Source organism: Scyliorhinus canicula, chromosome 1, assembly GCF_902713615.1.
Source record: "Scyliorhinus canicula chromosome 1, sScyCan1.1, whole genome shotgun sequence".
NCBI classification, from domain to species: domain Eukaryota; kingdom Metazoa; phylum Chordata; class Chondrichthyes; order Carcharhiniformes; family Scyliorhinidae; genus Scyliorhinus; species Scyliorhinus canicula.
Window position 1 is genome coordinate 34,982,027 of NC_052146.1, and position 121,896 is coordinate 35,103,922.

The window sequence follows — 121,896 nt, forward strand, 5'->3', positions numbered from 1 at the left end:
TAATTGAGAACATTAAGGCAGCCCAACTTGCAGCAGCTGTGAGACTTGGGACACGGAGGAAACAAAGCAAGGCTTGTTTCGACAAGACAGTACACGCCACTGAGTTTGCAGTAAGGCAGCAAGTGATGCTTTCCCTATCCAACCCCAGTTCATTCCTTTCCCCTAAATTTTCCAGACCGTACTCTTTTTCAGACAAAGTCAGCCCCTCGGTATACAAGATTACATATCCCAATAGCAAGTCTGCGTGGTTTCACATAAACCAGCTCAAGGCTTATGGCTCGCAGAATAACCATACACACCACATCTTGCTCGCAGCAGCAGACGAGTACGCCCCTCCCACGGATGACGCAATCCGACCCTCCCCCAGCCAGTCCAGCCCGTCCTCAGACATGACTTCAACCCCACCCTCAGAGGCACAACTCCGCCTCTCCCTTCAACCAGCAGCGACAGCGACAGTGATCACGATAACAATGACGACAGCCACAGCACACCACGTTATGATTATCCCCCTGTACCAGGCCACACTCCCAGCGAATCCAAGCATGAATCCAGTGACCCCTTCAAAATTATGTACATCAAAGCCCCTGACTCAGACCCACCGCCTGACGATTACTGATTAAACCCTAGTAGTTCCAACCTCAACACACGATTCTGGCCCCGAGACAATTCGTTCAGGCTCATCCGGAATGATGAGATGGACCCCAATTTGCCCCACGCAGCTTTAGCAAAATTACTCCAGTCAAGAGTATGGCAGCCGGGAGAAGATGATGACATTGAGTCTGACTCCCACCAAACGAATCCCTTTGCGACTCTGTTCGCTGTTGAGCAATGAGGTGTCCAGATGATGGTAAAAAGGAACCGATGGAGAGATACGGTGTCCTTTCTGATGGAGCCTGCACCATGTTTGGTGTATATTTGTTCGTTAGTGTTAGTGTTAAGTATTGGTTGTAAATTTGCACGTTTCTCACGGCCCCATGCCACCACTCCTTTAACGCTCACTGGCAATTAATGGAACAAGTTTGTCCACAGGCAACCGTTCAGAGGAACTAGTTTGTCAACAGAAACCCGTTTAGAGGTTCAAGTTTGTCAGCAGACGCCAAGACAACCCCCACGATGACCACATTCTTACCCGGTCTTGCTGGTTGTTCAGGCAGTGGAGAAACAGCACTGGTCCTCGCCCTGCCTGAGGAACCCCCCCTCTGGTTAGCTACACTCGGGTAGAGCACAAACGGCACTGATCACCGTCCTACCCGGGGATTCCACCCATTTCTTACCTGCTGCGGCCCATTTTGGCACTTTTAGTTTGAAATTTGTTTTTGTTTGTTTATGGCAACCCTTAAGTTGCTTCCGTATGCTATTTACATCTTCAAACACTGGGGTGGTCAATCCCACAGGCTGAGAGACGGCTCGCACTGTGTCAGTATTTTTCTCGGATGTCTTGTCCAGATATTCGGTTTTTTTTTTAAGTGAGGGAGGCACAGATGGTAACCAATTATAACGGGTAATTGTCAATAAAGGACAGATAGACAGACATATGAGATCTTAAGCAAGATAATAACAGATATTATGCTTGTGTTCACAGAACTCCGGAAACTCAGGTACCCTAGAGGAAGAGAAAGAAGAAGACCGACAACAGGAAAGATGAAGACGACCTCCATTTTCTTCACCTGGATCTTAACGGGATCTTTTCAATTGCGCACGGATGCTACCCCCCTGACCCTTACCACACAAGCTGTGAATGATTCCCACCCTTGCAATACACAGAACCCCGAGATAGTTAGCCCCGCGACAGTTAACAATACCCCGACCTGGTGTGATACGTTTATCACCTGGTATTCACTATCGTATGTAGTAGAAACCCTCTTAGTACTGGCAATACTTTGCAGTGTCGTGCAGACACTTAGAATCCGGAAATGGAGAAGGAGAGCCTACCGCTCTCGCACCCCGGTATACACGTTTAGGTCCCCTATTTTCGGACTTCACCAAACCCCCGAACCCCTTGACATGAATTAAAGTGCATCCGTTTTTCTTTGTGTGTTTTGTTCAATAAAGAAATGTAAACCTCTGTGCTTGACTGCCAAGCCAGATGAATTTGTGTGCTGCTATTTGTACAGTTTAAGATGTTATAGATTATTTTTGGATTGTTTGAGTGAGGAAAGTTTCTTGAGGATAGTTAGAGGTTCCAGTTTTTTTTTTTTGTAATGCATGCCTGAATATCATAGCGCCCCATAGAGTTTTATAATAATGTATGTATTTAAAATGATTTTAGGTAAAATTATGTTTCATAGGATAGGGCAGTGTAGTGCCTGCTTATGGGTGCCCCGCTTGGTCCGAGAACAAAGACGACATGGTAATGTGATCCTTCACACTTCGCGTTGAGGATCAAAAGGAGGGAGTGTAGCCATCTGGGATGGCCAGGTCCCGATTACAAAATGGACACTTTGCAAAGAATGCAGGGAAAATGGACAATACTGAGAAAGCAAGCAGGTACAAGGTTTGTCTGATGATTGAAGCTGTAGCTCCCAGACAAGACCGATACTGCAAAGCCATTACCATACTAATGAGCCATCTCGGGGACAAAAGGGTAACATTTAAGTAAACGATACCAAGGCAGACACCCCGGCGCCAGAGTAGACTAGAACAAAGCAGACAAACGGCCACCTAGGGCCCGCCCAGCAATGAGGGCACCCACCCCTTTATTGGAGGAAATCGATAGGAACGATCGAGAAACGGCCCAATTAATTGGAGCCAAGTTCAAGACTCGCCCCTTTTGGGTATAAGAAGGATCCCCAAGAGAGACTCACTCTCTTGGCCTTGGCTCTTAGCGAGGAGAGACCTCCCTAGCAGCTGCACCAGAACAAGTAAGTCCAAAGTCAACGCACGCTACGAGACAGACGATCTTAGCTGCTATTCCGTACCAGCTCAACCCCAGCAGCCTCAGAACCGGACAACAGCCATTGTTCCACTGACTGAGTGGGCGCCCGAAGTTAAGTATAGGCTTTAGTAGTAGTGATAGTTTAGTTGATAGAGTTTTGTGCATGAGTATATTTGACTGTGTGTGTAAATAAATGAGCATTGATTTTGAACTTACTAACTGGTGTATGGAGTCTTTGATCAGTATTCGGTTTTGAACCTTGTGGCGGTATCAAAAGATACCTGCCAACTCTTGAGCAAACGTAATTAAAATTAAGGAAGGTGACCATATTAACCACCATAAACAGAGTCAATTAAAGAGAGAACACAATTAGCAACAAGTGGGAGCTTACAGACTATAAAAGATTAGATTGTTTAAGAAGGATAGCAAGGATAATCCAGGAAACTACAGGCCGGTGAGCCTTACGTCAATGGTAGGGAAATTACTGGAGAGAATTCTTCGATATAGGATCTACTCCCATTTGGAAGCAAGTGGATGTATTAGCGAGAGGCAGCACGGTTTTGGGAAGACACAGTTCGTGTCTCACTAACTTGATAGAGTTTTTCAAGGAAGTCACAAAGATGATTGATGCAGGTAGGGCAGTGGATGTTGTCTATATGGACTTCAGTAAGGTCTTTGACAAGGTCCCTCATGGCAGACTGGTACAAAACGTGAAGTCACATGGGATCAAAGGTGAGCTGGCAAGATGGATACAGAACTGGCTAGGTCATAGAAGGCAGAGAGTATCAATGGAAGGGTGCTTTGCTGATTGGAGGGCTGTGACTAGTGGTGTTCTGCAGAGATCAGTGCTGGGACCTTTGCTGTTCATAGTATATATAAATGATTTGGAGGAAAGTGTAACTCATCTTCTTTACTGGCTATAGATGTGCAAACAAAAAATGGTTTTATCATCTGAACCCAGTTCATTTTGAATGCGTTTTCATGGTGTTCTCAGACTGAGTCTTTAAGAAAATGAGATTTGGGAAAATTAGTTATCTATTATTTTCTGATGTGGAGATGCCGGCGTTGGACTGGGGTGAGCACAGTAAGAAGTCTTACAACACCAGGTTAAAGTCCAACAGGTTTGTTTCAAACACGAGCTTTCGGAGCACGGCTCCTTCTTCAGGTGAATGGAAAGGCTTGTTCCAGAAATGTTTATATAGACACAGTCAGAGATGCCCCGGAATGCGAGCACCTGCAGGCAATCAAATCATCAAAGATGCAGAGAGAGAGGTAACTCCAGGTTAAAGAGGTGTGAATGTCCCAAGCCAGTTCAGTCGGTAGGCCTCTGCAAGTCCAGGCTTGTTGGTGGGGGCCGAATGTAATGCGACATGAATCCCAGATCCCGGTTGAGTCCGCATTCATGCGTGCGGAACTTAGCTATAAGTTTTTGCTCAGCAATTTTGCGTTGTCGCGTCTCCTGAAGGCCTCCTTGTAGAATGCTGACCCGGAGATCAGAGGCTAAATGTCCTTGACTGCTGAAGTGTTCCCCAACTGGAAGGGAACAGTCCTGCCTGTTGATAGTCGCACGATGCCCGTTTATTCGTTGTCGCAGTGTCTGCATGGTCTCGCTATTATTTTCTGAACACTTCGATACGGTCAGCATGTAAAGAACTGTATCATCCCTGAAATAAATATAGGTTAATACTGTTAAATATTCTATTCTTGTCCTATTTGAGTATGAATTGCTGGTAAAGGGTATTTTATATTGTCATCTGATTGTCACTTTGAGAAATGTTTGTCTTCTCAAGGGGCTGAGTTGATGTCATTCTGTGGGTGGAGCTGAGCTCTGTCTCTGCTTTTGTTTTGAGCTGGAAGCTCTTTTTGGCTCTATGTCTTAGTTTTGCTTTCTGTTGGAGAGCTGCATTCAAACCAAGCAGATGTATGTTTGGCCTCTCTCTCTCTGCATGATAAAGAATGTCTCCAGATCGCTTGATGATTTACAAGTAATACCTGTTTCGGTAAGGAATGCAAACCATCTGTCTTTGTTAAAAAGTGTTTTGGCTTATGGATGTTGTTAGGGAAGTTACTAAGGGTTACCTATAGAGTACTGTATCTTTTTGGGGGGTTATCAGGGTTGGTAGTTGATAAAATCTTTACTGTGTGTTTATAAAATGTTAACTGGATTCATAGAATAAACATTGTTTTTGTTTTAAAATACTTTTAGATCTCTGTTGCATCACACCTGTAGAGTGCGCCCTTGTGCTCCCCATAACCAAAATCTATTAAAAGTTGTGGGTCAGGTGAACTCCATGATATACTTTAGTGTTCTCTAAACCCTGGCCCATCATAATATACTTAATCATTGCTTTATTTTGTTTCTACTTATATCCTAAGTAAAGGGAAACAATCTGAAAATCTGACATTATATGGAAAAGCAATAACTACTGTGTTGTCAACAGTATTGGAGCTAACTGCATTCTTGTGGATTTTTCAATCAACATACAAGTCTTGCTATTATCATTAAGCAATTTGAGTCAGATATTGAGTTTGCAATGCTGACAAGATATTTTTTTTTTTAGTTAGTCCAATTTCTGAACGTGGAATCATAGAATCGAGACAGTACAGGAGGCCATTTGGTCCATCGAGTCTGCACCAGCGCTTTGAAAGAGCACCCTACTCAAGCCGACACCTTCACCCTAACCCCGCAACCCTAGCTAATCTTTTGAACACTAAGGGGCAGTTTTGCATTGCCTATCCACCTAACCTTAACCTGCACATCTTTGGACTGTGGGAGGAAACCAGAGCATCCGGAGGAAACCCACACAGACACGGGAAGAAGTGCAAACTCCACAGTCACCCGAAGTCGGAATTGAACCCGGATCCCTGAAGCTGTGAAGCATCAGTGCTAACCACCTATCTGGACTGTTAGGGGCTGTGTGTTTTCTACAGGTCTCTAGGTCCTTTGAGTAGGAAGAAGGACAGACAAATAACATCAGAAGGTTGGGTACAAGTTAAGACACCTCTCAGAAAAGCAAACACATTATGGGTATGAGAAAATGCTCTGATAGAAGGCAGTCCTTTATGTTTGAAATCATGATGGAACAGACTGAATACAGTATTTCCCTGTGCTAATGTTGACCTGGAAAGATTTTGTTGTCTGAAATGGAGCAGTAGTCTATACATTGATACTAGTTATCACTCACTCATTTCAATTCAATCTCATTGAAATACATTTCAATGTATTTATATGTTGAAAGAGCCATACAGACAAATTTCAAATCTGATATTTGCTGAGTTTTAGAATCTCATCCAAGGCTGCGGTGTAGTGGATTGTGTAGGCTATGGTATTCACTATCAAGGTCCATGCATGAATAATGGCCCCTTGGTTCAGTTGTCAACAGTGTGCTAATGCCTGTAGACCAATATCCCAGCAAGGAATTAACCCCTTCACAAAAATAGAGGGGGAAAATTGGCAAGGTAAGGGATTATTCAAAACACCATGCTCATTGATTTAATTTTCAAATGTATATATGAATCACAATACATCGACACTGTCCCCCAATTTAGATCAGTATTTCAGTAATCTGTTGAAGTCTGAAGCTATATTTCTTGATATTAATCAGTCTTTTTAGTTCATCTCTGTGCTTCATCCTACTATTCTTGCATTGTAATGATGTTTGATGTATATTTTTGTCAATTATATCTATTTTAAATCCTACTTATCTTTAAAATATTAGTTTTTTCATCAGTTTCGCAGTTCGAAGAACAGCACGTCTTTCCGTAATATAGTCCAGTAAGTACCAAAAGCATTTGGGATTTTGCCTATGATGCTATTTCCCAAATATGAGCCTGAATAGTGACCATTGGCAGATATTCAGCAGTGATCCATCACAACTCAATCCAGTCCTGGCCTCAGCCATCATCATTCACTCACATTAGGGGTATCTGAATAGCAATTGGGAGGATGGAACTGTAACCTGTTATTTTCCTTATCCAAGGGCCACTGGGACTAATTATAACACTCCAAGACAAACTTAATATGGAATAGGCTTCAAACCTGGAATCTTTGTTTGTATACATGCCACGTCACAATGTACTTATCCACTGATCCTCTTGGAACACATTTTATTTCACTCATATCTGTGGCTGAGATAGTGTTACTTAATAGATTCCCCATTGTCCAAACATATCCTGATCTCCATTACATTTATTTGATTCAGACAGTTGCGACAATCAAACTTCACATATTGATTGACATATTCAAAATGTCAGTTCAATTTACTTCATCATTGCTCTTTCGCTGGACAATTAACCTGGAAAGAGTTGCTGCTTTTAAATCTGTGAAACTGACAAGAAAACTAATATTTTGCTTCATTATTTAATAAACCAGTAACTCTCCTATTAATCTTACTCCTGGTTAATCAGAGTAAATGCTATGTCTATCAACTGGGTTTGTTCTACAGGTTACACTGCTGCTGCTGGACTATATTAAAATTACAGGCCTTCTCATCATACGATTCTTGTTTAGAGTCTGCAGTACTAGAGGTATGAGTGAAGCAGTGATCATAATATGGTAGAATTCAGTCTGCAATTTGAAATAAGGAAGGTAGAATCAGATGTAAAGGTTTTACAGTTAAATAAAGGTAATTACAGGCGCATGAGGGAGGAACTGACGAAAATCGACTGGAAGCAGAGCCTAGTGGGAAAGACAGTAGAATAGCAATGGCAGGAGTTTCTGGGAGTAATTGAGGACACAGTGCAGAGGTTCATCCCAAAGAAAAGAAAGGTTATCAGAGGGAGGATTAGGCAGCCATGGCTGACAAAGGAAGTCAGGGAATGCATCAAGGCAAAAGAGAGAGCCTATAATGTGGCAAAGAGTAGTGGGAAGTCAGAAGATTGGGAAGGCTACAAAAACAAACAGAGGATAACAAAGAGAGAAATAAGGAAGGAGAGGATCAAATATGAAGGTAGGCTAGCCAATAACATTAGGAATGATAGTAAAAGTTTCTTTAAATACATTAAAAACAAACGGGAGGCAAAAGTAGACATTGGGCCGCTCCAAAATGACGCTGGTAATCTAGTGATGGGAGACAAGGAAATAGCTGAGGAACTTAATAAGTACTTTGCGTCAATCTTCACAGTAGAAGACATGAGTAATATCCCAACAATTCAGGAAAGTCAGGGGGCAGAGTTGAAGATGGTTGCCATCACAAAGGAGAAAGTGCTAGAGAAACTAAAAGGTCTGAAAATTGATAAATCTCCGGGCCCAGATGGGCTACATCCTAGAGTTCTAAAGGAGATAGCTGAAGAAATAGTGGAGACGTTAGTTATGATCTTTCAAAAGTCACTGGAATCAGGGAAAGTCCCAGAGGATTGGAAAATCGCTGTTGTAACCCCCCTGTTCAAGAAGGGAACAAGAAAAAAGATGGAAAATTATAGGCCAATTAGCCTAACCTCGGTTGTTGGCAAAATTCTAGAATCCATCGTTAAGGATGAGATTTCTAAATTCTTGGAAGTGCAGGGTCGGATTAGGACAAGTCAGCATGGATTTAGTAAGGGGAGGTCGTGCCTGACAAACCTGTTAGAGTTCTTTGAAAAGATAACAAATAGGTTAGACCAAGGAGAGCCAATGGATGTTATCTATCTTGACTTCCAAAAGGCCTTTGACAAGGTGCCTCACGGGAGACTGCTGAGTAAAATAAGGGCCCATGGTATTCGAGGCAAGGTACTAACATGGATTGACGATTGGCTGTCAAAAAGAAGGCAGAGAGTTGGGATAAAAGGTTCTTTTTCGGAATGGCAACCGGTGACAAGTGGTGTCCCGCAGGGTTCAGTGTTGGGGCCACAGCTGTTCTCTTTATATATTAACGATCTAGATGACGGGACTGGGGGCATTCTGGCCAAGTTTGCCGATGATACAAAGATAGGTGGAGGGGCAGGTAGTATTGAGGAGGTGGGGAGGCTGCAGAAAGATTTAGACAGTTTAGGAGAATGGTCCAAGAAGTGGCTGATGAAATTCAACGTGGGCAAGTGCGAGGTCTTGCACTTTGGAAAAAGAATAGAGGCATGGACTATTTCTAAACGGTGACAAAATTCATAATGCTAAAGTGCAAAGGGACTTGGGAGTCCTAGTCCAGGATTCTCTAAAGGTAAACTTGCAGGTTGAGTCCGTAATTAAGAAAGCAAATGTAATGTTGTCATTTATCTCAAGAGGCTTGGAATATAAAAGCAGGGATGTACTTCTGAGGCTTTATAAAGCACTAGTTAGGCCCCATTTAGAATACTGTGAGCAATTTTGGGCCCCACGCCTCAGGAAGGACATACTGGCACTGGAGCGGGTCCAGCGGAGATTCACACGGATGATCCCAGGAATGGTAGGCCTAACATACGATGAACGTCTGAGGATCGTGGGATTATATTCATTGGAGTTCAGGAGGTTGAGGGGAGATCTAATAGAAACTTACAAGATAATGAATGACTTGGATAGGATGGACGTAGGGAAATTGTTTCCATTAGCAGGGGAGACTAGGACGCGGGTGCACAGCCTTAGAATAAAAGAGAGTCACTTTAGAACAGAGATGAGGAGAAATTTCTTCAGCCAGAGCGTGGTAGGTCTGTGGAATTCATTGCCACAGAGGGTGGTGGAGGCCGGGACGTTGAGTGTCTTTAAGACAGAAATTGATAAATTCTTGATTTCTCGAGGAATTAAGGGCTACGGGGAGAGAGCGGGTAAATGGAGTTGAAATCAACCATGATTGAATGGTGGAGTGGACTCGATGGGCCGAATGGCCTTACTTCCGCTCCTATGTCTTATGGTCTTATGACCTATTTCTATTGGGATTACCCATTAACTTAAAGGAACTGGGGGCGGCACGGTGGCGCAGTAATTAGCACTGCTGCCTCACGACACCAAGGACACAGGTTCGATCCCGGTCCTGGGTCACTGTCCGTGTGGAGTTTGCACATTCTCCCTGTGTCTGTGTGGGTCTCACTCCGAGCCGGTGTGTCCCGAGGGTCTTGGTAGCTTGACCACCACGATCGTGTAGATGTGCAAGGTAGGTGTACTGGCCATGCCAAATTGCCTCTTAATTGGAAAAATTTGAAAAAAATATTCAAAATAACTTAAATGAACTGGAGTGCGAAAACATACCAACTCAAGATTATAATATATTGTATATTCACCCCAACAAAGGTGATTATTTACTCATAAATTCTGAGTTTCTCATTTTTAAAGATTTTAAAAAATAAATTTAGAGTACCCAATTAATTTTTTCCAATTAAGGGCAATTTAGCATGACCAATCCACCTAGCCTGCACATCTTTGGGTTGTGAGTGCGAAATCCAGGCAAACACGGGATTGTGGGGGCGAAACCCAAAACCCAGGCAAACACGGGGAGAATGTGCAAACTCCACATGGACAGTGACCCAGGTCCGGGATCGAGCCTGGGACCTCGGAGCCGTGAGATAGCAGTGCTACCCACTGCGCCACCGTGCTGCCCTTACACTTTTTAATATATTACTGTATTTTATATGTACTGCCCGTCGCGGTCTCTTCTCTCCTCCCACCTCTATAGCAGGCACCAATTTGTTCTATGATGAATCTGATCCCCAAGTGATACTTGCCTAATATTGTTGCAGAAAAGAATTGTTCCTGACAAAAGCATGAACAACTGTGCACAAGCATTGAAACAAATGACAGATTTTAAGAAAATATGATGTTCCTATAACAAAGTTGCCATTTTATTCAAAGAAAGTGCAATCATTATACATATATTCTAAGCATTATTATTGATACATACTTCAGAGGCACATTGTATCTGTTAAGCACTTTATTTATATATTGCACATTGTGATAATAACAGTATGTGTTTGGGTGCAGATTTTAAATTGAGGATGTGGCTTTTTACCTTCATTTCATGACTGATGTGTTATTTGATTAATATAAGTCAGCAAATACTCTTTATCTTTAGGTGATATACCTCATATTATCAGTCATTTTAAATGCACTTATTAAGGAGGCAGGTTAATGATTCACACTCAAGTGTAAGCATTCTGCATACATCACATTCTGCTACATAAGTTACCATAATGCTTTTGTCTTCCTCTTTTGTGAACACCTATTGCTTACCAAACCCTTGTCTCATAACAAGGTACAGTATTATCGTGGGAGTTTTTTTCCACATTAATCACTTTGTTCCTTGAGCCAGTATTTCTTTGGTGATTTTTTTTTTCTTTCCACAAAATCATTCGTTCTGCCTTTTATTCATCTGCTTTTTTAGTTTTGTCTGTTGTCTTTGCCTCTTCTTTAGTACTGGAAGACTTCTCTGATTTCCCCTCTTTATCATCCTTAGCTTGCGTTTCATCTTTAACTTCAGCCGCTTTTGCCTTTATGGGCTCCTTGCTAATTTGTCCTTTTTCTGCTTCCTTTTCCTGATCTTTCGTCGATTCTGGGGCAGGTTTAATTATTTCTGATTTTTTCACTGTCTCGGTTACTTCATCCTTTGTTTCCTTTTTACTTTCTTTATCTGTTACTTTGTCTTTAACATCTGGTTTTTCAGATTCCTTCACTTTTGTTGTGGGATCTGGTGTAGTTGGTTCTATCTTTGTACTTTTTGATTCTTCTTTTGATGGCTCAGCTTTTTCGATCTTCACTTGAGGCGTAGGCTCGGGTATAGAAGAGCCTTTCTTTTCTTTAGGTTCCTCTTTGGGCTCTGGTTTGGCATCTTTCTTTTCTTCAGTTTTAGGTGCTGATTTGGCATCTTCCTTTTCTTCAGTTTTAGGTGCTGATTTGGCATCTTCCTTTTCTTCAGTTTTAGGTGCTGATTTGGCATCTTCCTTTTCTTCAGTTTTAGGTGCTGGTTTGGCATCTTCCTTTTCTTCAGTTTTAGGCGCTGATTTGGCATCTTTCTTTTCTTCAGTTTTAGGCGCTAATTTGGCATCTTCCTTTTCTTCAGTTTTAGGCGCTAATTTGGCATCTTCCTTTTCTTCAGTTTTAGGCGCTGATTTGGCATCTTCCTTTTCTTCAGTTTTAGGCGCTGATTTGGCATCTTCCTTTTCTTCAGTTTTAGGCGCTAATTTGGCATCTTCCTTTTCTTCAGTTTTAGGTGCTGATTTGGCATCTTCCTTTTCTTCAGTTTTAGGTGCTGATTTGGCATCTTCCTTTTCTTCAGTTTTAGGCGCTGATTTGGTATCTTCCTTTTCTTCAGTTTTAGGCGCCGATTTGGCATCTTCCTTTTCTTCAGTTTTAGGCGCAGATTTGGCATCTTTCTTTTCTTCAGCTTTGGGCTCAGGTTTTGTGTCTTTCTTTTCTTCAGGTTTAGCTGGTGTTTTTGATTCGTTTTCATCTTCATCTGGTTTAGAGGGTTTCTCTGGCTCCTTTTTCTTTTCTACTTTTGCTGTTTCTTTACTTTCAGGCTCCTTTTCTGCTTCTCCTTTCTCCTCTGTTGCCTTACCTTTGGTTTTCGGTTCAGCCGGTTTTACTTCATCCACTGTGCTGATTGGTTCATTTTGGTCTTTGGTGGATTCTTTTTCTGGCTTTTCTTTTGGTTGCTCCTTTTTCACCTTCTCTTCCTCTACTTCTACTTTTTCTTCAGCTTTCTCATCTATAGCTGACTTTGCTTTATCTTCTTCCTCGGCTGTTTCAGTCTTTGTGTCTTCCTCTTTTGCAGCTTCTTCATCGGACTTAGTCTCTTGGTCACCTTTCTCTGCTTCTTCAATCTCTTCCTCTGCTGCTTCTTCAGCTTCTGCCTTTTCATCTTCCTTTTCAGCCTTCTCCTCCTCTTTGTTTTCTTCTTCTGTCTCTTTGGTTTCTTCTATGGCAATGGTCTCTTCTGTACTCTCTTTCTCCTTGTCAGCTGGTTTGGCTTTTTCTTCAGTCTTAGTTTTAATATGGTTTGGTAGAGTGGGGACTTTCGGATAGCCTTCTATGTAAGCATAGGGAGATGCCCCAATAAACCTTGACTCTTCACCCTCCAGTAGTTTCCTTTCCAAATGAAAGTAACAATAATAATGATTATTATTAATAACAATAATAACAGTTGTCATAAAGTCTGTTATGTCCTTTTAACAAAATCACCATTTACTCATTAGAATTAAATGAAAGACAAGGAGTACTGCACAGCTGGCAACTGGAAAATGCTAGAAACATAGAGTAGATGGTCAGCATCTGAACCAGAAATGGAGCTGAAATTAAGAAGTTTGCCCCATCTTCCTTATAATATTAATCTTTTTAGTGTCACAAGTAGGCTGACTGTGAAAATCCCCTAGTCGCCACACTCCGACGCCTTTTCGGGTACACTGAGGGAGAATTCAGAATGTCCAATTCACTTAACAAGCATGTCTTTCGAGACTTGTGGGAGGAAACCAGAGCACCCGGAGGAAACACACGTAGGCATGGAGAGGACATGCAGACTTGGCACAGACAGTGATCCAAGCGGGAATCAAACCCAGGACCCTTGCGCTGTGAAGTAACTGTGCTACCGTGCCATCCCAACTGACAGAATGATAATAGGTCAGATTAGCTTTGTCCTTTTTTTTGTGGACAGGACATACCTGGACAATTTCTCTTTTTGGCAGTGTTATATCTGTACAAGTAAAGCTTGCCCGGAGGGCTAGTTATGAGCCCAATTCATCAGCACTACAGCTGGGCAGTACCCTGGCGCTGTGAAGCAACAGTGCTAACCAGTGTGCTACCGTACCGCCCACTTACACGCCTCATTCTCATTTCTAGCTTTTCTGTTTAATTCAGTGCCATCAATTGTCTAAATTCCAATTCGGTGACTTTCTTCCCTTTACGATGGTTATGTTTCCCAAAACTCAAAACTACCAACCATTCTGCAACATCTGTTCTTCATGTCTGTCTTTGTATGACAACACCATTCTAACCATTACATATGAGCTATTGCCTTGTGCACTCTTTCCTCTAACATTTTGACGCCCGCAAGCTTGCTCACGCAACACAACGCGCTTTGCACCATTACCTGTAAGCCGCAATTTCAATATCCAAAGCCATTTTAACATTGAGCAAATCTTGGTATTCCCTGATTTGCGAAGCCATTTCCCATTTGATGTTTCTCAAATCGTTTTCTAGCTGCTGAGCCGCTTCCTATAATATGAAACATGTTCCAGAAATAAGTGGGTATGTATGCATATCAAAACTTTTCAATTACGACAAATTCAGGATCAGACGTTGTTAGTATATTAACATGTGCAATTGGAAATATCACCCCAAAAACGCTCAGATCCCTCTCTAAGGTATTGAACTTAATCAGACTAACTTGTAACCTTGAGGTTAAACAGTATAAATCCAATGAATTACATTCTAAGAGTCAGTTTTAGAAGTTAAACGATTTTTTAAAACAAAAATGTAAAAATGCTTATTTTCCCTAAACTTCTTATTTTACCGATTGTTTTAAAATAGTTGAGTCACTAAGATAAATATATCAAAATGACCTGGTAGCTGGAAAGGTCTGCATTGTGCCTGTCGTCCATCTCAAACATTTGCCTCTCCAGTGAGTCCTTGGTCCCAGTCAGCGTCTCCAGCTCCGTGTTCTTGCACTGTAGATGCCTGCGATACTCCAGGATTTCATCCTGAGCTGCGTGGATGGCGTCCGTGTTGACCTTGGCGGCCTGGTTCAGCTTTTCGAACTTGACTTTGAACACCTCCTCGGTCTGGCTGCTGGTCTTGATGGCGTGGCCTTCCATCTGGGCTCGGATGTCTCGGAGCGCGGCCGTAATGTCGGACTTGAGGGAGTCCCTCACCTCCAGGGTGATCTGGGAGCCCTGGATTTGGTCCAGCAGGTCGCGCACTTCGTCGTCGTGGTTGGCCTTCATGGCGGACGCCTCGTCCGTGAGGAACTGCAGCTTCTTCTCCAGCTCCAGCTTGGACAGGCTGGCGTCCTCCGCGTACTTGCTGAGGGCTCGCACGCTGGCCTCGATCTCCTCCCGCAGCCGGTTCTCGTCGTCGTGCCTCTGCCGGAGGTGCTGGATGTCCTCCTCCAGGTGCTCCTGCTCCAGCTGCAGCTGCGCCTTGTCGCTGCCCAGCTGCACCGCCACGCTGCGGAGGTCCCTGATCTCCCGCTCGTACAGCTCGCCAATGGCCGACCTGCCCGCCTGCTGCTGCCGCAGTGACGCAGCCTCCGCCTCCAGGTTGCCATTCTGCAGCTCCAGGCTCCGCACCTTGTCGATGTAGGTGGCGAAGCGGTCGTTCAGCGTCTGCAGCAGCTCCTTCTCGTTGCGGGAGGAGGAGGAGCGCGGGTCGCCGTTCAGCAGCCCCGAGTCCAGGCTCTCGGTCGACGAGGCGGTGAGCTGGGAGCCGTAGCTGGCCGCCAGCCGCTTGTACGAGGCCACCGCCGTGCCGGGACCGCGGGACCACGTCTGAGAGTGGAAGCCGCTGCTGGCCATGGAGCCGGCAGAGCGGGACGCGGCCCGGGGCGACTCCCCAAAAACCCTGCGGTAAGAGCTGCCGCCCAGCATTGTATCCAGACTGTAGCTCATCGTGCTGAGAGGGAAGGGGCAGAGAGCGCCACTGCAGTGGCGAAGGGAGGAGGCGCCTCCTTTTATACACCGCAGAATGTGCGAACTTGGCAGGAACCTTAGTCAAGCGACGTCTCACTCACCAATCTGCTGAAGATGTCTCTTTCCACCCCTCCCACTCCCCCCCCCCCCCCCCCCACACCTCTTGTATGTGGAAAAAGAAACTATTTTAACCAGATCAGGTTACAGATAAATGCAGATGACGGTCCTTAAAACAAGCGATCGCATTTTGAGTTAAATTCTCTTTGCACACAATTCCTTTTTTTTTTGCATACAATTAAGCAATTGCTCTGGCAACGTTGTGTTCGTTTTCTATTCTAAATAAATGTGCTATTATGAAAAACGTGGTAAGTCAAACTGGGGCAGATTTCGCGGCATTTTGCTGGTGAGATGATTCCTGATGTCTTGCGTTTTGTCCAGATGTTTAATTACGATCCGCATCGTCATTAATTATTCAGGTTGTAAAAACGAATTCTTGCACGGAGTCTAATAAATTTAAGCCGTTGTAAGATAGCTTGCATGTTGTCTCTAAATGTACGTGAGTTCTTTAGTGCGTGTAAAAAGTTTACGTTACTTAGCTAGAAGATCTCAAGTTTCTTCCTCATGTTATGCCAACTGCGATGGTGGGGGGGGGGGGGGGGGGGGATATTGTGTTTTGGTTATTTTCCTGCTAACCATAAACATGTAAAAAAGTAAGGCCCCCGGACATGCACACACACACACGTGAAAGGTTTGGATTTATATGCTTGCAAACGGAACATGTTTTCAGCACTATACTTCCCAGACAGCGCCTTCCGCAGTGTCGTATTTTACAAAGGTGTGGCCTTTATTGCAAAATGAGAGCTATTGTTGGGCGGTCTAACGCGCGTTCCCGTTGAATATAGCAAGCACTTTTAAAACAAAAAAAATGAATGTACATTGCAGTTTTATTTTTTAAATTGCAAATGGATCAGAAACGGTCAGGATCCGCAGGATCCCGTAACGCAACAGACACCGTAATTCTGCAGTAAGTCATGTCAGTGGACTGGGAAGTAAGTCCTGCCAACCCTTAAAAAAGCTAATGCAATTTTAGAAACGGGCAACGTCACGTTAAACCTTCATGTTTGATATAAATCTAGTTTAGGAGTGCAATTAATTTTCAGGCAGTGTGAAGCTACCAGTAAACGTTATTAAATGAGCTGGTAGATTAATTTAAAAGGATGAAAATCGTTCACTTCACTGCAGAATCAGAAGTCAATTCTCCAATCCACTGAGAGCAAAATAAGCTTTAACTATCATTTGCTGGTGAGGCGTTTTCCTTTAGTTTTATATAAGAGCACACATATTATTCGTTCTGCATGTCGACAATCTGCATTGGTAGCAAGTATTTGAGGGAGAAAGCATCTCAAGACGCTTCCAGTAGAGACCAGGAAAAGATGGACGCTGGACCAAAAAAGCAGAGAATAGGGACAAAAATCTTAATATTTCATGTGTGAGTTTTAAAATGGTTACTGACAGGTTATTCATTCTGGGTGGTAGCATCATGTCTGACCACACCCGTGCAGTATAATAATAATAATCTTTACTGTCACAAGTAGGCTTAATTAACACTGCAATGAATTTATTGTGAAAAGCTCAACAGAACAGGCCACTGAGTAAGCTGAATAGTGAGCCCCCCCCCTCCCCCCCCCCCCATTCACTCCATACAAGGATGATATGCCTAATAGTAATAAACTTACTGCTACTTTACAATAAACGTATTTACATTGTATTTCTAAAATAAACTTACAGAAAAAAGACACTGTCCTCCAATTGACCTCAGAAAAAGCTCCATCTTGGCAATGGGTATATTATGTTTTATATCACATTGAACCGCAGGACATTACCGAGAAGAATATTTCCGTTTGGCTCATTGTAAATGTGTTAGTCCTTTGCTAGAACACTCTAGTAATAAAGTAATAAAGACAGAAAACACTATATAACTCATCATGTCTGGCAGCATCTGTGGAGAGTGGAAAAGAGTTAACGTTCTGAGTCCGCATGACTTTTCTTCAAGGCTCTGAAGACGAATCACGTGGACTTGAAACATTAACTGTGTTTCTCTCTCCACGGATACTGCCAGGCCTGCTGAGTTTATGCAGCGTTTTCTGTTTTTATTTCAGATTTCCAGCATCCACAGTATTTTGCTTTTATTTTAATCCAGAAAATACTCCCACTGCCTGCTATCTCACTATAGCCCCAAATGTTCTTCAACTTCAAATTATTATCTACTTTCACCATGGTTTCTACCTCAATAATTTATTATGGCAAAGTCATGTTGTAACAATTTGTTGTGTCAAGAAGTTTCTCCTAACCTCTTTCCCTATTCTTTTAGTGATAATTTTAAATTGATGACTCCTCATCGCCAGCTCCTGAACTAAAGAAAAGTCTTTCACTACCACCCTATGAAAAATGTTCAGAATTTTCAAAACCCCAATTAAATTGTAGTTTCATCTGCTCCAATGAAAATAGCTCCAGTATCTTGACTTAAATCATAATTTTAGTTTTCCAATCCTGTTAAGATTCTGGTGAAATGGTGCTGATGATGGTTTGATGTCCTTTCTGTGATAGAGCACATAAAACTACGTACAATACTCTAAATGTGTACAGATTTACCTTTGCCTCTTTACTTTGTACTCTCTGCCCCATTTCCAAAATCCTCGATGCTACTTCAGTGTTGTGTTTTTTTGATATTTTGTTCCAAATCGTTGATGTATATTTTTCTCCCAGGCAAGTACACTCATTAACTTGAAACCTTATTTTCATGTCTGTGCGAAACTGGTTTGGGGACAACCAGTGAGAGATACGGTTCTCAATTCTTATCCATACCACTCTTAAGATTGCTAAATCGTTCTCCAATTGGTATCCGTAATTCATGTTACACTAATTGTCCTTAATTTGTTTTATCTCTCCTTGGACCTACTTTGTGATGTGCTGTATTTACACCATTTGTTCCTTCACATTTTCTGCTAACTATCTCATCATGGTTTATGCCTCCAACTGCACAGTTAGTTGGAATATAGGAGGTTCTAAATCTTGAAGAGACAAAACCGAGTCACAATTGCATCATCACTGACATCAGGGCGTGTGAGAAGAGTACATAAGCCTTTTTTTTGTTACAATTCTGAGTTTCTTTTAGGATTATTGTGTTTTATAAAATTTCTATATTTTGGGATGGTAGCTTTAAATGTAGGAAAGTTGAAAGGAAGTTGGGATCAAATATAATGGATTAACATTTCTGCTGGGATACAAAGCTAATATGTTTCCTGTTGCTATGGAGAAGAGGGCAAATTAAGCTATTTTGAGATCATTACAGGTTTCCCTATAAACTCATGCATTTCACAGACAAGCAGAAGTTGCAGGTTGGCCTTGTAGACCACGATCTGAGTCCAGTAGAGAAAGCAACAACAAAAAAAGCTGCCAGGTCTGCACCGTAAGCAAAGAAAATGATGATAACACATTCACCATGCGAACATGGGTGGGAACTCATGCTCAGATTGAAGACCAAGTTCATGAGGAATTAAGACTTGCCTACATTGGAACTGCAAGAAAACATTACAGTGTAACCCTCATAATGAAAGATAGTTCTGGGATTAGAGAAACTGGCTGGAAAAGTAAAAAGGAAGCAACCTGAAAACTGGGCGCACCTGTGAACTGTCTCCGATAAGAACTGTAATTCTGTGGAAAGTGAAATGTGTGATAAGTAAAAATGAATCATTTATTTCTATAGTTCAAAGTATAAGTTTCCAAAAAAGTAAATAGTGTTTAATCAATTATGCTTATAGTCATTTGCCCAAATGTCATTTTTCATCTGTCAATTGGAATTTAACTTTAAATGTTACCAGTATTTAAGTGGATCATAACAATTCATAGGAAATCGTAATGGAAAAATTGATGACACAATATGTGAAATAGGATGGCTAGCACAAGCATTTATAAACAGTAAACTAAAGACAATGGCTGTCCAAAGAGTCTTAAATTGCATATGAATTGATCAGTAAAATGTCATAGACAAGGACCAAAAATAATCAAAAAGGTTAATAGAGTGCTAGGTTTACAATCTAGAGGACGAGAACACGAGAGGACTAAAGTCAAGCTGCAGATGTGCAAAGCCCTGGTTGCACCGCACCTGGAGTGCTGTTAGCGGTCCAGGGCTTCATATCTTCGAAATAATATGTTGACCTTGTAGGGAACACGGCACAGATTTACCAGAATGATACGTAAACCCAAAAACGTTAACTGAGTAGAAACCACACAAACTAGGGCTTGATTGCCTGGAATTCAGAAGATGAGGGGTGGTTTGATTGAAGTTTACGAAATAATAATGGGAACTGATAGGCTAGACATAAACTATTTCCACCGGTTTCGGTTGTCTAGGCCGAGGGGCATAGCCTAATATGTAGAACTGAGCCTTTCAGGAATGCAATTAGGAAACACTTCAAAGCGAAAAGGGGCGTAGAAAACAACACTGTTCTGCAAACGGCAGTTGGTTTTAGATTTGAGATTGACTAATTTTTGTTACAGGAAGTTTTGTTATCCAAAGTTTTAGAACGGGGGAAAGGTTGGTGTATGGATTTAGGTAAGAAACCAGCCATAGTCTTATGAATGATGGCCCAGGCTCCAGGGTAGTTTCTGTGTTATGAGGAAGTGCGTGCAAAACGCTTTTAGTATACTCCAGTTAATTTTATTATATTATATTCCAGTTATTCCATATATTATATATATATATTCCAGTTAATTTTACTTTAATATGCTGGAGACGGTCTGTCTGCATGAGTTCACAAAACAATAATAAAAGTGTACAGCCCAGAAAGCGTCGATATCTTGAAGACGTCCAATAAATGTTTTGCCCCCAGTGTCTTTTGGTGAACCTGCTGTCGATTGAAAACAGTCAGGATTTAGTTAAAAATTTACGAATCAATCAATGAGTTCCACGAGTAGTGTTAACTCTTCCATTTTTCTATACTTCTTTAATGATAGTTCTGTGTGTTTTAATTCACCTGGAAATAAAAGGGCTCTTTTACCAAACCATTTCCGGTCAATAAAATCCGTCCAGACTGATGGAACAAAAACGGAAAGTGTTGGGTGGTGGTGGTGTGTGTGTGTTGAGGGGAGAGGGGAACTCAGCAGGTCTAGCATTGTCTGTTTTTGTTTCAGATTTCCAGCATCCACAGTATTTTGCTTTCATTTTAGTTGATTGATTAAATATATGAATTCGTTGATGCCCGAGAAAATATTCGATATAAAAGGGAATTGCACTGAACAACCCGATCTTCATTGATTGTCGACTTGGTACCCCTTAGGTTCCAGATTTGAGCCCCCCCCCCCCCCCTCCCCCTCCCTCAGAATTTTTATTTTATTTTATTTTTTGTTCTTCTATAGAATCATTAGGGACATTTAAGCGACTCTTAGACAGGCTCATGGGCTGCATTAAATTGAAGGGGTGTAGGTTAGGTTCTTAGATTGGGATAAATGGTCCGCACAACATCGTGGGCTGAATGGCCTGTACTGTGCTGTACTATGTTCTTTAATAGCTCAAAGAAACCAATGATTTCATTTTAACGCAAATCAGGTCGCTGGTTGCAGACTCCCCATCAATATCCAATTCATTTCAGCAGAGCCTGTAGCTCCGAATATATCATTGTAAACGTTAATAAATGTAGGAATATAGCGACAAAAACGAAAGGCCTTCCTCTAACTTACTTCTATCGTCCCATTTCGTTAGATGTCATGCTCAAAACTTAAGTACCGACATGTAATTTAGCTCTTTAAAATAATTTTAATAAATTATCCTGTTTTAAAGACCGACATTGTTTAACCGAACGGAAAACTGGTTGTTTAATCCTGTCTGAACAGTCAGATAGAATATTGTGATTTTAGAAATCTCATAAAAAAATACAAACCCCTTTGAATGTAACATTCTTACCTATTTAAATTTACAACCCTTCAAACACAAGAATCTTCAGACTGAAGTATCAGGTTCTCTTTTATTCATTTCAAGGTTAATGGAATTTTAAATTAAGTTAAGCATGGACGATGACAAATGCTAGAAGAGACATTATTTGTGATCCCCATATTTCATTAAAAAATAGCAAAATCCAGTCTTGTGGCAGCTACACATTAAGGAACTTGTTGTGAAAGTTGATATTTTTTATTCATTAGATATCAACCTAATGAAACTATTAAAATTGTACATAGTAAAGTGGTTTAATTTCTCCTCTCTTCCACCTCAGAAACTGGTCACTTCATCTTTAATGTGGCAGTATTTCAGTACAACCCCTGATGGGTTTGTAACCCTTACAGTCATTTAGCAATATCTATATGGGTGTGTTAGTGCCTTCAAAGTATAAACTGTGGCCGGTGAACAAAAATGGATTCTGCCCTGAAGTTGCAGCCTCTCTCTGTCCTCGGACGTGGAAGTGCAGCCGGCGCTTTGCACCCATCGGGGCGACAGACAGAGCGCACCTTTTGTGGTGTTTTCCGAGAGAGCCGAACGCGGCATTCGGTAATTTCCGCCGCCGCCCGAAGCCGAGTCTCTTCGTGTGCCGAAGGTAACGTGCTCAGCCTTCGCCATCCGGTTGAAATTGATGACGAGCAACACACAAAACAACAACGTCCTCCAAGCCGGTGGTTGTGATGCTGTCATTTTAACCAATAAACCGCCAAATGGTTGAGGGGCGGGGGCGGCTGGAATTTGAAGAGCGATATGACAGCCTTCATTGTGAGTACCGTGTGGCCGCCCGCCTGCTTGCCGCAGGCTGACAGGGCCGGCGCTCTCAGCGGGCCTCTCCTAAAATGGCGGTGGCCCCCTTCCACTCCCAGTGCGTTTGTTATATTCACAGCAATACACACGTAAAATATATTTTACAATGTAAAGCGGTTCACTCTCAGCCGTCCTGTCAATGACGATGCTGCAAAGAGAGACCGTGTTTTCTGACCGCGGTGTAGTCACCTGTGTCAGCCGGTGCCTGCCTTCCCTGGGGTTGGTTAAAAGATTGAAAGCGCAGCGTTGTGCTTCACATCAGGCTCGTTTCGTGCTGAGCCTGACGGATAAGAGAAATCGCGCGTTTGATCAACCGTTTCTGGCCGACCTCAACAGACAGGACAGTTTTTTTTTTGCTTTGTTTAAAATATTGCATTTAATACAAGGGGGGGGGGGGGGGGCAATAGAAGACCTCTGCAATCTTGTCAAATCCAAAGGGAAATGACGAGTTCGATTCTTGCGCATTACCATCATCACAAGAGGGAAACTTTTTCTCTATTGTGCCTGCATCATATTTTACCTTTTGTAAAACAATAAATGAAAAAAGTACACGCTTGTGGAAGGAGATATTACTAGTTGTGCATAATGGCAAACCGTTTTCTACAGTTTTTGACGTATGTTTTGAGACATCGGTCTGACTATTTAGGCTCCAAGTGCAAATTCCCCAAGCACGTCTGTGTTTTACCGGTGGCTTTTACTTTTAACCACACACTGTTTTTTGTGCCAGTTAAGACGCTTATTAGTCATACATAAAACTGTTAGATATCAACATAACCTTCAAACTGTATAGTACCCTGTGGCTATTTTAGATTAATTTGAGAACTATTTCCAATCATAACTTTATGAAAAGTTTAAAAAAAAAAGTTGGATTCATAGGTTTCGTTTAAGTGTCCACTAAGCTGAACATTTTTGAATTTGTAGCAAATAAATTAAAATGAATCTAAAATTAAGCTGTTTAAATGTAGAAATCTTGTAACAGTAGAGTGTAAAACCAATTTACCCTGTATTGCTGAATGAATGCAATGGCCTTCAAGGAGTGTGTAGAATACATTTTGCGATGAATACTTCAGGGTTCCAAATTTGTAGTTTAATATCCTGCATGTTGATTAAAGTAAGAAGAGATTTGATTTGTAATTATTTAAAAAGTTTCTCAGTTACAGTTAATGACTGTTCTGTCATAATGACTTTCTTCATCCACAGTAACAAATATAACTTCCAAGAGTTCTGGAATCCAATGTGTGCAGTAATCCAAATGCATAAAATACAAGTTGGGGAGCATTAGCTCAACACCTTCACCTCATCTGGTTTTGAAATGTGTGGAGAGTCAATTGAAATGGATAATTTTTTGGTTTAGGTTTAGTGTTAGTGGTTTAGGATTAGTGGGTTTAGGGTTAGTGGTTGTTAGGACTTGTGGTTGGTGCTAAAAGTTAGTGATGAGGGCTAAGGTTGGAAATCGCTGTTGACATGACAATTGTTGGTGGACATGCCCATAAATATTTTCAACATCTCTTCCATTTAGGTATGTGAAATGTGAAGGCTCTTTTCTGGTTACATGTTTTCTGTGCGACAGAATAAGGATTTTGTGTTTTTAGTGATTCCATCAATGTCAAGTGCAGCAGAATCACTGAGTCATGCCGCTCTAATCAGGAAAGGATAAACACTTTATAAATAGTTAAGTATTTGCACCATGAAATGAAATTAAAATCGCTTATTGTCACGAGTAGGCTTCAATGAAGTTACTGTGAAAAGCCCCTAGTCGCCACATTCCAGCTCCTGTCCGGGGAGGCTGGTACGGGAATTGAACCGTGCTGCTGGCCTGCTTGGTCTGCTTTAAAAGACAGCAATTTAGCTGAGTGAGCTAAACCAGCCCCTAAACCAGATCATACTCTGGTCTTGGATTCTGGAGCTGGGCAGTTAGTTCTGAAATGGTTCTGGGGGTGGGCAGCTTTAATTTGTAATTTAATACTCTGCACATAAATATAAATTGTCTACTTTAAGACGTGACTATCTTTACTTATGATTTCAATACCCATATTTTCTCCATATGCCCTCTCCCTTTCCTTCCCCAGTCTTTCCAAACTTTTGCATCTTGATTGTTGTCCACAGCCTGTTCTGTTGCAAACCTGTTGTAGTTGGATGTGTTTTTTCAACAAAACACTGGGAAACCCACTTGAATGCTGACCAGGCATTCTCCACATTGTGACTGGCAGATTTTATCTGAAGCACTGGGCAGTTCAGATTTCTGGACTGTGGCTTAGGATTTTGTATCTGTTGTTAAGTGAGAATGTTAAAAAGAAAAGAAAGTTAGAAGAAACTTATGATAGATGAAAAATTAGATGAGACAAACTTTACTTTTATAAAGAATTAAGAATCAAGAAAAGGGTGAGAAAACTACAAATGATGCTTGGATAATTGGTTCTCCATAGCTGTATTTGAATAAACCAAATTGTAACATTCATGTTTTGGCATCTGACATCCACTGATATTTTCAGTTTTACATTTCTCTTGTCGCCATATTTTCCAAAATACAATGCAAGAGTTCTATATTAAGAGAATAGCTTGGACAAACTTAGTTCCTAAATTAATAAACTGTAACCACCTAACAGATTCCACATGTAGCTTGACAGCGCCCAGCTCAACCTCCCTACCACCTCCTCCTCTCTGGACCCCTTTACAACCTCTGATAACAAGAGCGTGTCAGAGGCTGGGTATTCTGTATGATGTAACTCACTTCCTGACTCCCCAAAGCCTGTCCACAAGGCACAAGCTAGGTGAGTGATGGAATGCTCTCACTTGCTTGGATGAATGCAGCTCCATCAACATTCAAGACGCTTGACACTGTCCAGGACAAAGCATCTTCTTGAGGTCCATTAGGGATGAACATCAAATGTTGGCCTTGACAACGACTCTCACATCGTAAAAACAAACAAGAATTGAGGACCCAGGTTCGATCCTGGCCCTGGGTTACAGTCCGTGTAGAGTTTGCACATTCTCCTCATGTCTGTGTGGGTCTCACCCCCACAACCCAAAGATGTGCAGGATAGGTGAATTGGCCATGCTAAATTGCCCCTTAATTTGGAAAAAAAGAATTGGATACTCTAAAAATTTTTAACATAAAACAAAGAAGAAAAAGTGATCTGTTGCTACCTCAAGACTTGACTGTCCAATGTTCACTTGTCTGGCATTCCACCTTGCACCCTTTGTAACTTCATCTAATACCCCACTGTCCATATTTTAATTTGCACCAAGTCTGATTCACCTATTACCCCGTGCTGTCTGACCCAAATTTGTCCTCGGTCTGGCAATGCCTTGATCTTAAACTTCTTATCCTTGTTTTCTACCCTTTCCACCCCTATTTCTGTAACCTCTATTGCACCAAAATGTCTGTGTTCCTCCAATTCTAGGCCTTTTGCATATTTCATTACTCGATCATTGGCAACCAGAACTGCAGCTGCTTTAGCAATAAGTTCTGGAATTGCCTTCCTTAACCTGTCTGTCTCGCTCCGGTTTTAAGGTGCTCCCTAAAACCCCTCTTTGACCAAGGCTTAGATCGCTGGTCATAATATTTCCTTTTGTGCTTTGGTGTCAAATTGTCATTGGAAACACGATGTTAAAGACACTATTTAAATGCAAATTGTCAAATTTAGCTGCTTAGATTTAATTGTCTTACATAATGTACGCAGTAGGAAAGTAACAAATTATGTTTAGCTATCAAGGTCAAAGCGAGCAACATAGAAAACCTCGTTGGATGATAATTTTGTTCAGTGTGCTTAGATGACCGAAGGAAATATCAAATCTCACTTGATTATTGCATTTTGTGCATTGCCTGCATCTTTTCTAGTTCCGACAGCACACTGTAAGTATCATGGGAATATGCTATCGATCATTTGCACCCTTGCTGATGCAGTAAATGTTTGCTGCAGTAGTGAATTTTGCAACATTAATCACAGTGCAGTGTTCTCAGTACAAGCTCCTGAAGGGTGTGCCAGACACAGATTTTCACAGTGCATGCTATGGATTTGTAGTAGTTTTATTTGCTTTATTTGACTATTTAACCAACAGTGTGAGGACTATGATAGATGAATTGTGTATTGATTTTTTTTCTAGCAGAGATTGAAATAAAGGGCTGACTAGAAACAGTACCCTATTGATCTCCTGAAAGTATTGTTTTCAATTTTTAAGTTATGGGGATATTAGTTCTCAAAACAAGTATTTCCAGATAATTATCAGGGTTTAACTTTAAATGATCTAACAAAATATAATTGATTTTTATCCTATTATTTTAAAAAGCATTGAAAAACTAGGAACTTCAACATGTGAGATATCAAGGTACCATAATAACAACAAGCGTATAAAGCATTAAAAGTAAATACGTAAATGGAAAATTTTGCAGTATGTACTAAAATTTAATTGAGCCTTCGTTCAGTGGTAGGTAGTACCTTTGTGCCTGAGGTTCCCGGATTAGTAAATGATCCCATGATGCTATTTGAAGAAGAGCAGAAGAGTTTCCCCCCAATGTCCTGCTCAATGTTTATCCTTCAACCAATATCACCTCAGACAGATTATCTAATCATTCATTTGTTTGAAGGTTGTGGGACCCTGCTGTATGCTAATTTGGCTGTGGCATTTGCCTACAAGGTAACAGTTGTTAGATTACGCTTTGGCTGTAAAATACTGTACGACATCATATAAGTGCCATTAAATTAAAATTCTTCCTTTCTCGGTTTACACGCACAAAGGTCATCCTTTCCCTAAGCAAAATTGAGATGTGAAAACATGCAGCCTCATTAATAACTAAACTGACTGTCCTTAGTTGAACCTTGATGCAGCCAGTGTAGTGCTCTGATTCAGTTACCTGTGGTTTTTTCAGCTGTCGTGGAGAGTAGAGATAAATCGATGGTAGATAATCGATGAAGGTAAGCTTTTCTGACAACTTTTTAATTCCAAAAACAACATAAGTTTGCAGAGTTAGAAGGGACACCTCAAATACACACACTTTTTTAATGAAACGTTCTTAACAAAACTACACCCCACTTTGTTTCAGCTCTCAAAATTCTACCGTAATATTTTCAAGCTATTACTAAGGAATATTGAAATTGACAGTGGATCCAAAAGTGAACAGTTTCTCAGTAGAGTGACAAAGAGAAATCTTTAGAATTGATAGCCACATGGCGTTTAGGTTTTCTGTTTGTCCATGTATTACCATGTTTTGAAAACTAGGGCAGAACATAATGAAGAGGAACACCCAAGGATCAGCAGCACGAATTAGAAATACAAATTGAATTTGTCCTTTTAAATTCATAAATACATCTGTTGGAAAACTTGCTTATTCGATCATATGCTCTCCAGGTTATGAAATTCGGTTATTTGACCATATGCTCTCTAGGCATTAAATTCAGTCGCCAAAAACCTTTAAAGCTAGTTAATTATGTAATTTATCAAGCAAAATATAGCTTTGTGGATTGCATTCCATAGCTTACTTTTCCAATTTAGGGTGCAGTCTTCTTTTCATTTTCTCTCAGTTTCGCCCCTTCTCTAGGTATTCTTCTCTTGAGGAAATTCAGTTTAGGACGTGTGGGCAGAATAGACATTCGATGGCTGGTATCAAGAACTCACTGTCTGAAATATAACAATGTTGAACTGCAGCATTTTGCTTTGTGACACTCCAGGCTGAAGACATTTCTTAATTCTGTATCAAGCTAGATTTACTAATACTTGTTCCTCAATTTCTTGTTCATAGAGTGCTGGCACTGTGTCAGCTGGTAGGAAATTCCTAATTCAGCAGTATAACTATCCTTCTGAGTCATTAGCAAGCCTCACAAATGATGGCCAACCTGCTCCACATCCAGTTAATTGCTGCCCTTGCAGCCACTGCAGTGACACAGTTGAGAGAAGTTACAAGTGCTTCCACCATGGTATTCCTTTTCTTTTTGGACTCTTATCTGTCTCCTATAATTTCTTGTACACCTGTTAATCTGTGCTTTTTTTGGGCCCATAATATTGCACCAGAGGTATAAAATAGGAGTCCAGATCACTGATATTGCCATGTCATTGAGACCAAAGACATGTTAACTGAGAAGAACAAAAGATCGAGTGTTGAACTTTATAGTTACATGAGTAGAGCAGAATTGGAAAGTTTCATGCTACAACTGGACATTATTCTGGTACTTTTACATTCTTGAAAAATTAAATTTGAAGCAATATTTCAAGCAAGACAGAGCCAATTGCTGAAAATCAAATTTAGGGCTCCCATTCTTTTCCACAGTTTTCGGTTACGATGATGAAGACAAAAATCTTTTAAGAAGCAGTTAGATGGTGCAGGTTTTCTCTGGATAGATCAGTGAAGATGGATCAAATTATTTCCTATTAATCCATTCAAAAGATTAATATGACTGAAGAATGTACTGTAGCAGGTTAGTTTGCTACATCATGTGTCAAACTGTTTAATTTTATTTAATACCTATGGTATGCAGACTAATGCTTTTGTCTTCTTGAAAACAATTTATTGTTTTCTTAATTTATTTTGCTTGAAGGTTATTTTTGATTGGGGAAGAAACTTTTTCTGTGATCATTGTGAAAAAAATTCCTGACAGAAACCTTGGAAGGAGGTGATTAACATGAACTGTTAGAGTATTAAATAGAGTAATAAAATATTGGGAACATTATAGAAAAGCTAAATTTAAAGCAATGCTTTGAAAGAGATGGGTTTAAGTTGCAATCTCTATGAATGGTACTGAGCATAAGACCGTAAGAAATAGGAACAGGAGCAGGCAGTTCGGCCCCTCACCCCTGCTCTGCCATTCAACAAGATCATAGTTGATCCGACCGACATTCTTCACGTCCGCTTTCCTGCCATTTTCCCATAACCCTTGATACCTTACTGATCGAGAATCTATCTATCGCAGTCTTAAATATACACAAGGACACTGCCTCCACAGCTGTCTGTGGCAACGAGTTCCAAAGACTCAACCCTCTGAGAGAAGAAATTCCTCCTCATCTCAGTCAGAATTGAAGCTCCTTTATTCTGAGACAATGTCCTCTGGTCCAAGCTTCTTCCTTGAGGGGAAATATCCCCTCAGCATTTACCCTGTCACGCCACTTAAGAATCCTATGTTTCAATGAGTTCACCTCTCGTTCAGCTAAATTCCAATGAGTAGAGTCCCAACCTGTTTAATCCCTTCATACCGCTGAACATTCTCTGAACCGTCTCCAATGAGATATCTTTCCTTAAATAAGGCGACCAAAACTGCTCAGAATATTCCAGATGCAATCTCACCAGTACCTTGTACAGTTGCAGCAAGACTTCCGGACTCTCATACTCCAACCCCCTTGAAATAAGGACCAGCATTCCATTATCCTTCCTGATTACTTGCTGCACCTGTGTGCTAGCTTTCTGTTTCATGCACAAGAACCCCCAAATCCCTTTGTGTTGTAGCTTTCTACAGTGTTTCTCCATTTGAATAATATTCTGTTTTGTTCTCCCTACCAAAATGAATAACTTCCCATTATTATCCATTTGCCACATTTTTGCCCACTTACTTAACCTATCAATATCTCTCTGCAAACTGTTTGTATCCCTCTCCAAACTTGTCTTTCCACCTATTTTAGTGTCATCTGCAAATTTGGCTACAGTACATTTGTTTCCTTCCTCAAAATAATGAATATATATTTTAAACATTTGCGTTACCAGCATTGATCCTTGTGGAAACTCATTGGTTACAGGTCACAAACTTGAAAAATACCCCCTCTGTCCACTTACTGTTTCCTGCCCATTAGCCAATTCTCTATCCATGGCAATATACTAACTCCAACACCATAAGAACTAGGAGTAGGAAATTCAGTCCCTCAAGCCCGCTCAGCTATTTAATACGATCATGGCTGATCTGTCGGCCTCGGCTTCACTTTCCTGCCTGTTCTCCATAACCCTTCAACCTATTAATGTCTATCTCCTCAAAGTTACTCAAAGTCATATGTAAAAAGCAAGAGGGTGGCCAGGGAAAGGATTGGACCACTTGAGGACAGTGCGGAGAATCCGTGTGTTGAGCCAGAGGAAATGGGTGAGGTATTAAAGAGTACTTTGCATCAGTGTTTACCAAAGAAAGGGACTTTGTGGAAAATTAATCTTGGGTAGGGTATGTGGACAGTCCGGATCATGTTAACATCGAAAAGGAGGAGGTAATGGGTCTTTTAAAAGATATTACGGTAGATAAGGCTCCTGGGCTGGATGGGATTTACCCCAGAATACTAAGGGAAGCAAGGGAGGAAATAGCTGGGGCCTTGACTGACATCTTTGTATCCTCATTGGCTACAGGTGAGATCCCAGAGGACTGGAGAATAGCTAATGTGGTATTGCTGTTTAAGAAAGGTAGCAGGGATAATCCTGGAAACTAGGCCGGTGAGCCTCACGTCGGTAATAGGTAAATGATTGGAGAGAATTTTCAGGAACAGCGTTCATACCCATTTGGAAACAAATGGACTCATCAGCGATAGCATGTTTTTGTGAAGGGCAGGTCGTGCCTCACTAACTTGATCGGATTTTTTGAGGATGTGACAAAGATGATTGATGAGGAGAGGGCAATGGATGTTGTTTACATGTTTACAGTAAAGCCTTTGACAAGGCGCCTCATGGCAGACTTGTACCAAAGGTGAAGTCACACGGGATCAGAGGTGCTAAGATGTTACAGAAGACAAAGGGTAGTAGTAGAAGGGTGTTTTTCTGAATGGAAGGTTGTGACTAGTGGTGTTCCACAGGGATCTGTGCTTGGGCCACTGTTGTTTGTAGTGCATATACACTATTTGGAGGAAAATGTAGCTAGTCTGATTAGTAAGTTCGTGGATGCCAATAAGGTTGGTGGAGTGGCAGATAGTGTTGAGGATTGTCAGAAGATACAGCAGGACATAGATAGGTTGGAGACTTGGGCAGAGAAATGGCAAATGGAGTTTAATCCAGGCAAATGCGAGGTAATGCGTTTTGGTAGATCTAACATGGAGGGGAAATATACCAAAAATGGCAAAACTCTTAGGGATATAGAAAGTCAGAAAGATCTGACTCTTAGGTATATAGAAAGTCAGAGAGATCTGGGCGTACATGCCCACAGATCTTTGAAGGTGGCAACAGAAGTGGACAAGGTAGCCAAGAAAGCATCTGGAATGCTTGCCTTCACTGGGTGGGGCATCGAGTATAAAAACTGGTAAGTCCTGCTACAGTTGTATAGAACCTTGGTAAGGCTGCAATTGGAATATTGCGCACAATTCGTCGCCACACTACATTGCTACAGGAGACGCACCTGAGGGTGGTGGATGAGACTAGGCTGAGGAAGGGGTCGGTGGGGTAAGTTTATCATTCGGTGGTTGTGATTCTGATTAATAAGTGGGAGCATAGTGGCAGACTCGGAGGGGGGGGGGGTGTGGGGGAACGAGGTACGTTCTGGTGAGTGGGAAGCTGGAGGGGATGCTGGTGGTATTAGTGAACATCTATGCACCAAACTGGGACGATGCGGAGTTTATGAGGCGGGCGTTGGGGAAGATTCCAGACCTGGACTCGCATAGACTGATCATGAGGGGCGGGGGACTTTAATACGGTTATAGATCTGAGGTTGGATCGGTCGAGTTCGAGGACCGGGAGGGTGCCAGGAGCTAAAGGGGTTTATGGAACAGGTGGGAGAGGTAGATCCATTGTGGTTTGGAGACCGAGATCGAAGGATTTTCATTTTTCTCCCAGGTGCATGAAGTGTTCTTCCGGATCGACTTTTTCGTTCTGGATAGGCCTTTCTTTTTTTTTCTTTAAATTTTCGAGTACCCAATTCATTTTTTCCAATTAAGGGGCAATTTAGCGTGGCCAGTCCACCTACTCTGCACATCTTTGGGTTGTGGGGGCGAAACCCATGCAAACACGGGGAGAATGTGCAAACTCCACACGGACAGTAACCCAGAGCCGGGATCGAACCTGGGACCTCGGTGCCGTGAGGCTGCAGGGCTAACCCACTGTGCCTCCATGCTGCCCGGATAGGTCTTACCTGGCGGGGGTGGTAGACACCAAGTAGTCACCGATTGTTGTGTCGCACCATGCCCCACACTGGGTGGATTTACGGGTGTGCAAGGAGGGGGAGGGGGGGGGCAGTACCCGCACTGGAGATTGGATGGAGGACTGTTAGCAGATGAGGAGGTGTGTGTGCAGGTGAGGGGGGCCATTCAGAACTAGGTGGAGATAAATGACACGGGATATTTCGGCAGCAAGGGTATGAGAGGCACTGAAGGCAGTAGTTACGTGTGAGTTGATTTCTGTACATAGGGCGAAGGTGGAGCGGGCAGAGATGGACAAGCTGGTGAGGGAGATTCTCCAAGTGGACAGGAGGTACTTGGAGGCCCCGGAGGCGGGGTTGTTTAAAGACAAGCAGAAGTTGCAGATGGAGTTTGGTCTGCTATCCACAGGGAAGGTGGTGGGGCAGTTGAGAAAGGTGAGAGGGGCGGTGTATGAATATGGAGAGAAGGCCAGTAGGATGTTAGCACACCAGCTCGGGAAACGGGAGGCTGCCATGGAGATAGAAAGAGTAAAGGATAGAGGGGGGAACACAATCTTGGACCCGGCAGGGGTGAACAGGGTGTTCAAGGAATTTTATAGTCGGCTGTGCGTGTCGGAGCCCCCAGCTGGGGTGGAGGGGATGAGGCGATTCTTGGGAGGGTTTGGAGTTTCTGAAGGTGGAGGAAGGGTTGGTGGATGCTTTGGGAGCCCTGATCAGGCTTGTTGAAGTAGTGGGGAGATTGGAGGCCATGCAGTTGGGCAAGGCCCGGGGCCGGACAGATACCCAATGGAATTTTAAGAGAAGTTTTCTGGGGTGCCGGGTCCGTTGCTGGTTAGGGCATTTAACAAGGCTAGGGAGCGCGGTGTTCTTCCCCCAACAATGTCACAGGCTTCGATCTCATTGATCCTGAAGTGGGAGAAGGACCCAGAACAATGCGGGTCGTACAGGCCAATCTCCTTACTGAATGTAGATGTCAAATTGTTGGCCAAGATTTTGGCCTCGAAAATAGAGGATTGTGTTCCGGGGCTAATAGGGGAGGGACCAGACAGGATTTGTCAAAGGAAGGCAGTTAACAGCCAAAGTTAGAACGCTATTTAATGTCCTCCGAAGCTAGGAAAGTGGAGGTAGTGGTCACTGTGGACGCGGAGAAGGCCTTTGATCGGGTGGAGTGGAAGTATTTGTGGGAGGTCCTAAGGCGGTTTGGATTTGGGCAGGACTTTGTAAACTGGATCCAGTTGCTGTACCAGGCACTCGTGGCGAGTGTGCAGTTGAACTGAGTGAGTTCGGACTATTTTAGCCTGAGCCGGGGGATAAGGCAGGGCTTTACCGAACTTTAGGAATTATTACTGGCTGGCAAATATAGCCATGATTAGGTAGTGGGGGAGGGGTCGGTGTGGGAGAAGGTGGAGGTGGCGTCATATGGGGGCACAAGCTTAGAAGCACTGGTAACGGCACCTCTGCTGTTCTCGCCGGCTCGGTATTCCACAAGTGGTGGCGGCTCTGAGGGTATGGGGGCAGTGACGGAAGCATATGGGAGTGGAGGGAGCATCGGTGTGGACTCCAAACCGGTGTGGGAACCACCGGTTTGTACCAGGGAATTTGGATGGGGGGTTCTGGATGTGGCAGAGAGCAGGGATTAAGAGGTTGGGGAATCTGTTTATCGATGGGAGGTTTCCTTGTTTGGAGGAGGAGTTTGAACTGCCGGGTGGAAATGGGTTTGCTATCTGCAGGTGAGAGATTTTGTACAAAGGCAGGTTTCGACCTTTCTGCTTCTGCCGCCACAGGGGATACAGGACAAGGTAGTTTCAAAAACGGCAGTGGGGGAAGAGAAGTTCTCGGAAATTTATAAAGAGCTCATGGAGTGGGAGGGAACTCAGGTGGGGGGGTGGGGGGGGGGGGGGGTAAAGCGTAAGTGAGAAGATGAGTTAGGTAAAGAGCTGGAAGCAAGTCTGTGGGAGGATCTTCGAGTAGAGTCAACACGTGCTCATCATGTGCCAGGCTCAACCTGATACAATTTAGGTTGTATTAGATTTTAGATTTTTTGAAGGAGTATTGGACAGGTGTGGGAGATATGCGGGAGGGCCCGCGAATCATATGTACATGTTTTGAGCATGACCAAAGCTTCGGGGATTTTGGCAGGGATTTGCCAATCTCCCGTCCACTGTGCTAAAAACGAGGGTGGCGCTGAGTCTAGCGGTGACGATTTTTTGAGTGTCGGAAGACCCGAGAGTCCAAGGGGCGAGAGAGGCTGACGTTTTGGCCTTTGCCTCCTTGGTAGCCTGGAGACGTATCCTGTTAGCATCCTCCACGCTTGGAGCCCCCAAAATCGGAGGTATGGGTTAGTGACATGGCTGGGTTTCTCAGGCTTGAGAAAATTAAGTTCGCTCGAAGAGGATCAATGGTGGGGTTCTTCCGGAGGTGGCAGCCATTTATCAACTTCTTCGGGAAAGCTAAACTGTTAGCTGATGCAATAGGAGGAGGGGTTAGGGAACAGGGAGGGGTGGTGGTGGTTAGGGGGACTTAGTGTAGTTTAGATGGGATCAGCGAGAGAAGGGACCGGGAAACTGTGTGTATAAACCATATTGGCTGGGTATAGTTGTTGGTTGGGAAGGGTGTTATTTATTGAGTTATGTTTACATTTGTATTTGTTGTTGTAAAATCATAATTGCCTTAAAATGTTTTCAAAAAAATTATATTTTTCACGGCGAGCATCCATTTGAATTCACAAGCTGTGAGAGCATCATTGATTTACTTTATTTACTCTGAAATTATCAGCCCTTGATAAGTGACTGTTTGAATCACAACAGCAATATTACCTGAATCAGAACAGCAATATTACCTGAAAGGTTATTGTGATTCAAACAATCACCTAAATTTATGCCCTTTTTCTTTTCCTCCCCTTCACATTCCCAGCAATTGATTTCTTTGTTTTAATTATGCACAAAATACAAGGAGGTTTTATTTTTATCTCTGTATGAGTGACTGAAAAATTCATTGTGAAGAGTGCCTATCCATATATGGCTAGGATGTCATTTTAATTTTAATATGGTCTGACAGCAGCAAGCCTGAGACAGTTTCACGTTTTAAAACTGACAAATTTGCAAAGCCGTAATAAAAGTTAAAATAGATGTTGACAACTTATATGTTGTCTTCATTGGATATGAATTTATCTGATGCAGTCTATAAAATTTAACGTGAATGAAGTTTTTTTTAAATTTAGAGTACCCAATTTATTTTTTCCAATTAGAGGCAATTTAGCGTGGCCAATACACCTAACCTGCACATCTTTGGGTTGTGGGGGCGAAACCCACGGAGATACGGGGAAAATGTGCAAACTCCACACGGGCAGGGATTCGAACCTGGGTCCCCAGCGCCGCAGTCCCAGTGCTAACCACTGGACCACCATGTCGCCCTGTGAATGAAGTTTTTGAAAGTCAGTTCCATGTACTGGCTTTCAGTACATGGATATGGCACACAATTTGTAATGTGTGGCAATGATGGTCAAAGCATATAGTTCCCATTTAATTTAATGATTAAAAAATAAATTAAGTTTTGTTCCCATTCATTAGAGTTTTCAAAAATAAACTTATTACACAAGGAGAATGTGAACAGGCAAGATGATGCCAGTATCGCAAATTTGGTACTCCGCTTTGCTTTACAGGATCTGTTAGAAATAGCAGATTTGTACATTTTTAAAAATTTTATATGCGAGAAATCTGTATGATTTTGTATCAGTTCATGGAATATTTGAAAGAATAGCAAGCCATAATTCACATTTGTTCAACAATATCATCTTACTGTAGTTTTTAGCCTGGGCGACTTGACCAGGCAAGCTTAAAAATAGCAACAGCTGTTACGAGAAATGGGAGTTTCGTATCAGAAAGGGAAAAATGGTGCACTTGCATTGCTTTACATTCTGTCCCCAGGACTTCTACGGTACTTCACAACCAATGAATTACTTCTGAAGGAATGGAAGAAAATATTAGTTGCTGCAGAATCTCTTAAAACAGAAAATGAGGCCAATGACCAGTTAATCTGTGAATAGTTTTGAGTGAACGAGGAATGTTGGCTTCAACGAATAAACTTCTCACTCGGCAGTGAAAGTGCTATTGATTAAGTTGAGCTGGAACATAGCCAGGCAATAGTTACACCTCCAGTACATTGCATGAATTTATTTTTATAGCTTTTGATTTGTTGTCCAAGTGACTGTTTTCAAAATAAGCAGTGTTTCCTGATTTTGTTTTTATATTTTAAGCTACCACAATTAAATTAGATTTCTTTTAGAATGACCTTAATAGAACATGATATTTATTTACATTTACAATCTTTATTTTCTGATTTATTTTTCCGAGTGAAAGTATCTTTCGGGGGAAACTTTTGCCCTTTAGTTAATCATTAACACTTTTTCCTTGATTTTAGAACTGCCAATCAGAAAGATGCGATCATGCAATTTTCTGCATACGTTTTTAGAAACTTCATTATATTCATAGCATTTATAGAATTTACAGTGCAGTTACCCCACCCAACCCCACACCTCCACCCTAACCCCATAACTCAGTAACCCCACCCAACACTAAGGGCAATTTTGGACACTAAGGGCAATTTAGCATGGCCAATCCACCTAACCCGCACATTTTAGGACTGTGGGAGGAAACCGGAGCACCCGGAGGAAACACACGGGGAGAACGTGCAGACTCCGCACAGACAGTGACCCAAGCTGGGAATCGAACCTGGGACCCTGGAGCTGTGAAACAATTGTGCTAACCACCGTCCTGCCCTGCTAAGAATTATGTTAAGAATGGCTGAGAAATGGATAGTCACAGTATCACAATGTTGTTATGGTACTTCTCAGTTTGCTAATGAAACATAATTATTTCATCAGTTAGCCCATTTAGTTAATCCAGCAGTGGAGGGTCAAAATGCAGCATTTAAAATGGATGACTTATTTGGAAAGACCAGCTTAACAATTAGACATGCACTTACCTTGAGAAATGAATTTCCATGACTGACTACGGTTAGTTACTCTCTTATAATAAAAAAGCTATATATGTGAATGTATTTCGATGTTTGTTTAAAAATTGCAGTTTTATGCAGTGAATATACATAAAACATTTTGGTCCTGAATTACATGGAATTTTTAATATGTACAATGGAAGCATTTAATGGATCAGAAATGAACCTGATATTTTAGCAACTTAGCTATTCATTAATGTCCAAGTAGACTAGATCATATTTTCCTTTTGAAAAAATTAACAAACATCCAGAAGTCAAATGAAGTTCAAATATCATCTTCATCTTCTTCTTCATCTTCTTCTTCATCTTCATCTTCATGTTGGTTTGCACTCGAGCATCAAAAATCATATCATCAAGATAAAGATGAAGATGTTTTGCCAGAAATAATATCTTAAGCAAGTTGGTCAACTCTGAATGGGAAGCTCTTCTGAAAACATTGCAAATAAATGCCCTTGCCCTGTGCTATTCCGCAGCTGAATGTATTTACCTGGTCTGGGAATGTTGCCCCATGTCAAGAAAATGAAAACCATCCTTGTTACGGCTCACAAAGCTATTGCAGGCTGCCTGAAACCTATTAAGCTGAACAATCTGTACCTGCTTGCTGCTGTTGCTCACCCGGCACAAGGAGGCAAGTTATATCAGGAATAGAATGGACAGTGCTCTGTTCCAGAAAGAGCCAACAACAAATAAGCTCAAGTCAGGGTCAGCTTCTTACATTCTCCAGCCTTTCGACTGTAAACCCTCCAGCTGATTGGTCAATACATCTAGAGACAAAGGCACATGCATTGTCTAATAATTCAGAAGGAATCCCACCCATCAGGAACTAGTGAAACATGGTCTACCTGGCTATAGGACAAAGAACAATACAGCACAGGATCAGGCCCTTCGGCCATCCAATCCTGTGCCGATCACGTGTCCTATCTAGACCAACCGCCTGTATCCTTCTATACCTCAACTGTCCATGTGCTTATCCAGATAAGTCTTAAAGGTCGCTAACATATCTGCCTCAACCACCTCCCTTGGCTGTGCATTCCAAGCCACCACTGTTGCTATATTTATTTGGTTATAAATATGGCGGTCAGTATGGTCGCCTTCCTTAATCCTAATTATATTTGCTTTAGAGTCGCCAGGTATCTCTCAATACCGCCACAAGGTTCAAACCCGAATACTGATCAAAGAGCCAATACAACAGTTACTTAGTCCAAAGTCAATACTATTTATTTACATACACAGTAAGATCTACTCATGCACAAAGTACTACAAACTAAACTATCTCTAACACTAATACCTATACTTAACTTTGGGTGCCCACTTAGTCAGAGAACAATGGCCGTTGTTCGGATCTGAGGTTGTTGGGTTCGAAGAGGTACAGGAGAACAGCTAAGGTCGTCTGTCTGGTAGCGAGCATTGACCTTGAACTTACTTGCATCTGGTGCAGCACAGTGAAGGAAGGGTCTCTTCGCTTTGAGAGCCAATTCCAAGAGAGCGATTCTCTCGTGGGGGTTCCTTCTTATACCTGGAAGGGCTTTGCGCGCTTTTAGGCGGGCCTTAAACTTGGCCCCAATTAATTGGGCCGCTTCTTGATCACTGGTATTGATCTTGACCAATAAAGGGGTGGGTGCCCTGATGGCTGGGCATGTCTTAGGTGGCCGTTGGCTTAGCTTTGTTTGTGCTTTCGGTTTGGGGAGCTGGCGCAGGATGTCTGAAACCGCATCGGTTGCTTGAGTGTCTTTCCTTTGTTCCCGGAGATGGGCCATTAATGTGCTAATCGACCTATAGTTTCAATTCAGTCTGGAGCTGTCTCTCCGATATGCATGCAGGCTCTGTGCCTGATTGTTTTCCTGACATTGTCCACAGTTCCCTACATACTTTGCGATCATCCATTTTGTATTCTGGAAGTGGCCATCCCAGATGGCTACATTCCCTCCTTGTGATCCTCAACGCGAAGCGTGAAGGATCAAATTACTGCATCTGCTTTGTTCTCCTCCTAGGTCGGGCACCCATAAGTAAGGACAGGCTCTACACTACTCTGTCCTATGAATTGGAACTTTTACCTAAATCGTTTATATACACACATCATTATAAAATTCTACGGGGCGCTATGACATTCAGGCATGCATCACAAAATAAAAACACTGGAACCTCTAACTATTCTTGTCTAAACTATCCTTAATCAATGAAAAGCATGTACAACATTCTAAACTATACAGTAGCAGCAACACGGGTTTCTGTGGCTTGGCAGTCAAGAGTTTTACATCTTTTTATTCGAACAAACAATCACAAAAAAAACTGATGCTCTTTAATTCACTTGAAGAGAGTGGGGGGGGGGGGGGTTTGTTGAAGTCCGAAAATAGGGGGCCTGAATATATATACCGGAGTGCGGGAGGCTTCCTCCGCCATTTCCTAAGTCTCAGTGTCTGAATGACACTGCAGAGTATCACAAGTACTAATAGTGCTTCTACAACGTAGGACAGGGAATACCAAGTAATGAACTTGTCACACCAGGGTGGTGTATCGGTTGCTATCTCTGGGTACAGTGTATGGCAGGGATGGGAAACATTCACGGCCTGTGGGGTAGGGGGTCAGGTGGGTCGCGTCCGCGCGCATCTGTAGGGATCCCGTGAAGATCCAAATGTAGACCATGATGTCTGTCTTCATGTTCTCTTCCGTAGTTTTCCTGAGGCCTCTGTGGTTCTGGATTTCTGTGGACACAAGCATAATATCTGTTATTATCTTGCTTAAGATCTCGTATGTCTGTCTGTCCTTTTATTGCCAATTACCCATTATAATTGGTCACCATCTGTGACTCCCTCATTTTTTAAAAACCAAATATTTTTGGTCGAAACATCCAAGAAGAAAATACTGTCACAGCACGAGCAGTCTCGCAGCCTGTGCGATTGATGCGGTGAGTGTACCATCCCAGTGTTCGAGGATGTAAATAGCATATGGAGAGCAACCTAAGGGTCGCCGTCAAACAAACAAAAGAGTTTTGAACCAAAAGTTCCGAATGGGGTGCGTGGAATCCCCGGGTAGGACGGTGACCAGTGCCGTATGTGCATTACCCAAGCGTAGGTGAGCAGGGGGTCCTCAGGCAGGGCGGGGACCAGTGCCGTTACTCCACTTCCTGAGTGACCGGACAAGAACGGTAAGAATTTGTGATCGTCGTGGGTGTTGCTTTTTGTGGCTACCTGCAAATCAGGAGAGTAGCTGTGATCGGTTGTCTGTGGACAAACTAATTCCATTAACTGCCAGTGGGTGTTAAAAGAGTGGTGGCATGGGGCCATGAAAAAAACTTTTAACTGCACAAATAACATTTAACATTCATAATAACAAACATTTAATGTAACAAACTAACATAACAAAATTTGTGCAGGTTCCATCAGAAAGGGCGCCGTAAATCTCCATCGGTTCCTTTTTACCATCATCTGGACACTGATGTGTTGGGCAGGCTGGGTCAATGTGGGCTGCACTTGATGCAGCGTAGCGAGAGACAGACCTCCAACATTTGATAAGGTGCAACACGATTTTATTTAACGTATTAACTATTAAACATGTTCAACCGTGGGTTGAAACTATGCTGACTTGACTGGAGACCTAGTGCTAGCCTGACCAGATGTTCTAGCTACCGCATGGTGTTTGCACTGACTAGCTCACAAACTCTGACTGTCTCAGAGGCTGGGTCCCGAGAGAGCGGGAAACCTGGTGCCCTCTGGCTGTATAGTGGTAGTGTCCTGTCTGGTGATTGGCTGTTCTGTTCTGTGTGCTTACTGGTCATCCTGTGTGTCAATCACTGCCTGTCTGCACGCCATTATATACATAGATGTGTATTATGACAGACACCTCATTGCTCTATAGCGAAAAAAGTCACAAAGGGATTTGTTTGGTGGGAGTCAGAGTTTAAGTCATTATCTTCTCCCGGTTGTCATACACGTGACTGGAGTAGTTGTGCCAAAGCTGCTTGGGGCGAATTGGGGTCCATCTCATCATTCTGGATGAGCCTGTACGAATTGTCTCGGTGCCAATGTTTCGTATCGAGGTTGGAGGTGCTAGAGGGCAATCCATAATCGTCGGGCGGTGGGTCTGGATCAGGGGCTTTAATGTCGAAGGGGTCACTGGAATCTTGCTCGGAGTCGCTGGTAGTGGGGCCTGGTGCAGGGGTGTAATCGTGGCGTGGTGTGCTGGTGCTGTCGCTATCGCTGTCGCTGCTGGTTGGAGGAAGGGAGAGGCGGAGTCGTGCCTCTGGGGGAGGAGTCGAAGTAGTGAGGATGGGCTGGGCTGGTTGGGGAGGGTAGGAATAGGTTGTTTGTGGGCGTGGCGTGTTCATCTGCTGATGCAAGTGAGAGGTGGTGTGAATGGTTGTTCTGCGTGCCATAAGCCTTCAGCTGGTTTATGTGGAACCACGCAGACTTGCCATTGGGATAAGTGATTTTATATACGGAGGGGCTGACTTTATCAGTAATAGAGTATGGTCCTGCAAATTTTGGGAAAAGGAATGAACTGGGGTTGTATGAGGCTAGCATAACCTGCTGCCCTACTACAAATTCTGTGGCGTGTACTGTCTTGTCGAAGCAAACTTTACTTTGCTTCTTGCGTGTCCCAAGCCGAACAGCTGCGGCGAGCTGAGCTGCTTTTACATTCTCTATAATCTGCTGAACTGCTTTCTCATGCATGAGTGCGGGGCTGGCCAAATCGAGTCCTAACAAATATTCTGTCCCTTTCATGGGTTATCCGGTCATGAGGGTGTGGGGGGTGTATCCTGTTGACGTGGATACCATGTTTCTTATGAACATCAGTGCAAAGGGGAGAACACTGTCCCAGGTGCTACTGCGTGGAAGTCCTCATCTTGTAAAGTTGTGCTGAGTAAGGATTTTGGCCGTCATTTTAGCTGTGTTTGTTCTGGATGGATAGGCTTCCACCCATTTTGTGAAGGTGTCGATGACCACCAACACATACTTAAAACCATTCCTGCAGGGGGGTAATCAATCTGCAAATTCGTCCAGGGGCCATTAACAGGGTGGGTGTGACTAAGCTGACCTTTACTTGCGTATCTGTCCGGATTGTTCTGGGCGCAGATTAAACAGTTTTCAATGTAGTGCATTACATTGGTTTTTAAATCGGGCCACCAGCAGAGAGGTCTGAAGTGGGCGAGGGTTGCTTCTATGCCTTCATGTCCATGGTTGCCATGGAATTCACAAATAATTTGGTTTCTGTCCTGACTGGGGACTACATAATACCTTCTTTTAAAATCACACCATCATGTGTTGTCCACGTGTTCTTGTATTTATCGTAGGGGGCTGGGAAGTTGCCATTTAAAACTTCCTGAGCTGTGCGTCTTCTTTTTGGGCCTGTGCTAAATCTTGAATGTTGGTCTGTGAGACCTGAACCGCGTCTGCTAGGGCGTCTGCCTTAACGTTACCAGGGGAGGAAGAACAATGGTGGCTACGAACTTTAATAATCCCATATTTCCGGTCTTTTGCTGTCTTTAGGATATGCTGGAGTAATGGGGCTGAGGGTAGGGGTTTTCCGTCTGCGGAAACAAATCCTCTAGATTCCCACAGGGGCAGGAATTCTGTCAAACTTACAGACTATAAACTGTTGGAATATATGTCGGCTGGGGTCGGAAACAAGTTGGGGTGTTCCACAATATATGCTACGGCTGCCAGTTCTGCTGCCTGTGAGCCTAAATGTCCTGGCAATTTCAAGGATATCTCCTCTAATGCGCGTCCTCTACATATATACCACTACCGGTAATCCTTTTTCCGTTTAAAACTGTGGAGGAGCCATCCACATAAATCCTTAGGGGTGTGGCTGTGGTCTCTGGGGTGTAGTACCTGGTTTTGGGTGATCTGACTTTGGTACGAAGGGTCCTGTATTGTGTTTTGTGGTTATTATTTCACACGTGGGGTACCTGCATAGTGTAAATTATCAGCGAGGAAAGTGTGGGTTATTGTCCTCTTTACTGTGATGTTCCGTCCCTGTAAGAGAAGGGTCCAACGGGCCGCGCGAATTTGGCTGACTGTGCCGTCCTGAAGTCTATCATCAAGTAGGAGTTGAGTTGGGGTGTGCTCAGTAAAAATGGTGATGGGGTTGAGTCCTGTAATGTAGCCGAAGTATTAAACTGGGAGCAGGTGCCTTTCGCAGGCAGAAAATCCTTGCTCGACTGGATCAAGTACTCGTGAGGCGTATGCAACGGGGCCTAAACGATCGTGTCTTTCTTGGAGGAGCACGGCCGAAAGGGTTCGGTCGGTGCTTGCAATTTCAATTGCGTACGGGGAGAGTGGATCTGGGATCTGTAACGCGAGGGCTGTGCTGAGGGCTCTTTTTAATGCACCCACGGCATCCGTGTGCTGTGGAAGCCATTCCCATTGTGCTTGCTTTTTGAGAAGTTCGGAGAGGGCAAAACCGTCGATGTGATTCCTACAGTAGCCAACCAGTCCTAGAAATGACCTGAGGCCTGTGACATTATGGGGCTGGGGTAATTTGATGATTGAGTCGATTCGTTTCTGCTCGATCTCGCGTTTGCCATGTGTGATCACTGTTCCTTAGTAAATCACTTTTTCCTGAAGAATCTGGGCCTTCTTGGGGTTCACTTTACAGCCAATGTGTTGAAGGAGTCCTAATAATTCGTTGAGAAGCAAAATGTGCTCTTTCTTAGTGTCTGTCTGTAGAAGCAAGTCATCTACATATTGGACCAGACAATCGGGTCGGGAAAATTTGGCTAAACCATTCGCCAGCTGTCGGTGGAAAATGGAGGGGGAGTTGTGGAAGGCACGTCCACGTGTATTGCTCTCCCTGGAAGGTGAAAGCAAATTTATATTGGCATGCTTTATCCAATGGAATGGACCAAAAGCTGATGCTAATGTCCAAAACCGAAAATAATTTTGACTGTAGTCCCTGTTTGAGCATTGTCTCGGGACTCGTGGCTATGGTAGGGGCTGCTACTGGGGTTACTTTGTTTAGTGCCCGAGAATCGATGGCCAGTCGCCATGATCCATCGGGTTTCCTGACAGGCCAAATTGGTGCATTATTTGTTGAGGTTACTGATCGAAGTACGCCTTGGTCAAGCAGACTCTGTATCATCTTTGAGATTTCTTCCTCTGCTTCTTGGGGAAAACCGTACTGCTTTTGCGGTCTGGGGTCGGGACCTGTAATGTTCACTAAGCCAACGATCTTGCCATGGTCATGTTTGTGCTGTGAAAATGCTGCTTTGTGTTGCTGCAGGACTTCCCTAACTTCTTTATTCTGACTGATGGCTCGAGGGTCGAACCAGAAGTCTCCTACTGCGCTAATTCTATTTTCATAGTCTCCAACTGTGAGCGTGGCGTGGGCTCATGTGGCCTTTGCCATTCTCCACACACATTTGTTTACGGGGGTGAATGATAGATCGTGGGAGCTCATAAAATCATTACCTAAAATGTGTTCGGCTGTCTGGGGTAGGTCGGCCAGAACTACGGGGTTTTTAGCTTTAATGTTCCCTATCTGAATCACTGCAGGGGCTGTGATGTGTCCCTGCTGTAAGTGGCCTGTAAAACCGCTGAGAGTAATGGTGTCCGTGGTGGGCCATGTGTCTCGCTGAAACATTGTGGATGAATTTATTGTGGTACGGGACCCTCCTGTGTCCCAAGAAATTCCACGGGGTGTCCCCGGACTGTGCCTGCCACTACTGGTCTCCTGGACTTGTCCCAAAGGGTGTCGCAGACCCAAGTTGGGGGAGCCCGAACACCGTCAATCGGTGGCGTTCATATCTGTGTTATCAGGTGGGTACTAATACTATGGATTGGCTTTGCCCTATTCTTATTCAGGGTGCCTGTCTATTGGTGTCGCTGCTGCTTCTGGGGCACATTGCACTCTCGTGCGTAGTGTTCTAATTGTCTGCAATTGTAACATTCTTGGGATTTAGGCTGCTGTGGGCCGTTTCTTCCCTCATTTACCCAAGAAGGGTTCTGATGTGTCCTAACTGGATGCATGTTAGCATCTGCCTGCTCTTCCTCTGCTTTACCGTAAGCTGATTTTCCCTTCATGGACTGTTCCCAAGCGCGGGACAGTCTCATTAAGACCCATTTCTCATTGTGGGTCTCGTCTGAGGGGTCGTAATTTGCTCAAGCTCTCTGTCCTGCTTCTGTCGCAGGAGAGACAAGGATTCAAGTCCATTTGGCCATATTGTCTGGGTTGAAATGGGCGCAGGCTAACTCGCCAAATACCGCTGTGAAATGAATCCACAAGCGTCCAGAAAATGCTGTGGGGTGCTCTGTCTTTTTCTGCCTACATTTTTCTAGGCCTTTTACCTTGTAGCCGATCGCATCATCGCTGCATGCATTTCTTTGAGGGTGCCTCCTCCTACATTCTGTGGGGCGGGAAGGGCTGCCACGACTGAGGGGTTGGGGCTCAAAACTGTGAGCTTCACGTGCTCTTTTTCATCCAGGCCATACATGGTCGGCAGTTGTTTTATTCTTGCGAAATAATGGTGTGGGTCTGCTGTGGGTTGGAATGGTGTTATCTTATCGCACGCGTCCCTTAATTGAGTGACGGTTAATCGGGTGGTGTACAGAAAGTCTGAGTCTTGTCTGTTGTGGCCCTGCGCTGTGTGGTGACAGGGTTCATGGGGTTGTGCTCTGCCTGTGCAGTCGGGGGTGGGGGTGCTTTTCTTTTCTGTGGTTTGTCCTGCATACATGTGCGTATCTATGGGCAGTTTCATTTAATTCCTGCCAATCGGGGCCTTTTTCTTGGTCTAATTGGGGTTCAAACGTGCTCTGGAACCCATTCTGAACAGAAAGCAGGAATTGCAGTTCTGCAATTTGCTTCAGGCATTTTGCATGATCTACGAACTCTGCCTTTGTTCCGTCGTGGAATTGTGGTGTGCTCGTAGGGCTGCTTTTAAATCGTTACATTGCTTCTGTAACTGCTCAACTTGGTGTTCTGTTTCCTCTCTTACCAACACGCGCGTTGTGTGTCTTGGTAGGCCTTATCATATTGCGACAGAAAGCTGCTTAAATGGGCGAGACAAGATTGGTGTGCCCATTTGACATCCTCCATCTCCTTGTCCTTCGCCGCTAACTGCTCTCTCAGTTCCCTGTTAACTTTCTCATCGTCACTCAAGTTTCCTTCATTATTCTTGTCTCTCTCATGACCTCCTCTGTGCCTCGCAATTGTGCCAAGCAGGACATGATTGCCATCGGCTTGCGAGCTTTCCCTAAGCTCTTCTTATGAATCTCTGTCAGGTTCTCCCACCAAGTATGCCCTATACTTTTGGGACCTGTTTCATCATTCGCGCAGAATTCACTCCAAAGGGGCCATCCTTTCCCTTTGGGATATTTTCTGATTTCCTCTTCCCATACGGGACACTGTCCTATTCTACTGGTCGCTGCGACTTTGAATACTTGGGGGTTCATAAGGCGTTCCATTGCCTTCATTGCCATTTCAATCGCTATCTCTGGGGTTTCTACGAATTTGGAACAGGGGGGAAATAAAGTGGTGATGTAAACACGGGCACGGCTTACGCTATTTTCCGGCCTATAAAACTCCTGACAGTTATACACAACAAAATCTCTCCGGTTTACCTTATATCCCTGTTAGTACGCATGCAAATAACACTTCCAAATTTTGGTGGTTTGATCAGTACTGGTCTTACGCTTGTGGTTTTTCTTTTTCCGATTGGATTCTAATTCCAATTTGGGTTCTCTCGGAGTGACAAAGCCACTTCTAGGTCGAGTCCCGTCAGATGTCGCCAGTAATATTGCTATATTTATTTGGTTATAAATATGGAGGTCAGTATGGTCACCTTCCTTAATCCTAATTATGTTTGCTTTAGAGTCGCCAGGTATCTCTTGATACCGCCACATGGTTCAAACCCGAATACTGATCAAAGAGCCAATACACCAGTTAGTTCAAAGTCAATACTATATATTTACACACACAGTAAGATCTACTCATGCACAAAGTGCTATAAACTAAACTATCTCTAATGCTAACGCCTATACTTAACTTCGGGTGCCCACTCAGTAAGAGAACAATGGCCGTTCGGATCTGAGGTTGTTGGGTTCGAAGAGGTACAGGAGAACAGCTAAGGTCGTCTGTCTGGTAGCGAGCGTTGACCTTGAACTTACTTGCTTCTGGTGCAGCTGGTGGAAGGGTCTCTCCGCTTTGAGAGCCAATTCCAAGAGAGCGATTCTCTTGTGGGGATTCCTTCTTATACCTGGAGGGGCTTCGCACGCTTTTAGGTGGACCTTAAACTTGGCCCCAATTAATTGCGCCTCTTCTTGATCACTGGTATTGATCTTGACCAATAAAGGGGTGGTTGCCCTGATGGCTGGGCATGTCTTAGGTGGCCGTTGGCTTGGCTTTGTTTGTGCTTTTGGTTTGGGGAACTGGCGCCGGGGTGTCTGAAACAGTATCGGTTGCTTGAGTGTCTTTCCTTTGTTTCCAGAGATGGGCCATTAATGTGCTAATAGACCTATAGTTTCAATTCCGTCTGGGAGTTGTCTCCCCAATATGCATGCAGGCTCTGTGCCTGCTTGTTTTCCTGACATTGTCCACAGTTCCCTACATTCTTTGCGAGCATCCATTTTGTGTTCTGGAAGTGGCCATCCCAGATGGCTACACCACCACCCTCTGTGTAAAAAACAAAAAAAAAAATTGCTCGCATATCTCCACTGAACCTTTCCCCCCTCGCCTTGAACCTGTGCCCCCTTGTAATTTCCACCCTGGGGAAAAAGCCTCCAACTGTTCACCCTATAAGAATTTTATAAACTTCCATCCGGTCGGCCTTCAGCCTCCGTCCCTCTAGGGAGAACAATCCCAGTTTGATCAATCTCTCCTCGTAGCTAATACCCTCCATACCAGGCAACATCTTGGTAAACCTTTTCTGTACTCTCTCCAAAAGCCTCCACGTCCTTCTGGTAGTGCGGTGACCAGAATTGGGCACAGTATTCCAAATATGGCCTAATCAACGTTCTGTATAACTGTAACATAATTTTCGAGCTTTTACACTCAATACCCCGTCCTCTGAAGGCAAGCATGCCATATGCTTTCTTTACCACCGTTTCCACCTGTGCTGCCACTTTTAAGGATCTGTGGACCTGCATGCCCAGATCTGTGTGTGTGTGTCTCTATGCTCCTGATAGTTCTGCCATTTATTTTGTAGCTCCCACCTGAATTGGATCTACCAAAATGCATCACCTCGCATTTGTCTGGGTTAAATTCTGTCTGTCATTTCTCTGCCCAAATTTGTATATATATATAGCAGAGGTCCCAGTACTGATTCCTGCGGTTTACCACTAGTTACAGATCTCCAATCGGAAAACCACTGCGACCCTCTGTCTTCTATGGCCAAGCCAGTTCTGAATTAATTCAGCTAGTTCACTCCTGACTCCATGTGATTTAATCTTTTGCAACAGCCTGCCATGAGGGACCTTGTCAATGCTTTACTAAAGTCCATGTAGACAACATCCACAGCCCTTCCCTCGTCAATCATTTTTGTTCGTTCAAAAATTTCAATTAAATTAGTGAGACATGACCTCCCTCGTACAAAACCATGTTGTTGGTTGCTAATGAGACCATTCACTTCCAAATGTGCACAGATCCTGGGCGGAATTTTCCGCTCCCGGGAAAAATCTGGAGGGCCGCTCCTTGCCCCCTATTCTCCCCTCCCAGCAGGGCTAGGAGCGGCGCTCCGTAAATCTCGGCCGCGGGGACGTCGTGCCGAGAATGACGCGGCAGGCGCGCATGCGCGGCTGACGTCATGACGCTGACAGCACGAACCCGCGCATGCGCGGTGGCCATCTTTCCCCTCAGCCTCCCCGTACGACATGGCGGCTTGATCTTGCGGGGTGGCGGAGGGGAAATAGGGTGTCCGATTTGGACGCCGGCCCGACGATCGGTAGGCACCAATCGCGGGCCTGCCCCCTCCCGAGCACAGTCGTGGTTCTCTTTCCTTTCTAGGCCACCTACAAGCCCCAAACGGGCTTCTCACTCCCGTTTCACGACGGCAGCGACCAGGTGTCGTGAAACGGCCGCGAACTGCAGACCGCTCGGCCCATCCGGGTCGGAGAATCGCCGTTCGCCGTGAAAAACGGCGAGCGCCGATTCTTCCGATATGGGGGGGGGGGGAGAATCGCGAGGGGGGCGTGAATTTTGTCGTGGGGCCCTCCCGCGATTCTCCCACGATCGCGCCCCCTATCTTTGATCATCTTTTCCAACAATATCACTATCACTGACGTCAAGCTCACTGGCCTATAATTACCCGGATTATCCTTGCAACCCCTCTTAAATAAAGGTACAACATTGGGTATCCTCCAATCCTCTGGGATCTCACCTGTGGTCAACGAGGACACAGAGATTCTGTTAGAGGTCCAGCAATTACATCTCTTGTCTCCTTCAGTAATCTGGGATAGATGCCATCTGGCCCTGGTGATTTGTCTACCTTAATGCTTTTTAACACACCTAACACTTCCTCCCTCGTAATAACGACCTGTTCTAAAGTGTTTACATATCCCTCTGAGATGCCACCAGTTAACGTGTCCCTCTCCTTTGTGAATACCGATGCAACATACTTATTAAGGACCTCACCTACTTCCTCTGGTTCTACACATAATTTCCCTCCTTTGTCCTTGAGTGGGCCAACTCTTTCTCTAGTTACCCTCTTGTTCCTAATATACGTATAAAATGCCATGGGATTCTCCTTAATCCTGGCTGCCAAGGACATTTCGTGACTCCTTTTTGCCCTCCTAACTCCCTATTTGAGCTCTTTTCTACTTTCCTTGTATTCCTCAAGTGCTTCATCTGTTTTTAGTTGCCTGTACCTCACGTTTGCATCTTTTTTCTTTTTGACAAGGTTCTCAATTTCCCTGGTCATCCATGGTTCCTGAATCCTGCCTTTCCTATCTTTCCTTTTTACCGGCACATGCCTGTCCTGCACTCCCATCAACTGCTCCTTAAAAGGCTCCCACATGCCAAATGTGGATTTGCCCACAAACAGCCTCCCCAAATCCTGCCTAATTTGGTTGTAGTTAGCCTTCCCCCAATTTAGCACCTTAACCCTAGGACAGGGGTGGGCAAACTTTTCCGTGCAAGGGCCACATTCAGAAATTCACAATTCACAAAGGGCCGCATAGTATATTAAGTAAAATAATTACTTCACCCGGTTATGATTCTGGGCGCCTCATATAGAACATAGAACAGTACAGCACAGAACAGGCCCTTCGGCCCTCGACGTTGTGCCGAGCAATGATCACCCTACTCAAGTCAACGTATCCACCCTATACCAGTAAGTAACCCAACAGCCCCCCCCCATTAACCTTAAAAAAAAAATTTTTTTTTTTTTTAAAAATTTAAAAAAAAAATTTTTTTTTTTTTTTTTTAATGACTTGGTGGCCCGCAGAAATACCTTTGGCGGGCCGCATGCGGCCCGCGGGCCGTAGTTTGCCCACCCCTGCCCTAGGATAACACTCATCCTTTTCCATGAGTATCCAAAAGCTTACAGAATTGTCACTGTTCGTAACATGTTCTCCCACAGCAACTTTGATGACCTTGCCGAGCTTGTTCCCTAGTACGAGGTCCAATATAGCCCCCTCTCTAGTCATACTATCCATATTGTTCCAAAAACCTTCTTGGACGCACATAACAAATTCCTCACCATCCCGACCCTAGCCCTATGGGAGTTCCAGTCAATATGGGAAAATTAAAGTCTCCCACTACAACAATCCTATTATTTCAACATCTCTCCAGAATCTGTTCTTCAGCTTCCTGTGGGCTGCTGGGAGGCCTGCAGTACACTCCCATCATAGTGACTGCCCCTTCCTGTTTCTGAGTTCTACCCACAGTGCCTCGTTTCTTGATTCTTCCATGGTGTCCTCCCTCTGTACAGCTGTAATGAGTTCTCTAACCAGTATTGCAATTCCCCCACCTCTTTTACCTTCCTCCCTGTCTCGCCTACAACACTTGTATCCTGGAATATTTAGCTGCCAACCCTGTCCCTTTTTTAATCAAGTCTCCATTACAGCAACCACATCCAAATTTTACGCATGAATCAAGGCTTTAAGTTCATCTGTTTTACCTGTTATACTCTGTGCACAGTAGCACAAGTGGATAGCACTGTGGCTGCACAGCACCAGGGTCCCAGGTTCGATTCCCCACTGGGTCACTGTCTGCGCGTTCTCTCCGTGTTTGCGTGGGTTTCCTCCGGGTGCTCCAGTTTCCTCCCACAGTCCAAAGACATGCAGGTTAGGTGGATTGGCCATGCTAAATTGCCCTTAGTGACCAAAAAGGTTAGGAGGGCTTATTGGGTTGTGGGGATAGGGTGGAAATGAAGCTTAAGTGGGTCAGTGCAGACTCGATGGGCCGAATGGCCTCCTTCTGCACTATATGTTCTATGAAACAGATACACATCAAACCTCCAGGCCCACTGAGTATGACCTCCCCCAGCCTACCCCTTCTGTTAGCCTGGCCCTGGTACCATGCTCATCCTCAATCTCTACACTTGCTGGCTTACTGTCTTGATTCCCACCCCCTGCCAAATTAGTTTAAACCCACCCAAACCATACTAGCAAACCTCCCAGCCAGGATATTGGTGCCCCCTCCAGTTCAGGTGTAACCCGTCCTTCTTGTCCAGGCCCCACCTTCCCTGGAAGACATCCCTGTGATCCAAAAAAAACTGAAGTCCTCCCTCCAGCACCAATTCTTTATCCACATGTTCAACTGGACTATATCCTTGTCACATGGCACGGGGAGTAATCCTGAGATTACTACCCTAGAGGTCCTGCTTTTTAATCTTCTACCTAGCTCCCTAAATTGCTGTCGCAGGACCTCGCTACTCTTTTTACCTTTGTCATTCGTGCCAATGTGGACAATGACCTCTGTCTGATTTCCCTCCCTTTTTAGGATGCTTTGTACACGCTCAGACATCCAGGACTCTGGCACCAGGGAGGCAAACTACCATCCTGGAGTCCTTTTTGCGGCCAAAGAAGTGCCTATCTATGCCCCTGACTATTGAATTCCTGACCATTATTGCTTTTCTACACTTTGTACCCCCCGCGCCGGTCTATGCAGTAGGGCTAGTTGTGGTGCCTTCGCTCTGGCCAATGCTGCTGTCCCCTGATGGACCTACCCCCTCATCAGTATCCAAAACAGCATTCTTGTTAGATATGGGGACAGCCATAGGGGACCCCTGCACTATCTGCCTACCTCGCCTGGCGGTGACCCATCTACCTTACTGTACCTTGGGTGTGACCACATCTCTGAAGCTATTTATCACAATTTCAGCTAATTGTGTGCTCCTCAGCGCTTCCAGCTGCTGCTCTAACCGATCCATGCGTTCGGTGAGCTTTTGCAACTGAATACACTTTCCACAGGTGTAGTCCTCAGGGACACTTGAAGTGTCCATGATGCCCCACACCGTGCAGGAGTAGCACGCAACCCTGCCTTTTGACATCTCTCTCTCTCTTTTTTGGTTGTTAGATTTTTAAAAATTAAATCCTAAGTAAGGCCCTTAATAAAAATTGAAATCCTGGATATGGATCCTTGATGAAGGCAGCTGAGAAAGAGTTCTATGAGAGAAGATTTCAAGGTGTGTTCTTAGTGAGTAGAGTTTAGAAACATTCATGTCGGAAACGGAGCTCCAGTGAGACCAGTTGGCTCACAGTGTAACAGCCTCTGGGGGATTTGATGAAAAATCCATAGAAGTTGTTTTCGGTGTCATCTGTCGCTTGGTTTCAGAGTGTGATGTGTCTGACCGCATTTTGCCTATTGGTTTACATAGACTGTGTAAAAGATGACGGTATTTGGTTCAGTCCTGTTGCCAGACAACCTGTCGGGTTGGGGAAGGACTGGAAAATCCCACCGAAGTTTGTGTTATCCTTGTAAATCTGTATTTATCTATAAAGATATAGCTGGGGTGAAGCAGTGGTATTATAGCTGATATTTTCTTGTTTAGTGTTTTAACCTTTTGTTAAAAGTTAATTCGCAATCCTGTGACTGTTCATCCATGTCAGGAAACAAAAAATATAAATTGGGACCTAGGACCTAACTGTCCAGTTGTAACATCAGCAGGGATCGTAACACAAGTTAACGGTGCGATATAAATGCAAATTATTTTTTAATGAATGCTTAGATTACAATGAAGCCTGTTTTCTCTTGCACTTTTCTCCACTAGCCTTCCCTTTTAAAAGTGATGATCATATGGGGACATAGCACCATGTCCGGCACTGAGGAATGTATGAATTTCCATACATACTAAATAGATCCGACTGCCCTTGTGGCAGGTCATTGTTATCGGTTTAATAAAGAGAAGCAGCAGTCTCTTCCACTAATTATTTATAAATAAGCTATGGTGAACTTGACCTTTCCTTGTCTGATTAATTCCCATTCCAGCTGGAGTTGTAGGTGCAGGTTTCATTTAAATTCCTCTGCTTGTATTTTCCCCCCTTCCCAGCTATGTAAAACTGCATGTTTTTTATTTGAATGGAATTGAATGCAGTTGACAGTTCTTACTGGTTTTGTTTCCCTTCTGTCACTACGAAGTTGTGAAGATGTGGAATAATAGTAATAATGAAAAAATGCATTATCAGTTTTATAGGCCATCCTTACCCGTTCATTTATGACTATATTGTAAAAATTGACCTGTAGAAGAAAATACAGCCCTTACTAATTCCGCCCCACACATCTGACAATGTGACTAGCTCCTAAGGTTTTGGCTATTTCTGTTATTGAGTTATATGCCATGCTTGTGACTTCATATAATCACTGCGATCCTATTTTATCTCTCTGAGCAATGCGACTGAGAGCTCAGTTACTTCGAGGATTGTGATCATAAACCGACCAATGTTTTGCAGTTTAATTATGCTGTAATGTGTAGTATAATGTTCACTTTCTGTAAATGTACTGTCTTCACCCAACCTCCACAAAGCTTACAGATTTACAATGTGTTGAACAAGCATGATACTAAACATAAGAGGTTATGTTACGAACAAGGAGTAGGCTATTCTGCCCTTCAAGCATACTCCGCCATTTAATAAGGTCATGTCTCTTCTGATAGTAACCTCAAATCTGCATCCTGCCTACCCCTGATAACCTATTACCCCCTTGCTTACCAAGAATCTATCCATCTTTTGTCTTAAAAATATTCAAAGACTCTGCTTCCACTGTCTTTGCAGGAAGAGAGTTCCAAAGACTCATGACCCTCTGAGAGAAATTTCTTTTTCCCCTCATCTCTGTTTTAAATGGGCGACCCCTCTAATTTTTAAACAGTGACCACTAGTTCCCGATTCTCCAACAAGAGGCAACATCCCCTCCTTTTCCACCCTATCAATACCTCTTAGCCTTGTATGTTTCGATTAAGTCAATTCAGTGAAGATTTGCAAGAGAGCATGTCACGAACAGCACCAGGCATACTTAAAAAATGAGATGTCAACTGGGTAAAACTACAACACAGGGCTATTTATGTGCCAAGCAACAAGTGATATAGCTAAGTAATTCCCCAACCAAGGATCTGTTTGATCTAAGCTCTGCAGTCCCAGCCACATCCAGTCATGATTGGTGGTAGACAATTAAACAGCTTACTGAAGGAGGAGGCACAAATATCCCCTTCCTCAAAGATGGGAGGGCCCAGCACATCAGTGTAAAAGATGAGGCTGAAACACACAGCAATCTTTAGTCAGAAGTGCCAAGTGGATCCAACAGCCTCCTCTGGAGATCCTGAGAATCATGATGTCAGTCTTCAGCCAATTTGATTCTCTCCACGTGATGTCAAGAAACAGCTGTAAGCACTGGATACTGCAAAGGCCCAGACAATATTCCAGCAATAGTACTGAAGACTTGTGCTCCAGAACGTGCCGTGCCCCTCGCCAAGCTTTTCCAATACAGCTACAAACACTGGCATCTATCCGGAAATGTGGAAAATTGCCCAGGTATGTTCTGTACACAAAAAGCAGGATAAATCCAATGCAGCCCATTACTGTCCCATCAGTCTACTTGCAATCATCAATAAAATGATGGAAGTGGTCATCAACTGTGCAATCAGGTGACACTTTCTTAGCAATAACCTTCTTCAGCTATTTCATCAATGACCTTCTTTCCATCAGGAGATCAGAAGTGTGAATGTTCGCTGATGTTTATATAATATTAAGCACCATTCGTGAGCCCAGATACTGAAGCAGTTCATGTCTAAGTGCAGAAAAACCTGGAAAATATCCAGACTTGGGCTGACAAATTGTAAGTAACATTTGCACCACAAAGGTCAGGCAATGGCCATCTCCAACAAGAGAGAATCTAACCATTGCCCCTTCACGTTCAGTGGTATTGCCATCACTGAATCCCCCACTATCAACATTTTTGGGGGTGGTGGTTACCATTGATCAGAAACTAAACTGGACTAGCCATATAAATACTATGGCTACAAGAGCAGGTCAGAGGCTAGGAATCCTGCAGCAAGTAACTCTCCTCCTGACTCCCTCCCCAAAGCCTGCCCACAATCTACAAGGCAGAGGTCCAGAGTGTGATGGAATACTTTTCACTTGCCTGGATGAGTGCAGCTCAAACAACATTGAAGAAGCTTGACACCATCCAGGACAAAGCAGCGAGCTTGATTGGCATCACTTCAACAAACATTCACTCCTTCCAAGACTGACGTGCAGCAGCTGTATGTACCACCTACAAGACGCACTGCAGGAACTCGCCAAAGGTCCTTTAGACAACACCTTCCAAACCCACAACCACTACCATCTAGAAGGACAAGAACACCACAACTTGGGTGTCCCTTTCCAAGCCACTCGATATCCTGACTTGGAAATATAGCACCGTTCCTTCACTGTTGCTCAGTCAAAATCCTGGCACTCCCTCCCTAACAGCATGGTGGGTGTACATATACCTCATGGACTGGACTGTAGCGGTTCAAGAAGGCAGTTCACCACCATCTTATTAAGGGCAGTTAAGGATGGGCAATGAATGCTAGCCTAACCAATGAAGCCCACGTCCCGTAAAGGAATTTTTAAAAAAAAGTTGCCTCTTACTCTTCTAAACTCCAGTGAATACAAGCTTAGCCTGTCCAACTTTCCTCATAAAGCAACCTGCCCATTCCAGGTATTATTAGTCTGATTAACCTTCTCTGAAGTGTTTCCAATGCATTTACATCCTTTCTTAAATAAGGTGACCGATACTATGTACAGTACCCCAAATGTGGTCTCACTAGTGCCCTGGAAAACTGAAACGTAATTTCCTACTTTTGTGTTCAATTTGCTCGCACTAAATGATAACATTCTATTAGCTTTCCTAATTACTTACTGTACCTGCATACTTGCCTTTTGCAATTCATGCATTGAGACATCCCTCTGCATCCTTTCACCATTTGGTTGATATGCTTCTATTTTATTTTTCTGCCAAGATTGACAAATTCACATTTTCCCACATTATACTCTATTTGCCAGACCTTTGACCACTCACGTAACCTATCTATATCTTTTTGTAGCCTTCTTATGTCCTCGTCACAACTTACTTTCTGACATATATGCGTCAACAGCAAATTTGACAAACATCCCTTCATCCAAGTCATTTATATATATTGTATAAAGTTGAGGTCCCAGTACTGTGCCCTGTGGCACACTACTTGGTATATCTTGCAAACCTAAAGTCCCATTTATGCCTACTCTCTGCTTCCTGTTAGTCATCCAATACATTACCCCTTTCCCTTGAGCTTTTATTTTCTGCAATAACCTTTGATGTGGCACTTTATTAAATGTCTACTGGCAATCTATTAGTAGGTAAATTGTTCTTTAGTGATTTTAGCGAGGGTATTTAGGTTAAATTTGTCTAATTATGTTTTCTACCTTGATTTTGTGTGCAGACTCATCCATCAGTGAGGGTTAAAGGAACAGAGCATAACTACAATCCAGTTCTCTGCCAGGATGAGAAATGTTCTTCTAATTCTAAAGGTAGCCACATGCACTGTCCCTTTTGTAGTGTGACTGAAGCCTACCAGGACCCTGTCATCTTGAGAGCACATTACAGAGTTAAACATGTTGATAAAGGGCTTGATTTTGCAGGTAAGACATATGAACTCCACGTTGACCTATTAGGCCCCACAGACTAGTTTATTATTACTTCCTCTGAATATTTTTGTAAATTAAAACAGATTATTGCACATTGGTCCTGGATAGTTATGTATCAATAATAAGCCAAAAATATAGTGATTCTAACCGACATCCATAAAGCAAAAGGCTGTTTTTCAATTGACGCTGGTGGAGCAATTAGTGCTTCCAGACTCAGCACATTACAAAGCTTTGGATTTCTGATGCCGTTTTGTTTAGCAAAATGGTTTTATTTGAAGACAAGTAATAAGTTTGTGTGCGAATCTGAAGCTACTAACTATGCCAGTGGAGAGGTGTAGCAAATCCAAGGGAATCTGATGTTACTAATTGTGCCACATTAATAGCAGACCTCTGCTGCTGTGATGCATGTGTGTTGTGGGCAACTCACCATTACATTGTATCTTGTAGCTTCAGACTGACTCAAGCATTTGTACCCATTACACCCAACTATTGATCAGTATAGAATCACTCTGATTGTTCTTTTCAATTTAAAAAGTATCATTGGCTGAGACCTGGCAGCAATTTGCTTATTTACTTTGACCAGGAATAGTATATGATATGGCACAATGAAAAGTTAGCAGATATAAAAATAATTACAGTGCAATGTTTTATAGTTTCTTGTATTCTTTTTGTTTCACTTTATTGACATTCATCAGTGAAACTCCGCAGAATGTTCATTTTAGTAGAACTTTGTGCCCATTTCTGATATATTTGCTAGTTTTTGTTTTGCTAGAGTCAGATCTGATCCAGGTCTGGTCAAAAGAAACATATAGGTAATAAAAACAGGGTCAAAATCCCCTTGTATTAGATCTACGGAAGTGACTACATGCAATTAAATGCTAACGCACACCACAGTGTAAAATATTGATAATAGGTAAATTTTAAAAATGTACAGTGAAATCTTGGATGTTGGGGAGGAGGTGAATGTACAGAGAGGTCTGTTTCAGTCTGTAATATGCAGTTCTACTGTGAAAGAAACTATATAGTACCAATTTCCACATTTTGAAAATTAAAGCTGTTCAGATCTCTGTTTAAATTATATAGGTGATTATAATCTTGTGTACATTTGTCCAGATTATTTCCGCTAAAAGCCAGAACTAAGTTTAGTGTTTTGATCAGGTGAGGAGGGTGCAATGGCTTCCCTTTTTCCCCACTACTCTTTTGACAACAGGTATGCTTGCTAATTCAGTGAGTGTTTAATTGTTTGTATGCTGTCACTTTAAAGATACACACACACACATAGCTTCCTTTTACATTTGTTTAAACAAGTGAATTGTATTTATTGTTCTGTCTAATAAAAACAATAAAAGCACTCTGACTTGCACTCAAGGTTCACACACACACACACAAATGACATTGAGTGGGGGGATAGATTAAGCAGCCTTTTTTCATAGAATTTCCTAGAATTTTCAGTGCAGAAGGAGGCCATTCGGCCCATCGAGTCTGCACCGGCTCCTGGAAAGAGCACCCTACCCAAGGTCAACACCTCTACTCTATCCCCATAACCCAGCAACCCCACGCAATGCCAAGGGCAATTTTGGACACTAAGGGCAATTTATCATGGCCAATCCACCTAACCTGCACATCTTTGGACTATGGGAGGAAACTGGAGCACCCGGAGGAAACCCACGCACACACGGGGAGGACGTGCAGACTCCGCACAGACAGTGACCCAAGCCGGAATTGAACCTGGGACCCTGGAGCTGTGAAGCAATTGTGCTATCCACAATGCTACCGTGCTGCCCCAGAATACAATGAAAGTGTAAAATTCATATGGATCTTATAGATTGATGGCTTACATGTTTTCAATCTGAAATTGATGGTTTATCTGGATTCGAAGTCGAGACAATTATAATAATAATAATCTTTATTGTCACAAGTAGGCTTACATTAACACTGCAATGAAATTACAGTGAAAGGCCCCTAGTCTGTTCAGGTGCACAGAGAGATAACCCTAACAAGCATGTCTTTTGGGACTTGTGGGAAGAAACCGGAGCACCAGGAGGAAACTCACGCAGACACAGGGAGGACGTGCAGACTTTGCACGGACAGTGAACCAAGGCGGGAATTGAACCTGGACCCTGACACTGTGAATCATAGAATTTACAGTGCAGAAGGAGGCCATTCAGCCCATCGAGCCTGCACCTGCCCTTGGAAAGAGCACCCTATCTAAGTCCACACCAGGGCCATAACCCAATAATTCCACCCAAACATTTTGGACACTAAGGGCAATTTAGGATGGCCAATCCACCTAAAATGCACATCTTTGGACTGTGGGAGAAGAAAACTGAAGCACCCGGAAGAAACCCGTGCAGACACGGGGAGAATGTGCAGATCCTGCACAGACCCCTGTGCTAACCACTGTGCTGCCATGCTGATATGCTGACAATTTCTGCCTGATCTTCTGGAGTCAGCAGACACTTGAGCTACTTCCTAACATACTTGCTGCAGCAGGTGCAGGTGGATGGTTAATCAGCAGACATGGCTCAAACTTGCCGACTTGAGAGAGAGGGAGAGCAACAGTGTCCCACTTGGGTCCTGCTTCTGTGACGTCTCTTCCTGGCCTGGAAAAAAGCAGTTCCTTAAACACAAAAGAGAGTTGCTTAGCTTGTCACATGGTCCTCTCCACTGACTAGTAACGTAAACATGGTCATAAATAGTGGATTCCAGGCCCATGCCTTACATAATGAGATTACGGCTGAATTAATTTATTTCTCAACTAGGATTCACCGTCTGAGGTGATGATGTCTAATGCTTAGTCCCACGCAGTTGAGTGCCGAGATGATTGTCCAGGTACTTTGTGAACGGGTTAGGAGATGATCCAATTCAAAATTCTGTATAGAACCTTAGTTAGACCACACTTGAAGTATAGTGTTCAATTCTGGTTGCTACACTACCAGAAAGATGTGGAGGCTTTAGAGAGGGTGCAGAAGAGATTTATCAGGATGTTGCCTGGTATGGAGGGCATTAGTTATGAGGAGTGGTTGAATAAACTTGGTTTGTTCTCACTGGAACGAAGGAGGTTGAGGGGCGTCCTGATAGAGGTCTACAAAAGTATAAGGGGCATAGACAGAGTGGATAGTCAGAGACTTTTTCCCAGAGTAGAGGGGTCAATTACTGAGGGGCATAGGTTTAAGGTGCGAGGGGCAAGGATAAGAGATGTACGAGGCAAGTGTTTTTTACACAGAGGGTAGTGGGTGCCTGGAACACGCTGCCGGTGGAGGTGGTGGAAGCAGGGACGATAGTGACGTTTAAGGAGCATCTTGACGAATACATGAATAGGATGGGAATAGAGGGATACGGACCCCGGAAGTAAAGAAGATTCTAGTTTAGACGGGCAGCATGGTCGGCGCAGGCTTGGAGGGCCGAAGGGCCTGTTCCTATGCTGTACTGTTCTTTGTTCTTTGTCTTTGTTCTAAAATCCTTCAGGGTAATTTTTTTCCAGTGAGGTTTTCTAGAAAGGCTGACTCTGTTTCAGTGGATATGGAATGTGTGAGGTGCAGTCATGCAAATATTCAGCCATCTTAAAAACTACTGGTTCAAGTAATTGGAATGCGTGGAGGTTTCAGTATTTTAAAACTCAGTGCTTTTCAACCAGTAAATGCATAGTCCTTTTTGATATACAACCATGGTTTTGTAACATTACTACAGAAGTGAATTTAATATAAAATTTTAATGTTAGCTGTCACACTGCAGTCTTGATATAAACTTTTACATCTAAATTTACAGCACCATCATTGACATTTTAATTTAAAATTTAAATATGCTTTAAATATAACCTAATGCATGACTATTGTTACGACACCCTCGGGCAGTGTAGGATCAATTCCAACCCCACTTGACCCGGAATCGCAGCACTGTTGAAATGAGTTTTTATTTTAAAATACCTGAGGCCTCTTCGGCTAGTCACGTATAGATGGAGGTCGCACGTTGGGTGACTCTGTCTCCAGCTCCCGCTGCCTTGGGAAAGCGGACAGCATAATCAAACAACCCTGCCACCTGGGTTATTCTCTCTTCCAACCGCTTCCATTGGGCAGGCGATGTAAAAGTCTGAGAACACGCTCTAACAGATACAAAAACAGCTCCCTCCCCGCTGATACCAGATCCTGAATGACCCTCTTTGGTACAGAACTGATCTCTCCACGCAGTTTCTCTACTAAGTACCACTGCACACTGTCTGCTTCACCTGAAACCTGTGTCCATGTTATCTTGTGTCTGTATTGTGTATTTATCGTATATCCTATGTTCTTCATGTATTGAACAATCTGGACTGTACTGGCAGCTTGGTAGCATCGCGGTTAGCACTGTGGCTTCACAGCGTCAGGGTCCCAGGTTCGATTCCCCGCTGGGTCACTATCTGTGCGGAGTCTGCACGTTCTCCCCGTGTCTGTGTGGGTTTCCTCCGGGTACTCCGGTTTCCTCCCACAGTCCAAAGACGTGCAGGTTAGGTGGATTAGGCCATGCTAAATTACCCTTAGTGTCCAACAAAGATTAGGAGGGGTTATTGTGTTAGGGGGGATAGGGTGGAAGTGAGGGCTTAAGTGGGTTGCTGCAGATACCTGGAAAACAGGTAAAGGAGACAAAATTTGAGGATCGTGAGCTTGCCCGAGGGGGTGGGGACTGAGTACTTTGTGGACATGTTCGCCAAATTGATGGGGGAGGGAGAAAAGCCCTCCCTGTATGAGCTGGACAGGGCCCATCAGTCACTGGCTGAAGCCTAAAGCAAATGAGCCACCAAGGCGGTCATAGCCTGCTTCCACAGTTATCATGTGAAGGAAAATGTTTTGAGTTGGGCAAAGCCGAAGTGAGACGTGAAATCGGAAGGCGTTGGTATATGTATGTACCAAGATCTTATGTATCAAGATCTTATGGCGGAGTTGGTGAGAGTGTGAGTGGACTTTGTGGTGAAGGCAGCATTTACAGCAGTGGGGTGAGATTTGGTGTGGTCTATGCAGCAAAGCTGAGAGCGACTCACAATTCAATGGACTTCTATTTTGAGACAGTGGAAGAGGCGGAGGCGATTGTGAGGGCTGAAGGACTGGGACTGAGATGAGTTTTGGGATTTGGACTTGGTCGGTATGGACTGGGATAATTTTTCTTTAATCCTTTTTCTTTGATTTTTTTTCCACGTGGTTTTTGTGGTTTCTTTTTGGCATGTTTCTCTTTTGGTCTGTGGATGTAGTCTCCCCACTATGACTGTATGGCTGGGAGGTTGAAGTTTACTTTTGGTGGAAATGTGGGGTGAGGGTGATTGGAGACCCTGGGCATTTGGGGGGGGGGGGTGGTGGGTTGCTGAGGGTGTGGTGGGGAGGACGAGGGGTTTCCGGCAGGGGTCACCATCTAGCAATGGAAGGTCAGCTAGTGAACGGGTGTGTGGTGCGGGGAGGGGCCGGGGTCATTGGTTGGGCAGGTTACGATGGGCCTGGGAGGTGTGAATGGTGGGGGGAAGGGATCGCTACTGGGTGAGGTGTTTATAAGAGAAAGTGGATGGGGAGGATTCTGGGATGGGTGGTGAGGGTTGATGGTGACTAAGGACAGTGGGGTCCTGCGAGATGTGTGGCATCTGCGGTAGTGGGGATGATGGATAGAAGGGGAAGGGGTGGATGGTGAGAGGCCCCCGATCAGAATGGTGACGTGGAACGTGAGGCCGCTGGGAGACCAGTGAAGAGGGCAAGAGTTTTCTTTCACTTTGGGGTGGGTCTGCCCGGATGGGCAGGGCCCAGGGTAATGGTGCTGATGGATATGGGGGGGGGGGGGGGGGGCTGGTTTAAAAGCCGATGTGATGCTGCAAGAGACCCATTTGAGGGTGAATGACTAGATGAGGCTTAGGAAGGCTTGGATGAGCTAGGTGATTCATTCGGGATTTGATAGTACGGCCTGTAGGGTGACTATTTTGGTGGGCAAGCAGGTGAGGTTTCAGATGGAGAAGGTGGCATGATTGTAACGGGTGCGCTGGAGGGGAGATCGGTGGCGTTGGCCAGTGTATATGCCCCACTTGGGATGACGCGGCGTTTGTGAAGAAAACGCTGGCTGCCATTCCGAATCTGGATACGCATGAGTTGATTTTGGGGAAGGGGGGATTGGAACATAGTGCTCGAAGCAAGGTTGGTCATGCCCCAGCCGTGCTCTCTGACCCTGTTGAGTGGGCGGGGCAAAGGCGTTTGCTGGACTTATGGAAGGGGTTAACCTGTGGAAGTTATTACACCCGAGGGATCAGGAGTACTCATTTTGTCCCCGATACACAAGATGTTCTCAAGTATTGACTTGTTTGTGGTGGGGAAGGCGTTGTTTGCTGGAGTTAAAAGGCAGAGTATTTGGGATTTCGGATCATGTCCCACATTGGATGGATGTGGTCCAGGAAAAGTGGTTGGCCTAGAAGCCGGGGTGGAGGCTGGATGTGGGATTGTTGGCGGACCTGAGTTTCTGTGATATGATGGGAAAGGTAAGGTGATTGAGGAGTATGCTCTGGGGAGGTCTCTCCATATATATATATATTATATATATATATGACATTTTGGAAGTGGATGGGAGGTACATGGGGAACACTGACCTGGGGCTCCTGGTGAAGAGGAAGGGGTTGCAGGTGAGGTTTGATCTGCTGTCCACAGGGAAAGCGGTGCATCAGCTGAGAAAGGCGAAGGGGGCTGTCTATGAGTATGGGGAGAAGGCAGGTCATATGTTGGCAGGTCAGCTCCACAGGTAAACTGCGGCGAGGGAGATGGTTCGGGTTTGGGATAGGGCGGGTGAGCTGGTGGTGACTCCAGAGCAGATTAATAAGGTGTTTGATGAGCTTCATGGGGATCTGTATAAGTTGGAACCACCGGAGGATGAGCGGAAGATGAGGGAGTTTTGGGGGAGGTTAGAGTGCCCATGGATGGGTGAAATAGAGTGCCCATGGAAGGTGGGACTGGAGGAGTCGGTGGGAGTAGAGGAGATAAAATCGGCAATTGGGAAGATGCAGAATTATATGCTACGTATATACTTTTTTTAAAGTGAGAAAAGAGCATCCGCACGAGTGAAACCTCGTAGATCTTAATCACAAAATATCATGGGAAAGTTTTTAAAAATTGGCTGATTTGGGAAAATACTGAACATTTTTTTTCCTCATTCAGTAAAGCAATCAAACAACGCTAATGTGTCAAGGATCAATTTTGGACCAACTTTGTAATTCAACTCCATTCAAACCATTTCAGCTTCTTACTGCTGATCAATATCCTCCCTATGGATAGAAGTTTCAACTTAAAAGCCCTTTTAGAATTGATTAGCCCAGCAGATGTGTTTTTAACCTTGCCCTGAAGTGCTGAAGATAATTATAGTACTTCACCCCATTGCAGTCAACAATCTGTATGGAGCAGACCTGGACACCACTGTTTTATCAACATGCTTCCTGTGCAAAGTGAATGTGACAGCATGGATGAGGAATTGGCTGAAATATATAAAAGAGGATATTTAAAAGATACATTTCAGGCTGGAGAGCTGTAAAATCGTAGGGTTTTAGCTGTGCTCCCTGGGGTCAGTAACTCTAAAACTTATATTGATAATTTCCTGCTAGTAATTTAAAAAATGAAATGAAAAATGAATGAAAATCGCTTAATGTCACGAGTAGGCTTCAATGAAGTTACTGTGAAAAGCCCCTAGTCACCACATTCCGGCGCCTGTCCGGGGAGGCTGGTACGGGAAACAATATGGTGCTTCAAATACATGCCTTAATGATCCACTGGATAAGCAAAAACAACTCTCTTTGTGTTACAGTTTTCTGATTGGAAATAAATTGCCACACAAGTTTACTGCTTCCCTAGCTAAAACAAAGGTGAACCGCATTTATTAATATATTATTGCTCTCCGGTAGGTATTGTTTAGACTTCTGATGAGCAGTGGTCAAGTTATTAACATGGCATGTTCCGTGCAACCAATGAAAGGTGCAGCACAGAAAAAGGCCATTTCGCCCATCGTGACTTCACTGGCCAAAAACAGAGAAAAAACAAAACTCAGTCACTCATTTTGATCCCACTTTCCAGCACCTAGTCTGTAGCAGCACAGGTTACAGCACTTCAGATGGAGATCCCTTTTAAATTAGTTGAATGTTTCAGCCTCAACCACCAGTTTTTTGCATCTGGGTGAAAATGTTTTTCCTCCTGTCCCACTAATCCTTCTATTAATTACCTTAAATCTGTGCCCCCCTGGAATTGACCTTTCAGCTAGGGGAAACTAGTTTTTCCTGTCTACCCTATCTCGGTCCTTCATAATTCTGAAACCACAATTAGGTCATGCTTTGGCTTCCCCTGTTCTAACAAAAACAACCCCAGACCGGCCGATCTTTCCTCATAGCTGCAATTTTCAAGTCCAGGCAACATTTTTGCAAATCTCTTCTGTACTCTCTGCTGAGCGATTATGCCTTTTCTATAATATGGTGACCAGAATTACACACACAATTCCAGTTATGGCATAACCAGTATTTTATGAAGTTCCAGGGTGATATCCCTATATTTCTTTTGTATTCAATACCTCATCCAATAAAGGAAAGCATTTCATATATGCTTTCCTTACCACCATATTCACTGTTCTGCCATCTTCAGGGACCTGTGGGCATGTACTCAAAAGTGTCTCACTTCCTCTACCCCTCTCAATATCCTCCGTTTAATTATTCCTTGCCTTGTTCGCCCTCCTCAAATCATAGAATCGCAGAATTGTTCAGGTGCAGAAGGAGGCCATTTGGCCCATCGTGCCTACCCCTGCTCTCCAAATGAGCATCGTGAATTTTCCCAGTCACCTGCCTTTTCACCAGAAACACACTGTTTCTATTCAAGTAATCGACTATTGAGCCTGCCTCAAACACACTTCCAGGCAATCAAATTTGCTTCTTTTGCAAAGCACTTTAAATCTATACCCTCTCGTTCTTGATCCTTTTACGAGTCTGAACCAGTTTCTCCCTATCTCTTCTGTCCAATCTCTATCAAAACTCCTCTTAGCCTTCCGTAGAATTCCTACAGTGCAGAAGTAGGCTATTGAGCCCATTGAGTCTGCATCAACCCTCTGAAAGTGCACCCTACTTAGGTCCACTCCCCACCATATCCCCATAATCCCTTCTAACCTGCACATCTTTTGGATACTAAGGGACAATTTAGCATGGCCAGTCCACCTAACCTGCACATCTTTGGACTGTGGAGCGAGACCAGAGCACCCAGAGGAAACCCACACAGGTACTGGGCGAGAGTGCAAACTCAACATGGTCACCCATGCCGGAATTGAACCTGGGTCCCTGGCGCTGTGAGGCAGCAATGTGCCACCATGCTGCCTGCTTCTCAGAACAGTCCCAATCTGTCCAACCTAACGGAAGTTTCTCATCCCTGGAACCATTCTTGTCAACCTTTTCTGCACTCTCTTCAATGTGTTCACATTCTTCCTGTAGTGTGCCATCCAGAACTGTACATGATATTCCAGCTGAGGTCTCATTCTCCCTCATTTGTCTTGTATAGGTTCACAAACCTCCTTACTCTTGTGCTCTGTGCCCCTATTAATAAAGCCCAGAATACTATATGCTTTATTAACTGCTCTCTTAACCTGTCATGGCACCTTCAATGATCTATGCAAATATATTCCCAGGTCCCTCTGCCCCTGAAGCCTTTAAGAATTTTACCCCTTATTTTGTACTGTCTCTTCACAAAATACATCTCGTACTTCTCTGGAGCCAATTTCCAAGCATTCTGGATAATAACTACTGTCAATGTTGTGTGAAACTGGGTTGTACCCCCTGATCCCCCATAGATCTAGCCCTAGAATAAATTTGTTTTCACTTCTGACAAAGCATCTGAATTGTTTCGAAAGATGGTGGTTACATGAAGGAAATGCTAACAGTGTGTTGCTTACTGGACCACATATTCTCTAGTGTCCTGTCTCCTCTCCTCTTTCCTCTGCTTTAAATATTTAGCCAATTTTCCCTTAAAAGATACAAAGCTCTCTGTCTCGACCATCATTCCTGTCAAAAAACTTTCAATGCTTCAACAGCCCTGTCCATGTCACGGAATAATTGGATATAATGACATTTTTGTCCTGCAGAATCAAGTATTCACCAATAGTGTGTGTAAAGCTTTTAATTGCTTCAATCACACCTTTTGATGAATTACAATGTTGTTTGCAGTAAATTCAACGGCAACCGTAACTTAGGCTGGTTATAAGACAGAAATTGTCTGTCAATGGGCGGGATTCTCCAGTCCACCAGCCATGTGTTTCTCGGCCGCTCACCATTTATTGGTGGCGGGATTCTTATCTTCCTGCCGTCAGTCAATGGGATTTCCCATTGTAACTACCCCACGCCGCCATGAAACCCACTGAGGGGATTGCTGCCGGCAGGAAAATTGTATCACAATGACTGGAGAATTCCGATCAATGATTTTGACAGCTGAGATTCCCAATTGATCTTTTAAGTGTGCATGTCCAGAAACATGCCCGAGTGTGCGTTGTTTGTGTGTGAAGATGCATCCTGTTTTTCTATTAGGAAAGCAAGAAATTATTGTACTATTTCATTTGAACTATGGAAAAAAAACAGCCAGCAATCAAATTGTTTATGTTGGTTTATGTTTGCAGGGAGTATTTTTGAGTTGTACAACACTGAGACAAATTATTAGTACTAATAGATGGAATTCAGGTGATGAACAGATCATTTAAGAAGAGATTGGTTTAAATATGTTCTCTCCAATGTATAGACATATATAAGATGCCAGATCTGACCTGGTGACAACAGTGCAGTTATATGTGTTTAAATCTGTTCCTTTTCCTCTAAAAGGCTCGGCACCACTCAAAGCCAGTTATTTTTTTAAATTATCAAATAATATTTGTGGTTACAAAAACTTAGTTGGCCTTTATTTAAAGAAGGCCACTGAAGGTATTTTTTGTTGTTGAAACCAATGCTTACATCAATGCCTGCCATGATGCTGCTGCAACTTACTGTTGGCACTGTTACTTATAAACACCAAAAGCCATCAGTTTACAGTGGAGCATTTCAGCAGTTCAAATAAAACATACAAATTTTTCATAAGTAACTTTCGGTATTGAGATCTCTCTGCAAAGTTACATAGTATTAACAACACAGAAATGGGCTATTTGATAACCTGCAGGTGTCTATATTCACAAATGAGATTCCTCCCATCCTTCATTAATCCCATCGACATAATCTATTCCATTCTCCCGCATCTGTCTTTTTTTAGTTTCTTGTATGCATCTATGCTGATCGCCTCAATTACTCCTTGTGGTGAGTTCCACATCGAACCAGTTTCTGATAGAGGTTCTTCTGAATTCCCTATTGGATTTATTAATGATTGTCTTATTTATAGCTGCTAGTTATGGTCACCCTTGGAAGTGATATCCCCATACATCATATCAAACACTTTCAAATATTAAAGACTTATCTTTTCTAGCCTGTTCAGATTTTCCTGATGGGTATAACATCTTAGTTTTATAGCCTCTATATTCCAATAAATCTTTTATGTATCACATCCAGTGCCAATATATCCTCTGCATAGTCTGGAAATCAGAAGTTCTTAATTAATTTTTTAACATTCTAGTTGCTGGTCCATTGTTGGATGTGTAGACTGTTGCGTAATAAAACAACTGTGGGATGAAGCGCGAACTACAGCAGCTTGAAATTAGGAACTGAAGGGCGGCACGATGGTGCAGTGGTTAGCATTGCTGCCTCACGGTGCGGAGGACCTGGGTTCGATCCGGCCCCGGGTCACTGGCCGTGTGGAATTTGCACATTCTCCCCATGTTTGCTTGAGTCTCAACCCCATAACCCAAAGATGTGCAGGTTAGATGGATTGGCCATGCTAAATTGACCCTTAATTTGGAAAAAAAAAAAAATTGGTGCTCTAAATTTAAAAAAAATATAGAAATTATGGACTGGATTCTCCGGTCCCCCAGCCGTGGTTTCCCGGCGGCACACCATTCACTGGCAGTGGAATTCTTTACTCCCACCACTTGTCAATGGGATTTTCCATTGAAATTATCCCCACACCACTGGGAAACCCAGGTGTGGGGGTGCACAGCTGCCGGCAACAGAGAATTCCAGCTTGCATTTCAATTGAGATAAAATTTTCAAGCAGAGTTTTAAAAGAAAGCTGTGTAGTATTAAACTAAATCCAGAAGGATAAATAATATTCACATTAAGACTAGTTGAGAATTTTGTGTTCAATTCCATTATACTTTGTTTTGTTTAGTAATATGATCTTTAAAATCCAGGCTTGATTTCTATCTCGAAATGTTGCTGCAAACATATTGTCTGTGACCTTGCTGTCAGCCTAAATCCACAAGTACAGCAGGAGGCAGTCATGCTGAACTCCTTTGCACTCATTAGTGAGTGGATTAACTATTAGTATACTCATGGATTGCCAAGAAGTTTCTTATGCTTATGATGTTCATCATTTTAAAAGCTGTTTGCTTTGCGATTTTGAATGGAGGTGCATTTTACCTATATTTATGGTGCTAGCTGAGATGTTGCAAAAACTGCTGAGGCTAGGAAAATATTCATAACTCTTAAGTTCATTTCAAGATAATATTTTGTTGTGTTTATTCTGCTGTGATGCGAGGAAAAACAAAGATTGTTTTAAGTAATTTATATTTGTATTGGTAAATATAATAATAATAATTGCTTATTGTCATAAGTAGGCTTCAGTGAAGTTATTGTGAAAAGCCCCGAGTCACCACATTCCGGCGCCTGTTCGGGGAGGCCGGCACAGGAATTGAACCTGCGCTACTGGCCTTGTTCTGCATTACAAGCCAGCTGTTTAACCCATTGTGCTAAACCAGCCCCTGTTAGAAATAAGATAGTTTTAGATGTGTTTAATTTAATGCTTCAGTGCCTGGAAGGGTAAAACTAATAGTATTAAGATGTTTATATGTGTGGGGGTTGGTACAGTTCCAACTGTGTCTTGAATGTGCTTAGAGAGGGCTATGGTATGAAGAATAAATAGATGCAAGTCATTGCTTAGCATCAGGAGGCCACCTTTGTTTTAACTGGAAGAAAAATCAGTTGGAGCTAAGTCACTGAGGAGCGAGCAACTCTTTCTTCGCTTGGGTAGAAGAGTAAGGCACCCTCGTTCAAGTGATCTTACACAGAGACATCCAGACTGTCATCATCCTCGAGGCTTCGGCGTCCCCTGGGAGGATGTATCCTGTTTCTTATTCCTGATGTCCTGATATCCTTTTTGCAAAGGTTTACGCTGCTAGACCATGCCTGCCGTTTATTGGCTAATCCTGGTGTTCCCTCTTTCTGGGATTTCCTTTCTTCATCAGGATAGGTGAAATGCTGATACAGACTCCGATTTGTGATGTTTAATTTTAGCGGGTTTCCCTTATTGTGTTGGGGGGGGTGGGGAAAGAGTTCTAACCCTTCCCAGGACACCTCTTGACGGGCATCTTGGCAATTCTTCTTCTCCTTGTTGGTGGTGCTTCCTCGGTGGAGGGTGGTTTAAGTTTTCCAGTGTTTTTTTTAAATTTAGAATACCCAATTCATTTTTTCCAATTAAGGGGCAATTTAGTGTGGCCAATCCACCTACCATGCACATCTTTGGGTTGTGGGGGAGAAACCCACGCAAACAGGGGGAAATGTGCAAACTCCACACGGATAGTGACCCAGAACCAGGATTGAACCTGGGATCTCGTCGCCTCGGGGCAGCAGTGCTAACCACTGCGCCACCGCACTGCCCGAGTTTTCCAGTGTTGGCAGGACCTGAGTGGTGCCTCTGATTTGGTTGGAGAGGAATGAGGTTTGTTGCGTAGTGAGTCTTGGCATTGTGTAAGCATCCTTGATTTACTGACTTCTGCATACAGCAGTGTACACTGCCAAGCCACGTCTTGTACTGAGGGTGGTATCCTGTTTTTCCCTGTTAGGTTTTGAATGTGCAGCTTTCTCTTTTTTGTTATCTGGAGTTAGGCCTCTACCATAGCGCCACATGCTCATTGCTGTATCCTGTTATCCTGAGATTCCGTGCTCTTTGTAGTATCTTTTTATCCCATCACTTTCAGCGGGAAGGGAGACGCTGACCACAATGATTGCAATCTGAACCAATTGTATGAATATTTGCTGGTCTTTGTATAAATATGTGGAATAATAGCCACTCTGTACTGTACTTGAATTTTTGCATCTTGTGTTATATGATCCAAAGATCTATAGAGGGACAGGTAGCATTGAGGAAGCAAGGGGGCTGCAGAAGGATTTGGACAGGCTAGGAGAGTGGGTAATGAAGTGGCAGATGAAAAACAATGTGGAAAAGTGTGAGGTTATGCACTTGGGAAGGAGGAATTTAGGCATAGACTCATTTTCTAAATGGGGAAATGCTTAGGAAATCAGAAGCGCAAAGGAACTTAGGAATACTTGTACACTATTCTCTTCAGGTTAATGTGCAGGTTCAGTCGGCAGTTAGGAAGGCAAATGCAATGTTAACATTCATGTCAAGAGGGCTAGAATACAAGACCAGGGATGGACTTCTGAGGCTGTATAAGGCTCTGGTCAGACCCCGTTTGGAGTATTGTGAGCATTTTTGGGCTCCGTGTCTATGGAAAGATGTGCTGGCCTTGGAAAGGGTCCAGAGGAGGTTCACAAGAATGGTCCCTGGAATGAACAGCTTGTCGTATGAGGATTGGTTGAGGACTCTGGGTCTGTACTCGTTGGAGTTTAGAAGGTTTTTCCAAGAGTGGGGGTGTCAATTACAAGGCGTCACGATTTCAAGGTGAGAGAGGGAAAGTTTAAGGGAGATGTGCGTGGAAAGTCTTTTACGCCGAGGGTGGTGGGTGCCTGGAACGCTTTGCCAGCGGAGGTGGTAGAGGCTGGCACGATAGCATCATTTAAGATGCATCGAGACAGATATATGAACGGGCGGGGATCAGAAGGAAGTAGATCCTTGGAAAATAGGTGACAGGTTTAGATAAAGGACCTGGATCGGCGCAGGCTTGGAGGGCCGAAGGGCCTGTTCCTGTGCTGTAATTTTCTTTGTTCTTTGTTCTATATCCCGCACACGTTCTCTAGAATAGCAAATAAAACCAGTAACTACCATGAATTCATAGCCTCCATAACCCAGGAACACCTAGAGCAACTTCCATGCACGAGCGAAAATATTTAACCCCTAATAGGTCATATGATACAAGGGATGAAAAGTGAAGCTGTTTTGTAGATTAATTTCTTTATTTTGCAATTCAATTTGGAAATTTTGGTTGCAACATGTAATTGAAAGAAATGTACAATTGGAACAAAATGGAGGGAATTAGATCCTCTTTCCCCACCCCTACAAACAAATCAAACTGGAGGGGGTGCAGGGGAGGGGTGTTAAAATCAGTGACAACGTGAAACCTGACTTCATACGTGAAGGTTGGTGATTAGAATATACCAATGAGACTTGATTCCTCAAATTCTGGGAACAATGAGCTGTGGGCCGAGTTTCTCAGGGTTTAGGAAAACTGATAGCAAGAGGAGCACATGCTTCCCTCTGCAAATCATCGACCATGATTTCACCCTCCTCCTATAACTCCCGAGCCCCTGCAATCTCTCCTTTTCCCTGCTCTTTTCTCTGTCTTTCTCTCCCCTCCAAGCGTCTTCATGTTACCTAACCTTTACTTCTTTCTCCACCATACCTGGATCTTCTCAGATTGCCAGAAACCATTCCCAGTGGCCTTTTGCTTTGGCCTACTAATGCTGATGTATCGCCAGACAAGCGAGCGAGTTTAAAAAAAAAAGTGAATGTTGTCTTGCCTTAAAATTTACAGGACCTATGTGTTCCCAGCACTTAGCAGTTCCCACCTGCAAACATGTGCCCCTACTCCCTCCCTCCCATAAATATCAAGGTCTAAGCATCTGGCTAGAATTATTTTTGCCACATTAATTATTCAAATTGTAAGCAGCATTTTTTTCAACTCATGAAATGTCTCAAACAACAGCAGTGGGACGTTTATTAAGATATCTAAGAAATTAATGAAGTAAAATAGTTCCAGGAACTTGTACAGCAAAACTGTCAAGAGTACATACCTCTTTTTTTTATCATTGATTTTTATTGGGTTTTTGAACAAATTATATTTACCGTTATGTACACCGAATAAGATATATATATATAAAGGACACGCAAACATACCAATAAAAAAGTAATAATAAAAAAGAAATAAACTAAAGTAACTGGTAAGGTATTATGCGCCTGCTCAACAGCAGCAACTCTGTACAATTTGCAAAATTATTTACAACACAAAAGTAGGCATCTGTTAGTGTGTGTGGAGGGGGGGGGGGGGGGGCAGACTGGGGAGGTAGATATGCATTTGGGTGACGGAGAAACAATTACCGAGGGCAATGCTCGAATGGGTCCGGTGCTGGTGTTGTCACTTGCTTCTCCCGGGCGGAATTAGCTGCTGTTGTCGTCTCACGCTCACCTCCGCTTCAGCCGTTCCTTCCCCCCCCCCCCTGTGGTTCGCCTTCCCTCTTAGGTTTAGCTGTCGTCATCCCCCGGTCTATCTCTCCCTCTCATGCTTTGGCTACTTTCCCCTGATTCTTGGCTACCTGGCTATTCTTCTGCTTATTCGTTGGCCACAAACGGGTCCCGGAACAATTGGGTAAATGACTCCCACGTTCTGTGGAACCGTCATCTGACCCTCAGATGCCGAATTTGATTTTCTCCATCTGAGAGGACGGACAGCCAGTCTGCAGCTCTGGGCGGTGCTGCTGACCGCCAGGCGAACAGGATTCTACGGCGGGTGATCAGGGAGCCAAAGGCAAGGGCGTCCGCCCTCCTCCCCAGAAATAGATCTGGCTGGTCTGAAAGCCCGAAGACCGCCACTTTCGGGAATGGCTCCACCCTCATCCCCACCACTTTGGACATTGCCTCGAAGAAGGCTTTCCAGTACCCCGCAGGTCTGGGGCAAAACCAGAACATGTGGTTGGCTGGGCCTCCTTGGCACCGTTCACATCTATCCTTCACCTCCGGAAAAAACCTACTCATACGAGTTCTTGTTAAGTGGGCCCTATGTACCACTTTGAGTTGCGCCAGACTGAGCTTTGCGCACGTGGAGGTGGAGTTGACCCTTTGCAGTGCTTCGCTCCAGAGTCCCCACCCTATTTCAATCCCCAGGTCGTCCTCCCATTTCTTTCATGTTGCGTCCAGTACGGTTTAGGCCCTTTCTACCAGTCGGTCATACATGTCGCTACAGTTCCCTTTATCTAGGATGCTTGCGTCCAGTAACTGTTCCAGTAATGTCTGACGTGGCGGTTGTGGATACGTCCTTGTCTCCTTTAGTAGGATGTTTTTGAGTTGCAGGTACCTCAGCTCGTTCCCCCTGACTAGCTGGAATTTCTCTGTCAGTTCGTCCATTTTTGCGACCCTGCCTCCGTGATTGGTCCCTGACTGTTAGTGTCCCTCCGCCCTGTCCCCACTTTTTAAAGGTGGCGTCAGTCAGTGCTGGTGTGAAAATATGGTTGTTGCAGATGGGAGCTTTGTCCGATGTTTTGGTCAGGCCAAATTGCTGCCGTAGTTGGTTCCAGGACTGGAGGATGGCTATCACCACCGGGCTGCTGGAGTGTTTTTTGGGTGGGTGTGGTGAGATAACCACTGTAGTTATGTGTACTGCAGTAGGGGGATGTATGCCTGTACCTGTAATACAGGTTCCTCCGGTCAGCCCCTGCCGGCTAGCTCCGCCCACAGGGAGCTTGTGTATAAATATGTATGAGAGCTGCTCAGACCCTCAGTCTACAGTTGCGGATGGAGGGACAACATCGTACAGCAATAAAGCCTCTATTGTACTAGTCTCTCGGCTTTGAGTATAATTGTTAGCGCCACAATTTATTGCTGTATGATTTCCCAGTCACCATGGACATCAGAGTCAAGCCTGACCGTCTGCAGCTGGATCCACATTCGCCTCACGCCAGAAAAGACTTTGATCACTGGCTCGCAGTCTTAGAGGCCTACATCTCTTCAGCACACCCTCCCCCGACGGAGGCTCAGAAAAAGTAACTCCTGTACTCCAGACTTAGCTCCAGCGTCTTTCCGCTCATTCGAGATGCGACCGACTACACCGCAGCTATGGAACTGCTCAAGGAGAATTATGCACCATCGACGAACACCCTGTTTGCGAGGCATCAACTTTCTACTCGCGTCCAGCAGCCGGGTGAGTCGATTGAGGACTTCTGGAGGGCCCTTATACCTCTGGTACGAGACTGCGACTGCCGGGCCCTCACAGCCGCGGAACATTCGGACTTACTCATGCGCGATGCCTTCGTTACAGGCATTGCATCGGACCCCATCCGGCAACGACTGCTGGAAGGGGTCGCCCCAGACCTCGCGGCCGCAAAGGCCCTGGCGCTCTCCATGACGGCCGCCTCCCGTAGTGCGCACACTTACTCCGCTAGCCACTCGGCCCACCCGTCCTACCCCTCGTGGACCCCGCAAACGACTCCCCAGGCCCATCCGTCCCACCCCTCGTGGACCCCGCAAACGGCCCCCCCAGCAGCCGCCCCCGCGCACTATGCCTGCGCTGCCCGCCGCACCGCACCCCCTGGGGGTCCCCACTGTTACTTCTGCGGCCAACAGAAGCACCCTCGCCAACGCTGCCCGGCCCGCACAGCGACCTGCAAAGCTTGTGGAAAGAAAGGCCACTTTGCAGCGGTGTGTCAGTCCCGGACGGTCGCCGCTATCGCGCCGCCGGTCCCCACGCCTCAGCCGCTCCCTCAGGTGCCGATCCCATGCCCACACCCCTTCCTGCACCAACCCCAGCGCCCCCCTATTCGTCCCCATCAGGTCCATCCCTCATCCCCCTGCCCACCCTGGAGGACATGGAAGATTTCGGCTTGCTCTCGGAGTCATCCCGCCAGCAGCCAGCACCAACACCGCCAGCACCTGCACCATCGGGGCCATCACCGCCTGTGCCGACGTCACCACCACAGCTACGCCGATCACAGCGGAACGTCCGACCACCGATTCGGCTCAACCTGTAACCTGCTAACCGGATGGACTCTTGATTTTCCTTGTTGGACCCTCTTGTAAATAGCATCCTTTGTATTACAGTTACATGTCACCCCCGCCGGACTCATTTTTTACAGGGGGTGAATGTGGTGAGATAACCACTGTAGTTATGTGTATTGCAGTAGGGGGATGTATGCCTGTACCTGTAATACAGGTTCCTCCGGTCAGCCCCTGCCGGCTAGCTCCGCCCACAGGGAGCTTGTGTATAAATATGTATGAGAGCTGCTCAGACCCTCAGTCTACAGTTGCGGATGGAGGGACAACATCGTACAGCAATAAAGCCTCTATTGTACTAGTCTCTCGGCTTTGAGTATAATTGTTAGCGCCACAGTGGGGATGGGAGTGCTGCCGTGGCGAGGGCCCGGAGGGAGGTCCCCTTGCAGGAGGCCTCTTCTGCGCACACCCACTCGGCTTCTGGCTCCTTGATCCATCCCCTTATTCGCTCAACCGTCACCGCCCAGTGGTAAATTGTAGGTTTGGGAGGGCTCCCCCATCCCCCCACCACCACCACATTCTAATGCCATGATTAGTTTGTCTAGTGCTTTGAAAATGTCCTTGGGGATGTAGATCGGGATGGATCTAAGTAGGAAGAGGTACCTGGGCAGCACGTTCGTTTTAATCGTCTGGACGACTCTCCCCGAGAGGGAGAGTGGGAGTGTGTTCCATCTTTGCAGGCCCTTTTTTACTTCCTCTGCCAGACTGGTGAGGTTTCATTTGTGGATCTCTTTCCAGTTATGGGCAATTTGGAGCCCCAGGTGCGGAATTTGTGTTGGGCTTGTTCAAACAGCAGTCCCGTTAGTGCTGCCCCCCCCCCCCCACCCCCCCACCCTTTGTTGGTATACCGGGAAGATCTTGCTTTTGCTCAGTTGAGTTTGTAGCCCGAGAAGGCGCCAAACTCTTTCAGGAGCATGAGATTCAGTCCATGCTGCTTTGTGGGTCAGAAATGTAGAGGAGCAGGTCATCTGCATAGAGTGAGACTCCGTGCTCTCTGCCGTCCTTTTGGATCCCCCTCCAGCTTTTTGCTGCTCTGAGAGTTTTAGAGAGTTGTGTAGGAGTTTTACCCAGGAGGTGAACCCTGTTCCAAGCCTGAACCACTCCAGCACCTCAGGTATTTCCATTCGACCCTGTCGAAGGCCTTTTCTGCTTCTAGGGGAACGATCACCTCTGGTGTTCTCTCCCCAGATGGGGGTATTATCATGTTTAGCAAGCGCCTGATGTTCGAGGTTAGCTGTCTACATTTGACAAAATCCGTCTGGTCCTCTGCGACCACTTCTGGTACGCAGTCTTCTTGCCTTTTGGCCAGTATTTTGGCATCTGCGTTCAGCAGTGAGATGGGTCTGTATGACCCACATTCCGTTGGGTCTGAGGCCTGTGCTAACGTAGGTGGCAGTGTGCCCCTCGCTAGCGGGTCTGTTAACATCTCCCACAGGTGCGGGGCCAGTGCTGTCGCAAATTTTTTGTAGAAGGCCACCGGGAGTGTTTTCATTGTCAACTGCAACTAATTTATTGCTTTTAATATGAATTTGTGCTTCACAACCGGTGATAGGGGCTGGTTTAGCACAGGGCTAAAGAGCTGGCTTTTAAAGCTGACCAAGGCAGGCCAGCAGCACGGTTCAATTCCCGTACCAGCCTCCTCGAACAGGCGCCGGAATGTGGCGATGAGGGACTTTTCACAGTAACTTAGTTTGAAGCCTACTTGTGACAAGCGATTTTTTTCATTTGAGGATATTGTGCCAACCCATTATAGACACAACACAATTGTACTACTAATTTTCTGGAACTTTTAAAATCTATAATCTTGTGTATGATTTTCTGATAATTCTTTAAGTTTGAGAGAGCATGACTCGCGATTTTTGGGGTTGGGGTGGAGCCGGGAGTGCAGGAGGCGAAAGAGGCCGGTGTGCTGGCCTTTGCGTCCCTAGTAGCCCGGCGAAGGATCTTGCTACAATGGAAGGATGCGAGGCCCCCAAGCGTGGAGACCTGGATCAATGACATGGCGGGTTTCATTAAGCTAGAGAAGGTCAAATTCGCCCTGAGAGGGTCGGTACAAGGGTTCTTTAGGCGGTGGCAGCCTTTTCTCGACTTTCTGGCTCAACGATAGGGTACGGGGACAGCAGCAGCAGCAACCCGGGGAGGGAAAAGGGGAGGGAAAAGGGGAGGGAAAAGGGGGGGGGGCCGACAATGACTATGTTTGTTTATTTAATTTTAATATTTTTTAAGTTCTTTTGTTGTTCATTAGGGTTGGGGGGGTGGGGGGATGTGATACATGCGCCGATACGGTCTGGGGGTGTCACAGTTATTATGGGTTATTTTGTTGCATTTCATTGTTTGTCGTTATGTTTTATATTTTCTGTAAAAAATTCCAATAAAAATTATATAAAAAATAAAAAAAGTTTGAGAGAGCATGATTGCACAGTACCAATAGTGAGAGAGTGATTCACTCTATTTCTCCCACACAGTTCAGTTCCTATTTTCCGCTGAGCTGGTAGGAAGCTGTCTAGCAGAGGTCAGCCACCTTCCTCTGGACCATAGCCAACTTGGAGAGTGATATTGGTAGCAGACTTTGGGAAGGTCACCTGCCTTCTTGGCTGCATATAATTTTCAGCTTGTTTATAGGAACGATAAAATGGCAGCTGAAAAATTGGACCACAGAATTTAAGAGGCATTAGAAAATGATTGTAATGGTGACTGTATTTTGGAGAATTGGTGCAGGGTCGGGTTGTCACCAGGTTCATTTACATATTGAAGCCAATGAGCTATACATAACCAAGTGCTTTGATCTAATGTTAGAGATCAAACACTCTCTTCAGACACAATTCGAGTTCAGAAGGAGAACGTTTTATTCAATGAGCCTAAAGTGCTGATTGTTGCTACATCGTCCAAAGAATGCCTGGAATCACGGCCCAGGAGTAATGCCTGGTCTAGGAAGAATTCTGAGAAGAAATGAGACAAATGAACTCGCAAAACCTAATTGTGGTGGAAGAGCAAGTTCAAAAGCAGGTTGTCAAGCAGAGTGCTACAAATTTCCTGACTATCACTTTAACTACAGTATCTAATTTGTTAAGTTTTCCCAGGGATATTATCTTATTGTTTATTTTTTGAAAGTGAAGCTATATAAATCATTGTACGATCGTTGAAAAGGAGTTACCAAATGAGTTTTAAATGATGATAAATTTCAGAAAACATTGATAAGCCTTGGTTGTCGGAAATCTGAAATAGAATCAAAGAACTTGGGAAACACTGTGTAAGGCAGCATCTTTGCAGAGAGAAACTGACTTACCTTTTGAGATTGATAACCTTTTGAAAGTTATTTTAAATAACTTTGTCCTAACTGTATGATATCAACCTTCAGTGGACACACAAATTTTTGCTATGAGTGCAAAAATTTTGAGGACATCTGCATAACCCTATTTTGAGAGTCTACATTGTTATTTTAGCAATTTAATGCAGACCAGCTGTCGAGTGTATTCGCAGACATCTTCAACACCTCACCTCTCTGCTCTGAGGTTCCTGCCTCCTTCACGAAGACCACCATGATACCAGTACCAAAGAAGAACAAGATAGCGTGCCTCAACGACTACCAACCAGTGGCCATGACGTCTGTCATCATGAAATGTTTTGAGCGGCTAGTCATGAGACGGATCAACGCCAGCCTCCCAGACGGTCAATAAACAACTGAACACCCTGACAACAAGGACACCTATGTCAGACTACTGTTCTAAGCTACAGCTCCGCATTCAATACCATTATCCCGACAAGACTAATAAACAAACTCTGCAATCTTGGACTTGACCCCGCCCTGTGCAGCTGGATCCTTGACTTCTTCACCAACAGGCCTCAAATTGTCAGGATAGGTAACAGCACCCCCTCCACAATCGTCCTCAACACCAGGGCCCCGCAAGGCTGTGTGCTCAGTCCTCTACTGTGTTCCGTATACACATACGACTGTGTGGCACGATTTAACTCCACTCAATCTATAAGTTTGCGGATGACACGACTGTAGTGAGTCGTATCTCAAACAATGACTAATCAGACTACAGAAACAAGATAGGTCACTTGGTTGCATGGTGCACCGAAACAACCCCTCTCTAAATGTCAGCAAAACCAAGGAACTGGTCATTGACTTCAGGAAGTGCAATACGACACGCCCCCATCTATATAAATAGCTCCAAAGTGGAGATTTTCGATAGTTATAAGTTCCTGGGGGATCATCATCTCAACAGTCTGTCCTGGTCCACTCGTGTCAAGAAAGCCTAACAACGTCTCTACTTCCTACGGAAGCTAAAGAAATTCGGCATGACTGCATCGACTCTCACAAACCTCCGCAGATGTGCCATAGAGAGCATCCTATCTGGCTGCATCACAGCCTGGTATGGGAAGTGCTTGGTCCAAGATCGCAAGAAACTGCACAATGTGCTGAACTCAGCCCAACACATCACACAAGTTTGCCACCCTCCCATTGATTCTGTCTACCTCGGGAATTCAGACCGCATTGTCAGTGACCCCTCACACTGAGGCTTTGCCCTCCTCTTCCAGACCCTTCCGTCAGGCGGAACTATACTTTTCACTGTACCTCGGTACATGTGACAAATCTAAATCTAAAATTTATGTACTGTGCTCCTCCTTCATTGAGCATGGGGATATTTGAGGAGCCTCCTTCTCCAGTGAGTTGGTTAATTGTCCACCACCAGTAACAGCTGGATGTGGCAGAACTGCAGAACTTATATCTGATCTGTTGGTTGTGGAATCTCTTAGCTCTGTCTATTACTTATTGCTTGTCAATTTGACATGCACATAGTCCTATTTTGGAGCTTCACCAGGTTGACACCTCATTTTTAAGTATGCCTGGTGTTGCTCCTTGCATGCCCTCCTGTACTCCTCATTGGGCCAAGGTTGATCCCCTGGCTTGGTGGCCATGGTAGGTGGGGGGATATCCCAGGCCATGACCTTACAGATTGTGGTTGAGTGCAATTTTGCTGCTGATGATGATTCACAGCGCCTCATGGATGGCCGGTTTTGAGCTGCTAGATCTGCTTTCAGTTGATCCCATTTACCGCACAACACGATAGTGGGTATCCTCAATTTGAAGACAGGACTTCATCTCCACAAATGCTGTGCGGTGGTCACTTTTAGAGATGCTATCATGGACAGATGCATCTGCAGTAGGTAGGTTGGTAAGGATGTGATCAAGTATGTTTTTGACTCTTGGTGGTTCCCTCACCACGTGCTGTTATGTCCTTTAGGACCCAGCCAGCTGAGTCGTGATAGTATTACTGAGCCACTCTTGGTGGTGGGCATTGAAATCCCCCACCCAAGAGTATATTTGCAACCTAGTTTAGTGTTCAACATGGAGGAGTACTGATTCATCAGCTAAGGTGGTTGTTATGTGGTAATCAGCAGGAGGTTTCCATGCCCATGTTTAACCTGGTGTCAAGAGATTTCATGGGATACAGAGGTGATGTTTAGGACTCCCTGGGCAGCTTCCTCCTCACTGTATGGCACTCTGTTTTCACTTCTGCTAGGTCTGTATGTCAGTGGCACAGGATGTACTCAGGAATGGTGAAGGTGTCTGGGTCATTTACTGTAAGGTTCGATTCCCTGATTATGACAAGTCTGTTGCAACAAACTGTTGCATGGCGCAAACTAGAACAAGCTCCAAGATGTTCATAAGGAGGACTTTGCAGGGTTGACAGGGCTGGGTTTGCTCTTGTCGTTTTGGTGCGGAGGTCAATCCCGGGTGGTCCATCCGGTTTAATTCCTTTTGTAGCAGTTGAGTGTAATTCAGTGTCCAACATTGCTGTGAGTCTTCCCTAAAGGGCATTGAGTTATTATGACAATCGACAATGGTTTTATGGTTATCCTAATATTTTATTGAGTTTTTAAATTCCACCAACTGCCATGGGATTTGAATCTGGGTCCCCGGAGCATTACCCTCGATCTCTGGATTACTAGTTAAGCGGAAATACCACTGCGTCAACATGTCCCCTAAGACTAAGGCCTGCATCATGTTCTTGCATAGTACAACTCCATGTTATTGATGATGATTTTGCAGGGTTGTCTTGTAGAGAGTTGCTACATACAATGTTGGAAGACCTCCTTGTCAGTGGAGACCCATAGGGCATATGGAGGAAACTATAATCTGCCTACCTGAAATACAAATCTGGTGAGGTTCAAAGATTCTTCATCCAATGGGATTTGCTGAAGAGTTCCCATGCTCCCAATAGGATAGTAGCGTTTGTTGATATTCTGCCTATTGAATCTTGAGTATGTGGTGGAGGTGTATGTGATGGAATTTCTCCAGTTCTTATATGTGCTGTTGATATACAGTACAGATTTCACGCAGCATAGGACTGTGGCAACGACAACTTGGACGTTTGGTCAGAAACGACACTCGGACTTTTGACCTGCAGAGGTCTTTGTTGACAAACACTCATTGCTGTAGTTTGTAGAGAGCTGATGGCCACACCTGGGGCGGGATTCTCCGACCCCCCGCCGGATCGGAGAATCGCCGGGGGCCGGCGTCAATCCCGGCCCTGCCGTGTCTCGAATTCTCCTCCACCAGAGATTCGGCAGGGGCGGGAATCGCGCCGGTCGGCAGGCCCCCCCTCCGGCGATTCTCCGGCCCACAATGGGCCGCAGTCCTGCCGCTGTCAACCCTCTCCCGCCGGCGTGGATCAAACCACCTACCTTACCGGCGGGAACAGGCGGCGTGTGCGGGGGTCCGGGGGGGGGGGGGGGGGCGGGGGACGATCTGGCCCCGAGGGGGGAGTGGCCTGGCCCGCGATCGGGGCCCACCGATCGGCCGGCGGGCCTGTGTCGTGGGGGCACTCTTTTCTTTCCGCCTTCGCCATGGGCTTCACCATGGCGGAGGTGACCCCCTCCCCTGTGCATGCGCGGGGATGACGTCAGCAGCCGCTGACGCTCCGGCGCATGCGCAGACTTACGCTGGCTGGCGAAGTCCCTTCGGCCCCAGCTGGCGTGGCGCCAAAGGCCGTCCACGCCAGCCGGCAGAGCGGGCCTAGCCCCTCAAGGTGAGGCCTTGGCCCCTAAAAGGTGCGGTGACTTCCGCACCTTTTGGGCGGCCCGACACCGGAGTGGTTCACGCCACTCCATCACGCCGGGACTCCCCACCCCGCCGGGTAGGGGAGAATTCCGGCCCTGATCCTTCAGACAAAAAGAAGATGCATGTAAGTATAGGGTTCCATATAAAGTAGAGAAATTTAAATTAAACTAAAACTTAAAAAGTAGCACATGATAAAGTTGATAATACTGAAAACATTAGGAAAGCACTAGTGACTGATCATGCAAGTGACATACAAATTTAGTTTGAGAAGATATTGGTAATAGAAAGAATGGGAGTGTATATGGAATTTAAAGATGCTGAATGGTGTGGAGTAACTGAAATGCCCAACTTCTAAAACCTAATTCCTTGAAAGTGTGATTGCATTTTGGATTTCACCAATAGTAACATAGGAGCACAAGGGCATAAGAGTTTATGCAATGTTTGTGCAGGCACTGATTAGGTTATTGGGTAAACACTGTGCAGTTTCTGGTTCCTTATGGGCACTAAAGCCTTAACAGACAGATGAAACCAGGAATGAAAAACTGTAGTTGTGAGGTAAAGCTCAAGGTATAGAGACTATATTCACTGGAGTAGAGGATGTTGAGCAGAAACTAATGGAGGTTGTAAAAATGAGCAATGGTGCTGATAAGCTAACTTAATTAGGGGATCAAGGGTTATGGGGAAAAGGCAGCAGAATGGGGAGAAAAATATCAGCCATGATTGAATAGCGGAGCCAGACTCGATGGGCTGAGTCACCTAATTCTGCTCCTATGTCTTATGGTCTTAAAGAAAAACCTTCTTTCCTGATTGGAGTGCCGTCTACAAAGGCAGCATCAATTTAGAATTACCACAGAGTGAGGAGAAATTATGAGAAATTTCTTGAAAGGTAGAATGATTTACCACAGGACGTAGTTGAAGCAGAGATCATTTTACAGAGGAGGAAGCAAGAAATCTTTGATGGAACAGATATGTAGTTGGAAGCTCATCTTGGGATCAGATAGGACATGAAGGTTGTGAACTTTCTCATTCAGATTCAGACAGTGACCAGGGAGAAGGAATGTTGTTTGTGTTGGGGATTGAATAGATACATAGCCAAATGGTACAATATTATGTCCTGTCACAGCTCATTCTGGTCTTGAATGCGCAAAATATATGTCCCAAGTCGCAGACGATACTACTAAAATGCATTGGTCTTACAGAACTCCAGGGGCCGAATTCTCCGCTCCCGGGAAAAATCGGGAAACTCAGCCGAGTTCACGACGGCCTCGGAGGCCGCTCCTCTCACCGTATTCACCCCCACCTGGGGGGCTAGGAGTGGCGCTCCATTATTCTCGGCGGCCAGGCCTTGACGCTTGCGTCAAGGCGGTGCGCCGAGAATGACGCGACGGCGGCGCCTATGTGACGTCAGCTACGCATGCGCGGGTTGGCCGGCTCCAACCCGCGCATGCGCGGCTGACGTCACGACGGTCGACGGCTCAAACACGTGCATGCGCAGTGGCCGTCTTCCCCTCCGCTGCCCCGCAAGATATGGCAGCTTGATCTTGCGGGGCGGCGGAGGGGAAAGAGTGCGTCGCTTTGAGACGCCGGCCCGATGATCGGTGGGCACCGATCGCGGGCCAGTCCCCTCCCGAGCACGGCCGTGGTGCTCACTCCCCTCTCCGCCCCCCACAAGCTTCAAACGGGCCTTTGGCGCCCATGTTCACGACGGCAGCGACCAGGTGTGGTTGTCGCCGTCGTGAGCCGGTCGCGAATGGCAGGCCGCTCGGCCCATCCGGGCCGGAGAATCGCCGTGAAAAACGGCGAGCGGCGATTCTTCCCAGCGGGGGGTGGGAGAATCGCGGGGGGGGGGGGGGGGGGGGGCAGGGGGGTGTGAAATGAGTCGCACGGCCCTCCCGCGATTTTCCCACCCGGCGTGGGGAGCGGAGAATCGCGCCCCAGATCTTTAATTGCTCTCTGACTACTTGCCAATAGAGCACTTTAGGAGCGCATCACTACATATTGTGCACACATGGACATCAAAATGGACTTTTAAGTTAGCCACATTGCTGCATATTTTAACATTTTCCAGAGATGAAAGTAACTCTGCTTCAGTGTAAAATTTGCATCCAGTTTTGCTTTGCATGTTCTCCTGTTTGATTAGTATTAAGTAGTCATTTCATGCTGTTCCTAAAATAACTATAGGTAGAAATTGTGTAATTTGTGAAATGATTCAAATTCACAAACGAGTATTAGGTTTAAGGATACAGCAAAAGCAATCTTCGAAAAGACAATGCCAGTAAGATGATACACATGATAAAATGTTCCTCAGGGAGTTGACATAGGACTAATGACATTTGAGGGGGTATTGAGGGATATGTTTAGGTATTTGGGGATTCGGGTAGCGAGGGAATTGACGGGACTCCATAAGTGGAACTTAATGAAGCTGGTGGAGGAAGCCAGGTAGGATCTTAAGAGGTAGGATACACTGCACTTGACATTGGTGGGGCGGGTCCAAGTGGTGAAAACCAACATTCTGCCGAGGTTCTTGTTTATTTTTTAGGCTCTCCCGATTTTTATACCAAAGGCCTTCTTTCGGAAATTGAACACAATCATTTTGGACTTTGTATGGGCAGGGAAGGTGCCGAGGGTGGGGGGGATTCTTGTAATGGATCTAGTTTGAGGGCTATGGTGACTGCAGCATTGCCAATAGCTTCGAGTAGGTATTCAAGGGGCCCGGTGGCGCAGTCCATGGTGAAGATATGGAATCAGTTGAGGAGTCATTTTAGGGTGAAAGGGATGTTGGTGTTAACGCCGCTGTGCAAGAATCATTGGTTTGAGCTGGGGGGGGGGGGGGGGGGTGGATTATGTATTTGACAGGAGGTGGAGGAAAGTGGGGCTGGCTAAGGTGAAGGATCTATATTTGGAGGAAGGGTTTGCCAGTCTGGAGGAGCTAAGGGAGAGGGTAGAGGTGCCGAATTGGAGTGAGTTCAGGTAGCTGCAGGTTAGTGACTTTGCGCGATAGGTCTGGAGGGGGTACCCTAGGTTGCCGGGATACACCCTGCTGGAGCAACTGCAGATTCAGGAAGGGGAAGGAAGAATTGGGGATTTATACAAGTGGCTGGGAGAGCAGCGAGGCAAGCGGGCGGTGAAGATCAAGGGGAAATGGGAAGAGGATTTGGGAGGGGAGATTAATTGGGGAGTATGGAGTGAGGCATTCCGTAAACAGGACCTCCTCCTGTGCAAGAATGAGCCTGATACAGGTTAAAATGGTGCATATGACTCTGGCGAGGATGAGTGGGTTCTTTCAAGGGGTAGCAGATGAGTGTGAGAGGTGTGGGCGGGGGCCAGCGAATCACGTGCAAATACTTTAGGGTTGCGAAAAATTGAGAAGATTCTGGGCGGGAGTGTTCGCGGTCTTAGCCAGGATAGTGGAGGAGGAGATGGACCCGGACCCTTTACTGGCGATATTTGGGGTTTCAGAGAAGCCGGAGCTCATGGAAAGGAAGCAGGCCGTTGTCGTGGCCTTCGCCTCCCTGATTGCACGGCGGCGAATTTTACTGGAGTGGCGGTCGGCATCGTCACCGGAGGTTGCGGCATGTTTGGGTGACCTGTACGACTTCCTGTTGGGGGATGTTTGAGGAGCTGTTCGTCGCAGGGGGGAGAGGGGTAGGGTGATAAAGGGGAACAAATTTGTACAGTCTGTAGAGTTGATTGCTGGGAAGTATGTTTCCTGGGTGTTTATTTGTTGCAACCTGTTTTGATACATGTCTGTAACAAAATACATTTTTTTAAAATTCGTACTGTGAAAGGAATAGACATTAACAGCGCACAATATACAGCTGCAAAATGATATTCAAAATGATTTGATCCCTTACTGAGGAACTGAATATTTTTGCATCTAATCTGCTCGAAGCATACCTGAGTTGGTCACAGTATTTGACACATTTAGAATAAATCTTCTTATGGTCAACTCCCCAATGTACTTAAACCCCCAATATTAGATTAAATTTGTGATAACAGAATGTTTTCATTTCTCAAACTTACCAGTATTATTAAGTGAGATTGCTCTCTGGTTGAATTGCAGATAAACTTGTAGCTTTGTTGCCTTCCACCCCCTCATTAGGAACTAGCTAAAGAGTAATCAAACTCACTTAACCTGAGAAGGTTGTTGCGGGCAAAATTATGGGAAGACGGACTGTTTCATTTATTTCCAAGTTTGTACCTAACTTAATGATTCACTTTGAATTTTACTGAAATTTATGTAGCGCTTCCTAATAGGTGCTTAATGGATTCCTTTTCATATTTATTAGGTTTGAAGATAATTCGCTGCTGTAACCACTGTGACATCGTTGGAACTATCAAAGGAGAAAAGAAATTTAAAGGAGCGCACTGGCACTGCTACCGCTGTCGAAACGGTTTCAATAGGCGTGATGAAGCTATTAAACATTACAAGACTCATTTCCGTAATCCACATACCACTTTCCAAATTCAAATTACACAGGTGAGTACAGTATGATCTCATTGCTCAAAAAGCCAGTGAAAACTTGGACAAATGTTTTTTTTGATACCAGCACAAATAGTTAAGTACATTTCAAATACGTGTCAACATTGGCTCATTTGGTCCACTCTTGCTTCTCAGCCACAAAGTCAATGATTCAAAATCCTCTCCACTCCACAGACTTGAACACACAATTTAGGCTGACGTTGCAATGCAATATTGAAGGTGTATTGCTCTACTGGGATGTGTTGTCTTTCAGACTAGACTTTATACTCTTTTGGCTGAACATAAAACACTTCTTGGCATGATTCAAAGAAGAACAGGTGAGCTCTCCTGCTCACTGCCAAAAATACATTATTCAATCATACATCTCATGGCTGCCATGTTTCCCCAGTGCATTTCAAATATATTTATTGGCTGTCAAATGCTTGCAAATATCTCAAGGACATGAAAGGTGCAAATTAAAGTTATTTTCTTTCCATTATTAAATTGCGATTTTTGATTATATAGTCCCCAAAATCAATAGTAATACAATTGTGTCAATTAGTGCCTTCAATCACTGACTTTACTGGAGTTTATAGGGTCAGCAGTAGGATAGCAAATATAGGTTGTTCTGGCAGGCACCATGGCCACATTGTCAGTGCCTGCTATGCAGCTCTTATCCACTTTTGGCAGGACTGGTAGTGCAGAGCACCAGTTTCTTCCTGAGCCAGTGAAGCAATTGACAGGATCCCAGGAAATTCACCTGAGGATAGACTCAGAGAGACACTGGAAATGTAAGTAAAAACACCGCTCACCTCCCTCATCCTTGCTCTCCATCCCCACTGCCCTCCTGGGACCTAACTGCAGTTGCTGCCGGAATCCCAGCCATCTGACATGTTCATGGCCAAAATCTGCCGAACTACCTCGGGTCTGTCCAGTTTGTCACTTGCAATCAAATGAGGCCTGGATATCAAAATCACAGCCGTCTGTTCGTAGGGGGCTGACTCCATTCATGGGTCGACCAGTTGAAAATTCAATTGTAGACTATAATGTGTAATTGTACCCTATAATGCGTATTTTGAATCTGCTGACTCTTGGTTTTGTTTGTAAGGCTTGGATCTGCAGGTGAAGAGCAATTTTTTTAAAGCAATTTCCGGGGGATTTCTTTTAATTTGCCTATTGTTATGTGTAAGCCTTGTTACTTGATGAATCTGAAACCACACCCAAAACTGCAGACAGAATTATATCAATCTTCTATATGTAGAATTAAAGTATATAGATTAATTTCAGTTTACACAGTGGTTTTACAGTATCCCCACTTCTGATATTTTGCCTTTGTTTTGAAATTTTTGAGAAACGGTGTACATTTTTAAACAGTTTCACAGTAAATGTTTTTTTAAAATTTAATGTGCCCAATTCTTTTTCCAATTAAGCGGCAATTTAGTATGGTCAATCTACCTACCCTGCACATCTTTGGGTTCTGGGTGTGAAACCCAATCGGGCACGGTGAGAACGTGCAAACTCCATCCGTCAATGACCCGGGGCCCGAATCAAACTCAGGTCCTCAGCGCCGTGAGACAGCAGTGCTAACCACTGCGCCATGGTGCCACCCTATTTCGCAATAAATGTTGTGGGAAAATTACATATTTTAATTATCACAATATCCAGTAGGCAAAACCCTAAAGAAGAAAACTTCCACAAAAGTTGAGTCTAATAATTCATCCATTCAAACATTGAATTTCATCCTTTAATTGAGCCTAGATGCAATCATAGTTGCAGCATATATTTGTGTAATTCTCCTTGAATATACAACCATATAGTCTTCGATTGATGGAGGCAGAGCAGGAAGGTGAAGGGGTGGAACAAGGCATTTGGATGGAGCAAAAGCATAACTGTTAGCTGATTTATAGAGGCTTTTAAGGCAGAGAGGGAAGTGTCAACATGAAGAGGCTGATGGCAGACGTTAGAGGGCATGGGGACAAGGTCACATGAAGGACATGATGAAATCTGTCATACTGCTGTATGTTTTGCTGCGCTAATTGAGATTTTGAATTGTTTCAAACTGCTGCTGCTATAATATAGTCAACACATTTGTTAACAAATGGATCATAAAGAATGCAGCTAGCTTACTTGCTACTAACTTGCAATTTCAATTTCCCATTTTAGATTAAATTGACTGATTCAATTGACTTTTGAGTTAACAAATTTTTCCAATTGATAGTTACAAAATATAAATCCATTTTCTTGTTAAAATTGCATTTTAAATGGATTTTCACATTGTGGTCAACAAATAAAAGTTAACATTTGCCAATTATTCTACAGTATATTTACATGTTCACTTTTTGGCTCTTTTTTAAACCTTCAAATAACTGAAATGTTACACGATAATAGGTTAATTCATCAAAACACAAAGCTATGACTGCAGTTTAATTATTTGCGCATTAAGGGCAGCACGGTGAGCAGTGGTTAGCACTTTTGGAGTAAAGTGCATTTATTGGCAATGATGTTGCAGAGTAGTTAAAATGGTAATTGGAAAGAGAGTCAATACTTAAATATATTATAGCGACAATTAAAAAAAACCAAATTGGCTAATTTTTATGTAGTTTTATTTTTCAAGAAAATGCAAGTTGCATTTGAAACAATTAATCTTTGCATGTGTAATCTAGTCCCTTTCCTTTGATCAAAAGTTATGCTTCTGAAAATATCTAAAACCACTCTTTGATCTGGATAACATGGGTACTTCAGTCTGAGGATTAATCCTAAAGCCCTCTTTTCAACCTTGTGTGCAAAGATTCGATGTTATCCACCATGTGAGGAGACCAACCCTGGAGACAGTATTGTGCCTAACCAAGACTTGTACAAAGACAAAATAATATAATAACTGCACCCCAGCATCCTACTTGCTCCACCTTAGTTTGCACAGCATTGGTCATGAACCTGAGTGATATATTGGAACACCAAGATCTTTTTCTTTCATCGTCGGGTTTAATCCTTTTCTCCAAAGGGTGCATGTATGTTTAACATTAAGTATTTTTAAAAAATAAATTTAGAGTACCCAATTAATTTTTTCCAATTAAGGGGCAATTTAGTGTGTTGAATCCACCTACCTTGCTCATCTTTGGGCTGTGGGGGCAAAACCCACGCAAACACGGGGAGAACGTGCAACGTCCACACGGACAGTGACCCAGAGCCGGGATCGAACCTGAGACCTCAGTGCCATGAGACTGCAGTGCTACCACTGCGCCATTGTGCTGCCTGTTTAACATTAAGTATGACCACAAGCATAACACTACATTTTTGCAAGTTAAAAGTTCTATTCCATTTTTTAGCAAAAAGGTGTATCTCCTTGATTTTCTCTCGGAGATCCTGCAAACTTCAAGGAAAAAATAAATCTTTGAGCTTTTTCAATTAATTGTAATGACAAGTTAGCTGTTGTATTTCTTTTAAAGATACGTGATGATAATCCTAATAACAGAATTGAAATATGAATAACTTCCATTAATCTACGTTTTTTGCAATCATTCATAATAATGTGTGGCTCCCTTCCATAGCAACTATAGAAATTAAATCCTTCTGCAATTAGTACATTTTGAGTACAGCTATACTTTATTTACCTTAAGTGATATTAGATCTTCTGCAAGTCAGTGGTGTTTTGGAGTAAAGTATATTTATTAGCAATGATGTTGCAGAGTAGTTAAAATGGTTATTGGAGAGAGAATCAATACTTAAATATATTATAGCGAAAAAAATTTTAAAAATACTTTTTCTGTAGTTTTATTTTTCAAGAAAATGCAAGTTGCAAATGGACTTTAAAAAATAATTTCCATCAAATATTTCCTTTTTTAGCAGCCCTTATTGACAGAACGTAAGTGACTAGCAAATAAATTTGATGAATGTCAGCAGAGATTCAGATTGAGCCCCATAACTGCCGTCTACAACTGCATACATCTAGACCTGTGCTCTTTTGATCAATTAGTTTTTGCCAAATTTTGGGTGGGAAGGAGAAAGAGAGGTGAAAATTGTCACTTTTCTATTTCCCATGTTGTTTCTGAAGCTACTGGAGTCTGTGTTGTAGTCATGCACAGTACTATTAGGAAGAAAGTTTCAGGATTTCGACCTTGGAGCAATGACACAGTTCCAAGTCAGAATGATGTGAGATTTGAAGGTGGCCTTGCAAGTAGTGTTGATCCTATGCTTCTGCTGCCCTTGTGTCTTTCCAGGCGGTAGAGGTCACAGGTTTGGAAAGTGCTCTCAATGTAGCATTGGCAGTTGCAGTGGTGCATTTTACTTATGGTACACACTGCTGCTACTGTGTACCCGTGGTGGAGGGAATATATGTTTAAGTTACTTGATGGGGTACTGATCAAGCCGGCTGCTTTATCTTGGATGACGTCAAGCTTCTTGGGGCTGCACTCACCCAGGCAAGGGGAGAGTATGCCACCGCACACAGTAAGGAGGTACTTGGTACATAATTCACAATTTCTGACGTGTTCTTGGAGCTGCAATATTTGTTTAGCTGGTTCAGTTCAGTTTCTGGTCCAATGTTTAATGGTAGGGGTTTCATTGATGGTCATGCCATTGAATGTCATGAGAGAATCTAACCATCTCCCCTTATTGGAAATGGTCATTGCCTGGCCCTTGTATGGTGCGAATATTTATTGCCATTTATCTATAAAAACTTGAGAGTTTAATATTTCATAGGTATCAAAACTGGAGTTTGTTGCAATACCGCATTCTGAAGATTAAAAATGTGTAATTAATTTGAATATATGTTTGAATTATTTCAATCAAGTTTTTACTTTGCCACAGTAACAAACCATTAAAGTCACAATTTACATCCTATGTGATTGTGATAAACTATCCTTTCTTTTTCAACCCGACTGTAGCTTTTGACATAATTGACCAAACCATCCTTCTCCAGCACCGCATCTATGTCATCCAGCTGGGTGGACTCCACTCGCATTCTTGTTCCAGTCGTAACCAGAGAATCAGCTGGAATGGCTTCTCTTCCCACCTTTTACTTTGTAGTCCCCAGATCTATCCTTGGCCCCGTCCTATTTCATAGCGACATGTATTCGTATCTATCCCTCCACTGTCCTGAAATTGTCAGGTTGCTTGGTCAACATCCAAGCCATGAAATTGGGAGTGCAGACTACTGAGCAAGGTCCCATCTAATGCCGCAATGAACTGGGGTAAGTTGGCCCCATATAGCTGTGTAAAGTAAGGGGTAATGGAAATCTCAAGATATTCAAATCCCATGTGGGGCCATCTAAAGGGGAAATTAGCAAGGCATCCTGCTTTACCCCTCGCCTCTGACTTAGTAAAGTTGATCTTGTAACCAGAAAGTGCACTAAAATTATCCACCACTCCAATAATGGAAGGGACCAAAACACCAGGATTTGACACGGAGAGCAGCGCATCATCCGCATAAATCGTGATCTTGTGCTGCTTCATCCCACATTCCAACCCTAATATCAAGGGATCTGATCTAATGGTCTCCGCCAGTGACTCAATGGCCAGCGCAAACAGATGATACAGATGATAACCCTGCCTAGTCCCTCTCTGAAGCCCAAAGTCCGACGACCTTAAACCATTCATGAGCACTGCTGCCATGGGTCTATGATACAGTATTTGAATCCACTTAATATAATTCTCCCCCAATTCAAAACCTCGCAATTTATAAACCAGGTAATTCCACTCAATTCAGCCAAGGGGCAGCACGGTAGCACAGTGGGCAGCGTTGTTGCTTCACAGCTTCAGTGTCCCAGGTTCGATTCCCGGCTTGGGTCACTGTCTGTGTGGAGTCTGCCCGTTCTCCCCGTGTCTGCGTGGGTTTCCTCCGAGTGCTCCGGTTTCCTCCCACAGTCCAAAGATGTGCAGGTTAGGTGGATTGGCTATTCTAAATTGCCCTTAGTGTCCAAAACGATTAGGTGGGGTGACTGGGTTACGGGGATAAAGGTGATGGGGTGGAGATGTGGGGTGCTCTTTCCTAGGGCGGTGCAGACTTGATGGGCTGAATGGCCTCCTTCTGCACTGTAAATTCTATGATTCTATGAAATGCTTTCTCTGCATCTAGGGAAATAACCAGTCGATCCTGTGCAAGCTTCTGAAAAGCCTGATCACATTTGGAAGCCTTCTAATGTTATTACTTAAAATCTTCCCTAAATAAACTGAGTCTGGCCCTCCCGCATGAATTTCAGCAGGATGTTTTCCAGCCTTTGACTAGAACCTTCGATAACTGTTTCAAGTCAACATTCAGAGGAGATATTGGCCTTTAGGAGTCACACTCCTCCGGGTCCTTGGTGGTCTTCAGAATCAAATAAATATTAGCCTCACGTAGAGTGGATGGCACCATCCCAGACTCAAAGAATGACAAAACGTATCCACCAATGGGGTTAACAACAAATCCTTAAACTCCCTATAAAACTCAAAGCCATACGGTCCAGGTGCCTTACCCGGCCAAAGTTCAGTCATGGCCTTCAATACCTCCTCCCTAGAAATAGGAACAGTAAGAGCTCCAAATTGGCTTTCTACGCTTCAAGGAAGAGAAGAAATGCTCCATAATTGCCAACTCGCCACCAGGTTGCCCAGACTTGTATAATCCCTCCTAGGATTCCCTAAAAACCCCATTTATCTTGTCTGTCTTTGTAACTCTTTTCCCTCCCAGAAGGCGCACAGAGGAGATCACCCTGGAGTCCTCTGGTGCCTTTATCCTAACTCACATCAAATCCAGTTCAACCGTCATCCCTATGTGCACTGCTCTACATGGCGCCTAATTAAGGAATACCTCATTTAATATTTCTCATCCCTATTTTCAAATTCTGCCATGGCTTTACCCCTCCAGCCTCCTCCAACCCTCCGAGATATTGGTCCTCCTCCAGTTCTAGCCTCTTGTGCAACACAATTTTAATGGTCCACCATTGGCAGCTGTGCTTTCAGTCACCAAGGCCTTACTATGGAATACTCTTCCTACATCTTTCCCCACCTATACCTCTCTTTCCACCTTTAAGACATTCCTTAAAATCTATCACTTTGACAAAGAATTTGGTTTCCTGCTCTAATCCCTCATCTGGCTCAGAGTCAAATTATGCTCGTTAACACTCCTATGATGCCTTAGGACATTTTGTTAAGAGCACTTTATCAACGCAAATTGTTACTGTCATTAGAGTGACAAACTGCACTATGGACTGGTTCATTGCCGAGTATCACAACTGATGATTTACAGAGAGAAGGAAGCCATGAAAGTATGAAGGAAAGAAAGGGGAAAAGCAGACAATGCATTTCTTTAAAACAAAAATTTGTAATAATACAGGAAGCATAATGATCTGGATTTTGTAGTTAATGGTCAAGGAACATTGCTTGCCGTTTATTGTACTTAAAGATTGCCCGTAGGCTTTTATTAGGTTTTTGCATGGCAACTTGCAATAATTAGACTGCCATTTCAGCTTGGTGCCTTGTATAGGGGACCTGGAACAATAGGAAAAGCATGTCTCTTCAACAAATCAGATTGGATAATCCCCACTGTTGCACACAACGTAAACCAGGAAGTGTAAGGTAAAAAGATTTATTTAAATGTCAAGTAATTTATAGAAACAAAAATATGGGGAGGTAAATAAATAATTTAAAAAAACAAAAGATAAACAGAAAAGGTTATTTAAATTTTGGTCATCCAACAATAATTAAAATCTGAAAATATAAAACTCCATACTTGTAACAAGTAAAGTGTCCGTATTAATTATGACTTATCCTGTTAGGAATTCATTTCTACTGGACAGGCCCTAACTTTAATGTGATGAATGGGGTATCATCTGGGTGCGCATCATAACTTCACACCCCTCATATGTTTCAATGCAGAGTTCCCCAGTGAAGTACCGGTGTTGCAAAGCCTGTAGAGTATTGGGCAAAACTGAACACCAAAGTTCCAATTTCCATATTTAACTGCACATGCATGAACATTGGAAAGTTCTCTGCAATTTACTTCTTCATCATGTTGAGTGATGATAACCACACCCTAATTCCTCCAGCAAAATTCTGGGCCAATAAATAGCTGATTTGCGTTTATCTACTAGCTAGACTAGGTCAAGGTACAAGATCCTCTGTCTGCTCATTTTCTACATCCGATGTTGAGTTTGGAAAGGGAAGATATGATAGTACAAGAATGTTCTGCCATGTCCGGTTGAATTGTAAAAAAAGTCCAGTTGGGGTTGCAGAATGGGCCAGTGAATTATCATATTGTTTCTTTAACATCCGGAACACAGTCCAAGCTGTATGGATCAGATGTGAAGAATTTGAGCAGTTTTTTCCACTTTCCAATTATTTAACGAAGATAATCTCTTGGGGTGGCATGGTGGCGCAGTGGTTAGCACTGCTGCATTCGGTGCTGATGACCCAGGTTCGATCTTGGCCCCGAGTCACTGTCTGTGTGGAGTTTGCACATTCTCTCCGTGTCTGCGAGGGTTTCAGTCCTACAACTCAAAAGATGTGAAGGTGGATTGGCCACACTAAACTGCCCCTTAATTTGGGAAAAAAAATAATTGGGTACTCAAAATTTATAAAAAACATTTTAAAAAATGTAAGGAAGATAATCTCGGCCTTTTGGCTAAGATCACACGACAGATCAAGTCCAAAATGAGGTGCAATTGTCTTTTCTTGTCATCTTGGATCTTGTATGTCTCTCTTGCAGAGATATGGATTGTTTTCAATCTGAATTGGTTTTTGGAGCAAGCAGTGAGATGTTAAGGGCTTGCCCTATCCACTCTGTGAATTAGCTCTGTAACTTTAAGAACAGAATAAAACATTTTTTTAAAAAGCCATTAATTATGTTGGAAATCCCACTGAATGAGAAATGGATTATCACAAAGAGACAGTAGGGGGCGATCTTCTCTGGTTGAGGCTGTGCAATTTGCTGACATTTAGACCACTGTCGATCTATTTTTAACTTCCTTATGTTTGTCACAGTTTAAAGAAGAAATAAATTAAAAGGCTTGGCCAAAAAAGTGGAATTGTATACAAGGGAAAAGTAGACATTTAAAATAAACAATAGGATACTTAGTACCAAGATAATGCAATATAACATATGAAGTAAAAAAAAACAATAATGTAGATCAATGTAATGGTTATTCGGTAAGGGTGGAAAATGAACAGATCCAATGTTGCCCTAGCTGAAACTTGAATTGTTCAAAGGTAGGTGATTCTACATATTTATGGACGTTACTTAAATAAACTCCTCTTAACCATTTATTCAACTTGCAAATTGATTTTTAATTAAAGATTGCATTCAAAAATAATGACTCATTTCAATGTGATATATTTTGTTCAATAATTTTTTTTAAAACTTTTTTTTTTAGGAGGTAAATAGTCGACAGTATTATGAACAGAGTGCAGAAGCTCACCATAAAGCTTATGGAGGCAGCCAGGTTACCTCTGGTGGGGCAGTAGATATCACATCAATTAGTCCTGTTGTGACAGAAGTAGCCATTAACACGTCAACCACAGAGAGAAGTGATAATATTACTGGACAGGCTGGAAAGGTATGTCAACAAAACACATCAATTTTGCACATCCAAAATCAGATGATAATTTATCTTGTAAGCCCAGCACATCACCCAGCTGTTGTTCTTCATTGGCATGGCCTTCCCACTCACACGGAAAGCTGATCACCAGGGGCTGTGGCTAAATTAATGGAAAAGCGAGAGGAGAAAAATGTCTTGTACAAACTAGAAAAGTTGTTCAAATAATTAGATGAACACGTACAAGGATTTTGTTCAAAGTTTGTTTGTGCACAAGTAGTTTTGCTCAAGTTTACACACATCGTGATTTAAAAAATTTGTTGTTATTTCATTTCTTGAATGAGAGTCACACACAATCCCTAAGCGGAAGAAAGTATTAATGAGCTGTTCAATTTTTAATGTGCCAAAACGGACTGCTGCTATGAAATTATGTAAATGCTGTCTTCATCTTCTTTCTCCAAAATGGGAAAACCAATTGGCTGCTTGATTGTTCACTATGACTAATACCTAATAGTCAAACAGATACCGTAAAATAAACTAGAAACGTCAAAGCATTAAGTTATATCTCTAAATTTCACCCAAGTTATTGGGTTCTGGTTGAAGATAACTTTTTTTATATGATTAACAGTAATTTGCAGAAATAAATGAAATGAAATGAAAATCGCTTATTGTCACGAGTAGGCTTCAAATGAAGTTACTGTGAAAAGCCCCTAGTCGCCACATTCCGGCGCCTGTTCGGGGAGGCTGTTACGGGAATCGAACCGTGCTGCTGGCTTGCCTTGGTCTGCTTTCAAAGCCAGCGATTAGCCCTGTGAGCTAAACAGCCCCTGTTTGAGCCTATGAGGCTATGTCTCTGAAAAAATTCTAGTTTGCATGCTACATCTGAAATTGAATGAGATTTGGTATTCATAAAGGATTCCTATATCACATCTACCTGATAGTTGTACATGTTTATTTAAGTAAGAAGTCTTACAACACTAGGTTAAAGTCCAACATGTTTGTTTCAAACACTAGCTTTCGGAGCACTGCTCCTTCCTCCGGTGAAGGAGCAGTGCTCCAAAAACTGGTGTTTGAAACAAACATGTTGGACTTTAACCTGGTGTTGTAAGACTTCTTACTGTGCTCATCCCAGTCCAACGCAGGCATCTCCACATCATGTTTATTTAACCCCATTGTGATAAGTATAGCACACTAATTAACTAAGTATAGTATACTACTTTTTAATGGCTTGCACTAGTTTTCATTTTTTTGTTATTTTTACCTTGTTTATCTTTTTCCATGACTCTGAATTGTCCTAAAACTTCGTCTTCAAAGGATGTTTACTCTGTCAAAACATTTTTAAAAAATCTTCATATTGGCATTTTCAAAATTACATACATTACCGTTCATTTTCATTTATTGTACAGTACCCAAAGGCTTCTTCTTAGGTTTCTCTAATTACAGTCTGTCGCCGTCTTCTTCAGCATACAATCCTTCCACCCCTCCAGCTTCCCTCCCTGATCTCTTCTCCCCCCCCCCCCCCCCCCCCCCCCCCCCCCCCCGCCCCTTCACTGCTGACCCTCGGTCCTCCCTCGCAGGGGCTGGTTTAGCTCACTCGGCTAAATCGCTGACTTTTAAAGCAGGCCAGCAGCACGGTTCGATTCCCGTACCAGCCTCCCCGGACAGGCGCTGGAATGTGGCGACTAGGGGCTTTTCACAGTAACTTCATTGAAACCTACTCGTGACAATAAGCGATTTTCATTTTTCATTTCATTTTCTTTCCTCTTTCTCTCTTGTCTTGGCTATTTTTCCCTGTCTACTGGCTATTTATTTATTTATTTATTTATGTGTTGGCCAGAAACAGGTCTCGGAACAGTCGGGTGAATGGCTCCCATGTTTTGTGGAAGCCCTCTTCCGACCCACGGATGGTGAATTTGATTTTCTCCATTTGGAGAAATTCCGATAGGTCGGACAGCCAGTCTGCGGCTTTCGGTAGTGCTGCTGATCGCCAACCGAGCAGGATTCTACGGCGGATAATCAGGGAGGCAAAAGCAAGGGCGTCCACCCTCCTCCCCATGAAGAGATCTGACTGGTCTGATACCAAGACCGCCACTTTTGGGCATGGCTCCACCCTCATCCCCACCACTTTGGGCATTGCCTCGAAGAAGGCTGGCCAGTACCCAGCATGTCTGGGGCAAGACCAGAACATATGGTCGTGGTTGGCCAGGCCTCCTTGGCACCGTTCACAGCTATCCTCCATCTCATCAGTCAAGTTGTGTTGTGGTAGAGAGGTTCTTTTCTTCCCCCCGCCCCTTGTTGATTTGTTACCTCGCTGCTGTTCTTTGCCTGGCCACTTCCCCACCTCCCCTTCTCCTGTTGTCGCTGCCCCAGCCCGTATTCTGCGACAAACTTATCTGTTTCAGTTGGGGCCGTAAAAAATGTTCTCTGGCCTGGCATGTGACCCAGAGCTTGGCTGTGAACAACATTCTGAAGCATACACCGCTTTCATACTGCGCTGCTTTCGCCCTGTTAAATTCAGCCCTGCGCTTAGCCAGGTCCGCCCCAATGTCCTGATAAATTCAGAGTTTGTGTCCGTCCCAATTGCAGTTCCTGGACTGCCTGGCCCAGCACAGGATTATTTCCCAGTCCTGGTATCGATGTATTTTGGCTATGATGGCCCTTGGTTGTACCCCGGCCTTGGATTTCGGTCGCAGCGACCGGTGAGCCCTATCTATTTCTGGTGGGTTAGGGAAGGTCACTCTTCCCACCAGGTTGGGCCATTTGGGTTGCGTAGTTCATGGGGTCTCTGCCTTCGGTTCCTTCTGAGATAGGCCTATGATCCGCAGGTTCTGCCTCCTTGACAGATTTTCCGGGTCCTGGACGGTCCCAAACAGTTTACCCTGCGTCGCGATCAGTCTCTCCACCTCCTTTTCCAGTACCACTATACGATCACTCTGGTTGGTTGCGTGGAAGGAGTTTCAAGGGCCTCCAGTTTCTTTTCGGCCCTGTTCAGAGCAATCTGTATTTACACCAGAGTTTCAGCAAACGCATCTTTCAGCCTGTATGCCTGTTTTTATTTTTATTTTTTAATAAATTTAGAGTACCCAATTCATTTTTTCTAACTAAGGGGCAATTTAGCGTGGCCAATCGACCTAGCCTGCACATCTTTGGGTTGTGGGGGTGAAACCCACGCAAACACTGGGAGAATGTGCAAACTCCACATGGACAGTGACCCAGAGCTGGGATCGAACCTGGGACCTCGGTGCCGTGAGGCAGCAGGGCTAACCCACTGCGCAACCGTGCTGCCCATGTTTTTATTTCTTGACAGTTCTCTTTCAGTGCCTCTGAGAGGGATGTTGCTGTCCAGTTCCCTGCCGGTGAGGGAGGATTTTGTACTTGGTTGTTCTGCCCTTTTCGCTCCGGCCAGACTTGTGCTGCGCTGCCTCGTGCGCTGGTCTACTCGTCCGATTAATGGCGCTCCAGATCCCTTCCACGTCTGGTCCCCATGCGGCCCCTGCCCTGACCTTTTCCTGTCATTTTATTTCTCCTTCTTTCATCTCCCGTGTTTTCCACGTTCAGGGTACAGATCGGTGGGAGTTGTTGCGAGTTTTTTTTTAAACAAATGGGTGGTCGTTTCACAGTTCTGTGGGAGGAGAGCGCGAAAAAGAGAAAAATGGGGGCACCCCCCAGGGAGAGAGAAGAATAGAGGGCAAAAATACAAATAAATAAAAAACCCCTCCCAAGAAAAGAAAACAAAAAGGATAAGTGAACCAAGGAAACAAAATTGAGTTTTTTTTTTTAAAAGCCACGTGTTTAAAATTTTTTAAAAACCCGCGAGGAGAAAACAAAATGGAGTTTTGCTCAGAGCGTGCTGATAAGCCCGAAGTGCCGGTACCTGCATGGGAGGCCACCCACAATGCAGTCGTCAATCCCCCAGCCCCGGAGAGACAGGAAGGTGAAAAAAACCCCGAGAAATGGTGAGAGACCCACAAAGCAAACAACAACGAAAACGGAGAGAAAAAAGGGACCATGGGGAGAAAGACCCCAGGATAGAGAGAGCAATAAAGACCCATGGGGGGGGGGGGGGAACGAGAGGGGGGAAAAAAAACACCTTCAAAGAGACGGGGTTCTCCTTCGATCGTCAAAAGTCTACATTTTCAAACCTGTTAACTTTTCATATTTGTAATGTCATGGCTTTTTCATGTGGAGTTCATTTTTAAAAAACTGTTTTACTAATGGTTGCACAAGCAAGTCTCGTATCAGCCCGTATCCCGTATCAGCCTCCCCGGACAGGCGCCGGAATATGGCGACTAGGGGCTTTTCACAGTAACTTCATTGAAGCCTACTCGTGACAATAAGCGATTTTCATTTTCATTTTCATTTTTTTCATTTTCAAGTGAAATACAATGAAAGTGAAAGCAAAGTTATTATTAAAGTAGGGTGGTCATTAACAATGACGAAACCCTATTAAAATCATTAAATCTGGTTCTTGGACATTATAATTACTGTTAAATATTTCAATTTTGCAGCTGTTAGATTGACCTACTAGAAATATTAGATCTCATGATGGAAGTTCTAGTGGATTTTGGCTAAAAATTAAATGACTAAGACATCAAATTCCCAAAGTAGATATTTAAATACAAAGCTCAACGTCTTAACCTTATTTAAAACAACATCATTCAAAATATGTGCTGTTTATTATCTTTTTCAAAAGGATAGCAGTCTGACCAATGGGATCACAGTTGGTGCAGAAGAGACTATGGGTTCTACATCATCTGTGAGACATCAGACTCTGGTACTTATGGACCCGGATGGGGAAAATGGAGAGCTTGTGTACAATGACACTGCAAACCTAATTACAGATCAGGTAAATGTTGAATGCATTTGGTGTCGTTTACTAAGTGATGCGACCATCAATTCACACGAGTCGAAGAGTTGAAGTGAACAGTGGTTTTAATCAGCTAGATCAGAGCCTGCCTGCGACTGCGCTGTACTGAGTGTCACCTACAGGCTGCAGATCTATATACCTCCCCTGAGGGGGAGGAGCCATAGGCGGAGCCCACCAGGGCATCAACATAATACAGTACAATGTAATGTAATACACTGGTGAATGGTAGCAGTAATACATTCACCACACTAAGTAGAACAATTTTTCTGTTGAATTATTAAAGATGGTATTCACATTTATTTTGATTCTCTCTTCAAGTCTCTGAGTAGAAGAGCCACGTAAACCAGAAAGGACCCATGTTTGAACTCCAGCTTGCTGTGCATGCTGATTTCAGCTGACGTGGCAACATTAGATATGCCTAACTTTCTTGTTGGCTGGAGAGTTTCCTGGAATGGGGCATGGATCTTCCAAGCGCTGCTTCAAGCAGCATGGGATGCCCTCACGCTTTCCAGTTTCTCTCTGCAACTGTGCCATCCCACACTCCAAGGTATCACCCTCCCACCCTCAACCTATGCAGAATAGCTTCTGGCTTGGTGACTTCACTGTATCCTAGCGTTGCCACAGAGAAACGGGGCTGGCTACTGTATTGGGACCAATTAGGATTCAGTGGAAAGGGGTTGGAGAACTGGAACAAGATGAAATTTCCAATTCCGTAATTGTCATATTTGTACAGAAGACTGGTAAAATGAGTCCCATAGAGGAGACTGTATAAGAGAGCCAGAAAAGCCAATTCCATAAAAAGATGCGTCATCTGCAGTAAGAGATGGTTAGCAATATTATATTTAAAATACTGCAGTGCTTATCTCTCTTCCTTGAGAGTAATTGAATTATGTGCTGTAAGTCATGTTCCTGGTTTGCTGCCCTCAGAATTGCTCTGCTTCTGGTTTGGGCAGCTAAATTGCAATGAATGTTCTATGGTGATGTTTATTGTTTTCAAACTTGTAGAGTGATTAATTAACTGGACTCCCTTTGAAATTATGGAAATTCCTCTAAATTCTAAATGGGAAATGGTTAAGGAAAATTTAAAAAGCCTCACTTCTGCCACCTGTAATTTTAAGAAGTATGCTTGGATCCTTCTATATTTACAGTAATATTTTGAACGCTTTTTTGGAACAATTCCACCAATACGAGACAGAATCAGTCACCTTCTGATGTAAGACTTTGACATTCACTCACTGCCTGGTTTAAAACAGCAATGAGTCAGCAGGCATTAGATTTCCATTGTTCAATAAGAGCAGACCTGGATTAAATGAAATATGAGTGCAGCAGTCTAGACCGCTGCAGCATTTCCCTGTAGGATATGGCTATTTTAATGTGTAGATTGAGATGATACATTGCTATTATGCTTTGCTTCAATGCATCAGCCCAACACAGCAGTCCAAATGCCCTCTGCCTTTAAAGCGGCACTCCCACCACAATCAACACCCAGATAAAATGCATTCTGTTTTGGGTAACCAGGAGAAATAGAATGGATATTTTCCAGCAGGAAACTGGACATTTTCCAGCAGAAAACTGGACAAGCTATGCAAGTCTGTAATCCTAATTTTTTTAATTTTAATTCTGTTATCTCAACTTCCTCATTCTTTTCACCCTTCATTTTTGATCACCCTATGTCAAGTACTGTATATTAAGAAGATGGTATGCTGCCTTCTGGTGGCGGCAATAGGGAGCTAAGCCGCACGTTCGGTAGCTCCCGCTTTTATTGGACTTGTGGGCTCTTTTAAGGGCCCCAAACGGCGCTGATTCGACGATACCCGGTGTGTAAAGGGGTCTGGAGCAATACCCCCCCCCCCCCCCGTGATTTATGGTGCGGACCCGGAGTAGGCGAGGAAAAAAGCGGCAGCAGCTCACCTGGAAAAGAAGGTGGACAAAATGGCGGCCGGTGGAGGCAGTGCGCGGAGGAGCAGCAGGCGGCCCTTTTGCGCTACTTTACGGAGCTGAAAGTGGAGTTGCTGGACTCTCTGAAGGTTACGACAAGTAAGCTGCTGGAGACCCAGACAACCCAGGGTGCAGCGATCCTTGAGTTGCAGCAGCAGGCCTCTGAGCGCGAGGATGAGGTCTCGGCCCTCCTTGGGGAAGGTGGAGATGCACGAGGCGCTCCACAAAAAGTGGAAGGACCGCTTTGAGGAGTTGGAGTTTCGGACATGGAGGAAGAACCTGCGGATCCTGGGCCTCGCGGAGGGGCTGGAGGGGTCGGACCTGCCGGCTTATGTGGCCGTGATGCTGAACTCGCTGGTGGGGGCAGGATCTTTCCATCTGCCCCTGGAGCTGGAGGGGGCCAACAGAGTGCTGGCCAGGAGGCCTGAGGCGAATTAACCCCCGCGGGCGGTGCTGGTGCTGTTCCATCGGTTCAGTGACCGGGAGTGTGTTCTGCGATGGGCCAAGAAGGTGAGGAGCAGCAAGTGGGAGAATTCGGTAGTGCGTATCTACCAGGACTGGAGTGCGGAGGTGGCCAAGCGGAGAGCCGGGTTTAACCGGACAAAGGCGGTTCTCCACAGCAGGCAGGTGAAATTCGGCATGTTGCCGCCTGCGAGCTTGTGGGTCACCTACAAGGACCGGCATCACTATTTTGAGTCCCCGGACAAGCGTGGGCCTTTGTGCAGGCTGAAAAGTTGGACTCGAACTAGGGATTGGGGACTGTGGGGTGTTTTTTGTATCACTGCTTATTCTGTTGCTGGCTATTCTGTTTGGCTTTTTTCCCGCTTTCGGATGATGTTGGTTATGGTTTTGTGTTTTAAGGGGAGTGTTGGGGTCTGTGGTTGTTCTGTTTTTGTTTGTGCGGGTTGGTGGATGGGTTGGGACTGCTATTTGGAGCTGCGTTGAGGGGGTGGGGCAGTGTGAAAGCGCGGGCTTTCCTCTGGTTTCCCGCGCTGCGGGACGAGGGGGGTGGAGCTGGAGGCAAGGGGCGTGGATATCAGTTCCGTTTTTTTACGCAGCTGGTGCGCCAGCATCCTGCTCACCTTCTCTCCATACTCGTAGACCGCTCGCTGCGCCTTCCTCCACTGTGTCTCCGCCTTTCTGATGGTCAATAAATCAAACTTGGCCTGCAAGCTACGCCGTTCCCCCAGCAATCCCTCCTCCGGGGCCTTCGCGTACCTCCTATCCACACTCAACAGCTCCTCCACCAGTCTCTCCCTCTCCCTCCTCTCCCCCCTCTCCCTATGGGCTCGGATGGAGATCAGCTCCCCCCTAATCACTGCCTTCAGAGCCTCCCACACCATCCCCACCTGGACCTCCCCAGTATCACTGACCTCGAGGTACCTCTCAATACATCCCCGAACCCTCCTACACACCTCCTCATCAGCCAACTACCCCACGTCCAGACGCCAAAGCGGGCGCTGGTCCCGCCCCCCCCCCCCCCCCCAATCTCCAGATCCACCCAATGCGAAGCATGGTCCGAAATTGCGATAGCCGAATATTCGGCCTCCTCCACCCTCGGGACCAGTCCCCTGCTCAGAACAAAGAAATCAATGCGGGAATAAACCCTGTGCACATGGGAGAAAAAGGAGTCCTCCCGAACCTCCAGGGATCCACTCCTCCCATCTGGTCCATAAACCCCCTCAATACCTTGGCCACCGCCGGCCTCCTGCCTGTCCTTGAACTAGAACGATCCAGTAGGGGATCCAACACCGTATTGAAGCCCCCCCCCCCCCTCATGATCAAGCCTCCCACCTCCAGGCCAGGAATGCGGCCCAACATACGCCTTATGAAACCAGCATCATCCCAATTTGGGGCGTACACATTAACCAACACCACCCTCTTCCCCTGCAGCTAACCGCTCACCGTCACCTATCTGCCGCCACTATCAGCCACAACCTCCGATGCCTCAAACGCCACCCTCTTCCCCACCAGGATCGCCATCCCCCGGTTCTTTGAGTCGAGCCCTGAGTGGAAAACCTGCCCCACCCACCCCTTCCTCAGACGAACCTGGTCCGCCACCTTCAGGTGAGTCTCCTGGAGCATGGCCACGTCCACCTTCAGCCCCTTCAGATGCGAAAACACCCGGGCCCGCTTAACCGGCCCATTCAACCCCCTCACGTTCCACGTAATCAGCCGGATCAGGGGGCACCCCGCCCCCCTCCCCCGTCGACTAGCCATAACCTATCGACTGCTCGCCCCGGGCCATCACCCATTCGGCCCGTTTCCCACGGCGATAGAATCTCACCCCGACCCCCCCCCCGAACTCCTCCCTGGCCAATCCAGCAGCAACCCGGTATCCCCCCCCCAGGCTAGGACCCCTCCTAGCCGCGACTCTCCCTCCACTGTACTCCCGTGACCCAGCTGACTTCTGCTGACCCCGGCAGCTCCCGCTCTAACTCCGACCCCTCCCGATATGAGGTCCCCCCTCCTCCCCTGCATCAGCTCCTGGGCACCGCTTCAGCGCGGGGAACCCGGTCTATTAGCCGCGCCCCTCGCCACCAGCTCCACCCCCTCGTCCCGCAGTGCGGGAAACCAGAGAAAAGCCCGCGCTTTCACACTGCCCCACCCCACCAACGCAGCTCCCAAACCGCAGTCCCAACCCAACCACCAACTCCATACAAACAAAGACACAGATCAACCACAAACCCCAGTACCCCTCTTAGAACACAAAACCATAACCCACATCATCCGAAAGCAAGAGAAAAAACAGAAACAAACAGAATAACCCGCTACAGCATAAACAATGATACATGAATAGAATAGAAAAACTCCCACAGCCCCCAATCTCTAGTTCAAGTCCAGCTTTTCAGCCTGCACAAAGGCCCACGCTTCCTCCGGGGACTCAAAGTAGTGATGCCGGTCCTTGTAGGTGACCCACAGGCGCGCAGGCGGCAACATGCCGAACTTCACCTGCTTTCCATGGAGCACCGTCTTCGTCCGGTTAAACCCGGCTCTCCGCTTGGTCACCTCCGCACTCCAGTCCTGGTAGATACGCACTACCTAATTCTCCCACTTACTGCTCCTCACCTTCTTGGCCCATCGGAGAACACACTCCCGGTCGCTGAACCAATGGAACCGCACCAGCACCGTCCGCGGGGATTCATTCGCCCTAGGCCGCCTGGCCAGCACTCTATGGGCCCCCTCCAGCTCCAGGGGCAGATGGAAGGATCCTGCCCCCACCAGCGAGTTCAACATCACGGCGACATAGGCTGGCAGGTCCGACCCCTCCAGCCCCTCCTCGAGGCCCAGGATCCGCAGGTTCTTCCTCCGTGACCGAAGCTCCATCTCCTCAAACCGATCTTGCCACTTTTTATGAAGTGCCTCGTGTATCTCCACCTTCCCCACAAAGGCCGAAACCACCTCCTCGTGCTCAGAGGCCTGCTGCTGCAACTCGAGTATCGCTGCACCCTGGGTTGTCTGGGTCTCCAGCAGCTTACTCGCGTCACCTTCAGGGATTCCAACAACTCCCCTTTCAGCTACGTGAAATAGCGCAGAAGGGCCGCCTGCTGCTCCTCCGCCCACTGCCTCCACTCCTCAGGGGCTACACCGGCCGCCATTTTGTCCACCTTCCCCCGCTTTTCCAGGGGAGCTGCTGCCGTTTTTCTCCTCGCCCCACTTCGAGTCCGAACCATAAATCCCGGGGGGTTTTGCTCCAGACCCCTTTATCCACCGGGAATCGTCGAATCAGCACCGTTTGGGGCCCTTAAAAGAGCCCACAAGTCCTTTTAAAGCGGGGGCTGCCGAACGTGCGGCTTAGCTCTGTATCGCCGCAACCAGAACTCCCAGGGCCTTACATATATCTTATCGAGTACCGGCTGCATTATATGAGCCGGCCAAGTTTAGTTGCGTAGAGATTCTGTGGCTCACCCTCGCGTGCAGTAGACTTAACTTCTGTTCCTCTGTCGTTTCGGCTGTGCTCGCTTCTGCCAGGTAGGCCTTAAAGCACCGCAGCCAGTGGGAGAAGATTTCTTTTGTCTCTGCATCCTGTGGGTCGAGTTCCAGGCGTCCAGGCTTGAGGGCCGATTCCAAGATCGATCTTGACTGTTCTTAAGTAGATTAAATTGATGGAACCATCAATTCACCAGACACGTGCTTTCCGATATGAACAGTGGTTTTAATCTACTTACTGCAGAGCCAGCCTGTTACCCGTTGATGAACTCTCGGTGAACTGCAGGTTGACTCTGGACAAAGGTATTTATACAGCAGCACAAGGGGGAGGAGTCATGGGCGGAGCCAAGGGTGGAGCCCTGTACAAACTCCTGAGCATTCCCAGAGCTACTCCCCTAGTGGTCGGATAATGCTACTGCGCTTACAAAGATACAGTGTGAATTACCAAGTTACATTCACCACAGTTTGGATCCTCCTTTATCTTTGTCTCATGTTACTGCAAAAAAGGTAGAACTTCACAACTTCTTAATTCAGCGATCTTTTAATCCATTTTGTTTATATAATCAGGTGTCCAAGTCACAACTTTGAAGCTTTGCTAAACATTCAAATCTTTAAATTTCATTGACTAAAACTAGACTATTGGTCTTGTCATTCACCAAGGTCCTTGTTGACCTCACACTCTGTTATTAATTCACACTTTCTGCAATTTGCAACTTAAATTAATTGGAGCTGAAGAGTATGGGAAATAAAAAAAACTGTGAAATGCTCCAGTCTCGGGCCAATATGTCTTTCCCTCGGAAAAAGTGGTACTGTTGACAATAACTAAGTCTCCTCATGAGGGAAAACAATGATGGGGACTTTTGCATCATGGAACAAACATCAGTACTATGGCTCACAACTGTACCCAACCAAAAGACGCAGAAATGCACACATAACTGCACACTATTTTATCCCAAGTAAATACTGGAATTCAGATGTACAGGCCCAGGTATTTGCACAGATGTAAGGAGTGTAGGATAGAGAGAACCTGGCAGATCCTCGTGATAGACTGGATTTAATAATAAGAACTTTTATTAGCGTCACAAGTAGGCTCACATAACACTGCACTGAAGTACTGTGAAAATCCCCTAGTTGCCACACTCCGGCACCTTTTCCGGTACACTGAGGGAGAATTCAAAATGTCCAATTCGCTTAACAAGCACACCTTTAGGGACTTTACGGGAGGAAACTCATGCAGACACGGGGAGAATGCGCAGACTCTGCACTGACAGTGGCCCAAGCCAGGAATCGAACCTGGGCCCCTGGCACTGTGAAGCAACAGTACTAACCACTGTGCTGCCATGCTCTCCATTTAATGAATGCGACAGGGGTCTCACTGGCTGAACAGCCTCTTAGAGCCCTAATTGCCTCAATTTATGGAAGACCCATCACATCATGTTCCACTCGGGCATTTGACAGGCCACTGGCAGCCCTTCCCTGGGATCAAGGACCACTGCCAAGAGTTGCTGGCCAAACCAACCACAGAGTAGAGCATTAGATTCCACCCATCATTACTGATTTATTCCAGATTGATTAATTAATTAAATATAAAATCCTCCAGCTGCTGTATAAGAATATGCAACAAATCAAATTTCATAATCTTCGCCTCTGCTTGACAGTAATACTCTATTTTACCAGCAAGTCACAAGCCCATATGTTCTCAATTAGCTGTTGGCAATCTGTACTTTTTTTGTTTCCTTTCCATTCTATCAAATAGTTGCATTCCCTAATGCATTTGGTTTCTCTGTGAAGAATTTACTTCCATGTATAATATCTCCATTTTAACTTGCATCCAGGTTGTATGCTTTATGTGGCAGAACAATTAGCATTACTTAATTATTGGCTTCAAAGTGGTGGGGAGCTTTTGGAAGCATAAACTATGCTCTTAACAGGGTCCTTGTCCTGTGAAATAGCAGCCCACATCAAGTTTAGCTCATTTTTGCTGCGCATCAACTGTTCTTGAACCTCTCTCTGGAAGTTGTGAGCAGTTCTCCTCAGACAGATGAAGGTTGTAAACATGGGAGTGGTACAAATCCTTCAGCAACTTGTGGCCCCAACTCATGCCAAATCTCTCCTTCACAATTTTTATTTCTTAAGACGTTAGTAATGGTGTCCACCATGCATATGGCATTATCCTTGCAGCAAATTCTGCAAAATGACTGTCATAAAATTGCCCATGTCAGCTGCTTTGTTTTATAAATGTTTAAATGAGACAGAACTACAGCCATACTCCAGGCATCTTTCACAATTGAAGGAATACCAGCATTTTCTATAAGCTATTCTGAAGGTAGCAGTCCCTGAATCAGTCTGTGAGCAGAGCATACAACTTTTTTTTACTTGAATATATTAACATGAGAGTGGGGAGGGCAAATATTATAGCATTTGCATGCTGGCTTTTGCTGGTTGGCAATTAATTTGTGTTCTACCAAAATCTAATCTGGAGAGATCCTTTCAAATTTTGTTAGTTACAAAATCCAAGGTCACATCTTTCTTCCAGCCTTTATTATTATGTGCTTTTTGCAACTTGGATATAAGCATATATTTCTATAAATATTTCAGAGTGATGAAGCTTTGGATCAAAATCTGCTAATCGAAAAACAACTATTAGAACTGCACCAGCAGAATCATCAGCTTCGAGTGGAGAAAGCGGACACTGAACGCAGGCTCCAAATGGAAATTCAACAGTTAAAGGATCAGGTGTGTAAAACAATGGCCAACAGTGAGTGCTAACCGCTTTCTGAAATGATGTGCCTCAAAAATGTTGCCAATGCTCAGACACAAAGCAAATCTTACTGATATTATTTAACTGTCGAGGGTGACACGGCTCTGGGGCAGTTTCTGTAAATTATCTGCACCAGTTCCTTCCTTTATGTACAATGTAGAAAAGAAAGATGACAACTTTTGGAAATTAGAAACAGAAAATGTCGATCAAGTTGATCAGCAGTACAGTACTACAGGCATTATGTAAACTGAGAACAGAAGAACACAAAGGAGGCGAGTTGAGGAAGCCCAAAAGGTTTAGAGATTTTGCAAGCTTCAAAACTGCAAAACTTGATCTCCTTATAACTAGCTGTTTATTTATTTTTTTTAAAGTCAAATTGCAAATTGGCTGTGATGATTGTTAATAAGTCATTAATGACAAAAACAAACATGATCCTTTTTACATTTATGATTGAACCCATTTCTTTGTTCTCTGTGCTCTCTCGTCTACTGTCAATTGCCAATAAGTTAATAGTTTTTTTAAATGACCAATGTGACTTAAGTTAGTTTCCCATTTACTTCTTTTACTGAAAAAGATTCCTGTAACTTTCTGAAAAACTGTTCATACAAATTGCTTTAGATTGCAGGTCTTTCAGAGGCCAATTGGCAAATGGCCGAAGAACTAAAGCAATATAAATGTTCCGAAGATATTGAGAACAAAATAAATCAAATGGTGATTATGAAATATTTAATCTTTTTGTGTGTGCATGATCTATGTACATTACTGTACATGTGGCCTAAAATTTGTAAGAAGAATATTAGTGAGCCTTTCAGTACACATCTGATAGCAACTGCTGGAGTATGCACAAGTGCAGTTAAATGACCAAACCTAGAAATTGCTGTCCCCAAAGGCTGCAATGAAGAAATGTACTGATTTGAACTTGCCCATAGGTTCTACACACAACCCCTGAAAAGTGGGGCTGGTGCATTCAAGAATAAATACATTTTTAGCAACCTGATAATTGGACTGAACAACTTTTTTAGCGCTGAAAGATTAATTTCACAAATGTGGAGTATCATTCCCTTAGTAGGAAATTAGTGCTGACGATTTGGAGAAAAAAAATCTTTACCTTTTTCTTTGTTTCTTTTACTTCTTTTTTAACCCAATCTGTATCTCCTAATCTTTCTTTCACTTTGTGTACATGATTTAAATCTAATTCATTCCAACACATTTCTGGTTGACCTCCAACATTCTACCTTTCAGAAATTTGAGAGAATCTAAAACTCTGCTTCCTGTGTCCTAACCCTGTTCATCCAACACCCCTTTATCTTAAAATCTTCATTCACGTTTTCAAAATCTATCCAAGACCTTTCTCTCCTTTTCTATAATCTCCTCCAGCCCCACAACCCTTTGAAATGTCTGTGCATTTCCATTTCTCATCCTTTGAGTATCCCTGATTTTAATTGGTCCATGATTGGAAGTTGTGTCTTCCCTCTTATGGTCTTGAGCTCTGGAATTTCCTCAGTAAATTTCTCTACCTCTGAACGTCTCCCTCTCCTTTAAGACATTCCTTTAAAAAAGAAAATCACTTTGCTAAAATGTGGGAACTTCTCTTATCCCTTTTGTAGCTATTTGACTTGATAAAATTCCTTTGAAACATCTTGGAATATTTCACGATGTTAAAGGTGAAACATCATTGCAAATTGGTATTGGTTTGAACTCTGTCTCAGCTAGATATTCCTTGATAAAGTTGATGAGCCTTGCTGTTACTTGCTCTGCTAACTCGCAGCACCCTATAGAGGCCATGACGGTGGAAAAGACACTGCATTAGAGAAAATCTCTGCTGACAAGCTTGTGTGCAGCATAAATGGAATATGCTGTTGCTGAGAAGAAAGTAAGGTTCAAATTGTATCACCCAAGGTTTTACTTCAACTGCTGCTGTTGTTGTTAAACCAGTATTTGTGGAAATCAATCAGTTGGCCCAACAGAGTTTGTTTACCCACTCTGGGTCACGTTGATATTCTAAAAGAATTTCTGTAACAGGTCCCTCATGCTTAATTTTTAATATTGGCACTGTGGGTATTATTGGGCTGCCAACGCAGCGATGGTGCGTAAGTGGGTAATGGACGGGGAGGGGGCGGCATGGAAGAGGCTGGAGATGGCATCCTGTGTGGGTACGAGCCTGGAAGCGCTTGCAACGGCGCCGCTGCCGCTCCCTCCGACGAGGTATACCACGAGCCCAGTGGTGGCAGCTACCCTCAAGATCTGGGGGCAATGGAGGTGGCACAGGGGGGAGGTGGGGGCCTCGATGGGGTCCCCGATACGGGGGAACCACCGATTTGTTCCCGGGAGAATTGATGGCGGGTTCCTGAGTTGGCACAGGGCAGGTGTCAGGAGGCTGGGGGACCTGTTCATAGACGGGAAGTTTGCGAGCCTGGGTGAGCTGGAAGGGAAGTTCATGCTGAAAGATAAATGGGAGGGGGAGCTGGGTGAGGAGATTGAGGAGGGGACGTGGGCGGATGCCCTAGAAAGGGTGAACTCCTCCTCTTCGTCTGCGAGGCTTAGCCTCATACAGTTTAAGGTACTGCATAGGGCTCATATAACCGGGACAAGGATGAGCTTTTTTTTTGGGACCGAGGTGTATTAGGTGCTCAGGGAGCCCAGCAAACCATGTCCATATGTTCTGGGCATGCCCAGCGCTGGGGGAATTTTGAAAGGGTGTAGCAAGGACGGTATCGAGGGTGGTAGGATCCAGGGTCAATCCAGGCTGGGGACTCGCAATATTTGGGGTTGCAGTGGAGCCGGGAGTGCAGGAGGCGAAAGGGGCCGGTGTCCGGGCCTTTGCGTCCCTAGTAGCCCGGCGGAGGATTCTTCTTCAGTGGAAGGATGCGAGGCACCCAAGCGTGGAGGCCTGGGTCACTGATATGGCGGGGTTTATTAAATTGGAGAGGGTGAAATTTGCCCTAAGGAGGTCAGTACAGGGGTTTTTCAGGAGATGGCAACCATTCCTAGATTTCCTGGCAGAACGGTAAAAACAAAAGGTCAGCAGCAACCGGGGGGGGGGGGGGGGGGGTTGTCTCTTTGTTTTTGTTTTAGATTGAATATCTGATTTTTGCCAATGACGGGTGTTAATCTATTGCTTCTCTTTTGTATTTACGGGGGGGGGGGGGGTCTGTTTTTTTTGTTCTTAGAATTTTCTGTTATTGCTTTCTCTTTTGTGAAAATTTGAATAAAAATTATTTTTTTTTAAAAATGTTTTTAAATATTGGCTGAATTTGCAATAGGAATCATCATTCATTGTTATTATGGTGTAAAATGGGTCGTCTATGTCTACTGTCTACACATACGCAGTTAAATGTGACAACCAGCAAGCTGCAGTTTATTTGCCCTGCTCTTGTTCAAACTGCATTATACTGGTACTTCACTGGGACGTGCCACTCGAATGCATGAAAGGCATGAGGCTGCAGTACTTATTAATAGACATCCACTAAACACACCAGGAAAGGCTATCGATTGAAGTATGAATGATTTTGAACGGTGTGATGAATTTTAACCTTTGGGGCTGAAAGGTAACATTATTCCTGTAGATTTTAACTATTATTAGAGACTTTAAATAATTTAAAAAACTTTTTTTACTGTCTCTCATCAATCTTTCAACACATCTTTTTTGCTCTCTGAAATTTGCTTTCTGTACATGATTTTTACATTGAATTAATTAGTTTTAACTTGCACTTCTTGGTTTAGACTCTAATGGATAAGCGTTAGAATAACTTATATGCACACCGAAAATTACTTTGCATTGATGCAAAAGCAGCATAATAATTACAAGGTTAGAAAACATTTTCTAGCATTTCATTTCATATGTAACTTTCCGCTTCGCCAGGTAGACCACCCCGAACAACACATCGCTCTTGTAAAACTCTGCCTTTACCCTGTTAAAGGCCACCCGCTTTCTTGCCAATGTGACGTCCTAGTATATTCAAATACCACTGACTTCGCACCTCACTTCCTGATTTTGTTTGGCCCATCTCAAGACCTTCCCCTCCATCTGATAGTTGTGAAAACAGACTTGGTGGATCATTTGCCTTTGACTTCAGCCGAAGCGACCGATAAGCCCTATGCAGCTCAAAGAGGGAGGTGTTCTACTCCTCCCCCAACACCTTGGCCAACATTCCCGAAAAGTTCTTCATCGGCTCCGCCCCTCCAGACCCTCAGGCAGTCCCACAATCCGAAGATTCTGCCACCATGACCTGTTCTCCAGGTCCTCTACTTTGGCAGGCAGACTAGCGCTCGTTCCTTTTGTGCCGTATTCTTGCATTGGGATTTTGACATCCTCTACTTCCCACAACTTTACTGAAGACAGCTTATATAAAAGTTCGACCCCACCTACATGTCGCCACCAGACTCTCAATCTGGCTTAAGTCATGTCAAACTTTACACCCTCGGTAGTTCTGGGTTTAAGCACAATATTCTTGACTCTTGGGGATAATCGATCCCATGATCATCTTGGTAGCAGTTGAAACATTTGAAACGCTTGCAGCTGAACTTTCCCCCGAGTTCCTGAAGCATTATGTACAGTCGCAGGGAATTGTAATTTATGCATTATACTAATTGTGTCTCTAACTCGAAATAATCTGACTGACGTTCCCCCGCATGTACTAGACTATCACTTACTGTGGTAATGGTATTTCCATCATCTGTTGAGGCACCCACTTTTTGGGAGATTTCATCAGGAGAAAACGTAATGAAAGGGCACAGATTTAAGATATTTGGCAGAAAAAATAGATAGGAGATGAGAGGTTCCTTTGCATAGCAAGTCGTTCTGGTTAGGAATGCACTGCCTGAAAAGGTGGTGAAAGCATCAAAATTTTCAAACAGAAATTTGATATATACTTGAAAAACTGGCCTATTCTTGCTCATTGCAAAGACATCATATTTAACTTTTTATTTGTTCGTGGGATCAGACCAGCATTTATTGCCCATTGCCATGAGCAGGTGATGATGAGCCATCTTCTTGAATCAATGAAGGTGTTGTAGGTACTCACATTGCTGTTAGATAAGAAAATTAGATTGTCATTATGGGTGCATGCATGGCATGCATTTTATCAAGTAGATCAAAGTAATCAACCAGTCTGCTCTGTTCTGAAACAGGAAAAATCCAATAAAAATATTAAAGGTAAAGATGGAAGACTGTAATGCAACATCTATTCATGATTGTATACAGCAGCTGTTTCATTGGAATGTCATAATGAATTTATAAATGAAATTAAATGAAAATCACTTATTGTCACGAGTAGGCTTCAATGAAGTTACTGTGAAAAGCCCTAGTCGCCACATTCCGGCACCTGTTCGGGGAGGCTGGTCCGGGAATTCAACCGTGCTGCTAGCCTGCCTTGGTTTCAAAGCCAGCGATTTAGCCCTGTGCTAAACCAAACTGTCAACATGAGTGTTTGGAGGCCCAAAATGGTGGAATTTATTGGCCCAAACCTTTCTGGTTCCTCAGTGTCACATTTAGGGGCACCCCAATAATGCCAAGGTCACACATAAGGGTTTATCTGGCTATTGTCCAGAAGTGCTAACTTGCTCTGGACAATTGTGCTGGGCTTGGAACCATTTGACAAAAGCGATTTATATCACTAACTTCAGATTATTCTGCCAGTTTTTACCCTGACCGTTACTCTGAAAGAGTTGGAGGGGAAAAAAATCACTTCTAACTCCAGAGTAATTTTTTTAAAACGTAGACCACGCCTCGCAAGCCCCTCCCCCGTCATCTCTGCTCCCCACTTCATGCCAATGCAGCCAGGGGTGTACTTCACTGCTTCTGTCTCACCTGGCCTGAGTGAGTAAGGTTGGGTGAGAGGGGGGCTTTGGAATCCAAGTGAAGGCAAGTCCATCAAGTGTTGCTGGAGATTGCCACTCTGAGGAGGTTACAGGCCATTATAATTTATAGCAACTTAAAATATCTTCTGAGTCATATCACGGAGCCAGGATGTCTAGAACATTGTTCACCAAATTTATTTTAATATGTACTCAAAAAAAAGTTGAAAATGTTTTGAGTTTGTAGCATACAATAGAAATCTGTCCTGCCAGAGCAGCACAGTGGCACAGTAGTTAGCACTGCTGCCTCTCAGCTCCGAGGATCTGGGTTCAATCCCAGCCCAGATCACTGTCTGTGTGGTGTTTGCACATTCTCCCCATGTCTGCATGGGTTTCGCCCCCACAACCCAAAGATGTGCAGGGTAAGTGGATTGGCCACTTAATTGGAAAAAAACAGAATTGGGTACTCCAAATTTATTTTTAAAGGAAAAAAAAATCTGTCCAACATCCTTTAGACAAAGGCAATCCTATGTGTGTTTGAGTTATCTCTCTCTCACTTACTCAGTCACTCTCTCGCACATTCGCATTCTCACTCGCACTCTTCTCTCTCTCTCTCTCTCTCTCTCTCCCCCCCCCCCCCCCCCCCCCCCCTCCTTCCTGGAAAGTAACAATGCATAACTGTTTTGGAAGAGAATTTAGTCCTGCTAACTCCTTATTTAACAAAAAACTCAGACTTATATGTACAATGCTGTTTAGGTATTTTCTGTTGTTTACGTTCTTCCCTTATCACTTTTGAATCCTGAATTTTGTGATCTGATGTATTCTATTTTAACTTTTTTTCTTAACTGGTTGCTCTACTTACGGTGATTCCTCCATTCTTCTTGAAACAACTTCTCCAGCTCCGAATGCACATCTAATTGGCCAATGTCTCCAAAACCCACTTGTTGGCCAATCAGGTAACTAAGCATTGTAATTTAACTTCATTGGATTGACCAGACAAAATATTGACGCAAATAGTCAGCATTTGGCAGTACAAATCAGTCGAAGCATCGAGTTAGGCAGCTGCTGTCGATGGCTGAATGCTGAAGGGAGGTATCCCATCAGTGACTTTAAAGATGTTCAGGCATTTCTCTCCCCTCCTTTCTTCCTGTTTCTATAAAAAGTCATTCTCCAACTAGCAATTGAACCTACTCATTAGCCTTTCCAATGCTCATTTCGAGTAACTTTGAGGTGGTGTGTGACAGGTTTGAATGACTTACAATTATAACATAAATCATATTTTTTGAACAGGCAGTGTTACCATATGTTTAAATCACATGATGCCTGTCTGAGTTTGCGGGATAATATTAAGTATAAAAATCTGAAAAATATTTAATGCTATGAATGGTTTTACTATCTTTTAAATCTCTCCTAGATATTCATTATTGAAATGTAATTTTGCTTTTACTGTATGCTTTTGCTATCAATTTAAAATGCAAATAATTTTGGAGTAGATGCCCATTGAAACATTCAGTAATGGACAGAATTATCACATCAGAACAATAGCATATTTTTTATTACAAAAGCCTAAATGAGATTGAAGGCTTAAATGTTTTGTGTGATTATTGCAATAAGAACATAAGAACTAGGAGCAGGAGTAGGCCATCTGGCCCCTCGAGCCTGCTCCGCCATTCAATTAGATCATGGCTGATCTTTTGTGGACTCAGCTCCACTTTCCGGCCCGAACACCATAACCCTTAATCCCTTTATTCTTCAAAAAACTATCTATCTTTACCTTAAAAACATGTAATGAAGGAGCCTCAACTGCTTCACTGGGCAAGGAATTCCATAGATTCACAAGTTCCTCCTAAACTCAGTCCTAAATCTACTTCCCCTTATTTTGAGGCTATGTCCCCTAGTTCTGCTGTCACCCGCCAGTGGAAACAACCTGCCCGCATCTATCTTATCTATTCCCTTCATAATTTTAAATGTTTCTATAAGATCCCCCCTCATCCTTCTAAATTCCAACGAGTACAGTCCCAGTCTACTCAACCTCTCCTCATAATCCAACCCCTTCAGCTCTGGGATTAACCTAGTGAATCTCCTCTGCACACCCTCCAGCGCCAGTACGTCCTTTCTCAAGTAAGGAGACCAAAACTAAGAGAAGATGACTGATTAGATACACTGAGCAATTTGTTCAGCAAACAAAAAAATTAAGACAAAGTAATTTGCCATTATGTTTTCAGATTGAACGGATGGAGATGCAGCACAAGGAACTCTTACAGATGCAGGTGGAGCTACTAAGGAAGGAGTACAACAAGTTAAATCATCAAGTTAACGATAGCTCCGATTCTATTGAAGACTCTAAAGATGATTGCATGGATGAAACGGAGTGTACAACCGAACGGGCATTAGGAGGCACTACAAATATGTCCCCCAAGAGTCACAGCATTAGACTGGCCATACCCACCAGTATAGTGACATCAGCACATGAAATCATGACCTCTGAGCATGAGATTATATCAACATCACAAGATGTGATTGCAGCATCTGAAATGGACCTCACTTCTGGGAATGTCATATCCTTCATCGAGCCTAATGATAATTCATCAAATGGATCTGCAGGTTTGACAACACTTGAAATTGTGGAGGTCCATTTGGACAGTGAGTCAGCCATTTCAAATATTGAGTCATCTTCCCCAACACATGTACATCTGTATCCTGTCACAGAAATCAATGATCATGTTGAACTTTCCACTGGGAAACGCATATCTGAAGAGGACTCTGAAGAAGAAAGTCAACCAAAAATCCAGAGAACAGCTTAAAAGCAGGATACTGATACTATGTTATTGCATAGTGTCTAACTGTATGCCTTTATTTTATTCCATATTACAATGAGTAATTTATCTTATGAATATTTAATTTTTAGATCCTTTCTAATTTGAGTTTTTGTTTAAATGAACATTAGGGATAACTTATTTGACTTATGAACTTTCACCTCTTCAGACTGTTTTGTGCCAAAGAGGTACTGTACAGTTTCCTTGTACAGTCAAAGATATTTAGACAATATAATAAATCCTTACTTTTTAAGGTGAGAGCAAGAATGTAAGTGACCCTTGACCTCTCAGAGAAACAAAATTACCATAATTTAAATAAATGAATTAAATTACTAAGTGACGCGTGTAATTTATTTGCTTCTGTTTTTGTTTACTTGAGGCTAAATTGCTAACTTGGAATCATTCCAGATGTCTAAGTTGGTGGTGAATGTTTCCAAAACAATTAGTGTACATTTGATTATTTGTAATAGAAATATTCTAAATAGCATCAAGCCTTCAGTTACCGCACATATTTATTTTATTCCCTCTTCAATATAGCATTTTGCTCTGTTCTCTTGGTAAGTGGGATGCTCTGTACTGGACGTTCCATTCATCATGAGATACTCGTTGTTTCACTGTATTTTATTCTATTCAACTATCTGTCTGTTGATTCTTCTACATTGCATTTTCACCAAATGTTTTAGTTTAATTGGGTATTAATGAAATGTGAATTTATATTTTTAATTGAGCCACATTTTATACTGTAAAGGAAGACATTAAAAAGGTACTCTATATTATCAGCGACCTAGTATATATTTCTTAATTGAGCCAATGACGGGCAATTTTTGCAATGAACAAAAATAAATGAATTTGTTTCTGTTTTGTCCCAATAAGCCCGAGTTAGAACCTGGGTATTTTCACACTGTTTGAGTACCCAATTTCCAATTAAAGGGCAATTTAGCGTGGCCAATCCACCTCGCCTGCACATCTTTGGGTTGTGGGGGCGAAACCCACGCAAACACGGGGAGAATGTGCAAACTCCACACAGACAGCGACCCAGAGCCGGGATCGAACATGGGACCTCGGCTCCGTGAGGCAACAGGGCTAACCCACTGTGCCACCATGCTGCCATGTATTTTCACACTGTTGGCAGCACTGCGTTTAACATTGAGCGAATGCTGCTTTATTAAAATTTTCTCGTGAGTGGAGCGTAGATTATTTTTTTTAAATTTCCATTTAAGGGGCAATTTAGTATGGCCAATCCATCTACCTTGCACATCTTTGGTTCGGCGGGGGGAAGGGGGACCAAAGCAAACGGGGAGAATGTGAAAACTCCGCATGGACATTGATACTGTAGTGATTGTGTTTTCTGATCTTTCTTCAGAATTGAATAAACTATATTCTGAATGAAGATGGTTTGTTATATGACGGGCACTGTATAAATGAAAGTTCATGTGAACTGAATCATATATCTAGCTACATGCTCTCAATATTTACAATTCCATAACTTCCACTTAACCATTGGGGTAAAAATAAATCTACAAAATACTGGTTTAACTGCAAAAGACATTGAGATGAATTCTTAATAGCTTTTAGATGTGTGGGATTGATGGAATGGTGTAGTATACCAGTTCATGCTCTACAGATGTCCACCTTCAACCCGTATAATATCAAATCTGAGTGCACTAGTTCTGGACCTGATAACATTCTTCTCACAATGCTGAAGACCCTTGCTCCAGAAATTTGAGCCATGCTATTCCACGACAGCTACAACACAGGCATCTGCCTGCTGACATGAAACTTGCCCTGTTGACAAAAAAGGACAAAACTAGCCTGACCAGTTACCACTCTGTGACACATAAGCCAATGATAAACAATGCTATCAAGTGGCACATACTCAGCAAAACTCTGGAATCCTAATGATCAGTTTGGGCACGACCAGGATTACTCCAAGCACATTACAGCCATGGCCTAAAAAGGAATCCGGCTGAATTCCAGGGCTGAGGTAGGAGTGACTGACCTTAACATCGCACCACTTGACTCCGCGTTGTTTCTTTCTAATTAAGGGGCACCTGTCCAGCACATCTTTTTTGAGTTGTGTGGACGAAACCCACGCAATCATGGGGAGAATGTGCAAACTTCGCACGGCCAGTGACCCAGAGCCGGGATCGAACCTGGGACCTTGGCGCTGTGAGGCCGCAGTGCTGCCCTAGTGTAGGAACACACTTGTGGCTGAAACCATGACTAGCACAGTGGAAGATGAATATGGCAGTTGGAAACCAATTGTGTAAGATCCAGGCTGCTGCTTCAGAGATTCCTGAGGGGAGAATCCCAGGTCCACCCATTTTCAGCTGCTTCGTCAATCTCCCTTCCTTTATTGTTGCTGGGTCAAAATCCTAATACTTCATACCTGCAATATTTCAATAAGGAAGTCCACTACCACCTCCTTGAGGATGATAGGGATTAGCACTATATTCTGGTTTTGCATCATTCATATCCCAGAATTGAATTTT

At 44.1% G+C, this 121,896-nt stretch overlaps 2 protein-coding genes across 9 annotated transcripts; one reads left to right on the forward strand and one right to left on the reverse strand.

Annotated features, from left to right (window-relative positions):
• Positions 1-10,570: 10,570 nt before the first annotated feature.
• On the reverse strand, positions 10,571-15,394 carry LOC119955640 (neurofilament heavy polypeptide-like). The gene is made up of 3 exons (XM_038782097.1): positions 14,309-15,394; positions 13,837-13,961; positions 10,571-12,839 (listed from the first exon to the last, which is right to left on the reverse strand). Exons 1-3 carry the CDS (start codon positions 15,350-15,352, stop codon positions 11,117-11,119), a joined length of 2,892 nt encoding a protein of 963 aa, XP_038638025.1. The 5' UTR covers positions 15,353-15,394; the 3' UTR covers positions 10,571-11,116.
• A 6,549-nt stretch (positions 15,395-21,943) lies between these two features.
• zgc:193801 (uncharacterized protein LOC564476 homolog) lies at positions 21,944-120,180 on the forward strand. 8 transcript variants are annotated; one of them, XM_038782466.1, is made up of 11 exons: positions 22,010-22,130; positions 27,043-27,088; positions 28,182-28,336; positions 28,438-28,585; positions 57,036-57,234; positions 87,618-87,808; positions 97,135-97,317; positions 101,990-102,142; positions 110,630-110,767; positions 111,411-111,503; positions 118,814-120,177. In XM_038782466.1, the coding sequence occupies exons 5-11, from the start codon at positions 57,132-57,134 to the stop codon at positions 119,390-119,392; spliced, it is 1,440 nt and encodes a 479-aa protein (XP_038638394.1). In that variant the 5' UTR covers positions 22,010-22,130; positions 27,043-27,088; positions 28,182-28,336; positions 28,438-28,585; positions 57,036-57,131; the 3' UTR covers positions 119,393-120,177. The 8 variants fall into 8 exon arrangements, with proteins under 8 accessions (XP_038638699.1, XP_038638544.1, XP_038638154.1 ...); XM_038782676.1 differs by lacking the exons at positions 28,182-28,336; positions 28,438-28,585 and having other exon boundaries at positions 57,036-57,123; positions 118,814-120,180; XM_038782298.1 differs by lacking the exons at positions 28,182-28,336; positions 28,438-28,585.
• The last annotated feature ends 1,716 nt before the right edge of the window (positions 120,181-121,896 follow it).

Bases quoted from the DNA above. Each gene is read 5' to 3' on its own strand.
- LOC119955640 (XM_038782097.1), bottom strand. From the start codon at position 15,352: ATGAGCTACAGTCTGGATACAATGCTGGGCGGCAGCTCTTACCGCAGG. The intron at 13,962-14,308 runs GTCATTTTGATA...TTCATATTATAG, and splicing joins CAGACCTTTCCAGCTACCAG to GAAGCGGCTCAGCAGCTAGA. The intron at 12,840-13,836 runs GTAATGGTGCAA...TCATTTGGAAAG, and splicing joins ATTGAAATTGCGGCTTACAG to GAAACTACTGGAGGGTGAAG.
- zgc:193801 (XM_038782226.1), top strand. The intron at 97,318-101,989 runs GTATGTCAACAA...CTTTTTCAAAAG, and splicing joins TTACTGGACAGGCTGGAAAG to GATAGCAGTCTGACCAATGG. The intron at 110,768-111,410 runs GTGTGTAAAACA...AAATTGCTTTAG, and splicing joins TTCAACAGTTAAAGGATCAG to ATTGCAGGTCTTTCAGAGGC.